This window comes from Haemorhous mexicanus, chromosome 1, assembly GCF_027477595.1.
Source record: "Haemorhous mexicanus isolate bHaeMex1 chromosome 1, bHaeMex1.pri, whole genome shotgun sequence".
In the NCBI taxonomy this organism is placed as follows: Eukaryota; Metazoa; Chordata; class Aves; order Passeriformes; family Fringillidae; genus Haemorhous; species Haemorhous mexicanus.
In genome coordinates, this window is record NC_082341.1 from 126,700,861 (window position 1) to 126,845,039 (window position 144,179).

General features: G+C 38.9%; 2 protein-coding genes across 5 annotated transcripts; one reads left to right on the forward strand and one right to left on the reverse strand.

The window, feature by feature from the left end:
* Positions 1 to 11,037: 11,037 nt before the first annotated feature.
* On the reverse strand, positions 11,038 to 93,546 carry JPH1 (junctophilin 1). Of its 4 annotated transcripts, none has more exons than XM_059862479.1 (6): positions 93,018 to 93,546; positions 85,881 to 86,637; positions 38,807 to 38,925; positions 21,312 to 21,973; positions 13,793 to 13,888; positions 11,038 to 13,238 (listed from the first exon to the last, which is right to left on the reverse strand). In XM_059862479.1, the coding sequence occupies exons 1-5, from the start codon at positions 93,394 to 93,396 to the stop codon at positions 13,808 to 13,810; spliced, it is 1,998 nt and encodes a 665-aa protein (XP_059718462.1). In that variant the 5' UTR covers positions 93,397 to 93,546; the 3' UTR covers positions 11,038 to 13,238; positions 13,793 to 13,807. The 4 variants fall into 4 exon arrangements, with proteins under 4 accessions (XP_059718462.1, XP_059718455.1, XP_059718471.1 ...); XM_059862472.1 differs by having other exon boundaries at positions 11,038 to 13,686; XM_059862488.1 differs by having other exon boundaries at positions 11,038 to 11,935; positions 93,018 to 93,545.
* Positions 93,547 to 111,895: 18,349 nt separating this feature from the next.
* On the forward strand, positions 111,896 to 123,703 carry GDAP1 (ganglioside induced differentiation associated protein 1). Its single transcript, XM_059862500.1, has 6 exons — positions 111,896 to 112,200; positions 112,614 to 112,806; positions 114,069 to 114,242; positions 116,591 to 116,685; positions 117,139 to 117,253; positions 121,354 to 123,703. The coding sequence occupies exons 1-6, from the start codon at positions 112,150 to 112,152 to the stop codon at positions 121,734 to 121,736; spliced, it is 1,011 nt and encodes a 336-aa protein (XP_059718483.1). The 5' UTR covers positions 111,896 to 112,149; the 3' UTR covers positions 121,737 to 123,703.
* The last annotated feature ends 20,476 nt before the right edge of the window (positions 123,704 to 144,179 follow it).

A 144,179-nucleotide genomic window follows, 5' to 3' on the forward strand; every position in this document is an offset into this window, starting at 1 on the left:
CAGCATTGCTCCTCGACTACCAATTATTGCAGGTCTGGCACAGGGGACATAAAAGCTCACATCTCTCTCCCTTCGGTGAAGTGCAGGCCCCTTTGCAACTGCTGTCTCAAATCTGTTAGCAGAAAGGCTTCAGTTTCTATGTCAAGGATGAACATCCCAAAATTTACCACAGTGTATGGGCTCCTCAGTACAAGAAGACAGGGAGCTACTGGAGGGGGTCCAGCAGAGGCCAAAAGGAGGCTGGAGCATCTCTCCTATGGGGACAGACTGCAGGAGCTGGGCCTGCTCAGTCTGGAGAAGAGAAGACTGAGAAGGGACCTCATCAATACATACAAATACCTCAAAGGTGGGCGAGAAGAGGATGGCGTCAGACTCTTGTCAATAGTGCCCAGAGACAGGATGAGGAGCACTGGCCATAAACTAAAACACAAGAAATTTCACCTCAGTGAGGGAGAACTTCTTTGCACTGAGGGTGGCAGAGCACTGGAACAGGCTGCCCAGGGAACTCGTGGAGTCTCCCTGTCTGGAGACATTCAAAACCCACCTGGACACGTTTCTGTATCACCTGCTTTAGGTAACCCTGCCTTGGCAGGGGGGTTGGACTAGTTGACCTCTAGAGATCCTTTCCAACCCTAAAAATTCTGTGATATGCCCAGAGTCTTGGCTTCTGCAAAGCTTTAATTGAATTTTGCTGCATATTTAGAATCAGATTTATTAAGGATTTATTTTACAATGGTGGTTAAAAAAAAAAAAGATTAATTTTACTTCATTGTTTCATCTTGATTGAGAAGAAGCTGAAGATTGTCCTGCAAATGTTCCTTCCTCCTGAAAAGACAGCATTCCTGCATTTGGAAGAATGTTTATTTATTCACCTGTAACAGTAACTCTATAATTAAGCAGACGCTAATTACATCCTTGATGCAATTAAATTAATTTAATAAATATTTTTATTAGATTCTAAGTAATTATTTATGTGCTTGTGATATTCTGATTTTGTTTACATGGTATAAAATCTTCCTAAATTTCCTGTTCTTCCTGGTGAAAACAGTAAAGGTGTCAGTGGGAGAAGGTAAATCACCTAATGTGTTGGTGTGCCTGAACTTTTCCAGTGGGTGGTACTCATTTTGAAGTCATACAGTCCTGGCAAGAACTGTGTATGTGAAGCCAAAGAGAAACAACATGCAGCATCTCTCTGTCCTTAGACAGCAAACAGACATTTTAGTAAATGTCAGAGATTTACTGGTGAGCCAGAGGGAGAAGAAGGAAAGCCTAAGGTTAAGACTACCATTTGTAAATTTTAAATCACTAATTTGAAAGCAGGATGACAATTTAGACCTTTGAAGTCTCCTGGGCTGAATGGTGTGAATGCTCACTACTGGGCCCTTCTGCTGCCTCTCGTTGGAGCTGTGACAGTGCAGCACATTTTGTACCCATGTCCTGACTGAAATTTGCTTCTCAGCATTAAAAAAGAAAATCAGTATAAACTCATATTCATGAATAAAATGCTACAATTTGGATTGCTGATTCCCCTTTGTTTTAAAGACCAAAGGGCCAAATTGTGTGAACCTCTGAAGAATATGGAAAAACTCAGATGAGACAGGCAGACTTTAGCATGTCAGGAAGAAATAGGTAGCTCATGTTTCTGGCCTGGCTTTTCTACATGCATCATTCATCTAAAGTTGCCAGATTCTTTCAAACCAAGTAATTTTGCTTGTAAGAAAGCAAATCAGCTTAAAAGAGCTCCTCTCCAGCTATACAGCAACTTTGTTAATTGCCATTGAATTTCCTACAGTTTGTAAAAGACACAGATTAATCACCATTACCACTGAATTACTATATAAACTTTCTGCCTTATGTGACTTGAATGATGCAATAAAGGTAGGTTAAAATGGTCTGTCTACTGTAGATGTGCCATGAGCAGCACTTGTGGCTTCCAGGAACAAAGTGTCTTCTGTAAGACACACAGACCACTAAGGATTCAAAGGTTGTTCTGGAGTCTGATCTATGCTTGACTTCGATTACCTTTGCTACACTAAGTATTAAAGTTAGTTGCAGTGGCATTAAAAAAAAACAACAAAAAAAACCCCCAAAACATAAAAGGGAAAAAAAAAAGCTAAGGATGGCAGAGAGCAGGGCTTACCCTGTTCCTAGTTAAAGCAGGTCTATAGAAAACAGTGCTAGATCAGGTCTGCAAAATTTGTTCACCTTTTTCATAAGTCCTGAAAATAACAAAGTTATTCTCATATTTTCTTACCTTGGCTTTTCCCAGATTTTCCCAGTGTATCCACAGCATGCATTCCAGACATATTTCAGGTGTCCACTGCTGTTTTGATTGGGGATAATATTCCAAATGCAATCCTACTCTAGTTAAATGTCTTAATAAAATTAATATATTGCAAATATATCTGTAACCATCCCCTTGGAATATTTGATGCCCTCTGAAATGGGTTCCTGTTTAGTCTCTTGATACAATGGGAAGGTCTAGAAGAATAGGAAATAAAACACTGCCTGCAAACTCATGTCATGCCAGCTATTTCATGCCAAATGTTGTTCTCAAGCACCTGGCAAGCACAATTCATTCATTTTCCAAATGTCAGTGGCCAGCCAGCTCCTCAGGACATTCCCTCCCAACACAGGGACACTTGATAGGCACAATCAGGCAGTTTTGGCTGCCAGCCTTGTTCCTGCATCACGTGCACGAACTGTAAGGACGGAAGCGCCTCTTGTTTCAGTTTTTGTCTTCCAAGTGGCAACTTTTTCTGCTCTCTTTCCAATTTATTTTACTCTGCCACCAGTCCTTTCACAGTAGTTCAAGAGGGCTTTGACAGAGGCATATCTGAAATACTGAAAATACCCCGTAGGTGCCTAGATGCAACAACTGGTTCTGGCTGTGACATTCAAACCATTAATGGCACGCTGCAAGCACTGAGCTCTGGGGGGCTGCAGGAGCCAGGCACATGTGCAGGTCTCCTGTCAGCACCATCATTCACCACTGCCCTCTCCAGGACACAGGGAGTGCTCCAGACCCAGGGCTGCTGGGGCAAGTGGAGGTGTCAGGAGGCCCCTGCCCCAGCCCAGGGTGCTCCAGCTTCCAGCTGTAGGTCACATCACCAGTCCCCTGCCCTAAAGCTTGCACCTACAGCTGGCTGGCAGCTGGAATGCTGTCCAAAGAGTGAACTGAAAGAAGCCTTGTGCCCACACAGAGGGTGTCCTCAGTAGGGTGTTTGTTTGCAGCCTGTCTTGCCGGCCTTGAGACGCAGGCTCAGCCCCTGTGTACATAATACTGCTGCACACAAATGGGCTTTGAGGTTCTCAGACTCATAAATATGACCAAAAAGCACTCTTCATTTCCATCCAAAATAAATTCAAGTGATGCTTCTTTATATGCCTGAAAATACATTTTCTTCAGTGTTTTCAGTCCCTCTCATTTAGTGTGAAGAATGTGAGATGTGTGAACACAGGGTTTTGAAATGTCAGCCAATTAGCTACTAGTCATGAGGTGAATTGAAAATATTTTTCTTTCTGCTTTTTTTTTTCTTCACAAGATGACATCTCACCTATCTGAACACTTAGCAGTCCCTATTTCTGGCAGCCAAAGCCTGTGATTGACATTTTTTATGCCAATCACTGAAGGCCTGCAATTTATGCAACCAAAAAAAACCTGACCTGATGCTTAAAATAATTTAAAAAGATGTTTGTACAAGTGGCCAGAAGCATTAATGGTAAACTTTACAGCTGTCTATATGCTCTATGCATCCTGTATTTTTACCTATCTGGCAGCAATGGACTACAGAAGTGCTCAGTCTCTAGGGTAAAGGATGAAGTTCACATGTCTACACTGAGTCTCTGCAATGTCTCTGCTGCCTTCAGGCTGCTTAATGGGGAGAAACGACCAATTCCTGGCAGAAAACAGTAGAACTGCTGTTTCTTGTTGCCTGAGAAGGATGGACACCAGACAACAAGAAGTGCATGCATGTGTGTGTATGCAAAAACCCTAACAAACTCCAACGCCCTGCCATCCAACCCCACCTTCCATGAAAGAGGTGGGACTTGGATGAAGCCCTAAATCCTCAAAGGTGTGCAGGTGCCCACACAGCCTTTTGAGGACCTGGCTAATTAGCACCCAGGTAATCAGAGGAGACTGAGTGAAGTCTGGTTTACTGGAAGGGGTCTGTGGCTAAAAGTTGTCCTTGACCCTGCATTTGCTCACCTTTAAGGAAAAGCCCACCTTTCCCCTCAGCATGGTCAGGCAGGAGACAGGCCAAAAGGTGTGTGGTCAGGAGGCAATGCTGGTGCTTCAGAGAACTGCTATTTGTTTGGAAAGAGGGCTGCTTTACTGATTGTGCCTTTCACTGGTTATGTGCTCACCTGTCCCATTCGCACTAGCATGTAGTAAGGAACAGCACCCTGGGTACAATTAAACCCCAATGCAACTGCTAGCTCTGTCAAGGAGGAGGGGATGGCAGCACCTGATTACCAGCACATATGGCCATTGGTGTCAATGGAGCATTATAGTTTGCTCTCTCACTGAGTCATCTCCCCTTGAGGAAGTTGCATGAAAATAACATTTAACAAGGGTGATAAAGACTGTAGAGATAAAAGAGAGTGAAGAATCTGCTAGCAATATTTCTGTAGCAAGCAGATGACTGAATGTATTTCCAAATGTTACGTAATTTGTGTGACTCACAACACCACAGTCTATAGAGCATATGCAACATTTGGTACAGCAGTGGATCACTGTAAATACCAACAACATTTCTGTAGTCTGAGATCACTGAAGTGTGAGATGTTCGGAGACATAAACCTGCAGATTTGCATTAAGGTTCTTTTCAAATAGCTAGTATGATAATGCAGTGGTTAAATTTTTTGTTTGTTTGCTTCATCACATCTTTATGAAGAGCAGGAAACTCCCATTGTATAAACTACTCTTCTTGGAGAAATTTTACACAAGGAGTTAATAAAATGCACTGTTACCACGTCTGCATAACTAACTCTTTTCAGTGGAACTCAAGCCAGCCTGCTGTAACAGCAAGCTGGGTTTTTTTTTGCAGATTTTTGACACAGGTGTTTCCCTGAACATTTAATTATTAAAAGGAGGCTTCCTGATAACTTCAATTATTCCCAAAATTTAAAAATTGTATCAAAGTCCACTGAGTATCTTCAGCTGAGAAAATGACAAAGACGAACACCTGTGGTGTTGCTGAACACCTGATGCTTCCTTGCTGTTGCTTTATGCCTTTGTCTCCTAAGCTGCTTTTGCTGCTCTTCAGTGTGCTGTTCTTGCAGGACTGCCTAAGGCTTCCAGCCCACTTCCCACCTGTATTCCTTCCTGCATTGCAACCTTGCATTTGTGGGCTTTGCCCATTTATTCCCTTTGCTTTTGCGTGCCTTCTGTCAATCCTGACGCTTTTCTTCACTCTCCGTGGCTCATGTTTTCTTGTTCCTCCCATCTGCCTTCTCCAAATATTCTCCTACTTTATTCCTGCAGCACACTTTCATTTAAGTTTTTCTGTAAGTAAAGAAGAACTCATTTTCTTGTCCCCCAGTTCCTTCCCACCACACCTCTCTCTAATTTTCACATTCCATAATAATTATCATAGAATCACAGAAAATAGGCCATTAACGGACATTCAGCAATCTTTCAATACGTAATCTTGTTCAGAGTGAACGTTAAATAAATATTCTCATTCCTGTGGTAATCTAATTCAAAGATATTATTCTTATAATTAGTGAATTTTTCTTTATGCTGAACTTGGATCACAATTTTCATGCAATTTAAGTCCATCAGTTTTTTTCTTAATCCCCATGGGCTTGGAAAGCAGCTTTCTAGAGCAGCTGTTTGAGTGCTGAGGATGGTGACTATGGTGATTTCTCAGCTTTCTGTCTCATTCATATTCCCATCTAACAAATACCACTTTCTTCTTGGTCCAATATTTTCCATTTCCTTAGTATTTTTTCCCTATAAACAATCTCTTCCCCTTCCTTTTAGCAAATCTAGGTTCCTCATATCTTCTTCTTTCACCTTTCTTCCTTTCCCCCATGCTTTCCTCTTTTCTTCTGCTTTAGATTTCAACAGGTCTGTACCTCCTTGTCCCTGAAGATTAATTTCCAATCTTTCTGACAATGCCTGTTCTGCTGTATATCATTGGTGCATGTGGAGGCTTGTTGCAGCCTATGCCAGAAATGTGTTGTCTTGGAACGGCAGGAATGCACGGAAGCCATCCGCTGTGATGTAAATGTCTTTCGATTACCTTCTCTTTGCAGAATGTCTTTTTTAGTCCTAGTCCCTGTGAAATGCTGCTGGTGCTCTTCTGTCTTCACTGTTTCCATGGTAGCCGTTCCCATCCTTTAGTGACTTTCTTGTCAGTGGCCTAAACAAAATCTAGAACTGAGCTGTCATAACTAAATGGAAGGCAGTTTACGATTTTTCTGAAGACTTGGTGGTATTACATGAGAAAAGTACTCCGCAGCTAAAACTGGGTAAGTAATTAAGAACCATTACCTTGAATGATGATGCTTTCTGAGGTATTCTGTGGAACATGTCCTGAATATAGTAAAATTGCTATGTTAAATACAGTTAATGACACTGTTCCAAAAGTACAGAATGTAATGGTTTAATTAACCCAGAGTTACAGCAGCCTGATTTTAAGTAACTCCCTCTCCCTCCAGCCCCTTCCTTAACAGCACTCCTGGTTCAAGTATTTCACTTATATGCCTTTGGAATCAGATCCAGATTTGGATTCTGACTGAATTCCCAAAATCAGAGCCTGTAGCTCCAACGACTGATTCAAAACCCATATCTAAATGCTTTCAACTTTTGGCACATTTTGTAGGCCAGATTTAACATTTTCATAGACTGCAGTTTTCAGTGCAATATCTGACTTCCCCCTTTCCATCTTCCCAAAATGTCTCTGAATACTAACCATGGGGTGTTCAGAAGCTGGGAAATGTTTAAATTTAGATCATCAGGTATAGATGAAGAAATGCAAAAATATGATGCCTCGAGAGGCTGACCTGGAACAGATGCTCCACAGAACTAAGAGAATAAAATAGGTATTTATTAAAAGGCCTCAATGGATGCAAGAGCCCAGCCAGGGCTACACCCAAGATGGACCCAAAATGGCCACAAAATGGAGGACTGGTCACGAGGTCTCACACTTTTATAAGTTCTGGTCCATTTGCACATTGGAGTTAAATGTCCACTTATAGTTTTAGGTTATGAAGCCCCATTGTTCTTGTTTGCTCCCCTCAGTTCTTTGTTGTCTATGGTTTTGTACCTGAAGCTCATAAGGGTTGTCCTTGGTCTCAGGCTGGAGAAGGATTGTTTTGTCTAACGACCCTGTGAAGAGAACTTACTGACACTTAGTATGAAACTCAGAGCTACACACCCAGGCAGCACAGAATCTGAGAAATATGGAAGTCAGAACTTAAGGCATCAAATATAGGCAGCCATTCTCAAAACTTTTGGTCAGTATCTGTGTTTTGTGGTCTCTGTCAAGCTGCTTTTCAGTGAACCAGACTGTTCAGTAAAGTTGAGAAAGACACACTTATTTCTCAAATAATGTATTATGTCAAAGGAATTCAAGTACTGTCGTGGATTAACATACCTATTATTGTGAAAGACAACATCTGAAATTCTACTCTTTGACTGTATTCTGTATTTTCTTCCAGTTTGGAGAAATGAGCATTAAAAAACACAGAGATCAAAGCTCATAGCTTAAAGCCTGTGATTCACCTATCATTTATTGCTCTTTACTTAATTGGTATTGAAGGCATTTATGAATGCAAAATCCAGTCCTTGTCTAAAGATATGTGACCCAACTTCTGCAGAGCTGCTTGATTAATCAATGTAAGACATGGAGGAAGACATATGTAAGCTTAGGCAGGAGAACAACCCCAGATTTCCAACACAGGATGTATTTTATTCTGTCCAATAATCTGCATGTATCAGGTCCAGAAATCATCCTCCTGCACCATCCCAGGAAATTACAACCCTCAGACTCCTTGCTCTTCTGATTTGAGAATCAGCTTCAGCTGCATGGCCAATCTTTTCCCCAGTCTTACTGTGGGAATTTGTAGAGGAGTTCCTAATCCAGCTGATATCAGATTTTTTTCCTAATAATGTCAGCATTACCCTGGTTCCTACAAATTCCAAAGAGCCATCAGAAATCTCTGTGTAGGACATCACTTTGAGTATTTTTCATTTCAGTTCCCACACACTGTATTTAAATCACTGTCCTGACACTGGAGACAATGAGAGTAGATTTGAAATTATAATACAGTTGCATAAAGCAGCATCAACAGTATGCAGAGGATGGACCCAATGGAAACTGTGATATGACACGTGCAGTTTGCTGTGGGGCAAACTGCAGGAGAGATGGGCTGCACAGCCACAGAGAGCTGAAAACACTGAGTGGCCCACAGAAAACATGTATTTCTGGAGTGAGCAGCTGAAGTCTTGGGGCAATGTCCACATGCAGGGCAAAACTGATTAAGTCGAATTTGTCAGAACAGGGAGGTGGGTGGTTAGTGAAGGACAGAAGTCAATTAGAAAAACAGTGATGGCACAGTGAAAGTACCACCAAACCAATTTTCACTGGTGGTAAGGGAAATCATGGGGTTTTTATCATTACTGAGAAAAACTCAAAACCCTCTTGAAGAAATGACATTCAATATACTGCCAGTTTGTACCTAAAATCTCCTAGATAACCAGTCCCAACAGATTGTGAAAAGCATTAGTGAAGCAAGCACATACTGGCATGATGAAATTTAGATTATCAGGTTAAAAAAAGCTGTCTGTTCCCTGTTCTCCCCTCATCCCCTCTTTGTAGCAAATAAAAGAAAGAAACATGAGAGACTTTATCAAATTCTGCTACCAGCTTTATTTTTGCTATTGGTTTTAGGGGGGTGAGGAATTTGTTCTGTTGTTACAGTCATGGTCACAACATAAACTGTTCAGATAGAGGAAGTGGCTTTTTTCCTTCTAGTTTATAGCCACAGACATTATAGACTGTTTTTCTTAAAAATGTTGAGTATGGCAATTGTATTTACCTCCTGCAATGGTGGGAGGTGTAATGTTTCTTAGTTTGCAGTTTCTGTGTGGAGTAGAAAAAACGGAGATGGATACTGTAGATGGCTCAGCTATAGCATGCTGGCATACACAGCTTCTTGCTCAGACTTAACATAATTTCTATTTTTGGCTGTTTCTGTGGATATTAAATGAGAGAATGAGAAGACTACTTAATTTGAAAGGCTTATTTAATCTCCCTTCTCTTAATTTGCTTTGTTTACTGAATTACATTTCCATAGGAGAATGGCCTGTAGAACCATCTCCCCTGACTAAACAGTTCAAATTAGCTATGAGTAAAACCATTCAGATACAATTCACAACCATGTTTTATTAATAACAACTAAGACTGTTAGTGAGGCTCAGCATGTGCTGAATTCTCCAGGCTTTTATCCTTGCATAGACGCTTTTGTCAAAATCTTTTCATATTGTGTATCTTAACAGAGAATTTATTAAATATGTAACCACAGAACATCATTAAAGGTTATGTAAATAAATATTTCAAGGTTTTTAATTTAACTCTCATAAAGAGGTGTTTGCTTCTTACATCCATCTGTAGCTGAAAGGCAAGTTGTATCCATGTCTCAAAACTTTTACTTTCAAAGTGAGCCCCTCCCTTTGGAAAGCAAATGCCAGTAATTCCTCGGGAACTCTTCATGTTCCTTATTGCTTTTCTGATGGAAAGGCAAACTCATACATATATACATATATATATATACACACACACATATATATATATATATATATATATATATATATATACACACACACACACATACTAAGTAAAGAAGGTCTTAAAAAGCTATGACAGATTCTCTTTTTTTCTTCAGCCACTGGCACCTCAGCCTTGCTCCCTTGCTGTCTGTGTGCACTGTACATATGGTTTAACTGCATAAATGGAGCTGTCCAAGAAGCCAGGCCCCAGATTCAAGGGTGACAGAGCTTACTGCTTACTGGCACCTGTGGGCAAACACACAACTGTGCCAGGGGAAATTACTTTGCCTGAGAAAAGCTTTCCTTGCTGGAAGTGGGGTGAAATTTTCCTTGCTGGAAGTGGGGTGAAATTTTTCATGAAGCATTAAGTTGCACTGTGCGTCCGTGCGTTTGTTTTCTTTAGGCACAGCAGATGTGTGACCATGTAACAGCATTTGTAACATAAACCACTGGTAAAAACATCTCAGATGGGAAATGACTTGAAAATTATGAGAGCTTTCTTCTTCTATTTCTGTGCACATCTTTTGCTTGCTACTGTTCAGATTTTCATATGCCTGAGTATATTGTCCTGTTCATACACCTTAAGAAACACTTCATGGGCACTTTCATTTCTGAACATATACACTGTGGATCATAAATGTCAGAGAAGAATCATCTCACAGAAGTTGACTTGAAAATTTTTTGGCACTGAAGTTATTTCTTTCACTTTTCTTGCAAATGCATTTTTCTCTCCTTAAAGAGCCAAAGATTTTCTTTAGGGAGCAGGTATTCTGCAGAAAATAAAAATTCTTAAAGGTAAGCTTCATGCTTGTAGAAGTAAAGAACAAGAGAGTAATGATTACTTCCTAAAAATATATTTCCATTAAATAGGAACTACTAATAAAAATTGCTCTCCTCTTTAACTAAACATTAGGATTTCAGTACAGCTGGCTACTAGTATGAATTGGAATGATGGAAAATAAAATTTGTAGCTGATTGATTAGTTCAGCAAATATTGTGGTTTTAAGACAAAGGGCAAATTTTCTCTGTGTAAATACTGGCTCACAAACTTCATGTTAATTTTGAACCTATAAAGATCCTGAGGAGCAGTGAGGCCCAAAAAAAATGAATTACCCTACAAGAGCAGCTGTTAATGGACCAGTCACTCACAAATTATAACAAAACTGATCAAACCAGTGGGAGTGTATTTAAGATACTACACTTATAAAGACACAAAATCCTGTATTGGAAGAGAAAAGAAGAACACAAAGGGAAGCTTGACTTTTTTGTTTTAATTTATTTTTAATTGTTTCCCAGAATCACTTTTGTTGAAAACAGTAACTCACAATTATATCAAAGGGACTAGAATTTCACCCATTTTCCTGCTTCACTCCTTTTTATTTGATTAGTTAGAAAAAACTGCTTCCAAAGAGTGAACAAAGTAATTCATAAACAGGAAAAAGTAGTCTGAAACTCTATTAATAACCAACTTATTTTTATTAGAGCAAATACAGTTGTGAAAACTGTACATTGTACATTTTGGGTCAAGAATTATAAATAGAGAAACTCATAGATAAAGAGTTCATTCTTTGACAGCAAGAAACTTTAAATAGACAAAATGACATTTTTAAGTACATTGGCAGGCTTCATTGTGCTGTCCAAAATGTAGTGTACAGTATAACAACCAATTATAAATAGCCTTTCATGTAAAATACAACTGTGCACGTTTTAGAAAAATACCAACAATTTGTTTTGAGCTTTGTTTTAAAAAAGCTTATAAATCATACATATGTATAAATGGTACTAACATGCTTACTTAAATTTATAAACATTTTTCATAAGCTTTGTTACCCATTATTTCCAGAGCATAAAGTATTTTAAATAAACATTTAATAGGAATTAAATATGTCAGTTACAAAATTACCTCTCCACGTAAGGAGACAGGGGGAGATTTAACAGTGGGATGGAACATTTCATCCATTAATTCAAGGCTTACACAGTAACTTTTAAAATTTTGTTCTTATTTAAAAATTACTTTCCTAAATTTAAAACACAATTTAAACTTTGCTGTTTTGTTTTCTTTAAAAATAAATATACAAGTTTTATTTTCATTTGCTCTCTTTCTGCTTTCTTCTTTATCCACACTGGCCAAAACACAGGAGTCTCAACATACTTCTGTAAAAAACACCACGGTGTTACTGCCCTGCTCGGAGCTGCTTCGCTGCACAACATTCAGTCCATACCTACGGAACTTTACTATGCTGCATCAAAAAATAGCTAATGGATTTTGTAAGAATGTTGCCCATTAAACCATGCAAAAAACTTAGAAAGTTTACAAACAGGTTCAAAAACTATACTGTATGAAATATTCTCTAATAGAGATAAAATAAACTGTAATACAAGCCCTTTGCTTTTTGCAGCTTTAAATTAAAATGTTTCCTTGCCAAATGATCACACCACATATCTTCAATAAATAAGCATGCATTTCATTAATATAGGGTACAATAATTACAGTATAATGGCACATAAAAAGAAACGTGATCACGTCGTTTGAACAAAGGGCTATGAAACTACTGAAGACAAACTTTCCAAATGAAACATTTTGAGGCTTTTTTAATGCTGAGGTAAAATTATAAATGGATTTTAAAGACACTGAAGGCATCAAATCGATAAACAATCACTTAACATTTTTAAATGCTCTACCTGAATGTATTCAACACAAATCTAGCATTTAAAAGTTATTATTTATTATGAACATTAGCTAACGGTCATTGGCATTAATGTGCACCCAGACAAGACTTTATTTTAACTGCTGTCAAAATACCTCAGTGCTGCAACATAATAATTTAAATCACCAATTACCACAGCACCAAAATTAAGAAAAAAAGAAAGAAAAAAATCAACATGCAAACCCTGTATCTCACCTTTCTTGGGTTATTTTGATATTCTATACCCTGTTTAGAATGTACTTCTACCAATGTAAGATTTTTTTTTTTTATAATTATGAAAAATTTTGCTTGGTATTTGCAGAAGTATTTGAGCATTTTAAGGAAGATAGCAGTACCTTTAAGTTTTGCAGTAATGGCATATTATTTACTGAACCTTCAGGCAGAATGACTCTTCAGATTTAAGAGAACGAATTTAAGAATTTTATCCCTGGACTAGGAAAATATATTTGATTTTTGGCTTCGGCTGCTAGGCAGAACCGGTAGCTTTCTCCAGGTTGGACTAAACACTACTTATGGCTATACATCAAATTTCATAAACAACAAATGAACAGAATCATGCACAGGCAAATGAAATTCGATCTCCCAGAACACTGCAGGAGATGTTAAAAGCAGCAGGTAATGGAATAAGACTGGTGACTGATGTTGCTAACTATTTCTTCTAATGAGATAGGAGTGAACGCTGGAATCACTTCCACAGCAACAGAATCCTCTGACCACATTCCTCTGGCAGTCGTTTTCCCATCTCCCCACTAAAAACATCAGACGGTAAAATAGTAAGGCAGCTGTTAACTTCCATCAACAAAAAGTGCAGCTCCGTACATTTCCACTTTAGTCACACTCTGCTGGAACAGATGGACAAGCCAACGCGCTTCACTGGCGGGGCTGCTTCAGCAGATTATTTTGTTTGTTTTCCAACATGGCTGCTTGCTTCAGCTTTCAGAGGACCCCAAAGCCACGAGCCACCAGCAGAGAAACTGATCTGGGCCCCTGGCTGAATTTTCCAAGTTTCATCTCTCTTGCGTCCCATCCTAATTCCAAGCCTCCTTCCCTGTGTCTGAGTATGACAGGTGCCATTTAAAAGGCTGATGACACAACTGCAGAGAACTGTGGGCTAACACCACTAGTTGTCATGACTTCACTGAAGGGTCAAAACAGTTACAATATTAAATAACTATGTTGAATCACATTCAGGCATAGCTAAAATTAAAGTGGGGAACATTAAAACTATGTGAAGAAATTAAATCTTTATTATTTAAGGTGGGGTGGATATGGTGATTTTATATGAAAGCGAGACCTTTCTTACCTTTCCTAATTCCAATCAAGTTAGAAAATGGACAAAAAGAATGGCTAAACCAATATTCAACAGCATTACCAGGGCGATCATGACTGAGTTAGGGCCCTGAAAATAAAATAAAGATATTAGAATTAATGCAACCTCCCACACAGGCACAGCAACAAACAAGACCCGACTTCACAATTTCTACAGGTTTTGACCTTGCTCTGAAGGAAACAGACCCTGCTGCTGAAACACAGCCTCTACCCTTGATATTCAGGTAAGATAAATATCACCTGTGTGAAAATGAGCTGGATAAATACAGGTGAGAGTACATTACTTCTCTGTTCCTAACCACACTGAGATTAAGCCACCTGACAAATACAACTGCATCAACAAATGAAAACAAACCCATCAACAAATGAAAACAATGTCAGCTTAAAATAAAACAAAACAAAGAATGTGAACTACTTTAGGAAAGCCAGAGTGCTGCTCTTCATCCTTATAGAGGGTTCCTTTCTCAGTTCCAACCCATTTCAAAACAGACATAACAGAGATGCTTTATAAAAAGAATACGCTTTTTTGATAACCCAAACAGAAAAAGAAAATTTACTTACCGTTGCACTAACAAACCTTTTTCCATTACACATTACAATGCATTTTGCAGCTGCAAACTTACACTTGTTTTGATTTACTCAGACACTTCTCTTAAAGACCTATGCACTGAAGAATTGGAAAGTCAAAAAACTCCTTCCATTCCTAGCTAGAGCTAAAATTGGTTAGAAAGTTTAAATCATTACACAATTTTAGTGTTTCTGTGAAGCCAGAGAACATTTTTAAATTACTTTTAGCAATTTTGGACATTTTTTATTTTTTAAATGGATGCCTTCTAATGATCAACTTGAAAATATGTCCCAACAGATGAAAATACTCAATTCTCTTCTGCCCTTAATATATTTGGTTTATTACAACATGATTTTATGAAGATTTTAATACTCTTTTATTTTACAGTTGCACTGTAAGCAGAAACTTTTCATTTAGACAATATTTTCCTAAATCACAAATCATGAAGCCCACTAGAAAATCTGTGCAGATAACTATCTTGTGAGCTACATAAGAATCACTGGCTTGTGTAAGAAGGTATATATTGAATGAGAAATAATACAGTGATTTCACTTTTCATATGAGGCATGCCCTGGAGAAGTTCATTATGCTTCACGACCACATGATGCTAACATCAACTATATAATTTCTGGAATGCTGAGGTGGAAGAACTTACTGTTAGTAATTTGCTGCAACAGTGTAAGTGGGAAGCTGTGGAATAGTACTTGTGTCATTATTGTATCACACAGTCTCCTGAAACAGTCTCACTGAACACCTTTAGTCAGAACACACCATTACACAGCAGTTCAGATGGCAGGCCAGATGCTGAGTAAGTCACAAAACATGTTATGTCAGGTACTGCTTAAATCTCTGGTGAGCCTAAACCTCATCAGCACCTCTATCCATAACAGCCACCAAGTTCCCTTTGCATCAACTCAGAGGTGTCTGTTCACATGCTGAGAAGCACGTGTTCAAGTTCAAACAGTGACTGAGATTATCAGAATGCCAATTAAATTATGCCATAGGGGTAATGGTATTGGCAGTAGCACCCACATTTTGCTTAATGGTGAAATGTCTAAAATATTCACTAGGGAATTGAAGACCCAGGTTTAATGACACCTTAGTCAAAATGATTTTGAATAACAAGCTCCCACTTAACAGCAGTATGTTTCAACCATCAGGTCACAGAACAAAAGTGGAACCATGCTCCTTCCTCCTTACTGGAAGTGACTCACTATGTGCCAAAGCATAGGAGACACTCGGGGGCAGAGAACAGGCATAAAATAAAGCACAGCTCCAGATATGGTTACCACAGCACTGTGAGCAGCCTTGCTCTCTACAGAAGTGTGATTTGATTACACTATTCATCTCCACTAAGATGTCAGTTCAACATCTTTCTTTCTGGTGTTAGGCACTGGAACAGGCTGCTCAGGGAAGCTGTGGCTGCCCCATGACTGGAAGTGCTGGATGGGGTTTTGAGCATCCTGGTCTACTGGAAGGTGCCTCTGCCCATGGCACAGGGGCTGGTCTTTAAATGTCCCTTCCAAGGCAAACACTCTATGGTTCCACAATCCTATGATTCTAATAGAGATTGTCCATGTGACTCCCATCAGGTCAATGGCTCCTTTATAGGCTGGAATCCCACCTAAGGATTTTACAGTTCTACTGCTCCAGGAATTGCAAGGAACTGTGAAGATCATTGCCAAGAACCATTACAATTTTTCAGGATTTGACCATCTAGTACTTTGCGTATTTGAAAATAAAATCTATGAAAATCACATTGATTTACTGCAACTGAAAAAAACCCTGGAACCTATGGTGTCTTCAGAGGAGCCAAGCACTTGTTAATTACCTGAAATACATCATGGAACAGCATCCTGGTAGGTGCAAGACAGATTTTTGCTGATTGCCAAATTGGCACTGCAGCTCTAATGGCAGCTCAGTATCATTAGTGCACAGTCTCAGGTAATTAGGCTTGTTGGGAGGGAAAGTGACTTCTCTTTTGATAGATCTGCCAGTTAGGTTAGGTGTAACAATCTCACCACAATAAAATTAGAAAAATAAGGCTAAAAAACCCAGGGGCTATGCTCTGAATCAAGATTCAGCTACAAAACAGAAGCAAGTGACACCTTAAGAACAGGGCTGTTGAGTTCACATGAAAATTATGTTGTATCTTTATGATAATGAACTATCATAACAATATCTCTTTATACAAAGAAGTAAAACTTATATTATTTGGCCTGCTATGTACATTATGCTTCACCTTCTGATAACCATACCTTTCAGCCCAAAGCAGGATTTCCTGATACACTAAAAATGATCAAACAACGTTTATAAAGCACATAGCTATTATGCAATGAACTACCACCTGTTTAGGAGACACCTATGAAATAAGGATTTAATGCTTTAAGACAAATACTACAAGTAAGACTTTAGTGTCCTGCAAGGGCTTAAAATAGCAAATGCCAAAATTAGTTTGAACAGTCCTAGACTGACTAGAACAGGTGCACTAAAAAAGAAAACTACTACTAAAGTAGAAAACCGTCAGTCCTGCTTGAATTCACCTTTCAGCTTCTTGTAAGTTAGGTATTTATGTAGTTCAAAATACAACCATATGATTAGTTTTCATTTGGGGAAGAAAGAAAGTTATTTTCCTAAGATGTAGTGCCAGGAAATAAAAGACTAGGCTTGTAATTCCATTGCATTAGGAATGTCTATTAAATTTAGCCTAAAGTTCTTGCTCAGAAGTTTGTTTTTAGGATCAGGCAAATACCGATCTATTTTTCAAACATCATGGTATCTACAGCCCTTACTAAATGGATGTTAGGTGAACAAAAAAAGAGAATTGAACAAAAAGATGGGAGTAGAATCATTGGGTAACATTCAGGTAAAAACCAGGTTAAGCACTGCGTGTTTAAAAATCTTTACCTTCCAAATGAAAAAAATAATTACAGTTAATAAAACACTTGAGCCCAGGCTTGTTATTTGTCCTAGGGCAGCACATGGATATGTAACAGGCAAAATAAAAAGTGTATTAATGAATACTACAATAGTGTTTTGTGAAATTCAATCCTATTTTTCACTCACATCCAAGAGAATTTCCCATCAGCTCATATTCAAGTTGGGACAGCAGTGTGTAAGCTGAAACTGGGGCTAGAGGCTGCTAATGACCAGAAACACCAGTATTGGTTTGTGGTCCAGGGTCTCTGTGAACACTTCACACTGTGCTAATGTAAGGTAATGTGAAGGAGCCTCATTCTCAGTGAAAGAGGGGTGATTTATCTCTCAGAAACGACAGGTGACTTTGTCATTGTGCTTTATGTAGGATTTCACCTTGATAAAACCGTGACTCTTATGAGTTCTGGAATAATTTCAAACTTTGATTTTTGAATATCAGGGAGTAACTAAACAGAGAAAAAAAATGCACTTAAATGCATGGTCTAAGAAGCATGTGCTGATATTTTTCAAGTATAATGCCAGAAATGGGGATATCTAGAGAATCAAGACTGTTCCTATAATTAACTTATTGTACAGATGATACTCAAAGACATTCTTAAGAATGTAACATTGTCAGAAAATATGAAACACGAATTTGAAAACTGAAACAAGCTGCTACAAGCTTCGCTGCAAATAAAGTAATTTAAAGTTCTTAATCCAAATGAAAGCTGATGTTTCATTCAGGTATGAGAAATGGCTTTGATTTAGACACATAGAAGGAGGAATTGAAAATCTTCCCCTCTGTATCTGTGCTCTTAAAGCATTATCACTGGAAACCTGGAAAAAGCACAGCACAATTTTATACAGCACTTTCAGATAATCTAACAAAAGTGCTCGATTAATGTTAATAGATTCATTTTTTTGCATTCCAAAACCATGTTTTATCATTCTCTTTTCGTGAGAGTGAGAGTTCTTTTCTCTTTATATTCCTTAACAAATATATTTTAGAACTTTTATGGAGGATCTAAGGCAGACTTACTTTCAAAGCATAACAAAATAATTTGTCAGAATGACTAAAAAGCAAATGCAGTTTCTTACTGAAATAAAATCATTCCCCAATGCAACTCTAGAATTCTGAAGTCTCTCAACATTCAGAAGCATCAGGATAAGGAGAAGTACATTAATTAGGAAATGGGAGGATGGATTTAAACTAGAAGAGATTAGGTTTAGATTAAATGTTACGAAGAAATTCTTTACTGTGACAGTGGTGAGGCACTGGCACAAAGTGCCCAGAGGAGCTGTGGATGCCTCATCCCTGAAAATGTTCAAGACCAGGCTGGATGGGGCTCTGAACAACCTGGTCTAGTAGAAGGTGTCCCTGCCCATGGCAGAAGAGTTGTGAAGCCAGATGATCTTTTAAGGTCCCTTCCAACCCAAATTATTCTATAATTCCATGTATCTGGCTTCTCCACAGTAACTGTGCTCTCTTAATCACTGCTTAATTCCAGCACACTGTTGAGCTCAGTTCAGGGGCACTGCAGAAGAGGCTACTGTTTATCTGAAGCTGAAAGGTGAGGCTGAAAATGAAAAGTCTCCAGCAAAGTTAACAGTCATTCTGTTCTGTTTCTCCCCCAGACTGCTAGGCCAGTAGGCCACTCTTTTTGTATTAATCAGTTTAGCATTTTTACTCTCAGCATTTTGAAGAAGTAAGCACGTAGGAAATTTAGTCTATAAGGGCAAATTTACAAACACATATAGAAGACTAGAATCTTTAAAAAACACCCACAAACATCTACATACATCTTAAGATACTGTTACAGTAAAAATGAATTCCTAAAATCTACCTTCCTTCCATACTGGAAAGCTGGTAATGAGAATAATGCAATCAGGATGCTACAAATGAAGCAGAGTGACCTAGAGTAGAGTTCCCAGATACCACTGCGGTATCAGTGAACAAACAGTAGCTAATGCACAGTATCTCATCATTTTTACACCTGTTGTGATAACAGGCTGTAGGTTCATGGTCCTTATCCTGATTATTCTAGAAGGTCATAAAACTGCTGTTCAGATAGCTTACTTGTGAAGATGAAGCCTCCCTCAGCTCCAAAATATTATTTGGAATGAAGGAAAAAAAAGGACTATTTCTAGTGACTTATTTTCACCAGAGCTAAAACACAATTCCAATTCAGCCTAAAATTTATACATGCTCACTCAACATTTACAAGCCTGTCAGCTTTGTGTTACCCTACATAGGAGAAATATCTGTGAGATTTGAAAGGTTAAAGGGCTGATATCAGCTGTAATACAGATTTGCAGATTACAAAACCTCTGTGAACATCTACTTTGATCCGCACAAAACAGAATAAAAGCTTCCAGCAGAACTAGAGAATATCATCTTGGCAAAATGCTCATTATCAAACTACTCAGTGATGGCTCCAAAACCCTGGCATCTGAAAACTGATGGCACATTTAATCAAGATCCTTAAAATCAACTTAAAACAAGACTTTTATCTGAATCTTTCTAGCTGCTGGATCTTCTGACACATTTGCTTGTTAGCCTGGGAAACTGTTTTATAAAACACACTTACAGAAAGTGATTTAGTTCATCGGGATTTTTGTACCTTGAATCTTTCATTGTAAGATATGTTTTAATCATTCCTGCAGCTCTTTGTGTGACTTTCCCTCAAGGTTTTTTTTTTTTTTTCATTTTAAATCCCCGATTTACAGACACTATCCCAGAAGTGGTTGCACCTGTGCCAAAAGCAGAACAGACTCCTATGTACTCTTGCTTAATCTTTCCTGTTGATAAATCTGAGGATTATATTAGCATCTCTGAACAACAGCAGCCAACTGGGAGCTCATGTTCAGTTGCCTCTCTTGCTCCTGATCCACCAACCTTTTCCAGTTCTGATCCTGCAGTGTCAGGCTCTATAAATTGTCTTTCATATACAATATAATATTTTGCTGTGCTGCCATGGATAATTATACTTTCAGCCTTCTCAGCAGTTGATTTGCATGAGTTTGTATTTGCCTTCATTACAGACCACTCTCCTGGTCTCTGTGTCTTCTATAAACTTCATGGACAATATTCTCATGCCCTCTTGTATGTCATTAACAAGAATGTGATTAGAGTAAAAGAATTAATGTAAGAATGACCTCACCAGAATAATATCAACTAACTGATGGTTTTCTAATTACTTTTTGAGAACCATCAGTCAGTTTTAAAAAATTCTTTTAATGTGACATTTAGCCTCTGCATTACTCTGGTTTGCTTGTCAGAATCCATGACCATGTAAAAGCAAATCAAGTGACCTTCTTGATTGAGACGACGATTCTTCTGCCACACCTGAAGATGTCAAACTTGTTTGACAAGATCACTTACAATTCATGTTGGTGGGAAATTACTCCCCCTCATTATATCTAGATTTACTATTAATGAAGTCTGATGTCAATTATTCAAGTGTTTTGCATGCGATCGGTACTAGGCTATCTCTTTAAATGGGTCATTCTGTTTGTCCCATCAATAATGACACACTGTTTTGTAGAGTACCACCAAAAATGACTCAAAGAAACAATGCTTATGAAAGAAAAACATTATGACTATTATCTAGAACTCTTCATTCACTAAAGGCTAGCTTTAGTATGCAAAACTAATGCTTTCCTGAGTTTCTCTTGGACCAAAAATCACAGAAACATCATCAGAGATTCTGAATTTCATACCTGGCTTTTTCTTCTAACATGAAATAGAAATTACTAGTCATTACTCTTTTTCTGCATAGCTATTGACAATTTTATCATTTTTAAATAATAACGAAATTAAAAGGGTCTAAAAGGGTAGTTTTAAAACTCCTTTGCTCATTTCAGGCTGGAATATTTCTTCCTCACTCCAGATGAAGTGGGTTTTAACTAGCAGACTGTATCCAGATGAAGATTTGACAGGGCTTAGATTGCAAAGCTCAGCACTTGGAGGCACAAGGGCAGTGAAAGCGAAAACGTTTCTTGTACTTACCGAGCTGTTTCCTACTTCTTTCTCCATTGCTGAATGTGACTCATTATTAGCTGGGTTCTTTGGTGCAGCAAATTCTGGTTTCTTAATTTTTATGTCAGGCTTGTTTTCTTTGGCATCTGGCTTACCCCCAGATCTAGCAGGACTTGGCTTCTGAGAGGGTGGTATCCGTGCAAGTGTTGATGGTGAAGGGTTGGCATATTCATCTTCTTCCCTGAGCTCCTGTGGAAGCGCTGTTGGATTCATTTTTACATAATAGCCATGGTAGTGACCATGCAGCTCTCCATTCTCTGTGCTGCTGGCATTGTGCTGGGCTGAGAACTTTGGCTGGTGTTTCCCAGCTGCTTCCTCCTTCACTGGTGCTTTTGAATATAAAGGCTTGTTAGTTGTGGGTGTTATATTCTCAGTTGCTAAAAGCTTTTTTTCTTGACTGAGTCTTGCCCCAGAAGTGGAGCTTTGCCTTTTCAGTTGTTTTGAAGGAGAAGTCTCAGAAGAGAGAGGAGGACTATTTCTTGGGCTTGCTTCTGGGGTTCGAGGGGGTGTAGTACCTTTTCGATAAAAGTGCGGTGACTCTTTTGGGGAGGGTGGTTTCTCCTGACCTTTTTCTTCAGATTTTTCTTTTGCATCCATTCCTTCTTGAAATTTTTGTTTGATATAATCAGGGCCTGAAAAATAGTGCAACAGAAATACTAAGATCAAAATGAAGTTCACAGTGAAACTATTGCACTGGGATGTCAGACTGTACTGCCTTGCTAAAATGCAGGCAGGGGCATATGTTACCAACAGTTCATTGACATTCACAGTGATTTACTCCAAATTGTTTAGGAACAGGAGTTACTGCAGTTTCTTGGTAATTGCTGGAACTATTTACTAACTTGGCTCAGTCACTCTACATCTTCAGCTTTTCAAAGGGACACGGTTTTTAAACTGCTCCTGAGTGAAGTCTGAGTGACTGAAGATTGTCTAACCTTACATCACCTACCATTCCTTTTCTGAGAGGCAAGTTTTGAGGTATGTTTTGCTTGATTACCCTCACTAATTTAAATCCTCATGATCAGAGCACCTGTTTGATATGTAGATAGTCAACCATGAGAATGAAATGTCTCTTCTGTTCTTATAAGCTACAGGGAAAAGGGCTTCAATCGCTTTTTTCCCCCTTTGGGTGAATGTCAGCTTGTCTTACATACACATATAAGTGCCTTAAACTCTCACAGGCTGGCTCTGTCTTCCAGAGCCAATCACTCCCATATGAAGACCCAGGTTAACCACTCTAGTCACTAATACAATTCCTGCTTAGAAGGCAGGAATACAAATTCTTTTACATTCACAGGAAAATACTCACAGAGCAGCAAGTGTGAAGAACATCCTCTTCCCAAATTCTAGCTAAACACCCACATGCATGTTCACTACTAGGACTCATCAAAGTGCATGTCTGTACAGCTGTTAACATAAACAGAAACTGGGTGACATGCTCTGCTCCAAGTTTTGGTTCTCAGATTTAATTGTTTAATGATAAGACCGCAGCAAACACTGCTGAAGAAACAAAATTGCTGTAAATCTGTATGCCCTGTAGGCAATGTTTTCTGCTTTACTTCCTAGAGGTCACATTTCAGATTTCAGGATCAGTTTCCCTTAAAAGTGAGAAGCTGGGGAGCTCTGTGATCCAAGAACTGCTGGCAATCTTCGTGTATTTTCAAAAATGGCTTCTGAAAAATACAATGCAACTTGTTTGTCCACTTCTATTTTCTCCAGCACCACAACTTTCCTTTGATTTCTTTACCCTTCTCTAAGTGAGCCTTATCTGTGCTTTAATTCATAGAGGAATTCTGTGCCCAGAGAAGAATGTCTGCACACATTTTTCTGCTTTTGAGTTTAGAGGAGGCTCTAACTGGGCTAGGCAGATACAGTGTTTTTACAGATGCCAGAAGCATATGCATATCTAGGCAGTGCGAAGATGAGAGGAAGGAAGAGCAGCATGAAGCTTTTGGAAGTTACTGAGTCATCTGGTAAGTAAGCATTGCTGAGAAGAAGAATTACTTGGCATGCAAGGTCTTTTGAGCAGGAAACATTTCTGGCATATCTGAAAACCAGGGGTGGAAACAGGGAGCTGTTAAGAAAGAAGGCTAGACACAGACAAGCCAGGATTTGTTCTCAAATGACATTTGAGGAGGAAGTTTTGAGGAGTTAAGCCTGCACAGAGGGAGAGAACTAGAGGCCCTATTCACAGCTTTTTATAATCTTCCTGGTAAAAGGGAAAGGCAGCAAAACACAAATTAAGAGTTTCCATATATAAAGTTACAGGTATGATCGCCATTCAAAAAATTCTCCATCATGTTGGGGATTTCCTTCCATCTTTGCTGAGATACATGAGGTAATGCTGAGGGGTTTAACCTGCATAAACTTTATTTTTCATATCTTTTCACATTAGATATACTTAGGGGTGTAAAGAGAAAAGGATACCTAAAAGAGCTCTGACTAATCTTTAAGCCCAAGCCACAGAGCTGTCAAATTGCAATGATTATTCATTATGGACAGACCCATATTCACATTAGCTTGCTCTTTATGACTGCTGTGGCTAAAGCATCTAATTGGAACACTATCTCCTCAGTCTTACAATGCTGCCTAAATTCTGAAAATTCACATACTGTGACAGCTCTGCACGGCCTCATTTATGTAAAGATTTGACTTTTACTAATATCTGACAGCACTTGACAGACTTTGAAGACACTTTCATAAGGAAAACATCAGAAAATGACATCAGAAATTACTTCAGAAATGTCATCATTCTCCACCCTTTTGTTGATTGCATTTCCTGCAATCAACAAAAAGCCTCCCAAAGTTGGCCAGAGAAAATCCCTCTCATCAAGAGACCTCCAAGCTGTTGGAATTTTTGAAAATAGAAGGGAACCCATGGTCTCAGCTGCCCATGTCTCACCAAGAGAGCGGAAGAGTGAAGAGTAAAAAACTTAAAAGCTAAACAAAAATATAATCTGGAGCTCCCCAAAGAAGTTAAGTTTCAACAGGCTAACAATGCCACACATTCACTGGGTTTTTGGAAATATTTGATGCTATGTGACAGTGAGAATGCTGCATCCAAGGAACATCTGAGGGTGTCTGACCAGACGTTCAGGCATCGCCTTAACACACCACAGCAGCCCTCCCTCTCACCCCCAGAACATCACATATGGATATTAGAGAAACATCCCTTGCCTCCAATCTTGTCAGGCAAGTCTTTCCAGCACTGAAATTCCTGGCCCTTTGCTGAAGTTCACTTTGGAGATTGTCCAAATCCTTTTTAAACATCTGTTCACTGTATCCAATACAATTGGATTGTGCACTTGTCCAAACCAGTGACTCCAAGCAGCAAGAACTCAGCTCCCACTTCTTCCAAGGACTAAGAGCAGTCAGGATTTACCCTGTCCCCTTTGTTAAAGACATGACTCTACAGACATGGGTAAGGGAGTCCTTCATCATAAGAGTAATCTACAGCACAAGTTTAAAGAAACAAGGGCCAAGGGAATTTTTAAAGAGAGTCACTAACATCCTTTCTTGTAACATTTCTTAGCTGGCTGATCTTAAGGAGGAAGAGAAGAGAATTTGAGGGTAAAGTGGGATTATCTGACCAGGAAATAAATGCAGCACTCTGGTTCTTCAGTTTGCAGTTCAAGCAAGCAGTAGATCTAAACAGGATACATCTGAATGCCTAAGGAGAACCTGGTCTGGAGAGCAGAACCAAGAAATGCTATCTAACCAGTAAAGGTAAGATGAACCTGCATGTTACAGGGACGTGCTGGCTGTGCTACTATTGGATCAAAATTGATGCACCTATACTTGATCAAGGTCAGCCACCAGGGTGGTTTTGGCTCACACACCTGTTACGATGCCAGCAACTGGATGGCACCATTGAAGTGTGAGTTAGTATTTGGGGATGATAGCTTCTGAAAGCCAAAGGACTGTGTGGATGTATGCACAGAGTCTCACACAGCCTGATGGTCAGCTTGAACAGCATTTCAGTGATGGCTGTGGGGTGAAGGAAGCTTTGCTTTTGTTGAAGATGGTTGCTCTAAATCTAGAATTTCTTGGGAATTTCTTATGTAATATGTCTTTCCTCCTGGAAGGGTGCCAGTAACTGATGTGACAGCATGGTCAGCCCTGTAAATGAGAAGAGAAGGATGCCCTGGTTCTGCCACAGCATTTTTAAGGAGGTGACAGCCACATGCTTTCCCCCATGGCCTAGTGAGGCACACGTATTGGCAGCATAGGGCTGTGGCAGGATTGTGGCTCAAGGAGCATCTGAAAATGTCATCTTGCAGGACACTGTAAAGGCAGCCACTGCTTCCCAAGAAGGCTAAGAAGAGACCTCGTGCCTCATCAGATCAGAATGAAATCCGAAGCTTGAGAGGGATGGCAGAATACATCTAGGATAGTGAGGGAAAAGGCATACATGTAATTGCATCAGTGATTTTATAAAAATCTTACCATTCTTACAATTCAGGAAAAATAAGCATTTCAAATTACAATTTTTTTTTTGTCTACTGAAAGCAAAAAAAGACTGTAATGCCACTAATGCAGGCTCCAGAACATAATCTTTTAAGAATATAATATTTAAAGTACTATTGATGCTGAGTGATGTGATTCAATTTCAAGGTATGTTAGAAGTACTTATTAAATAAACATATGCTTATTTCTGCTTTTTAAACTGAAGTACATGTTATGTGATGTAACCTATCTTTAGTGCTACATAGAGTGTTAACAAATAGACAGGGTTATAAAGAGTAATCCAAATAAGAAACAATACTATAACTTTATCATTATGAGAAAATTCATGTTGTGCCTATAGATGAATTCCAAATGTGAAGCACATACCTCGCTTCCTAATTTTGAACTGCTAGTGGAAAGATGCTCCATTTTCACTGTAATGTTTAACAACTGTCTGTGGGGTAATGGTGACACAATCAAAGTTACTTGCTCAACCAGGACACTGCAGTCTATATGCAAACCTTCCAAGATTAGAGGCCTCTTTTTACTGAACTACTCAACACTTGCACAAAAAAAGGAGAGAATTCCTGATTTGAAAAGTTCGCAGTCCAGAAGTACAAAACTGAAGCTTATACCAATAGCCCATTTTAGTGATGGGGAAGCTAACCCAAAAGGAAATAATGACCCAAAGCACATGTTTCATCTGAATAACCTTTCTGAATTTAGTGCTCAGCTGTGAATAAAGTACCAACGTGCTCAAAGCTTTGCTAAATCTCTGACAAACCTAAAGGTGCTGAGAAAGCCTTTGTCAAAATCAGGAATGGAGTGTAAGTCTCCCGAGTAATGAAAACTCCACACAGCATTTTGGCCATGAGTTTGTTGCCTACCATAAATGTCTTCTTGCTGAAAAAGCTGAGAGCTGATCTATCAAATCTAAATTCAAAGAGAGAAGGAAATAATAAATGATGAATTAGTTTCTTAGTGCAGATTACACCCTAATACAAATCCAGAGCATGAGATGGATGAAGCAAAAGCTTAAGACTTTTGTATTTAAAGGAACTGTACTAAAAAAGGAAAGTGCATACATTAGTGTTGGTACTGCAGGTTGATATATACTGTTCATGAAATAAGCCAGTGAAAACAATTTGGTTTATCTTCTGATGTTTTTGATGGTTTTCTAATGTGTCACTGTCAGCAACAATATGTATGCTCTCACAATAAGATTTCTTTGCTATTCTCATGAACTTAATAAAACGTTGAAAAGCCAAGTGATCAGTCAGAGGATCAATTAATATAGGATCTTTCTTCCTTTTGTTAGGATTTCTCAGGATAGGACATCCAGTATAAAAGAATTTCTCAGGATGGTAACTGTAGGTGAAGAAATATAAATAATCAATTATCAATCTCTTAAAAGAAATTATTCAGTGAGTCATAATGGAAGTGCAAATAACTATATTCAGTAAAATTTAGGAAGATAGGGTTTATTATTATTTCTTCTTTGGGGAGATATGAAAGGAGGGAGAAGAACTATAATTAATATCATTAGTACTTCCTCTGCTTCGTTCTTAATTTTCTGGCGGTTATACTGGTAACAGGGAACAAAAAAAACCTCTTAAGTACTAGGCTGCTGGCTTGAATTCAGCCTACTGAATGGAGGGCTGGGCAATGCCATGTGCAAAATGTGTTGATGAACTCACTGGAGCAGAGATATGGTTATGGTTTTAGTAATGTCTGAGAGTGAACTGGGACTGAATAGGTCTGGAAATTAAAAATTATTGCCAGAGAAATTAAAGGCTATAAGGCAAGATGCTTAAAGAGCAATAGGGCTCTGAGAGAACACTTGTGCTGGACTTAGGTATTAGAATAGAACAGGACATTTCAGTCAAAAGGGACTTAGAACAATCATCTTGTTCAAGTCACTGACTAATTCAGAGCTAAGCAAAAGCTAAAACCTGTTACTAAGGGCATTGTCCAAATACCTCTAGAGCACTGACAATCCTGAGGCATCAATCACCTCTCTAGAAAAGCCTATTCCAGTGTTTGATCACCCTCCTGGTAGAGAAAGACTTCCTAATGCTATTTTAAGAGGTCCTCACTCCAGGTGTAGGAAGTACCCTTCTGATGGATGCAGTGATCCAGCAGTAGGGCATGGAATAGTGCAGCTCCATCATGGTTGGGTCAATGTGCAGCAACATAAGAACTTTCTTACTTCTAGTGATGCATAGATAAGTTATTTAAGAATTCCTTAATTCAAAACAGATAGGCAGGCCTGGTTGCCCTGTTTCAGCTGCACCTGCAGCTGGTTATGCCACTTGGAATAACAGCTTTCTTCAACTGTACTTGAGAATGCTTTAGAGAATAAAAAAAAACATTAGCTAAGGAGAAAAAAAAATTGAAATGGAAGGGATTGTTGACACTGTCTTGTGAAATGCAGAAGAAACTCAAGTCTGGATGGCTGATTTAACTTTTAGCCTCTGATAGCAACTGCATTTTGATGAGGTATGACCAGCATTTTAAATGCTATTAAGCAGCTTCCCTAGCTAAGGGCAAATAAAAAATCTTTCCTGGATCAATTTTAAAATTCCATTTGGCTGCCTTCAAATCCCTTATTTCCACCCACCCCAGCCCTTCCCCTTAATATACCGGCTTGGAAGTAGCACGGTGGACTAGGAAAGCAAACTACAATGCAAATAAGAGGGAGAGGACTCCATTTTTTTTTCACCATCCAAGAAATACTCCAAAATATAATGTTTATTATTTAGAATCTTTCTTAATTCACTCTTAATTGCAAATTCTCATTTCCTACTCCTCCCTCTTTGAAGATATCTTCCCTTTGCTGACGTTTTCTCCAGCTTACCCTTTCAGAGCTTCTCAATCTGTTGTTAGCATTGCTGCTTCCTTAAGCAGTATTCCTGGTGGTCTTCCTTCTCATTCTGGACTGGAGGCAAGACTGAAGCTAGCATGTGCCAACAGCTACTCACTAAATCCATGAGCCTCATGGAGACTGATGCCTACATATGCTTAGTTTATGGAACTGTTCTGATTTGATCTGGCAGCCCGCTGTCTTTGAAACCATGAACAACCAACATGACCAAAACATAAGACAGAGAGATAGAACAGAAGGTGATATTTTACTACTGCCACAACCTGACAAAGCCACATCATCATTCAGCAATGTAAAAGTTAGAATACACATATCTTCCCAAGGAGTCCTAGTCCACCTAGGACTAACTTTAAAAGGTAGCATCATGAATACAAGCAGGCTTCAAAGCAAATGGAAATGCAACCTTCCATTCTTGCTAAGTAAAGATAAGGACCTACAGAAAGTATTCACTGGTAGAAATTGCTTATTAAGTATCTTGTTTAGAAGAACCCAAACCACAAAATTCTTGCACATCAAGGTTGCTACTTTAGACCTGCTCAGGGAACAGTTTTGTGCAGTACCCTGAACAACTTCTGCATAGTTTTGCTGGAATATGTATCTACCATATTTAAAATATCTGCCAATGCTTTATTTTTCTGACTGTGACATCAATGAAAATGACACAGCCTTCTCAAAAACCCCATCAAATGCTTCCTGACATGGATTAGACTGAGATCAAAAGCCTTGACTTACTTATTTCCTAGCCCCACATACAGAGACACACATACACCAACTTTGGCCAAACCCAAGTTTTTATGCCTCTGTGTTTACTCTGCTGTGATATTTACACAGCATAATGCAGTCCTTAGTGTGACCTGATTACTTTACCGCTAGTGTCTCTGCATTTTGCACAGATATTTGTTGAAAAGCATACGACACTGTGTTATCTCACAATGCTTTTGGAAAATATCAAAACGTCTACTCAAGCACACTCGAGCTGCCAGCAACAGCAATGGCAAAAGAAAAGGAAATGGACTTCAGCCAAACAATTCACATCATAGGTAACATCATCACAAACTTGTGAGTCAAGCAGTAGGATAATGAGACAGATATTAATGCAATTTCTACCAGTACAAAAACTCGACTGCCTCTTCTCTCCATGTCAGTTCCTCCAAATCTGAAATTAATTTGAGTTACCCTACCATTAACACACCTGCATACAGAACCTAACCGGTGTTTTTGTAATTTGGACTTTTATATTATCCATTAACTAAAGAATCATTAAGGATAAAAGAATCCCTAAAAATAAGATTTTCCTCCTCTAAAGGTTTATAAATGCAACATTAAAGTGCAGACACATACATACTAAAGAATTTCAAAAACTGCCTGGAGTCAGCATCAAGAATAATGAATTTATTTTATGTACCCAATCTCTGCTCCATTCCTTTAACTGCTTTAGCAGGTGACTGAAGTAGCTGTGGTATTTCCAAAATAGGGCAACATTTCCTAACTGTATCTGCATAGCAGTGTTTAAGCCTTTATACTTCTGGATTCAATACCACCAGAAAAATGTAACAAATTTACCTTACCTGGTAGAGAGCACTATGAGTACTGCACAACTATCTCTAACACCTCACTGGCACATCAGCTTATGGACACAGAAACTGCCTGTGACCAGCAATCTCAATTATGGATTGCTTTACTTACCCTGCCTTTCTGTTGATGAATACTGACAGAACTTCAAAAAATATCTGTCAAGATTACATGGTGATGCATATGACTCCTGTATCTAGGACAGGCTTCATTTTTCCAGGGTAGATAAAATGTAGACATTGTATTTAATGTGAATGATCCCAGCCAAATAACACATGCACTGTAATCTACTTGAATGCTTCTAAGCCTGAAGGCTGCTTAACAGGCGATAACTGAGAAGGTAAATTTTTAGCTTTTTCACAAAAAACCTAGAGACTACTTTACTTCATCTGAACTTCACTGGGGCAGCTGTTAACTGCAAAGGCAGGTTTTTTTAAGCTCTTAAAGGATGGGCAGAAGTGAAAGGCTGTAATCCCATTCTCATTGCAACTGCATATTCTCTGAGAAGATGAATTTTAAATATAGACAGAGACTGTTAATGTGGCATAATAACTGTCTTTACTCAGTAGAATTCGCACTTCTTTACATTTCTCCCAGCGTGTCCAGATCTTTCTGACATGATGATCCCCAAAGTTCTACACAGTATTTCAGACTCTGTGTCTGTCACTGGGATCATGCAGAGAAGGGACCATTCTCCATGACGTGCTTCTGCATATACACCCTGGAAGGGTATTAGCTACTTACTTCTCTTATCACATTTCAAGTGCATGGCTATCATCCTGCTCCATGGGAGTTTGGCAACTGACCTTAACAGGAGCAGGTTCACGTCTGCTGTCCAACTGGCCAAGTCTGTCAGCCCGTCTTAAGAACTGTTTTTCAGTAAATTCAATAAACAAGTGAATTTTTTGACAAAGCCCTTCTAACCTGTGCCTCTTTTAAAATCTGTATTTCATAAAGAGACAGAGCCTGTTTTTCTGAGAACACCCTTCTGTTCTTCCACTACAGAAAAAAGCAGAGCCTAGGATATGCACTCAGGGCTTGAGTTGTAGATGTCAGCATTTCTTGTGCCTGCAGAACATCTTCCAAAAAGGCTCAAAACTGGGAAGTAAATACTATGTCAGCAAATACAGTAAATACAGTAATTACATGTATGTCAGCAACTAACCAACATTACTTTTGAATATACAAGCACAGATATAGATAGGTAAAATAACATGGAAAAAATAGACAGTTACAGACTCCACTGGTTCTACAGATCTAGAGGTGCATTACTACCTTTAATTAAAACTCCAGATATTTCTAAGGGATTCATGATTATATGATATGATGCCAGACTTAAGTTTTTAGAAGTCACCTTTATCACCTTGTGTTTATAGAAAATACACTGGAAATTATGAACAGGAGTAAAATAAAGAGACTTGAAATTTACTGCTTTTGAAATATATGGCTTTATGAATTTTCTTGGAGGGTTGAGGGTTAATCCAGTATTTTTCAAAACCAATACTCATTAAGCTGTACCATACTTCCAGCAAAATTAAATTCTTAATATCTAGCATTGAAACTAATTATAAAGTGTAAGAGCCTGGAGTGACTGCTGCACTGCAAATGCGAGAACTGGAGAAATACAACAATCAATTGAATTCCGCTAAAACTAGGGTATGTGAGCTGCTTAGTCTTGCATCCAAATCTGGCTTCTTTCCAGTGTGTTCTTATTATTTTTTATTTTAGAGAAACCCCACTCACCATGCCACTTACCATTCTGACCTCACACAGTGTCACTTCTTCCCTTCCCATTAGTGCTCTAAGTTTTCATTTCTAAAGTCTAAGTTTGCAATATCCATTACTGCTCCTCTCCTCCAAATCTATCCCATGCTCTTCAGTTTGGCAACTGCCTCTGACAAAATACTTTCTGCTCTTCATCTGATACTTTTTGAGGAACCTCTGTGATTTTCTTAGCCACATTTCAGTATTGGTATTCCACTCTTACCCTCCTTTGACACAGGTGACCATTCTCCTCTTCTGAAACAAGTCTCATCTGTTAACATCTGTGATTTATCCTTTTAATTCACCCATATTTTTCTTTCATTTTTAAACCATACTTTCAAGGAAAATAACCACCAATTATTCTGTTCTTGGACTCTCTACCTTTCTTTTACAATTTTCATCCTGTTTAATTTCACCATACAAAAAATACCAATTCCATGCTGGCTATGTTTCAGTTCCAGGTTTTACTCCTGCTCAGACAATAATCTGAACTAACAGGCAGAAATCTTCATCTACTCCAAATTCCCAGCATGGTCTTCCCGGCTGAGATTCTGATGAATCACGCTGAACATTACATTATTCAGGTGTGTAATATTTTTTGGGTATCTCCCTAGATTCTCTCTAATTTTAAATAAGTCTAAATTTTGCACACTTTCTTGGAATAAAAGGACATGTATATTAGCCATCTATTTCTGTGGCTTTGACAAACACAGAATGCAGCTGCAAAGATTATTTTTCTCTAGTGGTCCACATTACATGTTAAAAGTGTAACGGGAGAAACATAACCTTTTAAACATAATTTAAATCTCCACTAGTATAATAAAATCCTTTCAAAATAGATCACCATACTCGACTGAAAATTAGCACTGTAAGGAAAGTTCTCAGTTCTTTGCTAGCTGAATTTCAACATGGAACAAATATTTATGACGCAGTTATAAATAGGATTTATAATGGAAATTTTGACACTGTGATAATACTCCCATGTGATAGACCCTACTTCATCTTGTCCTTGGCTGGACACCATGACAGACCAATATAGAAATTCACTGGAGCAGGCCAACAGTGTCCTGGAAGGAATGATTCTTTTTCAGAGCAAATGAACAATTTTTAACAGGAGAAAGGAAGCACTGACCTCTTTCTCCCAGACTACACCTGTAATTAACACTCCCATAGTGCCAGATTAGATACATACACCTAGGCTAGAATTTGAAAAGTTACTTTGAGATAGCAACACAGCACTGAAGTTAGTCCAGGCTTCAACTAGTTTCATAGTCAGATCCTGCAGCCTTTACTAACCAACCATGAATTTCATCTGGATGCAAATTAACTAGCTCACTACTTATGCAAGTCTGTGAAAATTACAGTGCTTGTAACAGCTTTATCTCTCTACAGGAAACTGGTTCTCTGTTATTAGTTTTAAAAGTTAATTTGCTCAAAACTAATAAGGCATATTTTTTCCTAAGCAAATCATTTGATTATATGACTCAAAAGTATCTTGGAGAGACTGAGCAAAAGCATCCAGAAGAATTAAGGCTATGCCTCTGCAAACTCTCTTTGCTTTGCCTTCTCCCAAGCAGGCTCTCCTGTCCCAGATGCACTGCAGAACACTGGGGAAGGGGATGAGCCAGCAGGTGTGTCAGGCAGTGCAGCAGGATGGATTCAGACTCCCAGCAAGCTGGATGGCCCTCACCCTGGGCAAGAGGAAAAATGTGGAAAGGAAGGTTGGGGGCCTCTGTACCCAAGGCTTGGTGAGACAGGTGATAAATGTGGAACTCATGTTGTGAAGACTGGTATGACATGACTTATAAAAAGAAAGGGGAGAACAAGAATAAAGCTTGAAATTGGCACTTTTTCTCTTAATGCACCTTCTTTCTTTGATTTCTGGATACAACAGGAGTGCATTAGGATACATCTATAGGCTCTGCCTTCTCCAGAGTTCTGTAGAAAGAGGACAGAAGCAATAAATTGTAGAGAAAAAATGGCACAGCAAGAAACCCAGTAACAGATCTGTGAAGATGATGGAGTCATATGTAGAATAAGTTCAGAAAATGAACAGGCTCTTGTATGACTAAGAATAATGAGAGAGCTTCCGTATGCTTTAAGGCACAAACTGATGGCATGGCTGGTAACTTTAATCAGGCAAAATGCTCATTGTAATTGGCTTTTGAAATAAAACTATCTGGTCTGGCACACATGCATTTAGCCAGGACATTCCAGTTAATTAGCATCAGCCAGAAATCTCTCTTTCCTGTCCATATGGAGTTTGCATTTTGAGAACTCGAGGAGGTGGTGATGGCAGAGAAGAGGAAGATGGGAAGGATGTTTTTTTTCTTAAGCTACAGATTACCTACCACTGGTCAAAAGAGAATGTAAACCACAGTTCCTCTTTAAGGCATTAGTGGCCATTACAAATTCCCTTGTAATAAACTTAAAATGCTTATTTCTGAAACTCGTAATGTTCAGCATGATAATTCTGAAGCTTTAACAGTAGCCAAATCTTATAGTAAAAATACTAGTAAACCTTGCCAAATTCTTACTCTTATCATTGGGAAGTATTTGCTCATATATTTCACCTAAAGAAATTCTGTCCATCTCTAAACTTGGACAGCTTCAATTTATGAACTGCTCCTTGATTTCTTTCATGCCTTGTTTAGAAGGTCAAAGACTGAATTAATTGTTTTGGTGATCCATGTATGCTCATCTGGCAGCTGGCTGACCTGACAAATAATCTGCCAGAAAACAATTCAGATCTGAATTTCCAGGCCTTAACTGCTCTGTGGTAAAGTGCCCAGACTGCTCCTACCCTGCAGCAAAGTAGTTGTACCCTTCTTTCATTAATCAAATGTTATTCATTCAAACTGAATGAAAGAGCAGTATCCATTTGCTGCAGGATATATATGCACACACACAATTATGGCTTAGCTGTCCAGTCTGTGCAAGTCCATACTGCAGTTTGCCTCCTGATAGCGTGTTTACAAGATTACATCCTAAAGACAGTCTGGGAATTTAGAATGAATGTGTCAGTCAAAGCATCCACTAACCTTGTGCAAGACTAGAACAATACTCCCCCTTTTCACTGAGTATCAAAAACCCTTCTTTTCTGTTACACCTTTGATACAGTATTCCCATCAGGTTCTACAAGAGACACAAAAAAGCACTTATTTTTTTCTCTAAGCGAAGACAAATCTCAAACTGTCCCTGGATGACTCCCCTGAATGAGGCTATGACTCAGGTTTCATTTGTTTCCTGTCCTGGTGTGCTCTCTTTTGACACATCCACAAGTTTAGTGATGCCTGGAGGAAATAAACAGGTCAGAGCTGGGATTTCTCAGAATTTGTTTTATTTCTTGATGAAAAGGCCAGTAAAGTATGGTCTCTAAAAAGAGTACAACATTTGTTAAATCTACAAAATGTAGAGCCTTGTGGGTAGGGCTCTGCAAAGACACACATCCTCCTAATTATTGATCACTAGTCAAATATCTGCTACAGCAAAAGTAGAAGCAGGGTCTTGCCTGAGAATAGCATAAATAAACTCAGGGAAAACAGCTCTCTGCAACCTTGTAAGTCCTTACACTATGACTCTGGCCTTTTCAATCATACTTGGCTTTCCTTATATGCAAATACTAAGGCAATCAATCACTGGGGGACCCGAACCTCAAGATTTCTCCGGTACCTCATTATTATTCTTACCTGCTGGATGCTACTTCACTCCCTACTGCTTTGTTCTCCTCTTAGTCTCCTTTAAAACTACACTACAAAGGTAGAGCCTCTTGGCAGCTTCTGATGAATGCCTTAATGAACATAAGGGTGAAATATGAGAGAAAGGATTTGGGAAGTATGAACTGCCATGGTACAATGGATGATGAATATTCACTGTAATTATAATTTATGTGTAATACTAGGCTATATGCCCCAGAAAGTTGCTTTTTAAGAACCTAAAATTTAAGAGCTTTATCAAAAGGTTTTCAAATATTGAAATGGTTTTAGGCTACAAGTAATTAAGAGATCACTCATTTAGACAGAAAAGAATGCTTCTGTTATTTAGAAAGAGGCGTTTGTATTTCACTTCTTTTTGTCTCTGTTTCAAGAGGTTTGTTGATATGCCACATACATTTACTGCTGACAGCATGCTTGCCACCATACTAAGCAGTTAAAGAAATAAGAGAAAAATTACACTTTCTCATCATAACCTATTTTCAAGAGTATTTGGTACAAGAGAAAGCTTTCACATAGCTATAGCTTTAGAGAATGAGGCAGAACACTTACTGATACACCTTTTAGCAGCATTTACAGAAACAAAATAAAAAGCTCAAGCAATAAAAGAAAACCAAGAAGCTGCTATTAGGAACCAATAACAGTTACCTTCTTTTCATTTAAATACATGAAAAATGCTATTTGAAAAGCAGATATTTACTTCTGTTTGTGTGAGTGAATGCAAATACTTGGAAATATTTATCTATTTTATTACCATAAATGACAAAAGCTAACAGTAACACTGTCCAGTTACTATTGGCGTGACTCTTGAGAAATGCTCAAACAAACAAGTATGTGTACAACAAGTGAGTGGGTTTACTGGTGCCACACAGAAAAAGTGCATCTGAAAAAGGCACCACATACACTGAGCCTGGAAAACATCTCAGACATGATAGCACATGAAATCATCACAATGATGTGTGAACCTGGTGGTTTGCAGGAGTTTATTTGGGATAACTGAGATTTAGTTAACACCTTGGAATTTAAAAGTTGTTTACGTAATGAGATTAGTTTTGGTTTTTTTTTTAAATGTATACAAATATGCTGTATTTGACTATTTTGGAAACAATTAAGAGAATTCAAAATTTGGAGTCCAGAAAACGTATTTATTTTTTGCTAGGAGCTAGCTAACCAAGAGATGTTTCCACACAGAGAACAGAGTAAGTAAACTTTGAAAAATGCTTGGCTGTGTCATTCCACACATATCCCCTCACTTGGGGAAGGGATACAAACTCTCCTCTTCTGTAAACAGAATAAAAGTTTCAAATGAGAGGAAAATAAGATCCCACACCTTCTCTCCCATATCTCAGCTGCTCTGTCAGCAATGCTACTTCAATTCCCGTGGCAGGGAGTAAAAAGACACCTGAGCATTCTTGATCTGGGTGATTTCTTGGTGTCAAATTTCACACTGTCAGATGTTGGCATTTTCACTCAAGTACTCTAGTAATTGCTTTATTTGAAGGGTTTGGCAGCTTTTTGGTAGTTTATTTCCAAATGCTTCAATAATTTGCATGGCTAAGGTTATAATTTCTTTACTTATGAATGGCAGGATGGCGTGCTGCTGTAAACTGGGATTTCTTCAGCTGGTGTAGAATGAAATAATGAGATAATAAAAAATGAAAAAGACTTGACTGTGATAGCAGTAAGTATGGGCCAATAATATAAATCCACAGGAGAGGTAGTACTGAGGTAATTCCCCACAGTGAAAAGTACATATTTATACTGTTTTAAAGGTAGTAAAGCCTTACTACTGGAAATAGTTCTGTTGAGTTTTGCCAACAGTTCTGGACTGCCATGTTCAAAAAGGATGAATTTATATCAGGATGTGTAAAAAGAAAGTCTGCAAGACTGGTAAATGGAAGGAAAATTCCAATCAGGTGAATAATCCTTGACTTAGGCACTAAATTAATACAAAGAGAGGTCCTCAATCCCCCCAACCACAAAACACATTCTCTCTCTACAACCAAATACTTAGGAATAAAGAAGAAATCAAGTTTTCTGTGAGGCAACTGACAGTAAGGATTTAGTAACAAGTTATACATAGTGACCACTTGAACTAAAAATTGAAGTAAATAGGTGTATTATTAAAAAATGTTGCAGAATGTTGCTCTTTGCTTTTTTGGGTCATTATACCCTGCATTCACTATATGGGTGCATTTAAGATAAGTAAGTTTGTGTCTGAAACAAGGATGAGCAGAAAATGACAGTAAGTGAAAATGAATCTCAGAGCTATAATCTCTATTAGTATGCGAGTACAGGCAGATCCTTGAGAAGTAATAACAAGATATGACTCAACTCCATTTGACAGGTGAAAGAAAGGGCAGACATGAAAAGACATTAAACTGGCAAATGGAGCTCCATTTTATCTATCCAATTTTAAGCTAAAGAGCAGTACACAGAAATATGAACCTCATGGAAAGACAGCAGAAAAACAAGGCAAAACCAACTTTGCTTCCTCCTGCAGCAACTTTCCAAACCCCGTGACAGATGAAAACAGGCTGCAATGCTGATGTAGGTGGGACAGACCTAATTCTATGCCATTGTGAATATAGAACTAATGTTCTACAGAGCACCCCAGGCATAACAGAGGAAGAGTCCCTTGCAGGTTATGTATGTCTAATGGCAAAATATTCCCCAAAATTCAGACCTTAGCTAACCAAGACTGTCAGGAATTCCACTGGACAGTAAAAAAACCTATAGATCTTCCCACTAATAAATGCATTATAGAATTAATCCAAATTCCTGTTTATTTTTGATTGCTGAAGTCTTTGAATAAACTACTGTCCTGAATAAACTATTAATCTGAGGCAAAGTTATATGTTTGATACTGACTTTTCAACACTCAACTGTTTTCATACAAAGAAACAGTCACCAAATTATTAAAAACTGAGAACAAAATCTCCTTGAACAATGTGCACTCCTCATGACATACACATGACTTCTGTATCAAAGACAACATTCAAGATGGAATCAACACTTCAGCTTAACACAGAATCTTTTCACTGCAATAAAACAAACAGCCCCATAAAACCCCAATCTACAATTACCTGGTTGGTAGAAATTTGGTGAAAGTTCTCTGGCAACTGCTCTTGCAATATCACATTCCTGGCGAGCAGCCTGAGCAGCCTGATCCGCAGCATCAGCTTTAGCTCTTGCGTGTGCTGTTCTGTAGAAAGCAGAAAACAGTTTATATGCACAGGAGTCTTGCAGCAGGTGCATCAAGCATGTGAGAGCAAAGGACCTCAGCTGTCATACACTACCCTGCACTCTTAGACAAACTGTTGTGAGGAACTGCAAATCAGTGAAGTATTTCAGGATCAAATCACTATTCCTCTCAAGCCTTCAGTTCTGTTCATCCTTGGATCACATTTACTTCCAGGAACACAATTTACAGCCCAAGCTTGTAATTAAAATGTCTAAAGAGAGGGAAAGAATAGTATCTGACAAAAACACGGGATTAGGATTTATTTACATGTTACCAGCATGTTTACAGAAGAGCACAGAAGGTCAGACTGGCCACCAGACTGACTCCTAAACAGGACACGTGGTGTTGAAAGGGACTGAGGAATGTTACCACCTTTACCACATTTCAAAGTTAATGCTGGGTCAGTGCTGGGTGCCATGTGAAAATTTCTGAAGGGCGAAATTCAGGTATATTAGCCCAAAAAATAGGAAATGTCTTCCACAATCAGATCATGTTGGTAAGGAATAGCCTGGAAAATGTGTTTAACACTTCAATAGGCTTTTGTAGAAATGGGAACTTAACTGTCCTAAATTCTTGTGACTCACTGAATTTCAAATCCAAAAACAATCCGAAAAGGCAACTTTTCTGAAGTCAAGACAACAATATGGAATACTTTGGTAAAGTAATCTGCACTCTGCTTCCACTTTTTTCCTCTTGCTATTTCCCAAATCCCCTCAAGAACAGCTTCTGCAAAGGCCCCTGATTCCAGACTGCAAACTGACAGTTGTGTTACTGCAGGTTTGCATCACTGCATGTCCCATCTTCTCTCTCCACTTCATTTTCCAAACAGTCATCTGTTTAAAAGTTCCTGATGGTAGTGATCTCTCTGTGCCTCTACAGCATTAGCACATAGCCTAGAGCTATGAAATGGCTGGTTAGAACTGAGGGGAAGCTAAACATGGCAAACCAGCAGAATATTTTGAGATTCTGAAGATATTACTAACATTTCTAAACCAAATACATTAAATCTCATCACTTTTCTCATAACATTCTAGTAAAAAAATGACACAGAAGTAAGAGAAGAATTAGTTAACAGGACTGTAGCACCAAATTTTATCCCATGTGCCTGGTAATAGCAATGAGTAGCAATTAAATAAATGAAAATTTCTAACAACTTCACTGTAAAAAATCAGTTTTATTTTCAAGATATAATGAAGGGTTCTATATATTTTAGTTAAAAGAAGAATTAAACATTAGCATTAATCAGAATGAGCATCGAGAGATTAACAGTATGGCAGACTTAGCATTTCTAAAAGGATGTTTAATCCCATAGGGTCTAGTATAAACACAGACATATAAAAACCACACAGACAGTTTCATCTGTGGTGCCTGGAGAAGATTTATTTAAGTTACATCCTCCCTAAAATGTGTGTGGGGATAAATGTTGAATGTTCTTTCAAAGCTTAGCTTGTCATAATTTACTGGATAAATATTAGCTTATGCTGCCTTCTTGAAGGTCCCCCTAGGTGTGTGAGAAAAAAAGATAATGAGCAAATGAATTGTAACACCTTTGCTTTGTACTCAGGATGGGGGAAAGAAACTGTTAATAAAAACAAATACGCTGTATAATCCCATATGTGTTCTGTGCAGTTCATGAATGGGTCCATGGTATGTGCCTGCTTAGTAACAGTAATCAAACCCGTTCTTTCTCTACAATCATTATTTTCAATTAGATGAGCTATTCTTAGCTCCTGCATAATTATGTCTATGTAGCATAAACCTAATGAAGCAGTCCTAGCACTGGGACATTGTTTTGTGAGACAATAATGTAGTCTGCTCATAGATAAACTAGACACTGGTCATCTTTTTGTGATGAAAGAACAACCAGACTACTCCCATATAAAAATAGTCTAATACTATTGCTACTGCTAAGACAGACATTTTAAAAGCTAATATACTAAACAACCAGCACCAGTAAAACATACTGCCAGGATAATACATTTATTTATTGATGCCTACGAATTTTCTATATTATTATATACAAGAAGCAAACAGACATTCTGTTGAAAAGTACAGTATCAGTTAGTTAAGGAATTAAGTGGTGACATGAATAAGAAGCCAGTGTAACTTTGTCACATGACGCTGGGCAGAGCAGGTCACAAAAGGAAGAAGCCAAAGGAACAGAAGGTAAATGAGCACAGCTTTCCTTGGCTGCCTCATCTCACACCTCTTTTTTCAACTCACACTTCCTGCTATTCTGCCCCTCTTGTACTCTGAGTGAGGAGCTCCAGCCGAGCAGAACAGGAGCCAGCACTGCCAAGGCATGTCCCAGCAGTGACACACAGGAGCAGAGCACTGCAGCGCACGGCACAGGAACATGTTTCTGCTCCAGAGCAGGCCTTCGTCAGCCAGACTGAAGAGTGTGCACATGCCTGTGCTGAGACACTTCCCTGACAGCCTCTTCACCGCTGAGGAGCGGTGACAAAAGTGACAAGAGCGGGGGAAAGCGGCAGAGCTGATCCTCCTGCGGAGAAGAGCCGCTCCGTGCCCTGCCCCGAAGGCAGGCTCTCTGCTCCGGGCAATTGTTTATTATTTATCACCTTGGCATTTGGCCGCTTCTCTGGCTAACTTCAGCAACAACGTGGGTTTTATCATCTCCATTTGCAACTGCACACTTAGATAAAATTTAACTTCTTGCACGCTTAATTCTAAGCGTCAGACTCAAATAATTTTTCTGCTGCTATTTATTTCCCTGGGTTGTTTTTTTATACTGACTTCCACATTTGATCTGTCTGTATGTTTTCCAGATGACTTGCTTACAGTTACTGCTGCTTGATACTACATTTTGTCTGTACTTGTTTTATTCTGCCTTGAACTGACCCGCACACTATCAGACTAGTATTATCAGAAACTATGGAGAAATATTTTAGCTTTGAATGACAATGTTTGTAAAGGAGAACTATCCAAGCAGAAATAGAATCCATTTGCTCCATTTATGCTTCCTACAGTTTTGGAAAGGTTTCTTTACCTTTCATCTTGGGGGTAAATTTGTCACTGTAAGGTCTCTGAGTTTTGTTTGCTATCAGCAATTATTCATAGAAATTCAAGTCTGTGATATATCACATCAAAATGACCCACAACTGAATGACCACAATCTAATTGAGAGCTGTTTTTTTCCCTCCAGGGAACTCTATGTCCTTTGCTATGACAAGAGATCTTTATGAGAACTCTTGAAAGCAAAACTCAAAAAAAAAAAAAAAAAAAAAAAAAAAAAAAAAGGTCTCCTTTTCTCTCCCCAGCCAAGAAAAAGACTGTGGTAGGTTTTTTCCAGGAAGGATTGATCTCATGTTTCAGCAGGAAAATAGAAATTATGGAGGAAAAAAGGCAGCAATCCACAGATTGCAAAACAGTACAGAAAGATAAGTAACCTGCTTTGCAATGCTGCATTCTAATTCATAGCAAAGGACCTTTAATGATATTTTATTTAAAGTGAACGGGTGGCTCTTTGTAAAAAATTATTTCTCAGCAACTCTAATACCTAATACATGCTAGTAACTTTTGAATTACTGTGTGGTTATATGTGTATTTCTCCTGGAAAGTATCAGGACTTTCATTAATATTCAACATGATGTGACAAACACACACTTGAAAGCTTTCAAATGAATACAAAAATTAAAGTATTTACCAAAATCAATTCATATTTAGAGGGACAATCTACCACTTCACTAATGAATGCACAGAGATGGTAAATTTAATGAAGACAGGGGCTTCAAATTAAGTTGTATCCGTGGCATGAATCAAATTGTACTTATATTAAAAAGGAATTTGTAGCTATAGCTCATGGGGAGTCCTGGTACCACATGGCAGCATGTGGAGTCCCTGCAGATACCTGACAGACACCAGTATATCTGATACCTGGTAGGTACCAGATAGCACCAGTCTCTGTGATCAGTGAGTGAGGGCTGGGGGACCAATGCCTGACTGAAAACCTGAGAAACTGCATACTAGGGTTTGGTTTTTAGAGCAGCCTAAGTTTTCTAGTCTGTGGGACAACTGGTATCTCCACTGATATCTTTCTTTTCTGTGTTTCACTGGGTAGGTAAACAGGAACACATCATATTAACTACACTCAAAAATTATAAACACAGAGTCAGAGGCTTCTTACAAGCAGCTCCTTCTTCCAGCAATACTATGGTCAGATTTCTATCTATTTATGTATGAAAAAAAACCTTGAAGGAGGAGTGTTGAGGTTTGAAGAGCTTAAACAATATTATCTCCCTTTTTGCAGCAACAATGCTTATATATAATGCCATGTGCCTGGAATGCATTATGTAATGTTTATCTAAATTTAAAACCCATTTAGAACTGTCCATTACCCTCCAGATTATTTTGTATTTCCATGGTATCCTTCAACGCACTTGTAATGCTGCCTCATTCAGAGTCAACTAAAAATGTAAGCAGCATATGTTTACTTTGTTTCATTCTTCAGATTTTATTAAACACAGTGAATCCAGCATAAAGCTTTCCAGGAGCTTGCTTTCTATGTCTTAAAATTACAAAAATAATTCTGCTTTCCATTTGCCAAGTATATGACACACAATTATGCTCCTTTCACATTATCCTAAATTAATAATATTTACCATGTTAAATGAACAGATTTCCAAACTGTAAGAATAAAAATATCAGTAATGGCCAAACCCACATGAAGTTCTCAAGAGATATTTTTATTAATGACAGGTATCAAGTTTATCTGTGTTACATTATATGTTGTGTATGTAATGTTACTAATTACCATCCTTCTTGAATCTGGAATTCTCTAAAAACAATCCTACCTTCCTAAATTCTAAAGTGCAGTGATTGTTCTAGGAAGCAGAGAGTATTGTGCTGAGGTTTTTTATCAAGTATAAAACTTCCCAACATTTTCTCATTTGTTTCTATCTGTCAAACTTTGCAATCTGCAAAACCAAGTGCTGGTAAAATTGGTACAGAGATCCATAGAATTTCCAGGTAAAATGAACTGGAGAGAAAGACTTCAAGGGAAGTTCTTTGACAGATGAAGTTTTTCCTTGCCCCCATTTTATTTCTATATTCTCCTGATATAATATATCAGTAATGAATGCTTAATATATATAGAACATCTATGCATTTTTTAACATTCCAAGTGAGAGACTGGCATTTATCAAGTGCTGTAGTCATTCTTCTCAGCTTCTTTCAGTGCTAATACTGGGTGAAAACCAATATTCTTCTATGGTAGAATTAAAAACACATACTTGCATGACTGTGTACAGCTACCTAAGAGCTCTTGCCTTCATAACTCTCAGCAACTCATTGCTGTAATAGTTTAGAAGTGAGGGTAGGTCACTTGCTGAATACCAGCAAGAAATGGAGGTGTCTGAGAGAAACTGAACGAGGAAAATGACTGACAAATAGATAATGCAATACAAGAGCTTCACATCAGTAAGTGATTTAAAGCGATCCTAAACTCTAGCCTGAATTAACAAAATGAGACATAAGCCCTATGCTAACTTTACTTTATCAATCTCCTTTGAGCTTTACTGATTTTCAATCGCAACCAGCCACTGCTTTTATGAAGTGACTTCACTCACTAACTGGACTAGCTTGGTGCTACCAGTGAGGTCTGATGTAGTAAAGCATGAGCAGATCCATTATGCAAACACTGCTGGCACATCAATCTGTATCATCTTACCTAATGGATTTTGCTTCTGAAAACTCCTCCTTCCCAACCTAAATTAATTTCTCATAGTTTTCAGTCCTAACTCAGAGGAACTTAAAAAATATTAACCTTTACTTAGTAATGCCTGAAAAACTGAGGAAATCCCTTACACTTGGCAAACAGCCAACCTGCTTTCAGTACTTGAAAATATAACCTGGGGCTAACGACTGGTAAACCAGATGTCAGTTTTAGGCATAAATAACAGCATAAATAAATTGGGTCTATGTCCACAGAGATTTATAGGCTAACAGTGTATTGTGCCAGACATCATACTTTAACAAAGTATTTTGCCAAACACTTCATACATATGTAAAGATTAGGGGTCCTATACCTTATCTTGTTTGCCTTGATTTAACATATTTGGACTATTTTTTTTAAGGTTTCTGATTTTGTACCCTACGGCAATGTATTAAAACGATAGCATAAATTACATGCAAATAATGAAGTACATCAAAACAGATCAAAAAGCTAACTGTGACACATTTCAAAGCTTAATGCAGAAGACAACAAAGAAAACAGCTGACCATGTGCATTTTACCTTAGGAGTTAGTTTCTTGCTCCAGAATTTTTTAATATTTCACTTTAGAATGTCTCAATAGAAGCTAAAACATACTGTGGTAGAGCTGTACCACAGTACAGAAGTTACACAACTTCTAAATTCTGAAAAACCCCAAAGACAATTTACTGTAACCGAAAGTTACTGTAACCTACAGTTTACTGCAACATGAACTTCAATCATAGCAACTCCAAACCCCAGGGTGTTTAAGTGTACCTAAACAAAACCCTGGGAAACAAAAATCTAGCCAGTATTGGAGCTGGTCATGGAAAGCAGCACAGAAGCAGATGACAGCCTGCTGGCTGGTCCCACACACTGCTGCACAAGGAAGTGTTAGTGTGCACTTGATACATTTAGAGACAAAAATCAAGTACAAACCAAGGAATTTGTTTTTGCTGTACTACATAATCCAGCACCCATAAAACCATTAAGCGAACAATGCCCAGCTCATCCACATCCCAAGAAGGAAAAAGTAATATCAGGACCACAGAATAACTGTGGATCTAAAAAGACAAGCTTTTTGATTTACACTTCTTGAGCCTATCTACTCATCATTGAAAAAAAAAACACTGAGAAGCTACTTACCAAGGTGTACACACAGGTATCTGACAGTGGAATATTGGGAAGACATATGGGGAAGAAAAGTGCTTCAGACAAAGACATAACTGCTCCCATGATTAGAAGCTGAATTTGGGCACAGTCAACCTGGAAACCTTGTGGGTGTATTTTAGAGAGAAAACGATGGCTATTTCCAAGCTTTTGCAATAATATTAGGCACTGTATTCAAAGTGCTCTTTAATCCATTTTCTGAGAAGAGAATTACATAGTCTTTTGTTTACAGGAAGTGAGATTAGTTGACTTGGGGACTGTTTACATTAGGTATTTCAGACAGCTGACATAAGGGCTCTAATCAGCTCATTGGAGACACCCATCTTACTCCATTAAAATAAGAAACTTTTTCAGTTTGGACCTCTGAACTGTACAAATGTCAGACTCCTGCAGTGGTCAGCATGTTTGTAGGCATATTTACACGTGCCCTGCTGTGCCTACAAATATGGCAAACATCAATCTAAGTGCTTGCTGAGGAACTGGCTGCCTTCTTATGCCAAGATTTAGAACATATTTGTATTCTTCAGACCTCTAGGGTCCATACCAATAAACCCAGAACAGCCCAGCAACTCAGGAGTGCCAAGGTACTAATTTCTGTAACATCAGTCACATATAAACAGCAGTTCAGAAAGATTGTTTAGGTGAATGAAGGACAGCAACCTCAAAAGAATGTATTTCTGAAAATCCACTTTCAACAACTGGCAAATTAGTTGTTGACAGTTAGTTCAACCAAATTAGTTCAACCAAATTAGTTCAACCTTCCTAGTCTGTCCTTCAGGCCCTCACTCTTGGTCACCTGTTTGGAAAAAGACTCACATGCAGATGTCTGAATTGACAAAGTTTTTTGAATTGCTGTTAGCATCACTAGAGAGGCTGCTTTACATGGCACTCTCCTTAACTTCAGGTGTCCCACTAGCCTAGCATTATTTATATGCACACCAGATACTCTGCTGCTGTAAAAAAGAGATGGCTCTTCATGTGATGGTACTCAAACTACTCTGTCAGTAGTTTGAATGAATGAGTTTTGCTTTCATATTGATTTACTTGACTATAGCACTGGCAGAGAAATCATGGAATCATTTAAGCTGGAAAAGACATTTAAGACCATCAACTCCAACCATTAACCAAGGACTTCCAAGTCTGCCACTAGACCACATCTCTGAGTGCCCCACATCCAGAAGTCTTTTAAATACCACCAGGGATGGTGACTCAACCACATCCCTGAGCAGCCTGTTCCAATGGTTGGCAACCTTCAGGTGAAGGAATTTTTCCTAATATCCAATCAATACCTCCCTATCACAGACAGAGGTTGTTTCCTCTTGTCTTACTGCTTATTACCTGTGAGAAAAGATTGACACCCACCTCGCTATATGTTACAGATGGCACAGTCTTCAATTTCATCAAGATCAGCACCATCCCTTCAAGCAAAATGCAAGTTTTCCTGTGGGAAAATTTACACTTTGGACAAAATACACTTTTGTGTACTATGCTTATTGGGGGTTTTCCCCCATTTTTGCTAACAGTGAGTCACTGACAGTATTTTTTTTTTTTTTGGTCACATAGATCTTGAAGTGTATTTCTCTATCTTACTTTACAGGACAGATTGTATTATTATTCTATTTTACTACCAAGTCTCCTTAGTGAGCACTATTTTCTTCCAGTTCCCTGACCTCATAATATAAATTCCTGCAGACAGGAAGGGACTATTTTTTGAAAGGGATAAGGGAATAGCTGCAAACAATTTGCTGTTTCCAATCACTAAAGCAAATTATATTATTTGGCTGAAGAGAGCTTCTGAATCTAGCTGGAAGCATGAAAAAAGATAACCACTTGAGCTTCAGCTGCTCCTGATGACATGGTTAAGTGAAGAAAAATGAAAAGGAGATAAATATGATTCTCCTCCCTTCATCACAGCTTCATGAAAAGAAGAACTTAATGTAATCATGAAGTGCGCAGTGAAGGCAATCCTACTCAAGGAAATAGGAATGCATGGACCACTGTGATCATTTGCTTAGATAATTTTTAAGCAATGTTCAGTGCATTGCACTTCCTCCCACCACAGATTTTTTTTTTAAACTGTTCTCCATGTGGGACAAATAAAATAAAATGGTAAGTCTGATAACTGCTATCATCAGTACCAATATCTGGAAGCTGTTCTACACTCTAAAGTATAAGAAAGTTGTAACATTGTTCAGGGATACAACTAGATGAAAAATTAGAAAAGTTTACAAGAAGAGATTGGGATTTTTTTTTTGTATACAAATGGACTGTTTTTTCCTTTAAAAAAGTTCTGTTTTTTAGTGTTCTACTGATTGCTACCACTTTAAATTACTTAAAAAATCAGAAAATATGATATCAAATGTCAGTAGTTAGAATTTTTTTTTTGTTAGAATAGTTCTAGTTAGAAAACTTTTGGAAGCTCTATTAATCAGTAAACTTAGAAAAACTGTGTCAAATGTCATCCATGACAGTGACTGCATTCCTTAATCTCTGCACTATACAGAGTTGACGTGTTTTTTAAAAATTTTTTTATATTTCAAGGAAAAAGAAGTCCACAGTGTTAGAGATATTTTAGCAAAGAATACAAAAGCTTTTGGAGAGTAATATGTGTAATATAAGACCAACATCTGATCTCCCTGAAAATCAAAATATATGTAACTCGCAACACACTTGTTGCATGAAAGCTACATTCCCAGAAATGAGAGGGAAAATGAGAAAAATTAATTAAAATTCTGTGGGGTTTACTGGCTTCAAAAAGTGCAAGATAAACTCCCCAATCATGAGTACTTCTAGGAGCAGGCTTCATGCTTTTTCTAAGTGACTTTGGCAGTCTGTACTTATTATATTGCAGTTTTAGTACATGCTTAGTGTCTTGGTGGTTATTTGGTTTTCTCCATTACAAAAGCTTCAGCACACACATTTGCTTATATTTTCTCAAAATAAAGTAATATTATGAAATTAAAATCTTCATAACAAATGAGAACAGAACAGATACACTGACCATAGAATAAACATAGAAGAGCTTTGTGCATTGTGCAAAATTGTCTAGAAAATAATACAAAATGAAAACACTGCCTAGAACATAGTTACGAACAAAATAAATTTTTATGAGATATGACAGTGGCATTTATGCACTTGTAACTAAAAAAAAATGTGGTGTAATGAAACTATTTAAATGACAAACATAATGCCATGAATTCAAAAAATCTGTGGCAATATTACGGGTTTTTACTTAACAGATTTTAAAAATCTTTGGGCATTAAAATCCAGTGCAATACTCTCAGCCTTTTAAAGGCATTAACTGTGTTTAAATTTACTTTTCTGTGTCCTTAACAATCTAAGAGCCAAAACTAAATTGGGCTTATCTTTCTTCGCATGGTTCGTTTCTGTTCCCTGATTAGGTGCCAGATGTCCAGAAGAAAAGCATTGATAGAAAAATGTCTAGCAAACCACTCAGGAATAAGCTCTTCCTTTTTCAGTTATTTAAAGATAACTGTTACAAAATTCACAGGAATATGTGAATAACAGAAAACACACATATATTACAGTTGAGCAGCTTAATTAAAAAGGGCCTAAGCTCTCCATGAAAGACAAGTACTCAAGTGTAGGAATGGTTGTAAGTAATCTGCCTTTTCTCCAGGCTGACAGATATGAATCAGGCTGTTCATATTATATATTAAACATCAAGAAACCAAACAGGTTAAACAAGCAGAGAAAAGACTTTGATGATCCTTCCATCTGTAAACATGTAATTCCTCTTAACTAAAGAGCACTGTGGATCTGCAGATTGAAAATAAAACCAGATCATTTCAGACACAGGGCAGCTGACAGCTATTTCACAGGTTTTGCTATCTCCAGCATGAAGGAAATGCAAAACCTGAGTTTATGACAAATGCAGTTAGCAGCTTTAAAATACTCTTTCATTTACATACCCCGCTCCAACAAATATCTATGCATATGTTTATTCTCTGTAGTTATCCATAATGCTGCCAGTATAGCTTTGAATAAGCAACCACCATGTCCTATCAGCTACCAGAAAAATTGAAAACCCAGGAATGTTGCTCTGTTCTGGTTCACTTGGGGCGGATGATCTTGCCTAGATGCCCAGAAGGCTTTTGTGGCATCCAGAGACTGCTGAGAGTTCACAGCAGCTTATTTGTTCCTGCTTAGAGCAGCCCTTGACTGCTTTGTTCAGCTGAAGCCATGCAGATCTGCACAGTAGAGTTGAGGATTTGTTGTTGTATTACATATTTAGCAGTAACCATTCATGAAAGCAACGACTTACTGCAGACTTATGAAAGTCTACTGTTTTAGACCCTCTGAACAGAGCTGGTCATGGTCTATTTGCTCCCTTTTTTTTTTTTTTTCCCCCTTCTTACCACAGGCCTTGTCTGGAGCCCTGACAGTTTATTCCAGTCTCCTCTAAAAAGCAAGCTCTTTCTTCTCTGAGTCACTAATAGCAGAATCTTAGTGTAAACACTACTGCATGCCATGGAAAAGAAAGCAAATCCCAAAATAATCAGTCCTAATGTCTCTTTGACCTCTCTTCACACAAACACAGATTTATCAGACTTTCCAAGACCATCTGAAGGTTGATGGGTTTTACTGACACAACTGTGACACTGGAGCAGCTGGTAAGACAGGAATGTTCAATCAGGCAATACCACGTGCTCCTGTCCCACCAAAAAGCTGTTCCTACTGAGGCCCAATCTTGAGATCTGGTGCTTGAGATCAGGATTGACAAGCAATTCCTCACCCTCAAAAATGAGTCTCCTAGTAAAGTTACCTTTCTAAACTGCAGGTATTTGAGCTTTTAAGAGCATCAGAGAAGAGCCACACGTTGCTACCTTTTGCATAGCAGGGCTACCAAGGCTTGCCAGAAGCACTGGACCTGCTCTATCTGCACTGCTGCATGCACCCAGCAGTGCTTTCCAGAAGTGCTGGCCATGACTAAACACACACCCATCCAAGTCCTGCACTTGTTGTGTCTTCAATAAATAACACCACAGCAGCAAGTGCTGCTACTACAGCAACTCATGCTGCTGACAGCCAGTGGTAACTGCAAGGGTCTGAACACCAGGGAGTGACAGGAAAATATTTGCACCTGCTACTTTTCTTGAGGACATTAAAGGAGCCTCACCATGTCAAGGGCATGCATCTTGGCAGGGAAAGGGCTGATAAATCCTGGGAAAGCAGTATCCTGGAATAACCCTGTGGGCTGGATGAATTATCCTAGGATCACAGAATAATGCAGTGGTTTGGGTTGGAAGAGACCTTAAAAATCATCCAGCTTCAACCCCCTGCTGTGGCCAGGGTCACCTTCCACCAGACCAGGCTGCTCAAAGCCCCATCCAGCCTTGCCTTGGACACTTCCAGGGATGGGGCATCCATAACATCTTTGAGCCATCTGTTCCATCATCTGACCACCCTAACAGTAAATAATTTCTTTTTAATACATAATCTAAATCTACCCCAAAAATCCCCTACATAAACCTTCCATTTGAAACCCTCTGTCTTATTACTACAGTTACTGTTAAGAGTTCCTCCCCATTTTTCCTGTAGGCCCCTTCTGGGTACTGGAAAGCTGCTTTAAGATTTTCCTGGACCATTGTTTTCCCTGGATTACATCACCGAAACAACAACTTATTTTGTCAGGTTGTATACCAAGATGGTCCTTCCTAGGGTTTGTACTGATCCACCTTCACCTGAATATATATCTTATTTTATCAATCCCATGGGGAAATATGAAGGTCATCAACTGGGAAGGCTTCAGTCACGCCTCAGTTCTTCTGCTGAAGCCTGCATTGCTGGGGGCTTAAAGGAGGAATGGAGAACATACTTTAAGAGCCACTGGAAGGGCAGGGAAAATGAACACATGCTTTCTTGGAGAATTTGATAATTCAAAATGATCAGCACAAGGTAATTCAGAGATTAACCCATTTTATGTAATTAGCAAAATAACAACAGTAATAAAAATCTCACCCTCAACAAATGTCAGAATTCCAGCTAGATCTACTGATGCAGTGCATGTCTGCTGAACATGGAATATGACCTCGTGTTATGCTTAGCTGACACTATTGAACAAAATGTGAGGGTTTGTTCCATGCAGCAGTCTTGCTGCTCTGGCACGAGCAGGCTCCAGCAGCAAGTGGATGCACATGGAATATGATTTCTCACTGGAAAGGTGAAATAATTTTGTGAGAAGGAAAGACTAACTCTGCAATCTTATTAAATAAATAAATAAATAACATTTTCACTCTCTGTGAGAGAGATGTCTAATGCAAGTCCTCCTGAAATGAAACAAACTTTAGCTACAAACTCCAGTGCTGAACTACTGCAATGGGTTAGTTTGCCAGCAGTTATGAAGAGATCCTTCAGCAGAGGCTGAAATTTGCTTTTGGCAGTTTCTTTCCTACCTCATATGCAAGTAAGTCCAAAATCTTGCCAACTACTTTTGCTTTAAGGATCGACATTTCTAGTAGCAAAGCCCTGTTTTCAGTATTCAAATACTAAGAAAATAAGATAAAAATTACTTCTTTTTGAAGGGTCAGTATGGGAGCTAGATTTCTACCTGACAATCAAGCCTGGCATTCCACAGAATGGGCAGACATAGAAAGAAAGCTTTTGGGAGTTCTTAGGTATAGGATCTTAAAGTACTTTGATCAGAGTTTATACATGCAGAAACTCAACCTTTCTCTGAGTTTGTCAGGAAAGCCCTCACTGCAGAGAAAAACAGTATCTTTTATTCACTTTTAATAGATTTGAATAACGATTCAAATGGCAGTGCTGTTCAACTCTGTAATACCTGGACAGAAAGCATACAGGTCACACTGTATCATGTATCACTGCACTGTATTTCTCTCTAACCACTTAGCTGACTGGGCCAAACCAGAAGAGAGTGCCTCCATATGTTTTATAGAGAGCGTGTGCATCATGGCAAAGTTCTAGATGCAGCATCCTTTTTTGATAATTTCAGATATATCCTGCACTACCTCTGTAACAATGCCAGAAAAAATGCATTAATCTTACACTTTCAACATGGTATGATAAAATTAAGTATTACCAGCCTACAAGTGAGACAGCATAGGGAGAACTTTGGATTTTTTTTTTTTTTTTGGAGAGGAAAGAAATTTGAAGGAGGAAAGAAATGTCTTTCTTATCTACCTTGAAAAAATACAGATTCCAGTGCCAAGAAAGCAGAACCCTCATCTAAAGATCTTTTATGAAACAAAAGGGTCAATTTTGTTTGAGAAAGACTTCACAGAGAAAAAAAAAAAAGTCTTTGGAGAAGGAGAAGAAATAAAACAGTTTTTGGCATGGAGAATTGAAACTGAACGGACTAGTCAGGAAAAATGGCATTTAAAGACCCAGCCATCTGAGACTCTAACAATTAGTCTTGAGGGAAAAAGGCAAGAGGGAGTCTGAGAGACTGTATTTTCTAGTGTTGGTTAAAAAGAGTTACCTGCTTTTTTATTCAATCTATCAGGTTAACCCAGAAACAAGAATAATGCCAAAGAACATGGAAAGCTGACTCCCACAGCAGCAACACAGAAACATTTGTCATAATGTTTGCAATGCTGGGACAATTGTTTTGCTAACTATACAGTCCAGGTTAGGGAATGTGTGTCGCTCCCCCACTGCCCAGGGTGAGAGATCCCAGTCCTTTTAGTGAGTCTACGGTACCAAATCTCCATGCTCTAAAAAGGTCCCACTTCCTCCAGAGCACCTGGAGCTGCACAGTTACATGGTAAATGGTCAGGATATCCAATGTGTCCATTTCTTCCTGTAAAGCTACTTGGCTAATGCTGGACCCTTTTGTTTCATCCAAACTGAGGTCTTTGCTGTCATGTGAACAAGGTGTCTTCCCACCCTACATGAAATGGTGATTTCTTGCCTGCAGGACTTAGCAGTCAGCCAAAGAGCTGTAGCAAAACTGAAGGACAGCTTCCACACAGAAAGGTCAAGTTATTTGGGGTCCTCGTTCTTAGAGGCTCCTGCTTGTCATAATGCCTCTAACACCACTCAGGAGGCTCAACTGGAGTCACTCTAAAAATATTCAAGATCTTTTTTATTGCCTTGCTCTACAAATCTCATTTCTTTGGCTTGTGCTTACTACAGTGTTTTCACTGAATCCAGCAGTCACCCATTAATATGGAAGATAACCCTGCACGAACAAGAAGCTGACATGACTTCCCTGATGTTAACCATCCACGTATGCCTCAGTCTTCTGAATCTCCACACTCATCAAAGATGTATCATGAGACCCAATTCTTCTACACACACATTCCTCAATGGTAAAGCCCTCTGAGGGTGACAGGGTAAGGCTGTTGTCTCTCACTGGTGCAGACCAGTTCTCAAAAGATGGTGGAAAAAGTGAAACAGCAGCTGACAGCTGAATTGCCCACTTTCAATCAGTCCTGAGAGATAGTCACAAGACACTCTCAAAAGATGCCAAATAAGCTGGGGTTGGGTAGACAACTCAGCACAGGGGAAGAGCTCCCTGTTCAGTGGGGAGGGCAAAGACCAGAGAACCAAACCTCTTCCAGGAACACCGTATAGGTATAAAGTGCACTTGGTACTACAATTTTTATTTGGGGTGGCTGCTGTCTCAAATTCAGTGATGGACCAGATTAAGTGGATCTATCTTCCTGTAACTGGGATCAGTGATGAGTTACCCATGCTGCAGTAACTATGGCTACTGATGTCCATGTTGGAAGCATCAGTGGTACAGTCATTCTGAAATTTTTATACCTCAGCAGGGTGTAAGGGCATCAGTACATTGCTAACTCTTTTATTATTCTGTGACATTTTGCTCTGGCAGTTGGGTACTAGCCCTCTCAGTGGTGTACTTAATGGACAGTAATTGCTTGCAATCGAAATGCTGGAGCTTGCTTGGGGTTTGATGAGGCCATGAGCTGCTGCAGAAGACAGGTTCAGCCATCAACCTCACATTCTGTGAGTTACAGCAGATAAGGGCAGACATACAGGACATCTGAACATGCAGATTCCTTAGGAGAAGAATCGTTGACTTTTTATTGTGCAGGAAGTGTATGTTAATTGAAAGGTGGACTAAATTTAAAGTTTATGATTATCTAACTGGGGGCATTTGAACCAGGGAGTAATAGATCAGGGCAGAGTCATGATTCTGTATGTTCTGGAAGGTTTTGGGAACACTTGGGTTGATAACATGCATTTTCAATATCCATCACATTCTCTCGCAGCGAGAGGGAAATAAGGCTCCTTCTATGCTACCCTTCTACTTGCAAGCTTTACACATCTTGTACTTTGCTATTCTACATGGAACTACAAAAGGGCCTAGATGGATGTAGGTTCAGAAAATAGGCTGCTATTAAAAGCCAGCTGACCAGCTCCCACTGTCTAACCTGGCTGAGGTGGGTATGTGCTCACAGTGACACACACCTGAAGAAGTGCCACCTGGTGAGACTGGAGCATGATGTACTGCAGCGCTGCTGCTGTGTGAATGAGATTTTTGCCAGCGTATGTCAGAGCTGAATTTAGCCCTGTTGGAGATGGGATAATTAGGCAAAGAAGAGTCCACCTCCAGCTAATTACTTTTCCTCCTACAATATATCTGTATTAAAGAGTATGAATTACATCTAACACAAGCTTTAGAAACTTTGACAAAGTGATCTTTGGAATCCAGAAACTTAAATACCCTTACTTTTAATTTTTTTTTTAAAGATATTTGGTATCCACCTGTCCCTGAATTAAACTGAAGTAAAAAAAAGTATGTTATTTGGATCAATTAACATGGCATAATGCCTAATAATAAGTACTAATGCTATCTTTCTATTCTCTTGAGTGATCTTCTTTCCTACATCTGAAAATTATTTCAGAATAAGGTTTGTTTTCATTGTAAAATGTAACAATTAGTTTGAGTAAATCATGAAGCCAGTTGCCTTCTCTGCATCGAGCATTTTCAAAACACACTAGGAAAAGGCACTGTTATTCTGAAAGAGCACGAAAGAACTACACAGTTATTCCAGAGTATTTTATAAATAGGAAATTTTACACAGCTAAAAAATAATTTAGTAAGGAAAACAATCTCTGCATTGGTGATGTCTGTTGATTTACCTACTCCAAATCACTTTTTTTTTTTTTAATAAAACACTTTTTTTCCAGTCCCTTATTATAATGCTTTTTGTATGGAAAAAAATCGTGTTTCTCTCTCGTAATTTGCTATGATGAAAGGCTGTGGAACACAGAAGCAGTACCACTCATTTCAGATAAAAATATTTATGAAAGATCTGACAATTTTTCTCTCTGTTATCCTTCAGACAACATTTTTTTTAGAGCGCTTAAAAGGAACAAAGCATATGTTGTTTAAGCAAGTTCCCTGAACAATGGTATTCGCCTCTTAACAGTGTCAGGCTTGTGTCAGAGATCAGAAATGCTAAAAGGCAAGAAGACAAACAGGTTAGTAAGGAAACAAAACATGCTCAGCAACAATTAAACTGTGAAAGCAGCTAACTGCTACACATGGGGACAAAGAGCAGAAATGCAAGTATCTGAGAGATAAATTGAGTGAATATGAAGCAAATAAGAAGTGCAAATCAGAAAAATGTAGCCTTTAGGTAAATTTTACCAATAAATCAAAAAAAAAAAAAAATAGACCTTAGAAAATTCCTTAGTACCCATATAATCTTTGATATGGGCCATTTTTTGTCTTTATCCTTGAGAATTATGGAGGCAAGAAAAGCACTAAGGACAGTCTCAATTCTGGAGTTGTGCTACATCCACTCAAACAGAACACTGCATCCTTGACACTTAGGGTAGAGGAAAAAATTCAATTCTTGACAAGGGTCAAGAGGGAATGAGGTTTTTGTGTATGTTTGGGGGTTTTTAGGTGGTGATGGTGGTGGTTTTTTGTGTTGGTGTTCACCTTTTTTTTTAAACACCAAAATCTCTAGCTTAAGCTGTTTGAAGCTAAACATTTCAACCTATAGAAACAGACTTCTCTGTCAAGCACCATTAGCTTCTCTATCTTTACTTACATAGGTGGCAATGAGAGAACAATCTCCTTGTAAGCACATTTATCCTTAAAATGATCAAATTGGTAATTTTCAAAATTTGTACTTTTTAAACACAGATATTAAATTACCATATGGACTGTATATATTATATAATTACATGGATAATAAATTAATATATGGAACTTGTTTACTATTGCAGCTGTATTTTCTAATCAACTTCAATACCATCAAGAAACAGGTTAGAAATAATCTTTACATATCATAGCCCCAAAGTCTATTTACCACTATATCCATGAGAATTTGAATTTGAATTAATGAAAGGCAAAATAAACAGCATATTGCCTACAGAAAACAAAGAGAATTTACCAAGAATATACAGGGCAACCTGTGCTCACTTTCACAATTTGAGTGGAATGAGGTACAGTTATCTTATAGCCTATGATGTGGCAAATATCAGTTTGTTTTGATTTTAAATTACATTTGTCTTTTATTGAACTAATCTTTTACTATAAAAAACCATGAACATGGTTTCAGAAACAATAGCAACTGAAGCATTAAAACACCCCTTGCTATTGCTTTAAAGGGAAATAATATATAAAGAAATACTAGGTCCCATGTGCACAGTCCTACTGTTCAGAGGATTCTCTTCTCTGGCTGGCATTTTGCCTGAATACATTTTTTCCAGGTCATCAAATTCCAGATTATAGTCATACAACAAAGGAACACACTAGATCCCTTGAAGGGACTGTGTAGGAAAAAAAAATCAGGTAAAACAAAGCTATATTGCATGTATGCTTAAATCTAAGGAAAAGCACAGCTGAAAGGAACCATCTTTTCTTCCCCCAGTCTCAGACAGCCATTCCTGAACTCGGATCAGTCTTTGTCTCATGTCTGCAGCTGATTCCTGGTACTGCAGGCTAAAACACACTTGAAACCACAGGCTTCAAGAAAGAAATAAGGAAGTGAGAAGCTTAAGCAAATAAAAGGGCTTGGTATAAAGAACAGTCAGTCAGCTATTTTTTCGTCTCTGGGGGCTGCTGAGTCTTGGGTCATTCAGCTCCTGTTCAGAGAAGAATTATTTCTGGTTTTGTAGGAAACACTACCCCAGAAAATGCAATAACAAAACATGAAGCAGCTGCTTCTCTTTCCCCAGTTTTTGCTCCAAATGCTGGGTTTGTCTCTAACTCTCTCTCAACAACAACAACAAAAAAGGATCTTTACATGACGACAAAGTCTTTCTCTGGTCTATCTGTGTGATTGTGAAATATGTGAACGGACTTTGTACCTCACAGGTGGTACAAACAAAATAAATTCTTTTACAGGTGCTCAGTTTGCACTATTATACTGGTGAGGGGAAATTATGGAATGAGCTAGCTCATGAAATGAAGGTGAGCAGATTCACAAACTAAAATATGATACTACTTAATAAAATCAGGCAAAGCAAAACAAAACCTGCAAGAAGCCTGTAATGGCTGTTTTGGCTCAGGCAACTGTACAATACACTTTTCCAGTAACTTACTTCTCATCCTCTGCAGCTGGAAGGAAATACGGCATTCCTCACTTCCATGGCACACTTTCTCTCAGGCTACTTAGTGAACTGTGTTTTGGCCAAAAGGATTAATACTTTGGGAGTCATGCAGTAAATACTTCCAAAAGATCTAAGCCATTCAGTACTTCAAGGCACTGTCCTCTAGACTTGAGTGGGCACAGATACCCTGCTTACTTGAAATGTCAATCCAGTTCCTAGTTTGCCTCCATTGGTAGTGCATTTATGTTTATACTGTAGCTCTCACCATATCCTTTAAGAGACTGATCTACTGAAAGAAAGATGATCTTTGACATTCTTTAGCATAACATCCCTTACTGCAAATATAGGTCAGGAACATCTAACAGAAATTTGCCTATGGCAGCACAGTATTTTGAGACATGAAAAACACTCCTATAGAGAACCCAAAAAGACCACTAGGAGAGAAACCAAGATTCTACTTGCATTTTCATATAAGATAATTAAGAATCATTTTACCTGATATTACATACTCAAATACTTTTCTGTTGTTCAGGGCCTCTTGTGGACCTTAAACCCAGTAATAAATGTAAAATTTCATTGGAGATAAGATAAGATATGGTCTTACTGCTTTATTGACACACAACTTAAAACAGGCATAAGAGATGCAGATGAAAAGTAGAGGAAAATGTCTGCACCAAAAAAAACCCCCTAAAACCAAAAAAACTCCACCAAAATTTGGAAAATGAGTAAAATCAGAAACACAAGAGTTGTTCATATGCTGTCCAGCAATGCAAGAAACAATATGGTTATATTTTTAAGAGCTTGACATCTTAGAAGAAAAGGGAAGACTGACTGTAATGAACAATACCTAAGTAAGTTTAGACAAACAGTCTTTTAAAAGCATTAACTTAAGTTCACAGAGGTTATTCTAAGATCCCTGTTTATCATTCTATACACCAGTGTCCTACTTATGGCTCCAAGGCTTGCCATAACATAAAGCTTGCCCTTTTCCTGAAAAGCATGGTGCTGGTGATAAGGGAAGGCACATCTGGCTTCAGGGCAGTATTGTGATGGGCCACATGCTCATTCTGCCCTTTCTCTTGACACAAGTCTGTTGTGTATATGCATAAGACCCCATTCAGACCATACTAATCCATTTTTACCTCTGGTGACTGCAGCAGGTCACCTGGCTTACTCTCACTACAATGCAGGCACCTCTCTGCACTTAACCCATATGTACCAATTCTCACCGAAAGAAAATAAAACTGCTATGTGAAATTTTATTACAACTATCCTGTTTCCATCACCTTAGGTAACAAACAACATATTGCTTAACTGAGACATTATTCAGAGATTTACCAGATTTTCCACGTATTTACTACAGAAGCCTATAGACTCTGAAATAATGAAAGGAAAATAATCAGCTGTACACACCAAAAACAAGCTTCCTTTCATAAATCAACTTAAAAGTTCTTGGCAGCTACATGAAGATTCTTTTAATGAGTACACAGATTTATGCACAACAAAATTAGAACTATCTTGCTTACATTCACTGCATCTTGCTGACATTAAGTCCCAAGACAACAACTATGTAGCTAAACAATATTAACTGATATATATAAAAAAATAAAGATCATGTGTTGCTTGAAGCTATTCAGTTGATGTGGAAAACCAGGTTATAGCTGATGAGATGGAAAGAATGATCACCATAGCAACAATTTACCACTTAACAATGAAGGGGGAAGGGTGCATCATTTCTTCCTACTTGCTCATGTAAACAGGATTGGTTCAAAATTCTCAAGTTCGATGACTTATTTTGTTCTTTCAGTAAAAAATGCAGTGAAAATTGTACTATATAGTACTACAGAATTAAATTCAGCATCATATGTCAGTTCTATTAGCAAAGACAAGAAATTCAGTACCAGAAAAAATATAATGATAGTTTTAATTAAAAATTCTCCTTAGTAACATAAGCTGTCATGGAAAAGCTTGTCTCAATGAGGAATAAAACATTCCAGTAAAGTAGCAAATCAAAAATATAAATTGCTTAATTTTAGCAATGTTATTCATGTATTACAAGAAAACCTAAATTATATTATCAACTTATTTTAAAAAAAATCTTTTGGTTAAAAGAAATATAGACTGCATATGTACCAACATAACATTATCTATTACTGCTCTGGATAATTTAAAAAGTATTATTTAAATGTGCTTTCCTACCCTTCTTTGGGGTTATTTGTCATGTGATATAGAAAGAATGTGTATAAATGAAACACACTTTAACTGTTTTTCCTGTGTCTCCTCCACCCCTCCTCTCCATGCACACAAGAACCCCTCAACACCTGCAACTTGCATCACCTTGAAGTTCACCTCAGTCATCTTGTGTTATCCACACTGTTCAGATATATTAAGATGAAAACAGCACAGCAAGCAATGAATTTTTCAGCAGCCCCTGAAGACAAACTGAATGACACCGGAGTCTTCATTAGCTGTGTTGGGTACTCAGCTTTTGAGGCAGGCACAAAGTTCACTCACCCACCCATTATTTTACTTCCTACTTTTAGCCCATCTCTGCAGCATGCACACTTTATGTCCAAAGTGCCGTGGTAAAATGGATATTTAAACTGCTCTCATTCTACACTGCACAGGGATCAGAAGCAAAGCATTATGAAGCTCAATACTGCTGTGTTAGATATGAGGAGTAAAAATCCTAATACTTAGAAATAATACTTACATCCTCTCACTGAATGGAGGAGAATCCGATGTACAGATTAGGCACTGGGCAGCATTTTAAACACTAGGAAAATTTCACTTGCCTTAAGGAAATTCTTAGAGACATCTTCAAAATACATTCTCCCATCTGTACTTATGCAGCTCTGTGATAATGAGTTTCAGGCCATAAAAATTTTCAAGAATTTAAGCTCTAAATTCATGCATTTAAATACAGATGAGTGGCTTGTGGTCAGCATTCAGAAAACACTGCCAAAGGCAGAGCTTGCAGTCCTGCACATCCTTTGTGTCTCTGCTGATAATTAGGACACCAACTCAGGAAGTGTGAACATGAATTGTGGGTGCCTGCTTCCAGTTTAAATCCGTACTACCTACATACCAGAAGGTGTATGCAGAACACTGAAGCTTTTGACAGAAAAAGCTTTACCTAAAAATGATCCAAAAGTGGAAAAACAAGTCTTTAAACTTTAGCTACAACACACAGGATGTAAAAGCCTAAATTCAATTACAGGAGAATGGAAATCTGTGCAGCGTTGGTTAATTACTCTGAAGACAGCTCAAAAGGAATGATGCAGCCAAGAACAGCAAAAATGGTAAAGGATTTCTTAAAGCACTCTCCCCACAAGAAGAAGGTGCCAGACTAGTCCTGATGATCAAAGTGCCTTAAGAGAAAGCAGGAAAAAAAAAAGCTAGCTAGCAGTACTATGTCAGAAACATAAAGGAGATATTACTGTACAAAGGGTTTAATCACTTCCAAAAGCTGAAGAAAACACTACAAAAAACACTACATAAAAGAGCCAACATAAAGCACTCATGAGTGTCAGTGGCAAGGCTGCATAAAAGCACCCCCAGGGAAAAGGGATCAACGTGCTCACGCTGTCACACAAAAACCGCATGCAAATAAGTCATTATCTGCCACAGCACTCCAATATCCTGAACCGTAGATATAGATATGGCTGCAGCACAATAGCTGAGATCTTCCAGAATAAACACACCCCATTACTTATGCCTGAAGCCCATTCCTGGTTTTGGGCAGATCAGCACAGGCAGAGTTGAGGCACGGCATGGCACTTGGCCTAAGGACACAGCAGGGACTCCTGTGCGTGCAGATGCAAGCTCCTTCCTGCTTGGCAACAGCCTGCTGCCCACCACTTGATACTCAGGAAAACAGGGAATGGAAAAGTAGAGAAAAACGCTTTCCCTGCTCTTCTATTGCTGCTAAATAATGTGTCTGCCATGGAGTAATGGTGTCTAAATGCCCCACCGTGGCAGGGCAGGGACCATGTCACCAAGGCATCTGGCAGTAGTGGCTCCTCACTCCACTACACTGCTAGACAGACAGAGACTGTCACTGCAGAATGGATATATCATCCAGTCTGATGTTTCCCATCCGCATTATTTCCACCCAGTAAATCCCTACCCACTCCCAGCTGTGTTCGAGAACCCTGGGGAGTCAGGGGTGGGCTGCTATCAGCAAGACAATCCCTTCAGCCTACTCCTAAGCCCTGTTGTTCAAGGACACTGAGGAGGCAGCTGCAGACAGGCTGAATGGTCACCCCCACTCCCAAGTATATTCTTAACAACTTCTAGCTTTTGCATGGCCAAGACTTCAGCACATGATCTTACAGCGACAAAGGTAAAAACTTGAAAGTGAAATACAACACTGAAAGAGAAATTCCTTTGGCAGATCTTCTTTCCCTCACCCCTTCTCACCCTGCATTTTCAAGAAAGGACAAGATGCAAAAGAGGAGAAGGATTTAGAGGAACAGGTGCACATTGCAGTACCCTTCTTACCAGGGTCTACAAATAAGCCAACAGAAATAGTGACAGAAACATAGAATGACAATGCAATGAATCCCTGAAAATTAAAAATTCCAGGAAAACACAAGCAAGCATCTCCTCAGTTACCCTGGTTATTTAAAACCTCAACAACTGAGACAGCCTGTAAAATAGCAAGCCACCACACACCAACACTGAAAGGGACCATAAAAGACAGGTAAGGCAGTAAGGCTCCATAAAGGAAAGATCATTCTCAAACATGCTATATTACAGATAAAACACTGGATTAAACCATGGTAAATAAATAATTATAAATAAACTGTTGCATTTGTGTGAAATACCAGGGCAGAGAAGCAAAAAAAACCCCACAATAATTTGTTACATGATTAGCCAAAACCCAGTAGCAACTAAGACAGCCACAAGACACAGAGTCTGTTCAGCCTGGCAAAGAGGAGACTGAGGGGAGACCTCACTGCAGTCCACAGCTTCCTTGTGAGGGGAAGAGGAGGGACAGACACTGATCTCCTCTGAGCTGACCAGTGACAGGACCCAAGGGAATGGCCTACAGTTGTGTAAGGGGAGGTTTATGCTGGATGTTAGAAAAAGGCTGGGCACTGGAACAGGCTCCCCAGGGAAGTGGTCAAGCACTAAGCTCAACAAGAGTTCAAGAAGTGTTTGGGCAATGCAGTCAGAACTCTTGGGGCTCTCCTGTGCAGAGCCAGGAGTTGGACTTGATGACCTTTCTGGTCCCTTCCAACCCAGTGTTCTGTGCTTCTGGGAAGCCTAACTACGAGATGGCGCTGTGCTTGATAAAGTGTTAAAGAAAATTCCCAGAGACACAGGGAAAGAATTAGCGATAAGGAGCAGATGATGAATATCAGCATCTATAATTACGGTTTATTCGCTGGGAGTGTAGCAAAGAGCTAATGTATGGTGTTGGGATACAATGAGGCAACTAAGGTGGTATTTGTGAGAGAAGCAGGAAGCAACTAAGCTTACTAGCTACCCAGGATGTGTCGAGTGCAACTGCTGACATTGCGCAGCCTCCTAAAGGTCTGTTAATAAATATTTGCTTAGCATACTGTAACTTGAGCATAGGAGAGAAAAAGTACCCCTTCATATTAGCACACTAGAGACAACCCTTACAAACCTCACATAGTTTTCATAGCGAAGGAGAAGACTGCTCTTTCACTTAGGAGGAATAGGTTCTTCACAGAGATTACCTCTCCCACACACATTTCAAATAACTACTCGAGTTTCTTAATGATCTTCCTTTAAAGTCCTTACAGAAAATACTGGAATGTTCACTCCTTAGTATCAACTATACCAAGGAAAACAAATAATTATAGAAGTTTGATATTTTTATCACAAAAACAATAGGATTTCTTCTGGTAATTTCAGCTTTAGCAGAAACAGACAAAATATTTCAAATTACAGCAGTTTGTAGGAGAAAATAATAACAAGTCACCATACATTTGGAGCAATTTCATGTTCAGAAAAGTATACATTACATACAGAAAACAGATCTCAGCCTCTTTATTACACAGACTATACACTCAGGACTTGTCCCTCTCCTTTACTATAGCTTTCAATACATGTAGCAGGACATGTCAGGTCCTCGGTCTAGTTAGACACAGCAGCACTTGGTCATCTAGAAGAAATCCTTTGGTGCCCCAAGCCAGAGTTTGGACTCACAACCTGAAAACTGCATCCATCAAAAGCTTAGAAGTTTCATTAGAGACAAGAATGGATCACAAAAACCATCAGAGGGCTGGAGCACCTTTCCTACAAAGCCAGGCTGAGAGAGCTGCGGCTGTTCAATGTGGAGAAGGTTTTGAGGAAACCCCATTGTGCCCTCCCAGTACCTTAAAAGAGGCTTATAAAACCAAGGAAGATGGACTTTGTATACTGGCAGATAGTGATAGGATAAGGGGGAATGGTTTTAAACTGAAAGAGGGCAGATTTATATTAACTATCAGGAGGAAATTCTCTACTCAGAGGGTGGTGAAGCAGTGGAACAGGGAAGGTCTGTGGATGTCCCACCCCTGAAAGCTTTCAAGGCCAGGCTAAAGGGAGCTGTGAGCAACCTGGTCTAGTGGAAGATCTCCCTGCAGGTGGGTTGGAACTACGTGATCCTTAAGGTTCATTCCAACCCAAACCATCCTATGATTCTAATATTGTCCATGAACAGCTGGTAAAATGTATTGAAAGAGATTTATTTCCCAAAAAACTTCTTTATTTTTTCTAACCAAAACTACAAAGGAATGTGAACTAATGTTTCAAAAGTATAAATCAAATTTTTAAATAAATTTCAGAATGAAAGCCTTCAAAATACTCATTTTAAGAAGATGAAGTCACATCTGTATATCATAGACTCTGCTTCTGGAGTTGCAGGATGAGCAGTAAACACTGCAATTTGATGGAAGGAAATTCTGAATGGATTATCTATTACACATGTGGGACTTCACTTTGTTAACGTATAATGTGATCCAAAAGCTAAATCATAGTTAATGAACAATAAAGTTTGAATCTCCTAAGAAAAGCTGAAACTTACAGCTTACTGGAAGCTACACAGTTATACAGTAACCATATAAAAGTACAGAATAAACTTTAATAAGATGTTGAAAATATAGTCTCATCATAGCAAAGTTAAGTGTTTCACCTCAATATAAAAACATCTTTCCACAGTTAAAAACTGTAATTTTATGGGCATCCTTCTCTGCCACTAACTTTCATATTCTAAACTTCCCAGTAGAAGGCCTGAAGGTTGATTTTTTTTTAAGGTTAAATAATTCATGGATTCTTTTCCAATATATGCATTTGGCTTTTTAGTGGAAATATTTAAGTTTAAACCTGAAGTAATTATTACAAAGAAAATATGATAGAGTGAGTGGGGTCTGGTTGACTTATCTCTGATGGCTAAACTCCTTTCTCAGGGGCACTTATTTTTTGAGTTACTTTTCAGCATAAAAGTAGAGAGAATATATCTCTAAAATACACTAAATTTAAGCTCTTTATGAGTTCTGGATGTATGCCAAACACACCTACCATGAAACACACTGGAAGCTGACACACACTGGCTAAAAATTTGTAATGAGCCCATAGCCCGAGCTGATGCATTTCTTAACTAGTGTAGACATTAGCTAAACTTCTCCAAAGGCTGATCATATTGCCTCATTTAGCAGTTTAAAAGATTGCTATTGAATGAGCTATTCCTTAGAAGTTCATTATTTATCAACATTTACTTTCCATGATAATGTATAATCAATAATACATAATATAGTAGAACAGCTTGCCAAACACTTGCTGTGATACAGAAGTACATTCAGGTGCTACGAGGCCTGTTTTGTAGAGCCCTGGACTGCTTCAAGCCTTTTTTAACTGATACATACTTCATTAAGTTTGTGTGCTATGAAGACATAAGAAAATATTTATAAAGAGTAGAGTATGTTTAAAAGAAGCAGAAAACATGAAATTGTAAGTCTGCACAATTAGTATGATTACAACAATTAAAATATTTTCAAAATGAATTTTCTAAAATTAAAAAGATGAAAGTAATTAATAAAAGTCCTCAAAATAAAGTAGCCCTGAATGACTACAGAATTTTAATAGTTTCATTATGCTTGTCTGCATAGTCACGGCACTTAAATTCAGCTTCTCTGTTTCTCTGGACACATCATATTTCTTTCCATGCAGATCACACAGGTGTATGATAGACACACTCCAGAAAACTAATAGAGTATTTTGGGCACAGCAGGAAAGTGCCAAAAAGGCAGCCTGAAAGTGTCCTTACTTGCACTGTAGAAGTCTCTTATTTTGGAGGGGAGCTATTGCACACATGGCAAACAGTCCATTACACTGTGCATCTCCTGTGAACCCTCCCAATGTGCTCTACTGGCAAACATCCCACTGAACTGCTTTTTCTCCCAGGACCATTATCAGAGATGGACTCAGAGCACAGAATGACATCTCTGTTACACATACTGCATACAGCAATGCTACTGATGTGTGAACTCACATTAGGGCATTTAAGCCAGCTTACTGAACTGAAGAACATGGATCTCAGCTAAAATGGCAGGGTTTGGGTTTTTCAAACATTGCTTTGGGTAAGAAGAATGACATTTTGAAAAGAAACAACTTTGGAACAGTGCTTGCTGTGCCAACAGGATTTTCAAGCTCCTGATTAGGAAATGGCAACTGTATTTTTGTGACACTAAGTGATGTGCAAGAAAATACTTCAAGCACATATCCTGCTAGAGAGTGCAAGAGGGGAGCATTCTCCACATGGCAGAACTGCAGGTCCCTTTGTCCTGATTCTTCATTCCAAGCTTAGGGAAGAGACAGCAGGAAGAACAAACCAGAACAAAAAGCCTCACTGTCTTTCTTTTCAGATTTATCTGCTACACTTTCCCAGGACTGCTATCCAGAAAACTCCTCCCTAAAACAGGAGTTACAGGAGTTTTAGTCTTTCTCTGATCATTTTGCATACAGTGTGTTGAACACTTAAACAGAATGTGAGGCTCCCACAAAACAAACCTGGAACCTCCAGAATGCTCTCAAGGTAATGCCAAGCACTCTCCATTCCTCAGCAAGCTTCCTGCACAGAGCAGGACAAGGAGGGGGGGGAGGGTGAATACTGATGATGCTGTTCTCAAAACAGGAAAACAGTAATGGAAGAATATGGAAGAACAAATAAGCAAGATATTGAGCTGCCAAAGTAGAGTACTGGGTGGCAGAAAGTACATACAAATAAATGGTAAAAAGGCAGAAGTTCACTGAATCTGATTTTATATGCAGAAGTTTATAAATTGTGTTTTCCATTTACAGTAACATCAGAGTAACTAATTTATCAAGACTACTTTTAGCTGTATGTGCAAAAAGCAATTTGGGAACACCTTTGATAGGCAGGTGTAAAGGGATTAATGAGAAAAGACTCAAATCAGTGCCACAAATAAAGATGACAGTCCATCCATCCATCCATCCATCCATCCATCCATCCATCCATCCATCCATCCATCCATCCATCCCTTTCTGCATTTTTTGCTTGACTTGAGAAGACAGCACAGAATGACAGTCAGTAGGAACACAAAATTAAAAGTGTGCTATAGAGAAATGAAGAGGGTTTTTCATTATTGTCTTAAATTCATGCTTGATAAAAAAGGTATTGATCACCTTTTTAACAGAAAGTTTTGCCAGAAATTCAACAGCCTTGGCCTTGCAGTTTAGTGACTTGAATTTGCAAGACAAGGAGGAATTCTCAAATCACTGACCTGTCTTCATAGTACAGAATAAGATTGTAATGTCTGATATTTTTCAGAAATCCCTTAGAAAAAGACCACACAGGCAAACACGTTTAATCCCCACCCAGTATCAAAGCACATTTGCAGGTCATCAGTTTGATTGGTTTTGGACACTCTGCAGCAGGCAAGGTGCTGACAAATCTTAAAATGCATTTACTGGCCTAGTAGTTTTATGGATAAAATTGTCAGATCCCAAACTCTTGCATGACACAGGGACAAAGTCTGACAGTCAAGCTCAGCATAACAGAAAAAATGATACTGAAACAGTGTTAGTGGTATTTTACTCTGAATATTTTTTAAAAGCACCTATAAATATTCAAGGTGCAATACTATTCCCAGAAAGATCACTGGGAGCTTAGACACTCACTTGAGCAGTACCAGACCCTCCAAGTGAAGAAGGCACCATCAGTCAGGACTTGCTTCCATGAAGTTCTGGATAATTCATACAAGCATTGCTTAGTGCATAGTAGTACCACAGGGACACAAAAAAGCATGAAATTTCCTGGTTTTTATATTATCAAACAATATTCACAATACTCTACACTATCTGGTGGGAGAAGAAGCAGAAGGCACAGTGTACTTCTCTAAAGTTTGAAAGCTGACAACTTCAAAAACGTTTCTATTTAAATAAAAAAATATTTGGCTTCCTAAGGGTTTCAGCTCACTTGTATTACTTTGAGCATACACTAACTAAAAAGAAAAGGTGGAGGGCTGTTTTGAGCACTATCAGCAGCCAAGCAGATGATAAATATACATCTGTGTGCCATGTAGAGAGACGATGATAGCACGGAAGAGATGGGCTACTGTATCAGCTGTTAGTGGACTGTATTCCTGTCAAACGCTGATAAGCTCTACTCATGCATTGCCTTATTTAGTCAGACTTCTCTGCTGACACACCAATGCACAGTAACAAGTGCATATGATGATTCCAATACAGACTTCAGCTCCTCCTTTCACTCAGAGCATAACAAATATTAAATGGCTTTGTGTCATTTTCGAAGGCCAACTGAAAAAGTCTTATTTTCTCATTGAAGAATACACTGCCAGCAACAAAACTGCATTCTTTGTACTACTTAATGGGGAACACGATGTAGACTGAAATAGAATGGTCAGAAAAAATTGCAGACTTTTTCACAATGGAGACATCTACTCTGTATTTTGAAGACTAAGAAATTTACTGGAACATATGTGATGTTTCAAGAGCCTGTCATTTGGGAATTACTATTTTAAGAATGAACATAGGCTAGAATAGGCTTAGGGCTCTAGAAGTAACTTAACCTGAAGATCAAAAATTTTTATGAATTTTTTATTTACATATATACCTGTATACGATTACTGTGATAGGATAACTCTTTACCCAAGTAACTCCAGTTACTTTTATTCTAAATGACATGACACATAAGAGGAGAGAACATTTTTATTAAGAGCCAACATCTGTCACTTTCAGAACCATTTCAGTGGCCTCACACTTGCAGAACTAGTAGATTAGTCCTGTTTCACTGAAACTATTCATTTTATGCTGTACTACAGTGACATTTCAGGAAATCATCACTGCTTTAATTAACAGTACTACTGTCCATTAACTCATCTATTACAAAGATATTTACAACATAACTGCTACTATAGAGGTAAATTAGCAGAGCACATACTGATAAAGTGTGCATCCCTGAAGTTTTGTCATCATGTTTCACTTACTTGCTAAGTTGCAAAATCAAGTGATCTGTGATGGGTCTTTTAAGTCATTAGCATGAATTAACAAGATTCTGCTGTATATTATTTCACTGCTACTGCCAAAAGGTCAGCTCTTGAATACAGGAGATCCATTCAATGTCACATATTTAACTTCCTTTGGAACAACCACAATATACTCTACTAAAACTCACTCTGCACTATACAGTGCCATTAATTATGTTAGCTAAAACACTCAGTCAATATTCTGCTTTTTTTTAGAGAAGGCAATATGGCTTTCAGCGCTGCAGATGAACACCAGTCTTCATCAGATTTTATCTTTAGAGCAGGTCATCTAGACTAGGCTGCACTTTTCTTGGTATGCCCAGGGAGCTGGTGCACAAGCTTGACATACAACAAAAACGTGTGTTTATACACTCACCACATCCCTCTGGCTCTCTTTCACACGAACCTAAAGGAGCATTTGTTCCCAGGTCAGGTGTTTCTAACATGGCACCCCACTGTAACTAACTCTTGCTGAAAGGTCACTCTAAATTTTATGCCATGCTTGGAAAGCAAGCCCACATAACCAAGTTCTGTTGTTCAGATCCATTGGATGAATGCCCTGCCTGTGGCCTGGGAGCACATGCACCTCACTAGGATAATTCACCACACCCAGGGCTGGCTTTTGACTGGACAAATACCCAGGGAGGAGCAGCACAGGTGGATTGCCAACTAAATTACTCTGGAAGTAATAGCACCCCACTCCTGATCATTATCCTTCCCAGAGCTGCTGCCTCTACCACAGGGCTGTCTGGCTGACTCTACCAGAATTTCACAGCACATTCCACACCCGCTTCTAAAGATCCTTTGGGGAAAAGCACAGCCGGGAGCCAGCTGTCTGAATGGCTTCAACACCCTCTCTTCTCCTTGGAAGCCTCTGATGCACTGCACATGCAATAACCCACCCAGCTCTCCCTGCCACTAGGTAAATGACACATGCATCTAGCCAGGCAAGTTTGGCACCACTGACTGCCTATATGACCTTCCAGAACAATGGCTGAACGAGCAAAGCTGAGGAAAACAAATCATGGTTAAAACTCACTCACGTAAGAAATGCTTTTATCTGGTTAGCTAGTACAGTGAGGATATTTGCAACACAGAAGAAGCTATACTGCAAAAAGAATAAAGAAACAGTAATCTCTATAATCAGCTACTGCAAAGCATGTAATCTGTTAGCAGTATTTCTTACATGTATGTAAATGCAGAAATTAGATTCACTATTAGAGCAATAAAGCACAAACCAGTTACTTTTCAGAGCAAACCCTCACCTGATTTCCAGAAATATGGATTTCCTCAGCAAGTGAGCTGACATGTCCTCCTAGAATAAATTCTGTCACCCCTATTCATATCGAGCTGTACCATACTCAAATCTCAGGTTTTGAGGACAGTATGCAGAACAGTGTGGCATTCAGCACGAGTAACAGCACACAGAATGTGGGTGACATATGGATTCATTACAGGAGCTTCAATATTTGCAAAGGGAAAAGACTGAATCTCAGAAGGTACCATGAGTTCCTCTGGAATTCATAAAATAATTGAATTTTAGTTTTTCTGGAAATTAGGAGAAGTGGAAGGCATACTGAGAACCTAAAAGTTTCCTTCAGAGGTAACTGAACTGTCTCTGTAATTGATTATCCCTTTCTGATCCAGCTGGGAACTTCCAGTATCTTGACTTCGGCCCTGCAACTGCCTGTGACTCCCAGAAATCACACAGCTCACAAAGAGCACTGTTCTATCAGTGATACCCTGCTGGGTATCACTGGAACCAGTGGGAGTTCTGCTGCTGATGTCAGCATGGTCAACGTTTTGTATTTCACAGCAGCCTATGTAAAGGATAAATTAAAAGCCACAATCAGCTCACACTTTTATCCTCCAAAACAACAGGAGTAAGTAAAGTCCAAAGCAAATGGACTATAGGCATTTGTCTGTTCTTTGATTAGAAAAGGGATATTTTCTCTGTTCCTAAAGAAAGCAATATCACGGGAGTTATTTTAGCAGTAAGGTGAATGTTTTCAAGTCTTGATCAATTTTCTCCCTTTATCTACTGAGCAGCAGGCCGCATACTCCTTTACAGCTTCTCTTCATTTCAGAATTTGCCAAGTAACAGCTATGAAGGGTTGCTGATCAGAGCATGACATGTCACCTCATTCCTTCAGAATGACAGATGCAATAAAAACCAAATACCTTACATTACTACTGTCGTCTCACTAGAACTTTATTTCATAATTACCCTCTAGGATTAATAAAGTACACCTTAAAGTATCCTTCAGGGTCATGAAAGGGTAGGCTATTTCTAATTATACTATTAAAGCATTTGCCTATTTTCATATTAAAATCCCACAACATTATCGCCCTTCTGATTGTCTACTTCAAATCAATTCAATAAGAAAATAATTTTCTCATATTAATGTTACAAATACACTCCTATGTATGCAAGGATCCTCCCTATTAAAACCCTCCTGCTTTCACTCTGAAATACCATAATCTGAATCATGCCAATCTTTCCTTGTTCTTGCTATTGAAGAATGTAAGGCTTTCACTGGAATATGCTCACTCTTGAAGTCCTTGCTTTATTCACTAGATTCAACATAATGCTTTTATCTATATTTGGGGGGTTTTGTTATAAAATCTGTGCCTATTTTTTTGGCATAAATATTAAGTCGTATTTTAGCCGCAGAAAGACAGACTAGACCAAAACAATGCCTCCATACCCTTCTCTCTAATGGCTAGAAGCAATTGCATACATCACAACATCCATGGGCCGTGGCTAATTACTTCCTTTTGAGAAGAAACTACACACTTCAAGACTAGAAATCTGTAATTTATTTCCTGGTATGTCACGGGTAAAAGTGGGAGAAAAAAATCCCAAACAAACATGTTTATTCTTACCAGCAGAATGCTGGTAAGACATTATTACTGACGTGAAAAAGAACAACAGCATCCCAAAGAACCTCTATAGGACATAATCTTTTCATTGCTGCTCTTATTATTAGTGAATACATTTTGCTAATAACTGCATGATCACAAGTAGACTAAGTTCCACCATTTTAGTGATTTAAAACATGGATGATAAAAAGGCCTAGAGTCTATGCAACTTAAAATATGAGATGGAACATGTGGAGACAAATATTCCAGACCGAATGGAGTAAAAACATATAGAAGTGCAATATTGGGTTGTCCCATCAGAAACAGCTGGTACCATCTTCAGGTCTCTACTCATACTCTGTAAGAAAAATTACTGCAGGTATGAAGTCATTCAGAGAAGGATCTGACAAAACCATACATTTCTCCCACTCCATTGTAAAGAACATCATGGGAGAGAGCACAAAAAAACAGGTCATGAGAAGTCTGAACCCACTGTGTATGTACTCTTCCAGAAGCAGTAGATGAACAGCACCAGCTTAAAGATGATGCTGTACACTGTGATAACTGCAGCTTTTGGCTCTGAACAAAAGCCCAGTAATGTGCCTCTGTCTATAGAAATTGTTTCTGAGCAACACTGAACAAGTTAATGGGATATATCAGAGTACTTCAAAAAAAGGTGTCCAATTACCTTTCAGGATGTTCTCATGCCCTTTAGCCAGCTGATTATACGTGGAGTCTTTTCCCTTAGATGCAAAGTGATTGCTCTGATGGCATCATTTCCTTTTTTCATGCATTCAAGTTTTTTTCTTTTCAATTAAAGCTACACAATAGAAAAACAAACAGCAGGAAAGGATGTAACTGCAGACTGAGGTGACACTTGGTTGACCTTAGGATACAAGGGGACTTGTCTTGTCACATTCCCAAGGAACAAACCCTTTCAGCCCTTTTGCAGGGAACCTGACCACAGGCAACAGCTCCACTGCAATACAACATGATCTTCTGGACACAGAGAGATAAAATACTGTCATCAAACAAAGTAATCTCATCACAAACATTTATGATGACCATTTCAGTCAGTTATCTACATGTTTAAATTGAGCCTCTGTTTTTTTCACCCACTGCTGCAAACTGAGTTACAGCATCAACTTACTATGGTCCTACTGGTATAGTCAAATACTTCAATAGCAAACTAAAAGATAAATCACTTTAGATCTTCACAGTAAATTTAGAGAAAAATACTGGAAATATTAAAAACATTTGATTCATGTAAGGGAAGATTAATAGTTTCAGTCTTGTTCTCTCCTTACAGGGGTCTCCGAGACAGATTAGCTCTGGAAAACCCTTTCTTAGACATGATACAGTAAGTGCAGAAAAATGTGACATTTGGTTTTAAACCAGGTCATGGTGATCAAATCTTCTCTTGCACACCTAAAGAACTTTCTAGAAAAGCTATTCATCCTATTTCAGTACCATGGGCCTAAGCAGGGCATCTGATCTAAATTACTGCTCATTTAAAAATACCCCTCTGCCAGAACAAGCAACAGACCCAAAGCAAATATCAGACATACCACCCTAGAGTCATCAAAAAATAGAATAAATATATGGTATAAAAGCAGCATCATTGTCAAATTTTGAAGTGAACAGAGTTATCAAAAGCCTTCAGTAAACCCTACTTTTTGAATAAAGAATGATGTATTAAAAAAAGATATATTTGATACTCTGAAAGAAGATCTGATGTTAATCAAGAACTTTTTTCACTTGATGTAGATTGTAAAATGTAGATTTCTAAACTGTACCACAGCATGAGACCAGCAGACAACAGAAATCGGATGGTTATATAATTTGGTGGTTAAGCAAAGATATTTTTAGTGCTTTGCTAATCCATCTAATGCATTTCTTTCCAAGAGAAAAAAATGCATTACACTGATAGCAATAACAGGGTCAAAACATGAGGATATTGATGAGTAATTTACAGCTTCTAGAAAATAAAAAATTATCTCAAATTATTTTTAACAGCATCCATTCCTAAGGAAGGATTGGGAATGGGTGACACTTACACATAGGTAGTTAAAGGGAAAACCAAAATAAAGAAGAAAAATTTTCACAGAAACACTTCAAATAGGAATCTCATAATGGAACACCATCATGGTGACACCTCAAGAGAATCAAGCAAATAGAAGATTAAGTGTGTGGGCAATTTCTGGGTGGCACATAGTTTATGCTGTGTGGGAAACCTGAATCAACTTGTACCTTTTCTGGAAGAGATTTTTTCCAAAAATGACAGAAAACAGAACATTTCCTCTTACATTCTATTTCATATTAATCTTGAGAGGAACAAAGCATATTTAATCTGAAAATATGTGAATAGGACCACCAAAGGACAACAAAAGTATTTTTACAGACAGCAAATATTCTTGAAAAAAAGATGAGTTAAACCACTCTTTAGTGTAAAGAAACTACAGAGGACTTAATGTTAAAAGGTCCTAGTCTACTTTAAAGTTTCATTTATTAATAGATGGACGTGTCAAAGTTGTGCACAAAATGTTTCCTCAGCTGACTTGCACCTCAGCAGGCTCAATTTCTGCCTCCCTTGAAACTTGTACTTGCAAAATGAGACAACTCAGTGTCAAAGAACAGAGAAAAAGATTCAAAGGTGTGAATTACCTTTACTAATGAAAAGACAAGAAATGGTTTCAGAATCAGAGAGACAGGAAATGGTTTTAAGTTTAACAGTGAATGGTTTAAACTTAATGGTTTTAAGTTTAAAAGCAGAAAATCCAAGAGGAAACTGTCACCCTAATACTGCAAAGTGAATTTCTTCTGCAAAACCAGAACTATTTTCTTGAATGGATTAAGCAGTGTTAGGTTATACATCTTCCCAAAACCAAATTTTCATGAACCAGCAAATTCCAGGGAAATTAGTCCTATTTTTCAAAGAAAAGTATCTTTTTAAGTATCACATTAGATACACAAAAAGCAGAACAGCGTTTCTTAAATTTCTGGGGACCGTGAACAAGTAGGCAGGGCTTCTGAAGATAGTTTAAGCTGAGATTTCTCAGACTGACCAATGAGGACCCAGTCAGTATGTTCTTTGAACCATCAACCAAAAATGCCTTCATTATTACAAAGAGCTGATTAAACATGTTGTGAAATAGCAAATAAATGGGAGAACTTTCGTTAGGAGGAAATGAGCTCATGCATTTCACAGACCCAAGTCTTGTGCAACCCCTACTCAAACACCAGGGCACAATTCAACATTTCTGAGGACTTTTAATTCCAAAATGTAACAGTATTCTATACTGAAAAGATTCCAGTCTGGCTTCATCCCTGTTAGAAACAGCAGAAATCTTGGTGTGCAGACAAGTGTGTGAGACCTCCGATGTCTGTACTGTATGCAGACCTTTCTGAAAGAGACACCAGCTCCTTCATATTGCTCACTCACCATGGAGGTCTGCAGCCAAAGTTCCTCATCTTATGCAGCACGTCATCTCTCAGCAGGTAACTCACAACTTAACTGCTATACAGACTTCATGATCACTTTCATAATGATCTAACCACAAATGTAAGGAGCGAGTGAATTCAAATCACGTATCTGCTACATTACAAAGATGGAACTAACGAGTAAACTCTTAAAAGCTATTCAAAGCATATCCTGATCAACTAAAATTTGAAGAAAACATCAAATAAGATTTAGCCCAAACTCCTTGGTAAATTTATTCAGAACTATAATTTTGACTAATTGTTCTCTGCATTTATTGTTCACCAACCCAGCAAAGCTAAAAGCTAAATGCTATGCACTTTAATCCTTCTGCTAAAAAAGGTTCCCCCTCAGAGCTCCATCAACAATTTTTTTATCAGAAATGCATCATATTTGTGCATGTAACAGACACAGACTCTGAGGTGAATATGTTTAGCTCCTTTTCCTGATAACAAGTAGTTATATGAAGATCAATTATGAGCAAGTAATATAATTACATCTCTTGCAGGTGGTCTAAATTTTAAGCATACAAAATATACACAAAGTTTTATCTGTCCCATTTCTGTCTTAAAATCAATTTCTGGAACAGGTATAAACTCTTAATTAGGAAATAAAATGACACTCTTCGCTGATATGGCCTGTACTATCAAACAGTGCTTGGGATTATAACATATCACTATGATTTTCTCATATTTCATTATCCACTGAGAATATAAAACAATATTTATACCCGTACATTGCACCTTTAAAAAATTATGAATGCTGGGCAACATTAGACCTCTCAAGATGAGTTAAGTTTTGCACAAGGAATCTAGTCACCACTGGAATAAAGAGAAAGCCTCTTCACCAAAAGCCACTAACTAATACTTCAACAGATCTGTAGGTGGCACCTGTCTGGTTACAGTCTTAACTTTTGCTTACAGAACCACAGAATTGTTTAGGTGGCAAAAGACCTTTAAGATCATCAACTCCAAAGGTTAATCCACCACTGTGAAGTTCACCACTAAACCAAGTCCCTAAGTACCACATCTACATGTCTTTTAAACACCTTCATGGATGATTCCCTTATTTTTCCTGAAATACAGTTTGTATCTTAGCACTTGGCACTATATTCTTTGTTTTTAGGATATTCCTAAAACGCTTATAGAACTGACATCACAAATTCCTCAAAGTGAAGGAGCTTAAAAAGTGAACTTGGGCAGAACACACGCACACATGTGTACACACACATACAGAGCCAGATTCTAGGAAGTCACTTCAGTTTAGTGATCATCCAGACTTCTTGGTCTTCTTTCTTCTCCCTTTGAAAATCAAGTTTTTAACCAGCAACAGGTATGAAATCCTGGCTCCAGACAAGAACACACTAGGACTGCGATGCACGCTCATATCTGCCCACAGGCCACTTCAACAGGGACAATCTTTTGGGTCTTGCCTGTTTCCACATTTAGATTTTAAGTTCTTTTGCAGAACTAAGAGTGCCATGATCCAATACCTTTATTTATGAAGTAGTCTAAAAATTCAGAGAAGTAATATCTTTGAAATTATTCACCCCAAAGCCAGAAAGGAAAGCTAAAGCAGCAGCAAAATGACCTCTGCCTCTTTTTATATATGTCAGTAACACCTTAGGCAAGCACGAAGTGGAGGTGCTGCATTATAGCACTAAGGTAACTAAACAAGCCTTACCCACCTGATTCAGTGTGGTAAGAGAAAAGAGATGTAGATATCTGTCTTCTTAATCTCCTAGAACAAAAGAGCTGAAAATTCACATTTAACTGATTTCACTTTAGTCAAATACTAGAAGGAGATTTCTGGCTTTTAAATGCAAAACAGTAACACCATTATTTCTCATGAATCCCTACTTTTAATGTAGTAGGACCAAAGTATAGCATTTGTCACCAGAAAGTCTGGAAATAAAGATTAAAAAAAAATAAAGAGAAAGAAGTGCTTAAGTGAACAAAAAATTAATTCAAAACCAGAACATACTGGGACTAAATGACTGGTTCTCCCAACTGCGGTTTAATGCTGGATACCCATAGGGCTCAGGGCTGAGAACCCATGTTATTCTTAAATGCCAAGGAAAAGCCTGAACAGCCAAGTGACTGAATTTGTGAATGGCAGCATCAGAGAAGTCTGAGGCACAACTGTACCAAAGGGCTGCACAAAACTCACTGATCGCTCTTAATGGCGAATGAAGTTCAATTTAAGCGCAGCAGTGATGTGCAAAGCAGAACCACCCTAACTTTATTTATGAGGGGCTTTAAAGTGACCTTGGGAATGAGCTCTTGGGAGATTGCTACCGCTATTCAGCAGATCTGGGAATACTAAATCTTGAGAGGACAACAGGAATAATCAATAGGTTGTTTAAGATGTTAAACGCTGACATGGGTTTGAGGGAGGCAAACTTTAGTGGAGAAATTTATTCCTGGACCCCGGCCACAAAGAGATTGTGGCTCTACCTCCACAGACAATGAGAGCAAAGAACTGCAGAAGAACAAATAAAGCAGAAAAACAAAGTGCAAATAGAGGAGTACTGAAAGAGGAAGATCATAGTGAGATAGGCAAAAGAATGCAGGTCAGTGTACACAAGCTTGTACTGAAATGTGTTACATACATAAAGCAGAAAAATGTATAAATCACCAGAAACCTGAAGAGAAGTCATAATATGTATCACTGATCCATTAGCATTCAAACAAACAGTACCACTCATTGAACTACACCAGTTTTGAGAAAATGAATCAATTGTTATTTGGGAAATATAGAATTAGATCAATGTAGGGGGCAAGAATGAATCATTTTAATGAGTATTTTTCTGCTGTACGTGTTCAGTGAGAAACATGCTACTCTACAGAATACTGTTTAACAATGCTACAGGTAGATGACAGCAAGTTTTCTTATCTCTTTGAAGAAATAACTTGGGAATATTCTATATGAGTTGATTTAGTCTTTGACCAAAACATCAAGTAAATTACTCAAGCTCCAAGTAGTACTACTAAACATAGCTATACAGCTGTACTAGATATAGAGGAAAGACAAAATATCTTTTTGGTTTTGAGAGTATTTTTAGAGAAATCAATAACATAAATCCAATGACTTAACTCTGCAGTTCCTACATGACTAACCAGTACAAACGATCCAGATTTTGTTATTTAAATGGGTATTTATTTCCATAACAGAAACTCTCCTGCAAGTCAGTAGAGACAGATGCTATTTGCATCTTAGCTTTTGAACAATTGTTGTAATACAGATCAAAACTGGCATGCTGTATAAAAACTAAGGGGAAAATCTGCCTAACAACTCATCTTCTGTGGCTACAAAAAAATACTAGTCTCTCTGTGTATCCCAGTATCATTAAAAAAAAAAAAGCCTTAATGTTGTCACATACATCTGCTACTACTGCAAAAATCATCTCTGCTTCTGAATTAAGTGTTTTGGAAATTGGGGAAAAACCCCCTTATCATCTGAATAAGGAATATTTCAAGAATGTTTGAACAGCAGAAAAAGGCTTTCTTAGAAGGTCATTTTAAAAGCAGTGGTGCAGCAATGTTTCATTTATGCTCTGAAAGCACTGAATATTTCCAGTCTTGTACTAGCAATCTCCTGATTTTAAACAATTTAGAAAAGCAACTCTCAAGTAACAATTCTGTGTCTAATACAATCACAAGGTAAGACTGGATACACACCAGAACTGCTTTAAAAAAACTTAAATCCGTATTAAGCTTATGGCTGTAGATAGGTATATTTGGATATAGGTAATTTGATAAAAAACTACTAGAGGGTTTTTAAAATTTAAAGCTGAGAGATGGTACAGGACTAATTTTGCATATTTTCAGCCACGTAATCTTGGTGCATTAAATACTAAGAAAGTAAAAAAAAAAATCTGTGCAGTGATGTTTATACTATTTGTATATTTCAAACAGCTGTATAATTCATTCCCCAGCAAATAACTGAGGAACAGTTTTTACCAATGAGTTGTTTGTGAAATCTGACGGAATATGTGCCCCAATGAAGTTAGTGGTGTAACTCCCACAAGATTCAAAGAACATATGGTTTTCTATAAAGAATGCAGAATTAACTTTAAAATTACTATCTATAGTAGCACAAGACCTATTTCAAGTATTTACCACAGCATTTCATTTGTTATCTTCAAACAAACTATGTAGCAAAATGATTGAAAATTATTTCATTTTGAACCTCAGGCAGCTTTTTGTACTGAAGCAAGCAGTCTTTTATATAAATACCTCTGGTATTTGCTGGATCCTATTCCTAAACACAATGTTCATATTTCAGCTATAATAAGTAAAGCATCTCCAAGGCGTGTGGGGCACCAGGCTTGCAAGTGTCCAGTTTAGTTTCTTGAGTAAAGTGAGAGTGGTAGGGTCAGCTAAATCCATCATGGAAAGCTGTGTGTGGCACAAATAATCCAATGCTGTTTGGAATGATGGGCAGCTGCCTTCTAGTGTGGACACAAACTGTACTATCACATGCGTGTAATTTCAGCCCTCCCTAGAAATCACACTTTGTTCAGGTCAAGCTGAGCACACTGGTTACACAAGGCAATGAACACAACAAAGGAGCTGCCTAATAAACCACCTAATACTGCTTCCTGAGACTTCCACATGCTCCATATAACCCCACCACGCAGCACAGCGGACTGAAGCTTACTCTGAATCAAGGTTATGAAAAATATAAGCAGTGGGTTCTTAGGTAACTGCTGTACTGTGGACATGGGTGCTCTGGGGTGGACAGCTGAGCCAGAGGTGCTGCCCAGCAACTTGAAGCCCATGCTAAGGGCCCAAGCCCAGGCTGGAGCAGCACCAGGCCAGGACTCAGGGTAAACTGGAGTTCTCTGGCTCATCCTACCGCTGACCATACCACAAGTCACTACTGGCTCCAGGCCACGATGACAGCGAGGGAGAGCAGGGTCCCAAAGAAAATACATGTTTTGAAGGTGGGTTCACTCCCAAACAAAATAGTTACTCTGGGTCTCCACTACCAAGTCAGTCCTGCTGCACCTTCCTCCTGCATCCACTTCTAACGACTCAAGACTCCTTGGAAGCCACGCAGAACAAAGCAGCCTGCTTGTGAGACAGGATCACAACCAGAGTTTCAGCAGTTTCTATTAAAAAAAAAGCTGAAATTTAGCTCTAGCATCTGTGAACTTGGACACAAATATATTAAAAATAAAACTGAGCTGTCTAAAAAAGCTGCTCTGAAAAAGAAATCACTGCAGAAGATGCCAGTTAATCCCCCTTCAGTGCTCCACTTAAAAGGAGCACTAGAGTGACTAGAGGCTTGCTAGTCACTGCTGTCTGAGCACAGACAGCTAATTAACAAGGAGGAACTGCTCCATATTATTAGTAGCAAGATATTGATTTTACTGTTATCTTGTTCCCTGATCCAGTCTTTTGCCAGCTTCTTTTCATCTGTTGGGCACTGCCATTTTCCCAGACTGCAAGGTCTCCAGACAGCATAATTTGTTTGTGCAGTGCCTAACACAAAGGAACCATTATGCTTCACCAAATCTCAGGTGCTCACGTAATGAGAACCCATTACAATATTGCTTTTATGGTGGTCACAAGTTCTCATGGCATATTATGACAATACATACACTTCACTTAAAACTCCCTCAAAACTTTAAAGTAATTAAAAGTATTTTGCTTCTGTGAAAAGGAGAAAGGAGAAGAAGTAGTTTTAATTCTTGAATCTGTTTATTTTATGACCTGAAAGATCAATGAAATGTAAGGAAAGTATCAACAAGGAAATATTTTTCTCTTTTGATTTCTTTCTTACTTTTCCTTCATACACGATCTTCTAGTTCATATTTCTTACCCTTACTGTATTTTTATCATGTCCCTATGTGTCCATGCAAAGTTTGTTTTTCCTCAGAGAGTCGACACTTAAAAGAAAATATCTTTTAAGGGGAGAATTAGCTAGAAAATATTTGAAAGGAAAAAAAAAGAAAAAGGCCTGGCTCTGAACACTCAATTCTGAATGCAGAAAACTGACTTTTCTGAAAGAATATGTAACATGAAGCGTTGTTAGTAAACAAACGTCATTCCTTCTGCTTCCACTGCTGCCTCATGTTTACTTACAGGACTGATGTATTTTAGAAAAATTCAGTGACACTGAGTATTAAAATGGAAAGTTTATGTTCAAACTCTGAAAATGAATTCCAGAAACAATACAGTTTTATACTGTGCATAAGTATTAATGACAGCAAAGTTAACATAATACAGTACAATGAGAACTTAAATAATTTTCATACTAGGAAAGTAGTGTAATGTAAATCCAGTTTATATTGAACTGAAGAGGGATAGCTCCTTTGAATGAGACATATGACAGTGATGAAAAAGAAGTTCAAAATCCCTACAGTGAGAATGACATGACATCCTCAAAATGAGTTTCCCCTTGACTCTTGTTGAGCCAACACGTGTGGCTTTTCAGTATCTTCCAAAAGACTCTTCCCAACGAACCTCTTCCAGCATTTAAAGCACTTCACATGTATAGAGAAGAATCAAGCATTTCTGGAAAGCAGCTTCTCCCTTTAGACAGGAGGACCCCAAAGGCACATAAACCTGACTGCTTTTAGCACAATGCATTAAAGATTCATTTGAATTAATTACCACCCATAATAATGATATTTTTAAGAAGGTACTTTAAAAGTTTTGAAAAGTAAAAGTAATGAGCATACTTTTGACGTTTCTCAAATTCTGGGTTTTTTATATTTATGCCAAAACATTTTTCCTTAAATACAGCTGATAAAACTAATACACAATCTAATCTATTAAGCTGCACTGTAATTTTAAAAGAACTTTTATTGATTCCTGATCTCTAATCTGTTCTGAATACACAGCTGTGTAGTAGAAGCTAGTAATTATTTCCCTGATACAGCAGCTTTTTATACATCGCACAATGTTGCAATCTGCTATCTTTTGAGAAATGCTGTTGTAATTTTCTAAATACCTCGTACAAATACCTCAAAAACCCAAAAGCTAAGTCAGGAGAGACAATGTAAATTCAGGTTCAGAGAAGCACTACTTATCCCAACTATTATATTTTTCTGTGTGTACAAAACTGCCACTTTAGACAAAGGAAGATTACACAGATTATTAAAGATAACTTTTAGACATAAAAACACATTGGGAATATAAAGCAAAACAGTGGTTGGTCTTGTGGAAGACTGTGTGGACATCTGTCACAGGTCAAACTACCAGCCAAGTCTGTCATGATCAGCAGGGAGCTATGAAGAGGAGTATGGTCTGTTTCCATTTGGCTGAACAAACATTTTGGGAATAAACAATGCAGGAAGAATAGCATACTGGGGTGCACTGAAAAGAAAGGTATCTGGATGAGAGAAAGGATTTCTAGCTCTTTGGTTTGATGGTTTTTGGGGTGAGAAAAGGTCTATCTAGTGAGTTCTTCAACTAAGGGAATGGAAATCTACAGCAAGCACACAGTGCTAGTGACATCTGTCCAGTCTGAAACACAGAAGGCCACTGTGCAGTGAGGTGATGCCATATGGGCAGAACCACCTTTGTATTTATTACACACCAGAGAAATTATAGGAGGCACTTCTCCTAGACTTTTTTGCGCCGTAGTAATTGTTGGGAAACAGACAAGACCACCATCCTCATATTCATCTGGGAAGACACTGCAAGAATGCTACAGTCCAAAGAATTATTATATTATTAATATATCAGCCTGGTAAAAAATTGGTAAAGACAGTTTGGTAAGACAGTTCTTTAGTTCACCAGTGTCCATGGCCTTGCTTCTACTGGTAGATACTCAAAACAACTCTGAAAATTTGCAAGATAGGAAAGGTCTTGCCATTCTTACTAGGGGAGTCCAACATGCCCTCAGAAGTGAAGTTAATATTATCTTCATGCATGATGTTGCCCAGTTTGGTGTCAGGTCTCTTGGCCTTTGAATCAGTGCCAATACAGTTGGTGCAGTGGCTACTAAAAAGAGAGAACACCTGAATCTGCAATCTTGCTGTCTATCCTGGTAGTCATGGGAGTGTTTCAGAGAGATTTTTAGCTGAGAAACCAAAGGGAGAGACTGCCCCTGGTCACAGCTGCACTACGACTTCTGCTGCACTTTCAAAAATGTATTTTCAAGAAATCAACATTGTTTTGGTGAATTGTTGCAAAAGAAGCAATTTGAACTCTGTCCTCCACCTAAAAATCAAAGGGAAGGAAAAGCAAACAAAACACTTCAGAGACACTTCTTGAAGAGGAAGTGCATACACTGTGCTTTGGAATGTAATGGTCTCAGACAACAGCTTTTTAATTGCTTTATACAGACTCAAAGGGGTGACTCCTCCTTTCCATACATCCCACCTAGTTTCTTTTAAAACTAGGGCTTATTATGTACTGACAGAACATGAATGGGATCCAGTACTTTCTTAAAGTTAGGTATTACTGATCTGCCTAATACGGTACGCTGTCATATAATGCCTTACATATATTTATAGAAGTAACCAAATATATGTTACCCTTTAGTTACTTACATGACCAGTTCTCAGAAAAGTCCTTTAATGGTATGCTACATTCTTCATCTTCTTCCTATGAGCATTTTACATATTCAAGCTCTCCCACTTCAGCAGTTTTTTTGTATTTTCTGTACTTATGACTGTCAGGAAAAGGGTAGTCACTGGGGACACACTAGTGACCACACTAAATTAGGAATCAGTTGTTCAGCTCAAAGAGTAATGTGACATCCTCTTTCTAAAATAGCATGAAGATTTTCTTTCATGCACATTCTGGACTCTTTTTTTCATTCAAATCATATTTCAAGAAAAGCCTGAGGAAACAAACTAAAGCCATCAATAGAGAAACCACCACAGAAACTTACTGGAAGGCAATGAAAATGAAATATCTTTTTTAAGAGCTCTCAAAGATAATAATAAAACCAATTAAAATTGTACTGATTTGTAACAATTCCACTTCAAGAAATTTTGCTTGGTTGTTGGTTAGCAGTTGAAAGTGAAAATGACACTTTCCTCCACTACCAATACCCATACACTTCTCCCATCTCAAACATTTGGCAGAGGCACAGGGAGAAGCTGACCACCACTATTTCATGTGGTGGTTGTATGATCAGATGAGTTGAGGAGAAGCGTGCTCCAAAATGGATGAGTACTCATAAAGAATTCTTTTGGCAGATATTGCCCTGTCAATCAAATCAACAGCCTCTAAGCACAACATCCTTGACCATTATTCTTAGGCTGCTCCTACCACAGTTTCGCAGAAAAAGAGATGCATCTGAAGATGCCTATTGTCAAATGGGCAATTTCAGTGAGTTTCAGATGCTACCAAAAAAATAGGCCATACAATAAGCATAACTGGAGCATGGTTATGGGAAAATATTAAAACTTTACCTCATATTCCCCAAATAATTCACTACATTCCTCACCGGTTTTATTTTCCAAACAGGTTTAAAGGCATAATGCAGCAGCTCTTGAGAGAAAGCAGAAATATATCAAGAATGGAAATTTACTTTTACAGTATATTACGGAACAAACACAAACTCTTTACTCGAACGAGTTTCATATGCCTAATGCCACTAAAGTCAACAGAGCTACACAGACGAAACTGAAAGGTGAGCAAATGCTCACTACCACAAAGGTTTACAACCTTCCATTTGGTAACTTACCTTGAGGTTGCAATTTCCACTTTGGTTCTTGCCATGGCAGCTGCTCGCTGTGCACCTTCTATTGCTCTATCCACCTTTTCTCTAGTTTTTGTGTTTCGTATTGGTATAAGTTGCTTTCTTATTCCACGGACCAAAATGTTATTTTTGTACTTTCCCTCTTCTTTGGTGCCATCTGGAAACATGGTACATCCATATCCATGCCTCCTGTTATTCAGCCACTCTCCTTCATATTTCATACCATTTGATCGCTCACTGATACCAAAACCGCTGCGCTTGTCATTCTTCCATTCACCCATATAGGCTTCTGTAGTGGTAGCATCAACATGGTCTTCCAGAGGGCTATAATCACAGTCACCATCTCCAAAACTAATTGTAGAGTTGGCGTCACTAGAACTAATCCTGCTCATAGCAGCATCGCTCCTTACAGAGCTTCGTTTGCTAGATATCGATGACCTAGACTCCGATTTTCTCAGTTTTATACTACCAAGAAGGGATCCTCTTCTGAATAAGCCTCCTTTTTTCTTAATGCCCATGGCTTCTGGATCACTGTGAAAATTGAGCACAAATCCTCCTCTTGTTCCAGCCGGACTGTCTGAAGTGACGTCATGCAGAACAGTGCCATTGCTCTGCTCACTTCGAAGTGACGCCAGAGATGTTCGGAGAGGTGAACGGATCACAGTGGCCATGCCATAGGGTACACTCTGACGTACACCATATCCATGTCTCATCCCTCCTGTCCACTGCCCCTGGTAGGTACCTTTGAAAGTAATAAGAAGTTAAATTTAGGAAGCTGTAGAAGACCTAGCCCTCTTCATCCAATATGCTACAGGTGACACTACATTGTCAACTCTGATTTTGGTATGAAGAGATGCACCTGACACAGACAGAGAAACTACTTTTGTTACTTGTTTTTCTTATAAGTTATTTTGAAGCAAATCCTTCACTTTCACAGCTGATTTATTTTGGCAGCTAAGACACAGTAACTATAATAATAAGCATTTTTTTTAATGGAACTGTTCAGGGGGAAAAAATTGAGAGAAATTTCTAAAGTAGGACTCCCTCAACATTTTTTTAAGGTGAACTGATAGTAAGGCGGCCAGCAGAAACAGAGACACATTATATGTAGTCAGCTGAGAAGGGAGAGAGCAGGACACTTACAGCACTTGCGCCCAGCTGCCCACAGAAAGAGCAAGTAAGAGAAGTAACCATTCTGTTGTTGTGGGTTTAAGGTGACTACACACCCCTCCTTGTCAGGAGCTATTTGACAGATCATCTGCAGATGGGCTTTTGGATCCACTGTTATAAACCTCCATTGTAAAATTAAATCTTTTAAAATTTTTATGTGGATTTGAATGAAAGAGAAAAACCTTAGGACCTCGAATGAAAAAGAAAAACCTTGAATGAAAGAGAAAAACCCGTTCTCTTTATGAACTCTTCATACCAACACTTTCTGGTATCCCCAGCACATAATATGCACTGCATTCTGCCTTATATTCTGACAGAGGGATCAAAAGCATGAATTCTTTAGCCCTTTTTTTGCCTTTCATTTGTTCTGCAGTATGTAAGAAAGGCAAGGCAGTAACACAATATTGCACAACATTCCAGCAAATATTTAATCTTAACTACTCTAGTAAAAAGTTTTAAACAGCAATGTAAGGAGGAAAAATGGTATACGATTTGAAAAGTCATATATGGCCATGCAAAGCTGCACTGGAGCCAAACCTTTATCAGATTACTACAGCCATTTTTCTTCTTGTATTCCTGAAAGACATTTTCATTTTGACACTTGCAGTGTCTGCTCTCTGAAGGCCATTTCTATCATAGGCTCCAAAGAAGGTTGCATGGATACCATAACTAGCAAGTAGAAGACAACTTATTTTGTGATGTAATTTCACTCTAATTCCCATTAAACTACTTTAAGCTCCTCAAAATGAAGTTGCTCACCCACTTAGTGCTGGATTTTTTTTTTGAAAGCTACTTTGAATATTTTTACAGAGGGATGAATAAGCAATCTTTAATTTTGATCTACTTCAATTGGAGCACCTATTAACTATTCAGAGAACTAAATATCAAATGTCAAATTCAGTGATTGATAAACTTTTTGTAAAGTACCTGCAGTTAAAGATGTAGATCTAAGATTCATTTGCTTTGAGATTCAATCTCTTCCATATACACATACTGGTTTGGCTGCGTACGTGTCCACCATCTATCAAGTACTGTCTTACTCTTTACCTCTTCTGCTAACGTGTATTTCAGTGTTAACACACAATTAAATTTGCTAACTCTGTTTTCACATTATATAATACTAGATAGGTTCCAAAACATAACTATTTCGTGTTGGTAGAAAATTGTACCAAGTGGAAGGTTTTTAACAGATGGCTGCTGACACAAACAAATAACTTTCTTAGTTTCTTTCTCATTCTCTGTATCCTGGATACCTACTACTGCACTGGTTGTAAGGGTGCTGAATCTAGGAACATGATTATTTTAAAAAACTCAGCATATGGGGAAGAACAAATAGAAACATGAGCACAAAGCACTGGTATGACATGCTCTGTAAATACTGCAAATATACAGCCACTATCTAATTTTTTTGTTTGCTTTATTAAACAGAATATTCCTGGAAATACATTAATATTTTATAAGCACAAATTACTTCATTTTTGTCCCTAATTATTTCTGGGATCTGTAATGATATGCTGGAACTAGGAATCTGGCTACATACACTTATTGCTACAGATTTTAACCTCTTTAGTGTTCTGCACTAGTTATTTTAATTTTGAAATAATAAATCTAATTTTGATTATACCACAATACTACATTAGAGCAGCATTTCATAATTATGGCTCTCCATGCTGCGTACAACATCAGACTTTAATCACAATCAACTATTTCAGTACCGAATTTTAAAGAAGAATAAAAGGTCAGCCTCTTTTTCTTACTAATATCTTAATTAATAAACGTGCTTAATGGAAAGCTCAAAAATACTTTATTTAGGACTTGTACTTTTCACTACTCTAGAAGGAAGGGAAGTGTTTGCTGCTGCCCTTAAGGGCATTAAAACAAGAACAATTAATGCGCTGCTATCCATTAGTCCCATTTTCCCTTCTACTGGGGAAATAAAATCAATGCCAGCTGCTTCTAAAGAGAAAATAGTAAAAAAGAAAACGGAAGATTTGTACTCATTTAGTCCTTAAAAAGTATGAGATATTTAGGCTGAATTTTATGCACTGTAGCAGGTAACTCTTTTCATTTCTATCATTATAGATGTCTCAGTGGAAACGCTTCTGATACTTATGCTAAAAAGTCAACTCATTTTCCATGGTTTTTCAACTCACATTTTAACAGAAAAGTAGCTTAATGAAATATGGAGAACAGTGACCAGAATGTAGATACAAGAACCTTGTACAGTAATTTGACTGTACAAGATATATAGATATATATATATAAATATATATATAAATATATATAATACTGTCTGTATATAAGACTTAACCTGCATCACCTTATTCAATAAATTTTAGAAATCTTTAAACAAGCAAGACATGTCAACACTGCAATCTAACTAAATACAGCAATGTATAAGACATGATGAAAAAGCTTTTCCCATATATGAAGATGAAAACATATGCAGTATTTACCTATCTCTCTAGACAGAGATAAATAGGAACAATATATCAACAAACACACCACATTCTGTTTCACCTTATACAATAGCTGACTATTCAAAGCAGTTCCTCTAAAGATAAATTATTAAAATTTTTATTAACACTGTAATTACCACCATAATTTAAAACTGTATTTGACCATAAAACAGTAACATGCTTTAGCACTAATTTTTCAAAAGCTCGGCTTGCTGTCCTTTGTAACTGAAGAAACATTTAGCCACAACTGCTGACCATCCATCTGATGTTTAATTGGCTCTCTTGAAAAGGTGTTCATATTTTGAGTCTGAGAGCTATTAGAAAGTGTATTTTTTCCCATTTTTTTTTGTTGGCAAGCTGTTCAAAGATATAATTTCATAATCTGTTTCCTTAGTTACATTGCGCCATCCCCTCTAAAACACCTTTGGTGCATCTTATAGCTGTAAATGTCATTGCCCACTTGCAGCTAAAATTTAAAACTACATTGTGAAAAAACCTGAGAATTTAATTACTCTACTTGCTCTTATCCTTTACTTAGGTATTCTGAAGTTTAAAAAAGTTGTTGCTACATTAAGATTTTTGCATGCTTTTCTGACTCAAATGTTAAATAAGCAGAGACCTAGAAAGAAGACCTCTCAGAAATCAATGAGCATATGTGACCTTTGCTTCAGGGTGCTTTTTCCCCTGATCTCCCTTTGTGGAATGACAACATGCAATTGGTTTTTGCTGTTGTTGAAACAACCATAAATAACGAATTTAGACATACTGAAGTTTCAAATTAGGCCACAGTCACTCCTCCGGTAGGTTTGGCATCTTCACACGGATTAACAAAACCTAGGGAGCTTAAAGGAGGCACAAAAATCCAGATTGCTGCAGGGGACAGATAGATGGGCCACTTGAAAGCCCAATGTAATCACATGCAATGAATGAAGTATCATGGTTTATAATTCACAATGTTTTCCTCTGAGATTTGACTGAGTGACAATTTTAAGCATCTAAACACAGCATGACATATATTACTCGTGTCATGAAAAGTGTTGTGTGCAAAAACTGAGGAACACTGTCAATGTTTATTTTCCTTTTCCCTCTTTCAATGACATCTCATAATACCACCAACACACTTTAAAGCAATGTACTGGGGACATACTAAAAAAAAAAAAAACCCAAAAAAAAAAACCCCAAAAAGCTAGCAGCAAAGAGATCTGCATTATAGTGAGCTTGAAAATAAACTGGCAGTTGGCATAGTCTAATGAGTTATTTCTCTACACTGGTATTCATGAAGAGAAAGCTTTCCTGCAACTGTTTTAAATTATGTTAAAGATACATGTGTAAATCTGGTTTCCTTATAAACCCATTTCAGATGTTGTTCTGGTGTGCAAATACCTCTATTGTTCCCAGAGCATGAAAACAAAAGCACATCTGCAAACATCTATGACGTACTGCTCTGCTTCATTCATGAGTACTTTCATGAAAATCAATGGGACTTCACACCCTCTGTTCATATGAGCTGCAACATGCAAAAGACTGGAGTCATGACAACAGATTTCAGCTAACAGTGTGAACTGGATCCTTCATATGCTGTTCCAAGTCTAAATATTGAGAGAATTTATCTCCAATAACAATACTATATTAAGATTTTTTTAAACAGCCACGAGAAGCCTAAAGAAAAAAAGGATAAAAACAACTTTATTTTGAGAAAATATTTTCTAGAAGATTTACTGGAATGGCAATTTACTTTTCCAGAAGGAAAGGGAGGGGAAAAAAGAAAGCCACTGGCTGTATTTGGCCAAAACAAATATAATACAAATTGAAAAGTGCATTGTGCAATGAAACAGAAATTGAAATTCTGATTTCTTCCACACTTAGATTTTGGTGGGTGTTTTTTTTTTTTTGTTGTTGTTGTTGTTTTGGGGTTTTTTTATTAATCCACAAACATAGCTACCTTTGAATATCAGAACTTTCCACATCAGGAAATAATTTTTGGACAGCTACAAATATCTCTAGACAAGGGGACAGAAAGGTACAAAACCCACTGCACACTTCCTTGTCTGAAGGAACAGAATCTTAGTAACTTGCTACATTTTCTGTTTCAGAAAAGAAAAAAATAGGAGCCCAACTGCAAATATCTAATTTTCTGCTTAATACAAAAATACCCATTCTCCTGAAAGTTTGACCAGACGTGATGTGACAAAAATTCCTTGAAGAAATCAGCAAAAGCATCGATTGAGAGCTGATACATGGGTTAGCCCTTTAGTCACACCACGTGAACAGCACCTCTGATTTCGGTAAATTCTATTACCTGCCTGTTAACTGAACACGTTTCTGAACGCTGAAGCAAGCAGCATTTCTGTAAAAAAATCCCAGCAACTCTCTAGTCGTAAAACTGAGACTCGTTTTCCCGTTTTCCTCCTGTTACAACAGACCAAACCCACTCCTAGCTGAGGAACAACTCTGCAGAAGTTGCAGGTGGCACTTCCAGCGAGGCCAATGACATTACAGCAGCAAAGGCTGAATTACAGAGTATCAAGCTTATTTATCGTGCAGAGCATGAAGTGACAGAGGCACAAGAACTGCAAGTGAGCATTCCAGTAAGCTCCAGCCCTCGTTCACCTCGCTGAACCCTGACTTGACCGCTCCCGATTTCAGCGGAGGGCGGATCGCAGCGGCCGCTCCGCACGCCCACCGCGGGCTCAGCCCCGGGACACTCGCTTCGTCGTGGGGAAGGGTGTGAGAGGCAGGTCTGTGTGAGTGCACTGCACAACTCCCGCTCTGAGAAGGATGCTTGAAACTACGCTGTATTTTGGTAAAAACAGGAGTTCTTATATCAGGGTGGACCCAAGTTTCATTGATTTTAAGCGACGTGCGTCCCCACTCCATTAGCTCCAGCCTCCTGTTTACAAGCCGAGCGCATCGAGCGCACAAAGCCCGCACATCAGCGCGACACAAGGGCTCTATTATAACAAGTTCCTGCCGTACCCGCACGAACGCGGTGCGCAGCGGCTGAGGTGCCGGGGCTCGCCCACCTCGCTGGCTCTCCGAGCCAGGCGCGGCCACCCCGCCATCGCCACCTCGGGCAGGGAGCCCGTGAGCCGCCTCGGCAGGGAGAAAGGAAAGCCGTCTGCAGACGGCCGTAATGCGGATTTCTACCAGCTGGCCGGGAGAAAGCGCCGAGCCCCGACAGCTCAGCGCGCTCGGAGCGCAGCCGGGGCCAGGCGGCTCCTCACAGAGTAGGGCGGGGCGGGCGCCAGGCACCTGTGGCGCTCCCCGGCCGCCGGCGGGGCCTCGGGGGCGCCGAGCGAAGGGCGCCGGGAAAGGCGCACGGCCGCGGGCAGGAACAGGAGAATTGCCCCCGGTGCGAGGGCAGCGGCGAGAGCGCGGGGCTGAAGGAGGGGCCCTTCCCACGGCGCGCCGACGCAGGCGCGCGCCCCCCCACCCCCATTCCCGCCCGCCCCCCGGCGCCGCCGCGCGCGGGGCGCCCCCCGCCGGCGCCCACCTCCGTCCCCGTAGGTCTCCACGCCGTATCCGTCCTGCAGCCCGTTGCTCCAGGTGCCCTCGTAGCGGGCCGGCGTGCTGAGGCTCTGCCGCACCCCGTAGCGCCCCTTGAAACCGTGAGACCACTCGCCGCGGTACATCCACCTGCCCTTCGTCTCCACGCCCAGCCCGTGGCGCTTGCCCTGCGCCCAGTAGCCCAGGTAGGTGTTGCCGCTGGGCCAGGTGTAGCCGCCCGCCACCTCGAAGCCGTGGGACCAGGAGCCGGCATACTCGCCCTGCCCCTTGGGCCCGGTGCAAATGCCGTGCCCGTGGGCTTTCCCGTCCTCCCAGCCGCCGCAGTAGGTGCCGCCATCGTCGAAGTCGAACCGGCCGCCCGTCATCCAGGGCAGCGGGGCGAGCGCGGCGCCGCCGCCGCCTCTCGCCCGCCTTCCGCTCCCTTCCCTGCTCTGCCTTGCCTTCCCTTCCCGCCCGCCGCCCGACCGACAGCCCCGGCGTTCCCCGCGACTGCGAGCGCTCCGCCGGCCGGCCGCCCGCGCCCAGCCCAGCCGCAGCCCCGCGGCGGCGAGCGGCGCCCGCCCCCCGCTCCTCCCCGCCCGCCCCTCCGCTCCCGCCCGGGTCCGCCCCCGGTGTGGCCGCGCCGCTGCCGCGGGGCAGGTGCGCGCCCCTGGGGCGGGCTGGGGCTGCGTCCGTGGCCGCCACGCCTGGGCGGGCTCGTCCCCCGGGAGCAGCCGCCTTCGCCCGCTCGTTCCCGGGGAGGTCTCCGTGTGCCTTCTGCTCCCGGGAAAAGGTGCCCCCCGCTGGTCGGGGGCGCGCGCGGCCCGGGGCGGGGCGAGCCGGGAGCGCGCAGGCCGGGCCGGAGCCCCCGCGATGCCCGGGGGGCGGAGGTGGCTCCGTGCCCTGCCCCGCCTCGGCGCTGCCCGGCCCTCGGGCTCCCGGGAGGGTTGCTGCTACACCTGCTAGCACCTGCAACAAGTAGGCAAAAAGAGAGGGCTTCTGAGTGCTACTTGCGATTCTTTGTTTCGGTTTTGGTTTTTTCTTTCTTATTTCTTACTTGCCCTGAGCTTGAAGACTGGGTTTAAGCCGAAATTGTCCATGAAGAGCACAACTGAGTAGTGTTTTGTCCCTTTTCCTAATAATGTGTGGAGCCCACCAAGTTCCACGGGTGGAGAAATACGGGGCAAAAAGAATGTGGGTGGTATCGAGGCTTTTCAGGGACAGCACGGCTGGGAACTTCATTAGAAACCTCTCATTATGCCATCAGCTCCGCGGTCATCAGGCGACTGAAGAGCTCTAAATCCTGCCAAGTACTTCTTTGCCAGCTATTTGATAATCAGATAAAAAATTGTAAGGGCAAATGACAGGAGAAACACATAAGCGTAGAAACTGCAGAGAGAATAGCAGGGAAGGGATTGAAAGCTGCTGTCACGGTGTCCTAGCTTTTTGTTCTTTCACAGTTGCAGACCAGGACTGAAATATGAAAGAAAACGTTCCTCTTTAATGGGGATTTTGTTAGAAGTATGAATCATATTTGTTAATCATGGGTCATGGTGGTATCTGGACACAGATTATTTGGAAAAGCAGAGAAATAACAATAGCTTTGTTAGTAGTGATGAATAAAAGACGTGTAATTGCAAGTGGAGGATTTGAATACAAGACTGTAGAAATTGAAGCAGTTAAGTTTCAGAAATCTACAAAATTCAGCCAAAATATAAGCAGTTTTCACTTAAACCTAAGTGAAATTAAAGTATTGCACATACTAAACATAGTTGAATAAATTTTTAAACGTTGTGCTTCACAGCACACTCTTCTATGTTCATTTTTATGCCCCGTTTACACAGTTTAGTGCCAAAGCATTTCTGCTCTTTCTAGGGGAGAGTTGGGCACCATAACTGATACTGTTGTCTCCTGTTATCATAAGAAGTGTGAGCTTCAAAGCCCTGTTTCTGTGCTGTAAGAGGATTTCTAGTTCTGTTTGAACATGTGGTGGTAGAAGACAGCACACACATTTGAACACATACATACAAAGAGAAAAAGACACAGTCAAAGACTTGTGCCTTTTCACGAGAAGATGGAGAAGCTTTCAATGCCCCTTTGAGCCCACAAGTGTAGAAAACCAGACAAAAATGTTGTTTCTCTAACACAGACATGCAGTCTTTCATGTATCATTGGACAAGGCTAGGAAGTGTGCTGGCATTAAGGACAGACCTTCACTGCAATATGGTATTTTTGGAAAGCTGTTATTGAGAATGGAGGGGAAGTCTGAAGATGTTGCGATGGGATTGCTGAAGGAGATACAGCGCAGTATTCTCTGAGTATTGCTTGAGCTTTCTGAGTTTTATGCCATACATGTCTTGCATTTCTCCAAGAAAAAGATTGGAAACAATAGTGGTGACAACACATGTGCTTTGAGGAGTTCACTATTTTCATTCTATTAATTTATTCCCTGTTTTCTTTCTTCTGACAGAAGCGAAAGCCCTGTAATGTTTGAACAGAATTATGAAAGATTGAAACACTTTATATGGTTTGGGAAACCACCTGTTGGAAGTCAGCATGCGTAATAGGTGATACTGGTGTAAAAATTTTCTAGGCATTGATGTTTCCTGTTCATAAGTGCATGTTATTATATGAGAAGACTTTTTTGAAGTTGTCATGATTGAACTGGAGCTACTGAGCATTGGGAATGTCTCTTATGGGGCTACTGTTGCTTTGCACGGTGTTTCTGGGTGCAGTGTACAGAAATGAGGTGTAAAGCCAGAACTGCCTTGGAAAACAGTTCTGTGCCCTGTGCAGAGCTGGAACACAACCAGCACAGAGTGGAGCAGAGGTGGGGTGTGAAAATGGATTAGCAAATCCAGACAATGCTGCTGTGCCTCGGCAGTGGATGAGGTGGGTCTGGTGAGTGAATGGGACATTCGCCCAGCTGCTCTGTGGATCTGAGCTGTCTCTTTGAAGGACCAGCTGTGTCCCTTTGCCTCATGGCCTAGACAATGATCATGGTTGTGCAAGTCCTTTGCCAAGCTGGATATCACTTTTGGCTCGGTATTGGTGAATAACTGGATTTGCTGTTGTAAAGACTCGGGTAATTGCACCCCTGACTTGTTACTGTTCTGTTACTTAGCAATGAATTGTTTATCCCTAAAGCTGTTGATGTTCTGTCTCTTAGGGTATCCCAAACCTACAGCTAATTGGGGCTGTCTTAAATTCTTACATGTGTACTGTAGAAGATGTTGTACTATTGCAAAAATTAAATAGCTGTCTGCCTCTTAGTCCTTTGTTTAACCCCTTTGATTTAAATTTTCCAGATTTTAATACTAGATGAGCTGAACCAACAGCTCATCTGGCCTCAGGTGGGCCAGAGATGAACAGTGAAAATTTCAGGAAGGAATCATATTATTTTTCTTTTGTTATTACATGTGTGTCAGTGGGTCCTTTTTTTAGTGACCTGCAAATGATACTAAAATCAGTGGTAATTTTGCATGTGGTTGATGTTTCCAGGTGTGCTTATTTAAATTAGGTGATCAGTTTAAATGAACTTGATGCTTGATGACAAGATGAATGCATCACTGCCAGCCTTCTCTTATTATACTTTCAGCAGGGGATAAATTTTAATAGATGTGAGAATAGAAGTGCTTTGCAGAGAACTCCCAGCATCACTTAGCCAGGTCTGATGATGTAAGAAGCCACAGGTGTCTCATTGCTGATGAGGCTGTAGATTTATTATTTGGTTTTTTGGTTGGGATTTCTTTTTTTGCTGACAGATTTTGAATTGACAAGTCTCAGCTTTAGTTCAGGCCACGTCCTATTTGCTTCTGGCCATGGTGCAAGTAACTCTCATATTCAGCCTTTGGCATGTATATGTTAAATACCTTAGATCCACAGATTTTGTTTCCTTTCCTTCTTCCCAGAATTAAATTAAAAATTATTCTACAACTCCATAGATGCAGGAAATAAGCAGTTACAGGTGTATGAATGAGTTTCTCTTTTGTCCAAACTAAATGGAATTAATTTTACTACTTTTTAAATCTGCATTACAAGAGTTCTTTTCTGAAATCTTTCATGCACTCCAAACCACTCAAAAAATACAAGGGCCAGGTGCAGTTTATTTATTATTTTCAAAAAAGTCATCACAGCACTAGGTCTGATGACACTATATGTATGCAAAACATGAGTGCCTGATGACACAGTCTGTATGCAAAAACTGTGCTGCAGGGTTATATTTAAAAAGGTCCTTGCTGTAGGGATGGTAGATGCAGCAGGTGAAGATACACTAATTCCAGACATTTAATATTAACTGGATACAAAACTGCCGAGTTTAAACTATTAGTCTATAGATATCTGATGCATGAATAAAAATTAGGCACATTTATTCTTACTCCTAAAAGCCTGATTCAGCAGGGAATTACTTTAAGTACTTTAGTAATCCCATTTACTTCAGTGGGACTACACATGAGCTTTAAATTAAACATCTGCAAGATATCTGTGCTCAAATAAAGCAAAGCTCTGAAGTCTGTTCTCAAGTGTTTCACAGAATGGAGGCAGGATGTTTCACTGATGAGCTCCACGCCTCACACGTTGTATTGGAGGAGTTCACACACAGAACTGCTGTGTGGGAGGCAGAAATACAGAAGAAAAGGTAGTACAAAACTCACAGTCTAGAAATTTCGAAGGCAAAGAGGTCTTTTCTGTCTCCGTAGGAACAGCCACAACTTTTTTCTGGGTTTTGTGTTTGGAGTCTTTGTTAAAGTTTTTAAACATAGTTCTGTATAACTTTACCACAAAAGATTTTGCCTGACTTCTAAAACAGGAACATAACACTTTTTCCTTATACACTGTAAATCCATGTAAGTTAGTGTAAATACTGAAACAGTAATTCTAGAGGAATTTTTTTTTTTTTTCAAAAAATCTGCTATAATGTTTGAGCAATGCTCGGTTATGAATCTGCTCTCCTAGGTGTATCAGTGTCAGTTTTACCTCTCAACTGATGCTGGGACCTAGCCAGCAAGACAGTATATTTAATTCCAGAGATATTGTGCTTACTCAGTGAATACAGGTATTATTTTCATTGCAAAAGTGCTGATAAAGCTTATAAAAAACAAAAATACAGAACCTCTTCTAACTTGAAAACAGGATGAGTATGTTCTGTACCCAGACTTCTATTTTCAGCATTGTTCCAAACAACTGAATTAGATTTGAAATAAAAATGCAGTTTATTTTTTTAAGGAAATGCAGCATTTATGTTGAACACCTTTGTCTCTGAAGTGATTTTAACAGTAAAAGAACTCTCTATGCAAATAAGGTACAATGTGTTGAAATGGTTTCTTTTTAAGTATAAAGATATTACAATATTTTATTATAGTGGGGAAATATGATATATTTTTCCTGGATCTTGTCAACGTTTGGTGTTGTGTTGTTGGTTGGTTTGGGGTCTTTTTATATATATCTACAGAACAAAAATTAGTGGATCACTATACCTTCATCCATTTATAAAGAAAAAAAAAAAAACAAACTCCAAAAGTGTTTTATTTTATAAGACTTGATATAAGGAAAAGTGTCATATCAGTGATTACCCTAAATTAGCATTTAGATTATATAGGTTATTATTATAGGAAGATACCTAGAAAACCAGATTTATCCCAAGTAAATTTTTCCTAAATGGTGATAGGAGTTGTGTAACTTCCTTGAGGAAGATGAGAAAGGTTTATGGATTTCCCCTTTGGAGCAAATTCCCAGTTCTGAAGATGGCTTGTCTAGTCTTGTTTGAGTATTCTTCTTTAGCCTAAGGAGGCTCTGTGGTGCATTATTTCCTTGTAGACCTCATGATTGTCACAGTTGCTGTTGTCTGGACTTTATCTAATTGTGTTATGTTATTAGTTGCTGAAGTCTGATTTCAAATACGAACCACACTATTTGGCTAATATTGTGTCATATTAAAATAGCATAATTCTGTGTGATTCCCAAAAGATATTATTCTTTTTACACTGGTGCCAGGAATCAGCAGTATGGTGGTTCTGTTCTCCTCCACACAACAAGATGATGTGTAAAAATGCATCTTCAGTTTGTGATTTGCTGTTGTCTTAGTCCTTTCTCACAGAATACTGTTTAACTAGTTGCTTCCCACTTTCTATTAACGAAGTTGAGTTTTACTTAGCAGGCTTTCACCAGCACACTCTTTTTTCCCCTTTGAGATTATATTCCCAAGTTAAGTTAATTTAAGTTTTAATTCCACATTGCAGTTCACAGGTTTTTAACAGTTTGCACATTTGCATGTGCAATAACTGAACTTTTCCAAGATCAAAGTTATTCATGAAGGTGTTGAATATTAAAGCATTTGGTACAAATTTAGCATTTTGTACATCCTTCAGTCTTGGGACCTAATAATTAATAACCATTACTTAATAACTATAAACAATATGTAGTCTCTTAGATCTCTACTTAGATCATGTTTAACAAACAGCAGCAGCAGCTTTGTTGAAGTCAAAATACATAATATCTTTTTTAGTGAAGGCTAAAACAGAAAAGCTTTTAGCACTTTGGTTTATCTCACTGGTGTGGCTGAAAGCTTTTTCTCCCCACTGAGCAGCGCACAGCCCTTCCCTTTGCTGTCCTCCTCCTCCTCTAGGGCTGGCTCAGTTTCCTTTTCTGTTCCTAAGACTCATTCTGTGATTTGGCTTTTCTGATTTTGCCCCTACATACTTGCACTCTTCCCTAAAATTCATCCTTTAGTAATCTGACCTACTTTTTACTTGTGTATACTTTCTTCTACTGTTTCAGGATCCTCGAAGAGCTCCCAATTTAGTTGTTTATCTTATGATACTCATCTTATTTTCCCTTTTCATCAAGGTAGTTTCTGTTTATGCTCTTCACACTATTTTCATATTATATTCACATTGTATTTACAGATTTCTCTCTTCGGACTTTATTATAAAATAAAACCTAGTAGAAAGCAAATCTTAAGCTTGTCTTTTTTACAGGGCAGTCTTGGCAGGCATTGGCTTGAGATATTCTCATGCCCCCAACCCTATGTGCTGCCAGCACAACTGTTTCTTCAGTGAGCTGTGATTTGGATCAGGAAACCAATCCAGCTTAAAAATAATCCAGCAAAAAGATTTATTTTTATTTTGCTCTTAAAGCTGAATCCTTTGCTCTGTTTGCAGAACATCTATGCAAACAATTGCCCTAATGCAGTTGAAAGCATGCAGAAAAGCTGGCTGTTCACCTTGTTTATTTGTAATTCCATTCTTTTTTTCTAGGAATTACAAATAATATTTTCCCCATAGTCTTTCACCCACGTTGCCCTCAATGTTGCACTTCCAGTCAGTTTGCCCGCTGTTGATTAAAAAAGAAGAGATATTCCAGATTTGATGTAGTCACTTATCTGCCCAATAACAAAACTTTTCTGTGCACAATGGCCTTCCATTACCTGAGGGAAGGCTACAAGAAACATGGACACTATCTAAAAGATTATGTAGTGACAGGACAAGGGGGAATGGCTTCAAACTGAAAGAAAGTAGGTTTAAGTTAGTTTAGTTAGATATAGGAAGAAATTCTTTGCTGTGAGGTTGGTGAGGCACTGGAACAGGTTGCCCAGAGGAGCTGTGGACTCCCCATCCTGAGAAACGTTCAAGGTCAGGTTGGAAGTGGCTCTGAGCAGCCTGGTCTAATGGAAGGTGTCCCTGCCCATGGCAGGGACGTTGGAACTGGGTGGTCTTTTAAGGACCCTTCCTACCCAAGCCATTCTATGATTCTGTACTGTAATGATCCTGTAGGGCCTTCCCAACAGGTCCCTTGGTTGTTGAAGTCCCCCATGTTCACCCTGTTCTGTGCATTGATGATCTAGCAGCAGCACCCAAAGCTCTTGAGTCCTGCATTGCCATGTCCTACAGATTTTCAAGGTACCTGAGGAGGACCAAAACCTGATTGAAGCTTTTCTAATTGTTTGGAGGGTTCATATGAACTCTCACATCAGGTAAGAATTTGGGTTGTTTAATGTTTATTTGTCAGTGATGTGCAAAGCATCTCTCTTCTGCCTGGATGTGTACTTTGTGGCTTTGCTATTTTTAAGTTGTCGGAATAACATTCTTTTGAGATCTTAATTTCTCTGGTAATTTTCATGTAAATTAGCTAGTGAATTAAATAATTCTGCTGCTTTAATACCTAAGGAAAAAAAAGTTCAGTGGCCTTCCTGCTCACCATGGTGCTATTTTTCTGAATACCTCTATTGAGAGTTATATACCACTTATATCTTCCCAGAAATCTAGGCTTTTTGCCATGTTTTAGGCCACTTATTAATAAATCCTCCTTTATTAGTTAGAATTTTCATCACCAGTGATTACAGACCTTCAGAGAGCTCTGGTAAAGAAAATTCCTTCACCACACAAGACAGCTCTGCAGTGTTTCTGTCTCATGTGACTTCAGTGAAGGAGACCAGAGCTCTGCAGGTCACACCAGGAGACCTTTGCAGTGATGAGTGCACCTCAAAGAAGGCGCCCATCCCAGCTTCCATAGGGACCACAGTTCTTCAGCTACTCCCTGGAGCTTGCAGTTCCTTAGGGTCTGCCTTGATTTTATCAGGCAGATTTTATCAGACATAGGGATGAGGCCATATGCACTTATACCTAATTTTGTCTTAACATGGGATGTCTTGTGACTTTCTTTGCTTTTTTCCTTATAAAAATGGATTTTTTTTAAATTGAGTGGTGATAAATAATTGTTAAAATAGCAATTAGATATGATATTTCTAATTTTAAAAGACCTTTTAGAGGTTTTGACTGATGTCAAATTCCTGTTTAGCTGTACTGGATCAGAACAAACAACTGTTGCTATTCACCAATGAATTAGTGTTGGTGCTTCTTATACCTCAGATAATTGGTTCTTCTGAGTGAATCCATTTGCAAAATTAATTGAAAATCATTGTCATTCTACATATGTCAGTGTTTTGGGTTGTTTGGTGGTTGTTTTGGTTTTTTGTTTTGGGGGTTTTTTATTTTTTGTTTTTTTTTTTTTTTCAATTTATGATGGAGAAAACAAGACAAATGCTACCAGAGGTGCAAAAGCTGAGGGTTTTGCTGTTTGATACTGAATGCAATATGGATATTTTGGACACATTATAGTCACTTTTGAGATGTTTCCATTAACAAAGTCTGCAATGGAGGAATTGAGCTTTAGAGAACATTACCATAGGGCTAAGCAGGCTGTGCTGCAAAGACCATTAATAGAAAGCCACTCCCTCAATCTGCTTAAACTTTGGTGAGGATAATGCGGCTTACTCTGATTTTTGATAAAACAGTAAAAGACAAACAGATGCTTGTTACGCCTGAGTTGAGAAGTGCACCCTATTGATAAGTTTCTTCTGCTTCTTCAAGAATATTTGTTCCAGGGAAGATTTTTCTCACCACAGCTAACATTCAAGTCAAATACTTTAATGCATTTTGATATTTAAATTTATATAAAGGAATATAGCAAGGGTTAGTGCATCATAATCAGCATAACCAATGAATTAAACCTCTCAGCTGCTATGAGATTTCAATTATTCTTAATTTGCTTCTCTTCTGTTGGCCATTTCAGTGTTTGTAGCATAATGTCATGATCTTTTTATATGATGAAGAAACCCTTTCCCTGTGTGGATTACCCCCTCTGCATCTTGAAAACTGGCTTTCTTAGCAAGTGCACTTACCTAAATACCACATTGCTGCAAAATGGTTTTCTATTTGTCCACTGAAATTTCACTTAAAGATTAGATTCTGCACTTTAGAAGATGCAACCAACAAGGCAGAATTTTGAATGTCTGTCTCTGTGTTGTGCAGGTGCAGAACAGTTTTTATGCTCTTGGTGAATTCACATGAATTTGTGTTTGCAGCTCTGCATGTGAATAAGTTATGCATATCTGTGTTGTGTGTTCCTGGTAAGTGCAAGATAGACATTGGATAAATTAGTGTTGGCAGTATTTTTTTCCTAAAAGCAAACTGTATGATTTGGAGAATTTTAAGCCTTAAGTTTTGCTTAAAGGTAATCTTTTCTTCTTTTATTTCTCTAGGTGGAGTCTAAACCAGTTTTTTAATCTTTGTATGTACTTAGATTTTTTTGTATGTACTTTTGTATGTACTTTGATTTTTATCAAAGTATCATCCTTTAGAAAGTGCAGTTGTCATAATAAGTAAAATCCTTTTATGTAGAAGCTTATGATCTTGTACAAAAGGTGCTTTATGAAAAATTATCCATTATTTGAGTTTTTGTAAATCACCCGTACTTTGTATTAAGTATGTAATGATGGAATTTAGTCTAAGATTTCTGCAGAATATAAAAATATCTCTGACAGTGTCTGCTCTAATCATGGAATGTATGTCTTCCTAATAACACAGTGTATTTGAAAAACAATTATATGATGTTCTCTTATGTCTGAATGCATAATAAATTTAATTGACTTACAGAATAATAATTTGTGTTTAGTTGGGCATGTATTCATCACTAAATCGTTCACTTGTAGGTATGCCTAAAATCACCATTGTACAGATCACCTTAGTTTCTGTTTTAGGTTGTTAATTAAAAAATTTGTCATTAACCTGCGCGGTATTTCGTTATGTTAGGTACAAAGTATTTGTTTATGTTAGGTACAAAGTTATTTTTCAGCCAATTTGAGAAGTAAAATTGATTTTGAAATTCCCTTATCTCATGTGATAATATTGCAAAGATTATGTTAATTAACCCACAGTTATCTGGCGGCTATTTTTGCTTATAAGAAGTTCTGCCCTGAAAAAAAAATTTGAATAGAGCTGGAGGACTATTTCTGCGATACAACATGCTAAAGTTAGAAGCTGAGGGTTGCAGTTTTGTCTTCATTTGTAAAGGGATATAGTTTTGGTTTTATGCAAGTTTGAGACTGCAGTTTCTGTCTAATGAATCTTTGATTTTATTTTTACCAGCTGGCTGCATATTTTAAAAATTGAGCCAAATGAAATATTTAAAAAATTTCAGCCAATTTTGAAAATTTATGATGTCAGGATTTTCTTGCCTTTAATTTCAGTAACCAGAAAAGAGAATGAATCTGGCATCATGCAGCTTTGTGATTCACCAGTTCTAGTGCTGAAAATTATTTGTATAGGTTTAATAGAAAAAAAAAAAAAAAAAAAAGAAAATGTGATCTTTTCTCTGCCATTTAGTGCCAGTGGCGTGTTTCTAGATTAAAAAAACTATTGGCAAAATGATAACCCTTTAAGTGTGAAAGATGTACATGTTATTTTAATCAGAAATTTTGTTGTGTTTTTCATTTGTTTGGGGTTTTAAATTTTTTCCTCCTTTCTCTTACAAAGTCTAGCACAGGTTTAATCAATGGTTGGATTGATCAGTGACTGGAAGTGCCTGGCTCATTCGGCTGTCTATTGAATGAGTTTCAGTTTGTAAACTATTTGCCTGATTTTGGAAGAGGTGCACAATTGCTTGAACAATTGCACAATTGCTTGAACAAATACAGTATTTTCCCCCCTATTTTCACAGTTTCTGGGAGACACAGCTGCTGTCCACATTTGGAAGTGTTGTGCAGATCTAGAGCTACTGTGTTGCCACGTCCTGAGTTAAGAGTTCATTTATGGGGACAAATAAGCTTGTGCCCCCATAATAATTTGAATAATTTTATGAGGTAATACTTTTCTTTATCTTCTTTTTGTTTTATTTTTTTAAATGGAACCTAAAATCGTATCTACCTAGAGTGCAAAATCTTTACCATGATTATTTCAATAAGACTACATGTGTGTGCATGAAGTTGTTAGAATGGAAGTCTTCAATATGCAAGTATGCTTGCTACCAGTAAATTTTGTTTTATTTCATCCTGTCATGCTGGGAGTGAGTGTTGAAAGACGATCGGGCAAGTGTTGCTCAGGCAGAGGGGAGAAGCACGTCATCCAGCCCCCAGAATAGCATCGGCAGTAAATACGGTCATGCTGTTCCTCCCCGAGATAGACCCAGATCACATTCGTAGCACCCACCGGCTCTGCTGCTTACCAGACCTTCAGGCCTTTGATGAAACATTTACAAATGCAGCTGCAGTTCAGAGGGATCTTCTGCCAGTGCTGAAGTAGCTGACATCAAGAAAACGAGAGGAAGCGGGATCACAAGGCATGGAGTTCAAACAAAACGCAGTTTAGGGGGAATACAAATTTAATCATAGTATGAAAACACTCCTCCAAGATATGAATCCTGTACTGGCTAAAACTCCCGTTTTGTGTTAGCTTGTTTCCCAGTGACTTAGAATGGCTAAAGCATGAAGCTTTTGTAGAGGAGGAAAGGTAAACTGAAAAATAGCTCTTTGTTCAACTGTCTTGGGTCACACAATGTCTAAACTGGAATTAAAATATATTGTAAAGTGAAATCAGAGAGAAGCTGAGATTAAAAATTTTTTTCCAGTTTCAGTTATTTCTCACTTTGTGCAATATATTGAAATGAAGTTAGATGGCCCTGAAGGTCTGTGGCACTGGCCTATCTAGCACCTTAGAGGCGAAATTTTAATTATTCAAAGCCAAAAATTAAACCCTGTCAATTTCTTAGTCTTGAAAAGATAGATTATCCTGCTGGGCCAAAAGAATATTCTTACTGCCTAGTCCCAAAGCTCTGTTCATATTGACTCAAGTTAGAGTTACTGCTGTGCTTTTATAATGTTTGCATTTTGCTCTGAGGACTGTAACATACAGGTCAAGTTCTGCCTTTGTGTTGTGCCCCATGGACTTGACAGGACACTACAGGAATTAAGCCAAGGCACCATGTCTTCCTCCACCCCCCACCAGTTTGCACGTCTCTGTAAAATTTGAAAAGCTCATTTCAGCTTCTGCAGCTTCTCTCCTCTGGCTTTGCCCCCGCACCGGTGCATTAGCTCGGGTGTTAGTGGAGAGGGTTTGTTATTTCAGACACATACCATCGCCTGCTGCCCTCACTTCTCCCCTGAGCTCGCACAGGGCACAGGGACAACTTCATACTTTCATTTGTATCAGTTACACACACGGGATTTAAATTCATCCCTCTCTCTCTCTTTTTTTTTTTTTTTCCTCTCTCCAAATAACTCAATAAATGCTAAATTGCAAGTATTCCTGCCTTTAGCTGGCACTAATATCCTACCTCTGTTTTTCTTAAGAAAATCTATTTGGGATTTCTTTAAATGTGATAGGGGAAGTGTGTTTTCAGAGCAGTAGCTCTGGTATTTGTTCTCTATCTGTGAGTGACGTTATGCAGTTGAGAAAAAATCATGCCAGCATGTTTCAGTCAGTGCCAAAAGAACATAGACAGTGATTCAGTGCCCAGATCTATTGCTGCCCAAAACTGTATCTTGTTCTATTTTTACTTTCACAAATGAGGGTCTTGCTTATTGAGAGGAGTAAGGTGAATGTTATGTTTGCACGCTACATGATAGTGAATTTAATCAGCTGTTTTATAGTCTGCTGTTCTTTCATTTCAAGCAATAAGTGTTAGTTTTCAAAATTCAGTAAATGTACAGTAAATTGATGTATCATAATTGACCACTACGATTTCCTCGTTGTTTCTGCCATACTATAATTTGAAAACACAATGCAATAGCAATGCATAAATTATGTAATTTAGATTGAGGGGGAAGAAAGTCTTAGCAAAAGAAAATATTCTACCTACACTCCTAGCTCCCACCCCGCCATGAGCACTTGTGAGCTGCATTGCCCAGACAGAGCCATGATTTTCCTGGGGTGGTGCGGAGCCTGTGGTGGCCCAGGACAGAACAGCCTCCATCCCTGCTGCTGTGCTGGTGCAGGCTGCTCTGGGACAGATGATGATATAAGCTTTTCAAAACACCTTTTTTTTACTTCTGTCTAACACAGATGTCTGACGTGAAGTGAGATTTCAAAGAGTGGAATTGAAATATTTTGCGTGTTACTGTTTTAGTCTAGCTTGCACAAACATAATGAGCAAAGAGCAAGAACTAAGGCTGAAGAAATAAGAATTTCCTCATTTAAATAAGAGCTATATTACTATGTTGTCACCCTGATTAATGTTGTTAAAAGAAATAGATCTTCCTTAGTGGCTCCTATTTTTTTACTTGTCAATCACATGGTGTGGAAGTACATGATTATGCTTTAAAGCATCTAAAGTTATTTTTCTGAGCAGTTTGCTGGAAAAATACTAAATGTTTAAACTTACTTACTAATTAATTTATCTAAGTGTTCACATTTCCAATAGAAAGTGTAACAAGTTTTTTAGAAATTTTTGAAAATTTTTAAAGTTTGGGTTTGTTTCAAGCATGGAAAGAATCTGATTTCTATAATTTTTCAGGAAAAAATTTTAAAAAATGTTTTCCAGTCAAAAAATGGAACTATGAGTCCAAGTCCATGAGACTTTAAAGGACATTTCACAAAATTGTATTTAACTTCTTAGATTTTCTTAAGGCTTTCTGTGTTTGGGTGTCATCTAGTTACTGGATATTTATATTTTGCAGTGTGATTGTAATAGAATTTGAACTGTTCTAAGAGCTGGCCCAGGACCCACTGAAGCAAGTACAAATCACCTCTCTAACTTTGGTGGACCTTGCTTCAGCATCTGTCCAATCTATTTTACAAGGTCAAAGTTGTGCACTCTGGTTTTGGCCACAGGCACTGCTAGCTGCAAGCTGGAATATTTCTTACATTCATTGTTTGTGTTGTGGTAATATGTGAATTTTAATGGGCCACCAAAAGCCACTGTGCCAGACAGTGCTGTGCAAACAAAATGTCATCACTGTTAGATTAAAACCAGGATAAAAACCAACACCTGGATGGTATGCACAGGGGTACAAAGTTTTCACTGCTGTGGGTTACTCATCTAAATTAGTGTGAGGGAAGGAGAAATATGTGAAGTCATGACACAGAATGGTTCCTATAAGTTTGGTAGTGATCCAAGTTTGTGAGCCAGAATATTACACATGTGCACGGAGACAACAAACACGGGCAAGTATAAAAAAAGTTTTAAATGGTTTGAATTTGGCTGATATGTTTACATAAAAGCTTGAAGAGGGATAGACTTGATACAGCTTTAATATTAATACCTAGATTTTAAGGTTTATGGCTAAGAAACTGTATTTTTTTCACCTTATGAAAATATATTAAATCTCTTTCTGTGTATGCGTTAAAAGCCTAATATTTCAGGAAAATTCATTCCAATCATCAAAATGGTTGAGATTTATATATCATTAGAACAACTAATACATTTGTTACATCAAAATTACTAATAACTATTTTGAAATAGGCTTACTATAAAAATTCAAAAAATGTTATATAAAAATTAATTATTAAACAGTATTTATGAAGCATTTACATATCAAACTCCTGCATGGAACAGGAATACTATTGTATTTAGGGAAAATTTGGCAGAATTTTGTGGTGAAATGCCTAAAAAAAACCTAGTATGATATGTTAAGTTACTTTGAAAGTGACTAAAATAAATTCTATTATAGGTTGATTTTGTTGGATGTAAAATGGTAACTGATAAATTATATTTCCTGAGAACATGAATCAGCTATCTACAATTGCCATCGCTCCATGGATTTATATGCAGGTAAATTAGGGCACAGATAGCTCAGCTGTGTCTATCAAGACATAATGCTGCTCTCACTCTTTCTATATAGTTGCATATCTAATTTTTCAGTCATGTTAAAGAAAGTTCTTGTGCATTCTTGTGTCAGTGTTAAGTCTCAGCTGTGCACCTGAGTTCAGTGCTATATTGTTTTGACTCATATCATCACCAGTAAAGCAGCATCTGCCAGTGGAGTTTAGTCAATAACCATTGATGACAGAAGGTCCAGAACAGAACCTGCCTTACTTTCCCAACGAGTATTAACTCCTGCAACCCTGTCAATTAGGCTGGTTCTGCACTTGGAACTGAACCAATGCATCTTTTAATGATTCATAAACAGAATCCAGCTAATTTTCATCTATAATGGCTCTGGCTGCATAGAAAAAAAAAATTCCCCCTGTAGTCTAATACATTTGGGTTTCAATATGCACAATTAATTGATCTGATAAGAAAAAAAAATTGTTTTTTTAACTTGCATCAATTACTTTAATGACACATCTGACCTATGTGTTTCTTGTTAATAACATGGAGTGAAAGGTGAAGTAAAGAAGAAAACTGATTACCAGACTTCTGATTTCCAGATCTTTTCATCCATTTAATATAACTGTTTATCAAAATGTTTTTTTTTTATTTTTAGCATTAGCTGTAAATGTTATTTCCTTTCCATGACGTAAAAATATGGGCATTAAAAAAACTTGTAGAGGGGCGTGCATATATACATATATTTTTGTAAACATATATAGGATGCTAAAAAATGCCCAAGAGAGGCCATGCAGAGAAACAGGGCAAGAACAACGGTGTGGTAGGAAAAATGATTTATCACACAGAGCTAGGGATCTGCTTGAAGCCACAAGCTGCCGAGATGCCAGTCAGATTTGCATTTGTGCTGCTTGTGTGTTTATGGCACACATTAAACATGCCTTTAAAGAGATTTTTATTTCAGTTGTGTAAAGCCTTGTGTGAATGCTTGTGGAACAAGGTGTTCCAGGTTGTGGTGAGCTTTTTCATAATCTGGCCCTTTTGCTTGCTTTTCTGTGGGTATGAGAAGGTAGAGGGGCAAACACAGGTGGATAGATAGGTGCTGGTTCTGAAGAGAAAGGAATCATTCGTCCCTTTTCGTCTCTGGAAGAAGGAAGGTTCTCTGCGCCGTGTTTTGGAAAAGGGAGGCCTCGTGTGGTCAGCCGTGGGAACAGCCTTGTCGGGCTGGAGGGATCCCAGCCGCAGGCACCCCCTCCTCCAGCGGAGCCAGGACTATAACCACGGACATCGGGGTACTATTTATCAGGGAATCATAGAATGGCTTAGGGTGGAAGGGACCTTAAAGATCATCCACTTCCAACACCCCTGCCACGGGCAGGGACACCTTCCACTAGACCAGGTTGTTCAGAGCCACTTCCAATCTGGCCTTAACATTTCTTGGGATGCAGAGTTCATGGCTTCTCTGGGCAACCTGTTCCAGTGCCTCACCACCATCACAGTCAGAAATCTCATCCTGATATGTAATCTAAACCTACACTCTTTCAGTTTGAAGCCATTCCCCCTTGTCCTGTCACTACATGCTCTTGTAAAAAGTCCCTCTTAGTCTTTCCTGTAGGCTCCCTTCAGGTACTGAAGGCCACAATTTGGCAACCTGAAAGCCTTCTTTTTTCCAGGGTGAACAATCCTAATCCTCCTAGTGTTTCCTCATAGGAGAGGTGCTCCATCCCCCTAATTGTCTGGTCCTCTGGACCCGCTCCAGCTGGTCAGTGTCCTTCCTGTATTTCATAGCAGTATGGATGACTAGGTTAGGAAGAAGGTCCACGTGTGGATGATTGCAGCTGCTCAGTCTTTCTTTCTTTCTTGTGTTATAAGATAGGTACATTTCTGTGCCTTATTAGACATTTAAACCAGCTAACAAAATATAACTCAAACACAGTAGTCCATGTGTGATATTAAATTAATTAGCTGTGCTAAGAGAAGCAGGGTAGTGGTCTCTATGTTAATTGACCAAATGACAACACAACATTTCAATTTAAAGGCAATATGAAGGAAAAAAAAGCAAAGCAGACACCTTAGAGAGTGCCTAGCATATGTAAATTAAAAAAAACCCAACAGTTCCCAGTTCTTTCCCTTGAATTACTGTGAGATCTAGCTGTGAGGAGCAGCTGTAGAGCAGCCTAGGCAGGGATCTGTGAGAATATCCATGTATTGGTGAGTCACAGGTTAAAGCACATGTGCATGAGAGGATATTCTGTCACTCTTACCTTAGACATGTATTTTTAAGAGAAGTTAATCCAGCCATAACGCCATCAACTGCATTCTTCTTGTCAGTTCTGACCACATTCTCAAACTTTTTGAAGAATAACAATTAAATTAAATTCCCCCAAATGTGGGACTTACTATCAGTAACACTGATTGGTATCAACTGGGATTTGTGAGAAGCCTCTCACCATGCATGACCTTCTGGAGAGATTATTTTGGCTTGTGAGCAGGGAGTAGGGAGTGGTCTCTCAGGAAGGCATGGGCCTGTCCTTGTGCCTACTCCCATGATCAGTACAGGGCTGGAAGCTTGCTTTTTTGTTTCTTTCCTTTCTATTTAAAAGATTTGTCCATTACCTTGTCTCAGTGACTTAAATCCATTCCCTTGCTTAACATTAATAAGAATTTCCCTTAATGTTCTTGTTATTGGGATACAGCTCTCAACATACTAGCTTCAGGTCTCTAAGATACTTATCATGAGGTCTATCTCATATATAGAAATGGCATGTGCGACTGAGTTATCAGTTAGTAGTCGCCTTTGCTGGGAATTGAGCAGTCAGAATGAAGAGAACAACAGTCTGCACACTGTAATCTCACTGTGCTTTTTTACTTTGCTATTTCTAAACTATCTCCAGTGTAAGATACAGAGGAGGCATTTCCTGATGGTGTAAGCCATTGTTCGTTATCAAATGCTTTTCAGAAAGGACCTTGCTTCACACAGGGAAAATGAAAAAATCCCTGCAAAACTGTTAATTTTTCTAATTTTGCCTAGAAAAAAAATTTAATAAACTTTCTCTCTTGAGATTGAAAGAACATATCTGGAGGCAAAAGAAGTTATTCAAAAGCTTTGTTCCTTCTTGCTATGACTCATTTTGCAATAGACTCATTTTGCCTGCAGGGTCCAATTCAGGATGACTTACGGTAATTTTTTTTTTTTTAAATTTTTTTTTTTTTTCCCCAGGTGCATGTTGCTGATGTTGAAATGCTGAAATTCATACTGGAAGCACTGGTTGAAAAAAAAAAAAAAAAAAAAAAAACCCAAACAAAACGCAAATAAATAGAAAAGGCTAAATCCTGCCATGTGACCTTCCCTACTTGCGCATCCACCTTCCTGCGCTTCCTTAGGGGATGCTGCAGACGGCTTTGCAGGCGGTTTCCCCTTCGGAAGGGCTACCCTCCGAGCAGTGAGGGCTGTCTCCCGCGTCCCCCGGGCATTCCCTTCGGGTAATTTCCAAGAGCGGATCGGCTCGGGGCGGGCACGGCCGCCGCTCCCCGCTGCCTCCTGCCCCGCCCGGCGCCGTGGGCCCAGCCGGGCCCAGCCGGGCCGAGCCGAGCCGGGCATGGCGCCGCTGGTGCTGTACCACTGGACGCAGTCCTTCTCCTCGCAGAAGGTGAGGGGTGGGTGGGGGACTGGGGCCCTGGATCGCAGCCTCCCGCCGTGCCCACAACCCCTGCGCGCCCGCGGCGGTATCGGGGCGGGAGGGGTGGAGGATGGAGGGATGAGGGATGGAGAGATGGAAGATGGAGGATGCAGGGGGGCGGCCGTGGGTGCGCCGAGGCGGGGCCGGGAGAGCGGCCGGGCGGGGATGGTGCCCGGGCGGGGATGGTGCCCGGGCGGGGATGGTGCCCGGGCGGGGATGGTGCCCGGGCGGGGATGGTGCCGGGCGGGGATGGTGCCCGGCGGGATTGGTGCCCGGGCGGGGTTGGTTCCCTGGCGGGGATGGTGCCGGGCGGGGATGGTGCCCGGGCGGGGATGGTGCCCGGCGGGATTGGTGCCCGGGTGACCCCGGCCGTGCCGTTCCAGGTGCGGTTGGCAATAGCCGAGAAAGCGCTGAAGTGCGAGGAGCGCGATGTGAACCTGCCCCTGAGCGAGCACAACGAGCCGTGGTTCATGCGCTTGAGCTCCTCTGGAGAAGTACCCGTCCTGATCCATGGGGAAAACGTCATTTGTGAGGCAACGCAGATTATTGATTACCTTGAAGCGACGTTTGTAGATGGTAATCCCACTGGCATTTCAGTGTGTGATTCTTCCCCGCGCCCCGTAGGCTGCAGCAATGCTGGGGGCAGCTCTCCTGTGTCACTGCAGGACTCTTCGTTCAGGGCAGAATATGTTTATAGTCTCACAAGTAAACGGGCTCTCTTAATAGCTAGCAGTTTGGGTTGAAAACATATTCTTCTAAAATGAGCTGAAGGCTTTCCAGCACCTTCATGAGTGAACTTTTATAAGTAAAACCTACCACTGTCCTTAGCCCTTCAGGAAGGATGGAGAGGTCAGGAATGGCAGCAGCACCATGCTGCACTAACCCTGCTGTGACACTGCCATGAAAAGTAACATACCGAACAGAGCTGCATGACTGCCTTTGTCAACCATGTCCAGATTCTCTGTGAGATAAGAGGAAACATGCTTAATATCAGAATAATCTTCTGTATAGCAATGGAAGTAGAATGAGCAAAATTTTTTGGAGCCAAAATTGAATGAAGAGGTAAAAGAGCAAGAAGAGAAGCCTTGGAAGTGATCATGTGCAGGGTTTTGAAGTTGTTTGTTCCTGCACTGTTAAAAAACCCCAAAAAACTAAATACCAACAAGAAAACCTGCCTCAATGTTTGAATGAAATGCAGAGCTGTATTTTGTATAGGTGTGATGGTGGCAGCATTTTGTATTTCAGGGATTTAGCACTGCTATTTCTGAGGCATGAAGAAAACTTCATTGATGCGTGAACATAATTTGTGCTGTCTTTTAGTCAAAAAAAGGGTTGGGGCCCAGGTAGATCAAGGATAGGGTAAAACTCATTGATGTGCAGGAATACTTCCAGCCACACTTTGTGCAGGATTTCTGGGCTGTAATTTTTACACCATTGCAGGAGCAATAACATTTCAGCCGTAACAATTTCCTGGAATCACAGCTGTCCCCAGCTGTGAGAGCATTATAGGGTTGAATGTCATGGTCACCCATTCCTAGATGTATGTAACAGAGCTGAGAGCTGAGAGTGGTTTTCTGGTTTGAAAGCCTCTCAAATACTTGTTTGTGTGGGTTGCTGCATTTGCATCCATTTGTAATTGGAATTATAAAACATTTTAAAATGAGCTACAAATATACATTTCTCTGAGCTGCAATCACACCATTGAGTTATGCTGGGGAACAAGTGAAGCTTTCTTACCTGTGGTTGTGTCACCTGTCCCAGCTGGACATGACTGAATGAACTTTGGTCAATTAGATGATTCTTCTTTTCTTAACTTTATTTTTAACTTTGTTTTGCAGAGGAAGTACCAAGATTAATGCCAGAAGAGGGGAGCATGTATTATCCAAGGGTGCAACACTACAGGGAGCTTTTAGACTCCTTGCCTATGGATGCCTACACACATGGCTGCATCCTGCACCCTGAGTTAACAGTGGACTCCATGATTCCAGCCTATGCTACCAGCAGAATCCGTAGTATGTACTGGTGTAGCTCTGAATGTCTCTGACTTAGTAGATTGCTGCATTACATTCATCTTCTTTCTTAAGTCCACCTTAAACACAAAATACTGAGAGCAGTTTACAATTTTAGTTGCAGTCCTCGATAATTTGTGCATATCCTTTTTATTGTTTGTGTATTCTGTTGGGATTTGGAAATGGGAAAGAGGAAATGTAATTTTTGAGGTGTCTGTGAAGATAACTTTTTTGTACCATGGTTACCTTTCAATTGATGGCTTTATGTTTCCTTCAGTGTATTACAAAAGAACTAAGTAGTTCTAGGACAAGAACTGCCTGACAGCACGGCTGGATGATGACTCCCTGTTTACTATTACATTCTGAGATCTCTGATTGTTTTGTCAATGTCAGTGGTTTATACAGTGTTGATTTTTTTTTAATGACGTTTTAGAATGCTCTGTAGAACAAAGTCAAATACTGCAGAGTCTTTAAAATGTAATGCATCTATACTATTAGTGAGTCCATGATAACATAAACGGTGATATTGAATTAGCTTGAGAAATCATATTTCCAACAAAATGCCTTATCCTCCTCATTAAAATTTCTGATAACACACTATTATATTGTCAGAAGTGAGGGCAGGAAATTAATTTTCCATACTGTTGCATGGTTGATGTTTCTGAAGTAACACAGAATCATAGGATCACAAAATCATAGAATCATAGAATGGCCTAGGTTGAAGGGACCTTAAAGATCATCCAGTTTCAACATCTTCCACTAGATCAGACTGTTCCAAGCCCCATCCAGCCTGGCCTTGGACACTTCTAGGGATAGGGAGTCCAAAGCTTCTCTGGGCAATCTGTTCCAGTGCCTCACCACCCTCACAGGAAAGAATTTCTTCTTCATATCTAATCTAAATCTACTTCCTTCAGTTTAAAGCCACTCCCCCTCATCCAAGAACATGAATTATTCTCCTAATCAGTGCATTGTCTGGTTTGGTGGTTTTGATTTGGTTTTTTTTCCCAAATGTGGATGCTAACTGTTTATTGAACAACTGTGCATTACTCATAGGCATTATGGGTAGTTTTTCTGTTTTCACATGGTAATAATCAGTGCTTTTTTTACAGTTCATTTTACAACATTGTCCTCTGCTTTTCTTGCTGTATGTATTCTTCTGCTCAAGCTTCTAGTTGATATAAATTGTTCTTGGTTTTCTCATGTTCATGCTGGCAGAGCTAACATTATTGCTTATCTAAACTGGGATGTTTTCTTATCTTTTCATGCTTAAAGCATAGCCTACATTTTTTGATTTGAAACATTTTTTTGAAAAGCCTGTGGATGTTTCTTAACAATTCCTTTGCATGTTCAAACTTCTCCTGGTATTGGAGATGGTTTCATTTCCAGCTTGAAACACCTTTATTTTCAGACTGCTAGATATAATAAAGCATGATCCAGTTGTGTATTATGTTTATACATACCAAATCCAAGTAAGTAATTAATTGCATATGTAAAATTTTAGTTGTATGAGTATATCCTTCAATTTCTTCATACACTGTATTGAAGGATGGCTTTCACAGTCACGTTGAAAGGAATATATAAAAAAGTGAGTTTGTTATTCTCTAGAAAGTATTTTTATCAGTTTAATTTGTCAGACTTAATTGTAACTAAACTTTATTATCAAGTACAAGTGAGAGGTGATTCATGCTCTATAATTATTCTTTTGTTCTCGGTTTGTGATTAGAAATACTTATTTTTAGAAGATTTATAAATCACTGTCTTTTGGTATTTTAGGTTTATGAATATGGCATTTTCAAGCAAAGCCCCATTTTAAGGAAAAGGCTATACACACATAGTAGAAATCAGTAAAATTAACTTTAACTTTTCACATCATTCCTTCTATAAATCATGTAATAATGTTCTTCTAGGACATGCACACAGTTCTTAAAGAACATTTCCAAAAGCATCACAGACTCTGGCATCAGATTTTAGCCAAATGAAAACACCTTGGCTCCATAATTAGTGGCATTTAGACTTTTGCTGTGACATTATGCCTATGGCCTACAGTGACAAGAAATCTCAGTGTAGGCCTACCAGCACTGTCACATTGCAAACTGATGAGCTGAAGGTGTGGTGGGTCAATTTAAAAAGCATTCAAGTTTTCCAAAATATGATGTATTTAAATCCTAACCTAGTGCTGATGCTATATTGAAGCAGCACTTCCAATTTCCTTGGTATGATATTTGTACACAGGCTATCAATCAGTTTCTGTGGATTACATTGTAAGTATGTTTGGATATCTAATATTTGTCATTCCTTTTTTTGTTTGCCTTTTTTTTTTTTTCCTTTTTTTAAAAATCATTTTAAAATAGGCCAAATAAGTAACACAGAATCAGAATTGAAGAAACTTGCAGAAGAAAATCCAGACCTTCAAGATGCCTATATAGCAAAACAGAAGCGCCTTAAGGTAAGAAACCCCTTTGTATGGGCACCTTTATTATGAACTTCTTAGTGTTAGGTTTTTTGGTCACAATATAAACATTTGTTTCACTTGTCATTACCAGTAATGTCATGCAGTGGTTTAACCCTTCAAGGCATGAAACAGTCTGTCCTCAGATCAGCTACACACTTCAAGTGTGTGCTGAAATACTGGACTGGTCCCACTGACTTCAAAGGTAAGTACACGTCAGTGCTGATGTTGGGCTGTTGAGCACCCTGCAGGGGTAGGCAAACCTTAATATCTGGTATCTCTAAAGTTTTCTTCTGTTTTCTGAATTGTCACCAGTATGCATGTAGTATCCATCTGACTATGTGGAGAAAATAATCACAGTTTATGAACAAACACTGTAGTTATAAGCTTCTCTGATAAAAGTATAAACTCTGTACAATGATTAAAACACTAACCTGTATGTCTATTTAGTCTAAACTGCTGGATCATGATAATATAAAATACCTAAAGAAAATATTGGATGAACTGGAAAAAGTTTTGGATCAGGTTGAGACTGAATTGCAGCGGCGAAATGAGGAAACACCAGGTAAGGAATTTGTCTTGCTAAATCCTGTTAATATTTCTGTTTGAGGATACTGAGTAAACTTGTTCACAGCACCATTATTAAACAATTTTTAATGTGTTGGATGTGATACTTTTAGTATATATTGATCTATACATCACAGCAGGGATCAATACTGTTTTAAATACTAGCTTACTTTACTGTTTCAGTCAGTGAGTTCTCACTGTCTCATGAGAGTGCTTGATCACATTTTCAGGAAAATTAGTGTAATTAGCTGCACAATTTTTTAGTATTTTTATCAACAAAATCAGAAAAAAAATTAACTACAGAATTTTGATGTTATAAGTGTAGGCTTCAGTTCACTATAATGATCACAGCCTTAATATTTAACACAGGTTTATTATAATCTTGTGCAGATATTCTGCTGATATTTGTGCTATATGCAGAATAAGCAATCTGAATAATTGCTCTAATCATTAGGCAGCTCTCTTCTCTCACCCTCTTGGAAAGCAGTCCTGTTTGCCTGCTTCCACCCAAATGAAAGTAAAATTTTTTACACAATCACAGAATCATCAATGTTGAAAGAGACTTTCAAGATGATCTAGTCTGACTGTCAGCCCAGCACCATCATAACCACACCGAAACCATATCCTGCTGTCTGCTGCCCTGGGACACATATTCCAATGCCTGACCACTCTTTCAGTGAAAAACATTTCTAATATCCAATCTGAACTTCTGGCTCAACTTAGGGCCATTTCCTCTCATCCTGTTAGAAAGGACTGGCCCAGATGCTGAGTCCTGGGGAACCCCACTAGAGACCAGCCACCAAGTGCATGTAACTCCATTCACCACCACTCCCTGGGCCTGGACATCCAGCCAGCTTTTCAGTCAATGAAGAATGTACCCACCCAAGCCAGTCTGCCCAGGAGAATGCTCTGGGAGACAGGTCAAAATCTTTGCAGGTATCTAGATAATGTGCACAGCCTTTCCCTCATCCAGTAAGCGTGTCACTGGTCATGGAAGGAGGTCAGGTTGACCAAACAAGACCTGCCTTTGTAAACTCATGCTGGCCGGGCTTGTTCCCCTGATTGTCCTGCACATGCCATGTAGTGACACTCAGGACAATCTGCTCCATGATATTTCCCAGTACCAAGGTCAGGATGACAGGTCTTTAGTTTCCTGAGTCCTCCTTCTGACCCTTCTTGTAGATGAGTATTACATTTGCTAAATTCCAGGCAACAGAGACTTCTGTGGTTAACCAGGATTGCTGGTAAATGATTGAAATAATTGGCAAGTTTTTGGCAGCTCCCTTCTTACTCTTGGGCACATTCCATCTTGACCCATAGACTTCTGAGTGTCTAACTGGCATGACAGGTCACTAACCATTTTCTCCTGGCTTCTAGGGGCTTCACTCAGCTCCCCATAATCAATTTCCAGCTCTGGGAGCTGGATAGCCTGAGGAGCACAGGTTTTGATGTTAAAGACTGTGGCAAAGAAGGCATTAAGTACTTCAGCCTTTTCCTCATCCCCGCTGTGTTTTCCCTTTCATCCAGCAAAGGGTTGAAACTCCTTAGCCCTCCTTTTGCTGCCAGTGTATTTACTGAAAGTGTTTTTGTTGTCTTTAACTGCAGCGCCAAATTAAGTTAGTTTGGCTTTCTTTCTGATTTTCTCCTGCATAACCTCATGACATCCTCAAGTTACCTCTCTCCTTCCAGAGGTGAGACACTGTCCTTTTTACCCTGAGTTCCAGCCTAAGTTCCCTGTTTACCCAGGCTGGTCTTTGTCCCTGACAGCATATGGGAACAATCTGTTGCTGTACCTTTAAGAATTCTTCCTTAGATCTTGCCTGTCCTTCCTGCACAACTTTGCCTTTCAGGACTGACTCCCAAGGAACTCTGTCAATCAAACTCCTAAGCAGTCCAAAGTCTGCCTGGCAGAGATCCAAGGTGGCAGTTCTGCTGGTGCCTTTCCTTACTTCACCCAGAACTGAAAACCATCATTTCATGCTTGCTGTGCCCAAGATGGCCACTGACCACCACATCACCCATGAGTTCTTCTCCAGTTGAGAGTAAGTTTTCTTCCACACACTCCAGGGATCTCCTAGATTGCCTCCTCTCCTCCTGAAATGTGTTGCATTTTCAGCAGGCATCTGGCAGGCTGAAGTCCCCCACAAATACAAGGGCTGGAAAAAATTGAGAGACTTCTGCCAGCCTCCTGTAGAGTGCATCATCTGCCTCTTCATGGTGGCTAGCAGGTCTGTAACACTCTCCTGCAAGGACATCTGCAATGCTGACCTTCCCCCTGATCTATACCCACAGGCACTTAACCATGTCAGCATCCGAAATTCTGTTTAAATGGGATTAGCTTTCTGCTTTTTCACAGTGCTAATAGGAGTCCTTCCCCTGACTTCACTGGAAACTGCATGAAGCATCAGTCAATATCAACTGCATCTGCTCAAATCAATAACTTTTTGCATTTAGCTCTATAAATAGCTGTTGTAATAATTACTGGTTCCTATCACAACTGTAGGTTTGAACCAGCAGTTGAAAATCTAGATTAAATTTTCTACTGACTCAACAGTGAAAGAGTCACATAAAATATTTGAACTCATAAAGGATGGAAGGATTTTATTCAGCAAACTGTCTGCCACCATTTCCAGCAACCCCTTTCCTTTCTCTGCTAAGTAGCCTTTCCAAGGAGTCAAATGATGAGTTAACTGAGTCAATTGACGAGCTTATGAAAGCTTATGGGTTTGCAGGATTTTGTGAAATGTGGGACTATTGCCTCTTGGAATTTTGTCTGAGGTATTCCTACTTTGGAAGTTTGTGATCTGTACTTCTCCAGGTCCTGGTCAAACTCAGAGCTCCTGCTTCTCTTGCAATTGCTTGAATCCCTCAACTGCTACTGCTGCCACTGCAGGCATCTTCCTTTCACACAGGATAGATTCGTTGGTCTTTTCCATCATCTTATTTAATGCACTGGATGAATTCCCAGGTATCCTTTCAGCAACCTAGGATACACTCCATTTCTACAGAGGCCTTTCTTCCAGATCTGCGTAACCAGTCAAAATGGACTGGTACCAGCTTTGTGGCAAGCTGTTGCTTTTCTCTAGTGGAAAATGTGTTGGAAAGGAGATTGCAAAATTTCTCTGTTTCCAGAGAGGTGCTGCTGAGTGTTCGTGCCAGCATTTTTCCATGCCTGCTGTCTGGGACGAACTGCAAAAGTTACAAATGAGGCAGGAGCAGCACAGTTCTCCCTATTCAAGATCTAGGCTAGAGCAGAGTACTTATGCTGGCAGCTATGATAGCTGTGCTGGCTATCAAGTTTCATATCCTGGGTTTCAAAAGCTCTTGGTGTAGTCAGTGCATGTCAGCCCTTTCAGGTGGTGGTGGTTCAGATCACTGACAGTGAAGCATGATGCTGCCTGGCAGTGCCTGCTCTGAGCCATCCCAGGAAGATGCACCTCTTTCCTTTGACAGGAGAGAGTACCTGGGGTCTCCATCTGTGCTCCTGACTAGTGGTGAGCAGTGTGAATATTTGTCATTTCTCAAACATCTCAGTGAAAAACCCCCATGATTTGGGGTCAAAGAGACACAGAAGAGGGACAGGTAGACAAATTCTGTCATCTCAATGGGCTGATATGTTTGGTGCAAGTCAGTCATCTGATCCATGTCTTTTTGACTTGAAAGCCTCCAACAAGCTAGCTGGAGTTAGTTCTTGAGTGAATGCCATTGAGCTGAGTGACACAGGCAAGCTGATAAATTCTTCAGACAAGTGGTAGCTTTTCAGTAAAAGCTAGACTGCCTTCCTCCTTTCCAATCCTGTTTAATTTAATCCAGATTTGAGAAATTTAATTGAGGAAAATAAGTGTTTACTGTGGGTTTTAATTTATGAACCTGGGATGTGAATCTTTTTTTCCTTAACAAATGTAGGTCAGGCTGCTGAGCCTAAGACTTTACAAGATTGAGCAAAGAGTGGACAGGGATTGGGAAAATGTTTATTGATTAAAGTCATGTTTTAGCTGAAGTGTTGTTGCTCTTTATTAGACGGTACTTTGAAGTAGCACTAAACTAAATGTGCTTATATTCCATTAGTTCCTAATGCTTTGTTTTCTCTCTGCTTAGAAGATGGAAATCAGCCTTGGCTCTGTGGTGATTTCTTCAGTCTGGCAGATGTGTCACTTGCTGTCACATTACATCGCCTGAAGTTTCTGGGATTAGCAAGAAGAAACTGGGGAAATGGGAAGAGGCCCAACTTGGAAGCTTATTATGAGCGTGTCGTGAAGAGAAAAGCATTTTACAAAGTTTTGGGACACGTCAACAATATATTAATCTCGGCTGTCTTGCCAACAGCATTCCGTGTGGCCAAGAAAAGGGCTCCCAGGGTTCTTGGCACCACCCTGCTGGTCAGCATGCTGGCAGGGGTGGGTTATCTTGCTTTCCTCTGTCTTCGGAAGAGATTTCCCAACATGGTGCTATCGATTAGAACCAGGCAAAATTATTTTTAGACCTTCTCTGTCCCTGGTGGTGAGTGGAGGGCATCTCTGCCCCCAGGAAAATATCTTCAATAAAATATAAACGTAGAAGAACGATTATGTCTGTGAATTAGAACATTGCCACAGAGTAATCATCTCCTGCTGCTGTTTAATTGGGTTGGCAATGCTGAGATATTTTTCAAAAATATTTGTTGGGGGGATGACAAAGGAAAGAAGAGACGTACTTTTCAGCCAAGGGCCTATAACTGTGACAGTGCTTCATTAAAGTGGTTATTGTCTCCTTTACCCAGTAGCTGACCTAATTAAAATGCTTTTATTTAATAGATATGCAGCAATGTGACAGCTTTTCACTGTAGATGAAATGCATTGTTGTGCAGAAACCAGCATTGTTAAAATACTGAAAATAGCTCTTACTTTAAATGCTCAGAGTAAGATTTAATTGGAGCATTGTGCCTCCTGAAACAGGAGCAAGTTTCTCTGTACTGATTATTGTCTGGTGATTTGCAATTGGACCTTTAGGAATGTGTTAAAAAGTAATCTTGTAAAGCCACTTTTGTCAGTGTATGTTCATGCAGCAGTTCAGGAAAAGACCTGAAACAGGTAAGAACAGCAGTGATTTGTGTACCACACAAGTGAAGTTCTCCAGAGGCATCGCTGGACAACAGATGCTACAATTTTGCTGAAATACAAATGGAATACCTGACACTTGTCTTCTGAAAGCCTTTCAGGCTCAGTCTCAAACCCTGGCAGAATCAAATCAAGCTATCTTGGTGCACATTTGCTGCTTTCTTTAGAGTGGCTTGGTACAGTTGCCTTCATATGAGTGTCCTGTGTACCGTGTTTCACTCTGAGCACTGGCTATTTTTTGCACACTTGGCAACATTAGCAATTGCACATGTCTGTATAAAATGCTTGCCCACAACGTGCCACAACCAACTAGAAAACATACACAGAGCAATGCCTTTTTGTATAAGTAATTAAAATTAGTTCACTATCTATCACTCTGGTTAGGTGGCCTAGATTGAAGGTAAAGCTGTAATTTAGCAATCTGTTTGATTATGGATGGGTCATGTTGATGCTAAGTGAAAAATACAGGAAATTTGGAGATGATTTGTACTGCTGTTTTTTTGCAAAACTGTCCTCTTGTAGCATAGAGGAAATGTGTAGAAAAACAATTTGATTACTTCCTATTACTTAATAAATACATGCTGTGAGTTTTATTAGTTTTGAACTGAGCTCCCATTTCAACAAGAAATGTACATTTACCTGAAGGTAGACTTTGAATCATTTTGCATCAAAAAAAGCATTTGGGAAGGTCTGAAAATTTTCATGACAGTTTAGTAAGACTTTTGTATGCTTGATGAATGTTTGAGAGCCTCAGAGTTTTGTTTACAAGTTGTAAATGGATGCAACAACCAAAGCATAGCTTTAAGTGTTTGCCTATGAACAATCAGTGCTAACAGGCCTAAGTACATTTTAGGTCCAGTGCTGGTGGGTGTGGTCTCTCTACACAATTGTATTTAGGTATCAAGAAGATCACCTCAAGTTTGCTGGAGAGAACTGAGGCAGTTTCTGTCTGGGCAGTCTCACCATCTAACACATATCAATATGGATAAAATTATTGGATACTCCTGCTTATTATTTAATATTGTGCTAGTTGTCTAGCAAAAGTAGACCTAAATCTCATTACTCCTTTTCAGTAATAAGAAACATCTTACCTAGGAAAAATAAGCTTTTTTATTTGTAAAAAAGACAGTTTTATATAATTCTATTTCATGACCCAGTTCTCGAGAACTTGTTGAATTAAATGTGCTCTATTTGGAAAAGCTTTATTATCTCTAGAGTGGGTTTAATCCAACAATACTATTAATGTACTGGCAGCTTTAACTGAGTTTGTTGTTTGTGTGTTGCAGTTCATCTGCATTTACTTGTAGCTATCAAATTCCACTAAGTTAATAAACTCAGAGTAAAACCTGTAACTTAATGCTTCCCTGGCATGCATTTCTGTCAGACCACCTGTAAAATGTAATTTGATCAAGTCACAGTAAAATTAAATATATATGACTTAGTCTTCTTTAGAGTGAAGTGACCACCAGATGTCAGTGGTCCTCCAGGACTCTGCTCTGGCATAGCTCTGAGTCAGGAAAACTCTACTTTTCACAGAGAAAAAGTTTGTGATCTCAGCATAAGAGGGTTGTGAGCACCCTCACTGCACTAGCAGTTTCTCCAGAGCTCTGGAAACAACTGTGTGGCTCTACCACAGGTTTGTTCTCCAACACCTGCCACTTATGCTTCTGTAGTTTCTATACTGGGTAAATGAGAGGCCAAAGTTGAAATAATATTTCACATGAAAATGAATGTTGCTTAACAGCAATTATACTTGCCATCTGCAAGAATGAGCTTGGATAAAACTTTTACTGCAGAAAAATTTGGATCCCTGGTTTGATTAATGTCTGTGAGTTCAACTGTTTGGTATGTTACTTATTTTCACTGCCCTGAAGTACTCTGTGCATTGATTTCTGTACAGGTGGCAGCAAAAGGCTTATCCATGATTAAATTCCTCAAAATAGGATGAGATTTAGTAGCACACATGCTGCATTTGGCTCTTTGTGCAGGATAGCTTTTGTGCTTGCAAAGTTTCTTTTCAACATGGCTTATTTTCTTTCTGGTAGCTCTGTATATTATTTTGATTGGGTACTGAAGCAATCTTCTAGCTTTCATTTACTATTTGCTCTCATATCATGCATCAGATATATTTCATATCTTTGCATGGGACCTGCACAATAGACATCGATTCTAAGACCACATTCTAGTCTGGTTTATATCTTCTGTGTCAGTAAAAGAAAGCACATTTGAGAATTACACAACATTGCTGTAAGGACTGTGATGCTATTCAAGGAGAGAAGCCTTTGAACACTTTTTAAACCAGCCTAAAGGTTGACTTGCATATATATGGAAACAGCAGTAACAGTGACATTTTCTTTGGTTGTCTGTCTGAGCTGTATATATATATATATATATGAGGTCCAACAGAAGCTATTTGAAAAAGTAAAAAAAAGGTAAAACTATGAGGAGGGCAAGCAGGTTTTTAACTTTTTATTAATCCATTAAAAAAAAAAATGCAGTCCCACCTGACTTCTGAGTGTATTCCTGATTCATTGTTGAGCTGCAGCCGCTGGGGCTCCTTGCTGTAAGGTGCATGGCAAGCACATAAGCTGTGTTCACACTGACATTGGCCTTGGTGAGACTAAATGTGTATTAGTCTGGACATGAACTAAGGCCCCCCTTCTTTTTCTTGCACTGTAAGAGTCTGTATTCTGTCTCCTTCCTTGTTAATCAGAGGAATAAATAACAGTACGTGAGGTCTGCATGCATTGTCTCTCAGTATCTTGAAAGTCGGGGAAGCTGCTAGGATAAGTAGACAGCTGGTAGGGTTTGAGTTTCAGGAGATTATGACACCTGTAGTCTGTGCACCAACTTTGAAGTGGCCTTATGCTTTAGCATTAATCAGAAGTGTGCACAGAGCTCTTGCAGTGGAAAGCTTATGTCTAAACAGACAAGAGGCAAGAGTGAATACAAAGGTAAGTACAGGAAGTTTAAATTCCTTGTCCAGATTCACAAAGCCATACATCCACTTTTACAAGTCACATTTTTAAAGACATTTTTTACTTAAGTCTGAATTTTATAGGAGCAAGATGCTACTAAGATTTAGAGAGCAGACTGGCATGCCCTAATGCATGAGGATTAGAGAGAGCAGCAGATGGAAAGTAGGTGAAAAGTAGTGGGTCTAGCTGGCTGGAGAACACTGTGCTCTGCAGCATGGTGTATGACAGATTATTGTTTGCTGAGGCCTCCTTATTATCTCTCTGTTTAGCCAGTGTTAGACAGAGGTGTAAGGTTGTGCTTAGGCAATTTATAAGATGTACTGAGGAAGTCAAAAGCATGTAGAAAAATCCCAAAGAAAATATGCTGGGTTTTGTTGCCTCTTTATAAAGAAAGTTTTCATTTTGGTGCAGTACCAAGTCATAAAGTCAGGCACTCAAAACTCAGGAAATTCCAGAAGCCAGAGTTCTTACAGTACTGTTAACTCACTCATACAATACTTCAATAGCCTTTTTATTTCTGTTTTCCTTTCTAACTTACAATCATGGTGCTTAATTTAATGTGAAGTTAAAAATGTTGCACCATAAAATAGGCTGTGGATAAGCTTAGTGTTGTGGGAAGAATCTGTTGGAATTTTCAGAGCTGAAGATCTAACTCTTTCTGTGCTTTACATCAGCATTAGTATTTACTACAGTTTTAAACACTCATAAATAATTATATAAAAGTGTCTTGTGTAAGCTAACACAAAATAACATAAACCAGTATGAATCTACTTGATACATACTAATATATATTAATATTCTATATATTTATACTCTATAGTATCCCTATTTATCCCTTTCATATTTCATTTGCTAAAAATGGCTAATTGACAATTAGGTATTTTACTGTATTACTTGCCTTTACAAATAAATTTGCATTTATAAAGGTAAAATTATGAAAATATCATTTAATTGTAGAGTCATACAAAATTTTGTGTTGGAAGGGACTTTAAAGAGCATCTAGTTCCAAATCCCCTGCCATGAGGAGATGTGTTCCCTTCTCCTTATTCACTCTGATAGTATTACAAGGGTATTTGAAAACATTGGTTACATCATGACTGTGGGGACTTGAGAATATACACAAACATATTTGGTGCTTCATGTTAGCTGATCATCCAGATCAGAATCTGAATACTACTGCATCTGGACTGAATAGAAAGCTTTAGCTGCTGAGAAACAATTGCCATCCTAAAAATGGCTTATTTAAGGCTTGTTTCAGAAAAGTTGCCTAACTTCAAGTATTTAAGCAGATGTTGCCTGTGTTTCTGTAAGCAGCAGAGAATAGAGCATTCATAGGGCCAGCCCAGATGCAAGGGAACCACTGGTTCTGTCACCTGCTGGCTGAGGCATTCACCTTACAGAAAGTGGAGTCCTCCTCCCTCACTTTGTATTGAAATAGGTAAAACTCCGTGGTAGAGACAAAAACTCCTCCCTCATAGATACAGGCTGTGTGCAATAGGTTGCAGAGTCAGGCTCCCTCTTTCTCAGCACAAATCACATCTGCCTTTACAGAAATCACAGGTCATTCCTTTGACAAAAGGTAGTTTGGACATGTGGAGGCTGAGAATGTCAGTCTCTCAGGAACTTGATGGAGAGCAGGGCCTGCCACACAGCTTCCTCTGCCAGCTATGTTTAAAAGCCAGCAGCAGCTGGCAAATGTAAAGCTCTTGGAAAGGATGTCTTTAGGTACATAACACAGGTTTGGGGAAAGGGAGGATTTCCAGACTCTGGAGCCTAAATGAAACTGAGGAAAAATTGTCCAGGGAAGTTCCATCACTGTAACTTGTGGTCCAAGCTCTGGGTGGCTTTTCTGCAGGTGGAGAGAGGCTTTTGGATTGCTGCTTCTGAGGAATATTGTTGTAACTCACTTCAACTATTTAACTGAAATCAATGAAAGGAAGAAGAAATATCTGTCTCCATTGAATACATAGTGAAGCCAGCTTCCTGATACAGATATTTAAGTTGGATCATTGTTCAGACAGGTACCATGAAAGCACATGTTTTGAACTGTGTAACTCTCCTCAAACACCTTTACATAAGCCTCGACACCGAACTAGAAAAATTCAAATTAGAGGTCTGGATTGCACCCCAGAGTCAGAGGCAGTAAAAATAGAAAGACCTATTGTTTAAATTTTTAGGTCTTCAAACAGAAATACTTCCAGAGACAAAGATCTCACAGGAAGTCTGTGTCAGATGCTCTTTGTCCAAATTTTGTGCCTTGAGAATTTGTGCACCCTTCTATTGTTCTGAATTAAAGACAACCCTAAAACACAGAATCCACTAAAATTTACAGAGGAAACGAAATTGGCTGATGTTGCAGTAATAGAGGTATCAAGATTTCAGTTTCCAACAGAGAGCCAAATTCAGATCTGGAATGAGTCATTGCTATGAAAAATGTGGTGGTGCATCTACTTACATGGGATCTGAATTTGATTTTAAAGTCATTATGCCATGAATCACATTTTACAACTTTGCCTTGACAAGTTTTGGTTTAATCAACCTATTTGTTACAGAGACAATGAAAGCTGTATGGTATCTTTCTGAAACAAAGGAAGTATGCATAACTTAAGCTTTTAAAAGCAGTGTAAGCTTTTATTATGGGCAGTATATACTGAGTCAAAATTTTTGGAATATGGAGTTATTTTTGGAATAAAGAATTCTTTTAAAACAAGTCCAAGAATGTATGTTTAGGACTGATTCCAGAACAGCATCATAAATTTTTTATTCTTTGGATTTGAAAGAGAACCAAAAATCTATAGCTGACTTAATTTTTCTGTTGTTAACTGCCAATTGTAACTGTGATACAAGGAAGCTCCAGCAAATAAAAATATAACATATTGCTCTTTTATATATGTGTGTGTGTATATATATATATATATATATATATATATATATATATATATATATACACAAAAAACAACTGTGCTTATTTAATTTTCTTAGGCAAAGCACATTGGATGAGTTCTGCCTCTGGTGTGTTATAAGAAATTACCAGTGTCTTTTTCGTGAAATGTAGGAGATGGAAGTACTCCCAAAGTGGCTGGCAGAACAGCAATATTGGCAACATTGGCTGAGACTGCAGTTCCATACCCATAGCAACCCAGAGAAGTGGAAGTCCAGCAGCAGCTGGAAGAGGCTGATTGCAATCCAACAGCCTTCTGTGACAAGTGGGAAGAGAAGCAAACCAAGCTTCTAACTCAGTGCAAGAAGTGGCTGTGCTTGAAGTCAGAAGTCCCTCGAGCTGGTTGGAGATAGATGCCAAATGTGTTCCTAGCATCTCTATCTAACTTAGAATGAGAGAATACCTTGGTGTTTACACACGATCAATGACTCTACCAGCTGTTAGTCCAGGGGTAATGTATTGGAGAAAACTTACACAGGGAGTTCTGGAACCAGGAAAAAGTTTTTCTTAAATTTGTACAGAAAATGAATGGAAGATATATTTGTGAAGAAAATCATACTCATACCCTGCTATCAACAAGAATTAATTCTGAAATGTGGTTTTTAGCCTCACACTTCACACTGACATGCTTCAGCGCCATCATGTTATGAGAGAGAAAAGGGACAGGGAAGGTAGTAATGGAGACTCAGGTAGAACCTCTTGATTTATATAAATTTATATATAGAAATATAAATGGGATATTATATTAAAATCTACAGATATCCTAGGATTTATGCTTATTTGGTTTTGTTAGTTTGGCTTTTAATTAAAAAATAAGCCTAAACATGATAAAGTGCTAAACTGCAACGTGTGCATTGCTGTCAAGAGGGAAATGCAATCACAAGACGTTGTCTGTTGATGAAGGAGTAGAGACTGTGCTTTCTGTGCATGACAATTTATCTGAACACCTCTGCTGGGGATGAAATATGTGAGGAGACAAGCATTATTATTACGTGGTTCATTGACTCATTCAATAATGATTCTGTTTAACAAGAGATTCTGTGCTTCAGTTACATCTGAAAACACTAATTCAAGATAGCAGTAATTTCCCCGTTTGCCTCCATTAACAATTTATTAGGTATTACCAAATTTTATGTTTTTTCATGTATTATAATTAATCCCACCACACAACCTTGCCTCAAGAGTAGTTTTGTTCTCCTACACTGCAGTCCTTCATCTCATGTTTGTTTGTACAGGACTGGTTCTAATCTGGGCTGTTTGCTGTATAACCTGCAGCTCCCCAGGCTCCTGCTGGCCGTGGGCACTTTGTGTAATGTTTCATCCTAAAATCATAGAATCATTTAGGTTGGAAAAGACCTTTAAGATCATCAAGTCCAACTGTTAAACCAGCACTGCCAAGTCCACCACCAGCCCATGTCCCTGAGTTTAACACCTACACATATTTAAATAATCCCAGGGATGGGTGACTCAACTTCTTCCCTGGGCAGTCTGCTCCGGTGCTTGACTACTCCTTCCATGAAGAAGTTTTTCCCAATAGCCCAAGAAGCTCCCCCAGTGCAACTTGAGGCCATTTTCTCTTGTCCTATCACTTACTACTTGGGAGAAGAGACTGACCCCCACCTTGCTTTGTTACCACTTCCTTTGAGGTAGTTGTAGGTCCTCTCTGAGGCTCCTTTTCTCCAGGCTAAGCAACTGCAGCTGCTCCTTGTAAGACTTGTCCTCCAGACCTTCCACCAGCTTCGTTGCCCTTCTCTGGACACGTTCCAGCACTTCAATGCCTTACTTGTAGTGAGGGACCCCAAACTGCACACAGTATTTAAGGTGTGGCCTCACCAGTTCCAAATACAGAGGGATGATCACTGCCCTGGTCCTGCTGGCATCACTGTTTTTGATAAAGGCTAGGATACCATTGGTCTTCTTGGCCACCTTGCTTGCTGGGCGAAAAAAAGCAAAGAATTTATCAAGGTTTATGTGCTCTGAAGCATGGTTCTTGGTAACAGTAGCTGCTTGGCATCAGCTGTAATTGATGAGACAAACACTTCTGGTACTGACTAGCTTTCCATGAGGAAAACATATGCATCTTTTTGGTTTATTTCAACACCGTGGGCTCCAATTCCACCACTTATAAATATAACTGCAAGTTTTATGAGGTAATCTGCAAAAGAAAATGGCAATTTTTCAGATATTAAATGACAGAGATACATATAGTATCATGAATACTTCATCTGTAATACAAAGGTCTGTTTGAGACTGCCTGTTAGAATTAATGAGTTTAGTTCTCAAAACCTGTGAGATCTTACAGCTCTCACCTGACTCAGTAAGACTGTGGGAAGTTAGGACCTCTGGATCAGGCCCACAGTTGATGTCCACATTATGATATGTAATGTGGTCCACGTAGACAGATAGAGTCTAGAATCAGGTTATTTTCAAATGTAAAATTCCTTAAACCAATTGCTTATATGGGCATATCTGAGAGAGCACAGCAAGGCCGGGATCGGTCATGGGGGATTTACCCAAAAAGAGATGTTTCACTTTACACAGATTTATAGAAAATTTTATTTTTTTTTTATAGTTGTACTAACATTTTTGTGGTTTATCTTTTGACTCTCATATTCAGAAAATCTTAGCACAATATTAAACCTTTGCCAGGTGATTCACTGGGTAACAATTGTAATTTTTTTGTCTGTGGATCTTGCTCAACTCATTTAAGTGGTCTGATTAGGAGTGTTTTAAAATACTTAGCAATAGTATTTCAATCATTTTACCATTGTTCCAGATTATCACCAGGTGCAAGACTCTACAGCAGTGCAAATTCTTACTTCTCTAGTTTGTATTTTAAAAGTTTTCACTTCTGCACTTACAAGGAAATATTGAACACAGGATAGATTATAAAACTCCCAAGCAGCAGAAGAGATAGCTGTTTGGGAACATAAATTGACTTCTTCCTCACGCTGGAGGAAAGGTCAGTAAGCTCCTACAGGTGCTGTCTATTTTACTTTGTATAACATGTGAGAAAGCTAAATTTCAGGTGAGAGCAAGTAGTGGAATTTTCCTTTCTAGCACAGCCTTGCCAAATGTTTAGGGAGTTTACTTGCCTACACTTGAATTTCTGCTGATGAAGTGTGGTCACTGTGCTTCATTGAAAGGAGCTCAGTACAAATACATGGCTTATGGTCAACAGTGTTTGGGTAAGACATTTGCATAATTTTCTCAAGTGTCAGTGACTCCACACTGTTTGCCTAAGTATCTTTAAGAAAACACTAGATGATTTTCCAAATGGTAGTCCCTCTGTTAGAATATGAACCTTATTGGTCATATTTAAGACAGGGAGTTTTTACATATGATACACTATTTTTCCTTTAATCTCTGGAGTCTGAATGATTTGGTGTGTACTGGGGAATAGAAGGTATGGTTCCTTAAAAACTTCTTTTTGCAACGTTTAACAGAAAAAGCACAACTGAGAAGAATGAATAGCCTCTGCTTCATAATTTCAACTAAAACTATCTTCTGATAACCTTTGACATAACTAACAAGAGCAAGAGATATTTTATTCCATGAATTGGGCCTAAATCCTTACACTATTAGTTAATACTGGTTGTAGTTTGGCCTTATTTGGATGTTTCCTTGTATTTTGAAGACACTAGAGAGCTTTTGATTTGCAAGAGTGATCTTGGTGCATTTTTTTCTCCTTCCTCAATACAATAGTTGACATCCTTAGCACAGGCTGTTTGAGGCATTGTCAGCTCTGTTGAAGTCCTCTTTATCCTACATTCATATCCAGGGAAAACATAGCATAGACTATGAAAGTACTGAGATGTGCTTCCTTAAATTCCCATCTTTGTGTCATTATGTCTTCCACCCTCCTTTTCACAAGCCTTTGTAAAAGTCCATTTCAAGGCCATGCCCAAGTCCTTGTTCAGTTGTGGAGATTGAAGATGTAAGGGTTTGAAAACATGGCCTCCCAGTTCATACTCAGAGAAGTCTTGGCTCTTTGCACAGGTTAATTTGGAAACTGCTACCATGGAAGAAACCTGTTTCATTTATCACATAAAATCATCTCTTCCTCCTCCTCCAAGAAAGCTTGTCTGTTGTCAAAATTTTCTGCAAGTTTGTCTCTTAAAATAAATTTGGCTTTCTGCTCGCTATCATTTATTGCAAAAATAAGCATAACCTTGGTTTTCTGATGGTTAAGATTTTGAAACTAAGGTTATTTCCAAATTTCATAGCTCAGTCATACCCAGTCGTCCTTGGGTATCACTAATGTTGTTACAGTTTAAGCAAGTTTTCCTTCTTCCTGGTGTATATTCCCATTATGAATCTATAAGAAATATATAAAAATAGCAGAACAAAATAGTAGAGTACAACTATTAAACTGATATATTTTGCAGAGGAAGAAAAGAAAATTTCCACAGGATGCCCTACCCCAATAAATATTTTCTCCAAATGTGAGATTGTAGGTAAATACCAGTACTTGGAACCCTTATTTTCAAAGTGTGTTTACTAACTAAAAGTCTGTTACACAGGAGTACACAAGTGAGAGCAGTATTCACTGCAAAGCCAGCGTTTTCAGTAACATGGTAATAAAGTTAAAATACTTGTAAAAAAAAAGAGAAACCAACAGAAAACAAAATAAAACCAACCCACAAAACCCTTAAAAACCCTTTTAGAAAAACAGTTCAACACAAATGAATTCTCTTAGCAGTGATAAATAAATAGTGATTTCATGACACTGTTTATTTACTGTCATTGAGATTTTATCTTGGATCAAAATATGTAAACAAACACACAACTCCACATGCTTTGGAATTAAATACAGGACTGGTATTAAAACTATAATTTGTGTTGATACAGAGTATGATCCAGCCAGAAACTTAAATTAAGGTTGAATCACAAGCCATCTGTACTGCTATAAACACCCTTGCTGTATGTAGAAACCCAGTCACAAAAGAGTATTCCTTGTTCAATTCTGATTTTTGTTAGAAAAACACAATTACTCATCCCATTTATTTCATATTGTTTTAATTATCTCCACAATGTGATCATTCACAAAAGGCATTCTTGACCATGAAGAAAACTGCGATGAATTATTAAAATAAAAATTGTAATTTCAGAGCCTACTTTTGAAAGCTTCCCTCTGGCCCAGAAGATGACATCATGTGTCAGTGACATTGGCAGCCTCGGAGTACTGTACACCAGCCACAACAACATCGTTTCAGTCCTTGGTTAGCAATAAATTATATTACTATGTAATTAATTTCCAGATTATCAAAACCCATTAATACTTCTTCTCAGTAACCCCTCCTGAGGCCATGGGTCATCAGCTGGGACCACTGAATAAGCCTGAATTGCTCAGGAGTCTTGAAGAACAGGCTGTGGAGAGTCCCTCCAAAAACACAACAGGAGCTGGGTGACCATGGGAGAACCATGTCCAGGAGCTGGGTGATCACAGGGCAACCACGCTCCTTTGCTTGATCCCGCCATTAAGAAAGTGTCATTTTTCTTTTGCTCTTCAGTTTGGCCATTTCACAGACACTTTGCTGGCCATGAGTGGCAGGGTTGGGCAGCAGGAGGCTGTGGGGGCCATGAATTGCCCCGTGCCAGCCACAGATGGCTCTGGGACCAGCATGAACGCCCCAGTGTGTGCCACAACTTAGGGCAGCTGGAGGAGCCCACGGGCCCCTCAGCAGGTGTATTTTGGAATCAGAATGGAGTCCTGCTGTGGGGGAGGATCTGTGCACCCCTAGGGGAACTGTGGCAGCAGGCCACCAAGGCTGGGGCAGGGACGCTCCTGAGTGACTGTCATCAGCACAACAGAGCTCTGCAGGAGAAGGCTGTAGATGTGTTTCTGGCCAGGGCTTTCTCTTTCTGCAGCTTTGCAGACGTGGTGCCTAGTGTCTCGTGTGCTGAATCCTTGCAGCCAGTGTACAGCAGCTGCAGAGGCACACCAGTTGAGGATCCATCACCTTGTCCCAGTCTCCACTACCCTGGCGTCAGGCATGCTGACCTGGAACTGACCTGAGTGCACCAGGCTGAGTTTCTCACTTCTGTGGAGAGCACTGTTTGGGCCAGTGGATCAGAAATTCTGCCCTTAGAGCAAGCAAATCAAAGCCCAACATGTCAGTGCTCGAGCCTGTGAGTTTTGCTCAGGATTGAATTTAGTGCAATGGGTTAAAAAGTGCAGGTCAGACTTGTAAGGAGAGGCATGTCTGGCTAGGAGCTCGTTGTCAGAAAACAGTTATCACTGTTAAGTGTATGGAAAAATAGAAAAGTAGTGCTTCTCCAGCTCTTTTGCTGTGCCAAGACTTTCCCTCTTGGCTGTACAAAGGAAAAATGCTTTTCCCTAAAAGGTATTTTTGTAATGAGAAATCTGCACAGCATGGCTTCATCTACGAATACTTAAGATTTAATAAGATACAGGAGTAAAGCACATTTATTATCTGTACATCATTACAGAGTAAGTGTAAACATTTTTTTCAATTTATGACTCTTTTGGAATATCTGCCATTGAACTAGATTGCACTTCAAGGACCTATTCATATTTAGTATTTTCCACTATGGACATTGTGAAATATTTATTTTTTTCACAGTTTTAGAAAAAATACAATATATTTAACAGTAGAAAGTAAGAAAATAGTCTTTGGGTTGGGATTCCTTTGGATACTATGCTTTGATGAGTGTGCAAATTTTGTTTTCTTTTTGGTTTGTAGAGCAAATGTACATATAATCCTTCTCTTCAGAAGGAAAAATAATATTTCATTTTAGTGACATCTAAATAAATCTCATAACCTACTATTAAACCCAACTTATGCCTCTATTTCCATTATGCTCTATTTATTATGTACACGGTGCCCTTTTTCAGGTTTTTTACTCCCTGTGGATTTCTAACTTTTTCTCGTCAAATTTTTCCGCTAATTGGCACATGACTTGTCCCTTCCCCAGTCCAGTCCAGTCCTGGGTGCCTGGAAGACACCAGTGACTGGGATATGGGATATGTCCCTGCTCCTGCCCACTCCAGTGCAGTTAGTTCTAGTTGGGTTATAGCTGGAGCACTCCCTTAGCTGAGCAAGGATGATCTCCCTCCTCATGTGAAAGTTTAAACAGCAAGCATTGAGCAGTGTTGCAGGTGCAAACACTGTTTCCACTTACAGTAAAATGAAAAAAGTTTTTCATTCTGTTTCATGATTTTCAACTCCCCAGTGCAAGAAAAATACCTTTAGAAACCTCACATGTCGAATTATCTGCAGAATTGCAGTTATTATATTGAACTGACAGGTAGTGAAGAGGCATTTTATTGGTAAAAATACGTCTATAATTACATGCATTGTTTCTGATATTAGGTATGGTTACGGCTGCTGCTTGAAAATTCATGAACATTGCAGCATTTGAATGAAGAACTGTAGGGTCAAGTAAATAACAAATCACTAGAAAATATTTTAAAAAATGACTGTGGCAGCTCTAAAAGAAAAATCTTTGGACTCATGTATAAAAGGTAGACCAGACACTACTTTTTAAATGATAAATTTACTATCAGGTCAGGGATTTAACAGGAGATAAAAGAAACTATGAAAGAGATAAGTAAAAGCAAAATGGAAGGACTGTCCTACCGTCTCTCTTATTTCATATTTGGTTTTACCAATTTATGTAATCTGTTGGAAGATTTAACAAGGTTATGAATGATCCAAATCATCAGGTTTAAAAAGGAAACACTAGAGGGATGGTTGCTCCACTAGAACATGATTTTGAAAACAAAATATTTTATTTAGGGTAGAATGGATAATTTCAATGTCCCCTGTGGTGAAGCATAAAGCATCAATCATCTTAACCCCTTCATCCCTTTCCTCCTGTGATATAACTAACATTTGTATCTCCAATGTTTGACTAAACCATTCCCATCTAGCTAGCCATAAAGCTCCCAGGAAACAGACAGGTGCTTACTTCCTTCGCTAACCCATTTTCACTAGTTAATTGCACTTCTTAAAAATGAAGATCTGAACCTGCGTATTTGAAGTGTGTTTTAGATTAGAATCTTCCACATTTAAATAAGCCCAGCTGTGCTTATCGTCACTTCAAACCCACTCAGCTGAATGAGCATGAAACCACACAGATGCTTGTCCTTAAGGACAATGACTTCCACGTCCAGGTCAAGCTTTAATATCCACAGTGATGGATGAGGAGCTGCAAAAATAGTTAATGAGTACACTGTGTTGACATGACCGTTGGGATGACTGTTGGGCTCTTTGTTTAGTTAAACACTGGGCTGTAAGAAGAGCAAATGGAGAAAAAACTGCCAGAGATAAGCCATATCTTGGTAAACATTTAAAGACAGTTACATAACCAAGAGAGAAGAGGGCTTGACCTCCCTCTTAACTCCTTCTAAGGAAAGAAAGCCCAGAAACTGAGGAGTCTGGGCTTAGGAGGTCTCTCACTTGATGTACAGAGCAGATAAGTCTTGAGAAGAGAGGAGAAGCAGGCCATGACTTAAGCATCTGTTCTAGTATTTGTTGTTTTAAATCCTATTTTATTCTTTTTGTATGAAAACAAGCCAATGGACATCAGAGAACTGAGGCTGTATTAGGTCACTCTCTCGTCTTGAGCAATGGTCTCAAGCAAACGTCTAGGAAAAAAAGATAAGATTAGAGAAAAGATACAATGAAAATTGCTCTGAGAAAAGTCCCAGCTGACAATGGCTTGTGGCACAGGGATTTCCTGAGGCAGAAATGATTTCTGTGTGTTTAATACCCCTTATGAAATTCTTGTGCATGTACATGTCAGTGTCTTTTTATCCCTATGTACGTTTCTGGCTGTCACTATGCTGTGTCAAGCAGTTTTGTAACTTACACATTTAGTGCATGAACTCTCTCTTTTTGTTTGTTTTGAGTCTTCCACTTGATGGCTTTAAGGCCCTTCACACTTGCTAGGGAAAAAGCAGCAGGAAAAAAACCTTCAACATGTGTTGACAGCAACTTCAAATACTGAAAGTTACTTCAAAGAAGTATTTCTGCCATTTTGAGGGCCTTCAGGCTCTAAGCAGGTACTCAGCCAAAAGACAGCTGCAAGTTTTAAATCAACTGCCTTAATTGATATATTATATATAAGAATGGAATGTTGGGCTACTCATCCTAAAACTGCAAATTCCTTTTTCAGGAGCAGTAAAAACCTGGTACATGGTGCATAAAGATATACCCCCTTGAGAGACCCTGAAGAGACAGAAGCTTTGAGGACCCTTCTAAGAAACATTTGGACTGGAGAAAGCTGAAAATGGGTTCTTTAATGAAGCCCTATTAAGAGATAACCTCTTGTAGACAAAAAAAGTCCACATTAATATTGGCAATAGAGTATTTGTCATTTGTTTCTATTAATAAAGTGAATTTTTAAATTGGTCTTTGCTATGAATTGAAGCCTATGGTTTATGATGTCAGTGACGGATAAAAACAATGGACTGCTTTCCTCCTTATGACATGCCTCTTGAGTCATAGGTAGGCAGCCAGCAGGTTTTGGTTATGTGAGTGTAACTTTCCAAAGCTCAGTGAAGTTAGCCCAGATTTTCACTAGGAAAAATGAATTTATATGGCCAGTTGAATTCACTCACATTATTTTAATCTAGTGTCAAGGCATCACCTCATGTTACTCTTTCACCAGAGACGGGATTTTCTAAGAACTCTTTGCAAACTATAGAATCATTTAACAGACTGATTAATCAGGTGTTCAGACAGTAGCTACAAGTTCTGTTCTCAGTAGAGATCTGACATCCCTTTACACTAGTTTGAGACTAAATTCTCTCTAATCCCACTTGCAGCTGCCAGCTGAAGCAATCAGTTCCAATGCTGTTTATAAGGAAATGGTTTCTTCTTTATTTTGTGGGTGATACCTTAAGTCCTTGCAAACAAACCCATACATGTTCTATTATCCCATGACAGCTTGAACAAGTTAATGGAACCTGTAATAATTTCACTGAATTGTATTTCTTCATGCCTGAATGTTAACGTTGTAACTAACAAATAACTGACAAAAGCCAAGATATGCTTTATAATAAAGTGCAACTTCCTCCTTCCTTTGGAAAATACCCTAGTGGGGCATGACCTTGTTTTTTCAGCACATATTGCCTTTATCCCATTTTCTGCCAGTGTTTAAGAATGATATGACATTTGGATTTTAAGTAGAGATTTAAGAATATATACCCTATCCCTAATTGCCAACATGCTCTCCCACTGTATTCTGGTGTAGAAAAATACAATTGTAGAGCTGTAGTAATTATTTCTGCCATGACATGTGAGAGTAATGTTAGTTTATTCTTCAAACTTTTCTCTCTTTTTCAAATCCCCCTTTCCTTTTTTTTTTAAATCTGCTTTTTGTCGTTGACATCTTATTCAAATGAAAAAAAAAAAGATATAATTCTTGTTCTTTTCCAGTACTGGGGTGAATTTTTTTGCACGTGGTTCTCATTAGTCAACTTGATAGCAAGTAACACCAACAGCTGGCAACAAACTGAGTACTTCTATTTCCTTGGAGATAGTTAATGACAGACTTGACTGCTCATAAGAGTAAGGCTCATTAATGATCAGATCTTGCTGTTAAATTGAAAAATTACTTCACTTGTACTTTCTGTACCTTTTGTGAGGATATGTAAATTTATAAGGAATGTTTCAATGTATCAAAAATATAAGGTGATATGGGAAAAAGCCAGTTTGGAATTGATATGGGTGACTGCAAAGAATTCTTCAACTTTTTTTCTTCTATGTTTTCTTTAGTCTGAAGAATACTTTATCTTCCTCTGATTAACCAAAGATTGAGGCAAACAAGTGAGACTGCAAGTGGTTCATTTATTTTAAGAATGCTTTTTAAGAAATCCTTTTCTCAAGCTGGATGTTGACTATTTATGGGTTGAAACCAGTGTGTGATTAAAAGAAACAATGTTAGGAATTAAATAGTCTTGCTAAATGCTTCAAGGCCAGGCTTACACATTCAAAAAGAGATATTTTTCCTCAAATTGTCACAATCTCACTGGTTTTCTTTTCAAGCTGCACATATCCAATGGACAGTAAATGTTTTATGTCTTCACTTATTCATCTTCAAGATGTTTGTTCTCTCACAGAAGGATAAAGTTTAAGTAAGCATAAATGTTTTAAGGTCTAAGATCCTGTCCTGAAAGATACCACGAGAAGCTATAAAATACTTATCTTTGCCATGAAATCTTTGACAGCTTAGATCATCTTTTTGAATTGAAGTTATCATCAATGAAACCAAGCTTTGGTTTAGAAAAACACATAATTTCAGAGCAAAGACCCGGAACATGTGGTGTTCGAACCGTCAAGTTCTCTGATACTTATCAACAGCAACACTTTCTTGGAGAGAAACATGATAAATGGAAATTCTGCACTGCTTTCCAGGAAGGGTTCAGCTCCTCTGAAGAGGAACATAAGTTCAGAAAGAATCACTGATGAGCCAAAGGAAACATCTGTGGTTAGTTAACATAGTAAAGATTAAACAGAGTAATTGCAAGATGATGATAGAGAAGCTAAATGATTTCAAACCAGAATTTTAATTAAATTCCTTACAGCAAAAGACTTGCAACTTCATAATCTTGCTGCATCCAAGGAAAAATGGTGAAGAAAAAAGAAACAACAGATGGGGGATTTTCTCAGTCAATTTCTTAATTCATTGTTGACATGTTTACAGTCTGTACCTACATACATACTGACTAAGGGATTGTGTGCTGGAGATTCAGTTTCCTAAAATCTCTCCATAGCAGGACTAATGTGTAACTTAGCATTTTTACGCCTAAGCCGCTACAATCCTGTCTAAGGCCTCACTGTTTGTTTCATTTAAAATATGTATTTACTGCACAGAAGGCTTTACCCCTGAGAAAAGTACTCTGCTTTTCATTCTCTATTTTGCTGGTGTTGCAACTAGTTTGGCATTCTTCATCTGAGATGTGGAAGTGGGAATCTCCTTGGGATGATGCTGTACAAAAAATAAATGTTCTGAATACACTTTTTTTTGCTCTTGCTTCACATACACATTGAGATTGCCTCTGTTTTTGCTTTTCATTTATAATCTTCTTTTCCTATAACCTTTGAGTTCAGTAAACACTATTTGCTGGGGTTTTTGCAACCAAGTGATGGTTGCATCCTAGAGCTTCCAAGACTCAAGCAGGATGAATTCACAGTGCTTGCATATCCCATCAGCTGAATGGCAGTACCCATTTTGGGGAGTGTTCCCAGCCCATCACAAATGCAAACTGAAAAATGCCCTCAAACTGTGATGAAGATCTGCTCAGTTGGTCAGAGCATGGTGCTAATTGTGCCAAAGTTGTAGGCTCGATTCCTGTATGGGCCATTCACTTAAGAGATGGTCTTTGTGTGTCCCTTCCAACTCAGAATGTTCTGTGATTCTGTTAAAAGGTGTTCCAGTGAACACAATTAACTACTGCAAGATAGAGTTTGAAAGCTGTTCCTGGCCTGTTCTGGCAGCTCATCTGAGGCACCTTATTTCATTGAAATATGGTAAATGGACCTGGTGGTGGAGTCTTATGATAAAAAAAGTGAGAGTCAGACGGAGTAAGAACAGTCCAGCTGTTTCCCTAACAGGCTTTCTTACTTGTGAAACCAGAGTACCTAATATGATCAGGGGTGAGCTGAGGACGTTTTTGACTAGTACATTTATCAATCCACACAGTGTTTGCATCAGAATTCCCACTTATTTATCCTTTTCAGAACACCTTGAAACTTCTGTTATTTTCTTCTCATTTAATGAAATGTTCTGCAGAACTGCATGTCCCTTTGTGTCCTGTCCTCTGATGAAACTACCATGCTGGAGATGGCAGATTTTCTCAACAGGTCATCAGTAACAGATTGCAGTCTCCCAGAAAGAAATGCAATTTGGATGTACGATCACTGCACTTACATCAGTCTTTTTGTGGTTTATGCATATGAGTGCTACCAAAGAAAATGGTTTAACAGGACACATACCAACATTCATTTGAACTCACCCATAACATGGCTGTTGTCCCTTTTCTGGTGATCATGCCTGTGGACAGTTGAATGTTGTTCCTTATTTATTTATACATATTGATAACTTGTATGATAATTTATAGTAATTGGCTTATTTGAAACAGCCTTGAATTTCATTCTTTTATAAGTTGCTGGTTAATTCAAGTTGTTGTCCATTCTCTGAAATACCTGTTAATTTTGCATCCTAAGATCAAAGGAAGCATGAATATGGATATAATTAATGTTATATACAGTTTCATTGCCTGAAAAATTAAAAAAATCACTGCACAGATCTTTAGAGGCTAGAATCTTTAATTTGATGAAGAAGGAAGGGAAATACAAATATACACTTCTCTTTCTATCCAGAGTTACATGGAAGCATGAGAATCCCAGGTAGGACCCACACTGGTAATGTAGTGAACAATAAAACTATAAAAAATAAAACATTATTGTTTGTCCTGTACACATCCATTAGTCCTTATCCCTGCATCCTTGGCTGTGGTCCTGAGCAGGCAGTTCAAGGTTAGTATGGTACAGGTGAGATACAAATAGCCCAAAATCTGGCATTTAGCTATTTTGTTGTGAGATGTCTTGGCTTGCTTAGACAGTATGTTTAAAAAAGTTAAAATACCATGAAAACTTTTAATCCTTCCCTCCAAATCAGTAAGCTGCAAATTGATTTGTCTAACATCCCTCTGTTAAGGTAAAATTTTAAAAAAGGCAATAATTTGTCATCAGATTTGGCTAACTGGCAAGATCTCAGGTGGCAGAAAGCAAATGTAATGCTCATCTCCAAGAATGAAGATCCAAGGCACTGTCAGTCTGACCTTAATGCCAAGGAAGATAACAGCAAACTGAGTGTCGTCACATGGCACACACAGGACAAGGGTATTTGGACTAGTCAGCCTGGGTTTATGAAGGGCAGGTCCTACTTGACCAACCTGACCTGCTTCTATGAGTGAGTGAAATAAAGGCTGTGGCTGTTGTTCACCTGGACTTTAGGGAAACATCATCATCCAGAGCATTCTCCTTGAGAAAATGCCTGCTCATGGCTTGGAAAGGTGCAGTTTGCTAGATAAAAAACTGGCTGGATGTCTGGGTCCAGAAGGTGGTGGTGAATGGAGTTAATATCCACTTGAATTTTGTTGGGAGTGTAGATCTGCTGGAGGACCAGAAGTGTCTAGATGGTATGGGATCAATGGGCCAAGGCCAGCTGTAAGAGCTCCACTGCAGTTAAGAGCTGTGTCCTGCACTTGGGTCATAACAAGCCAAGGCAGTGCTACAGGCTGGGGACAGAGTGGCTGAAAAGCTGCCTAGTGGAAAAGGACCTGAGGGTGCTGGTCAACAGCAGGTGAACATGAGCCAGCTGTGCCCAGGTGGCCAAGAGGGCCAATGGCATCCTGGCCTGGATCAGCAATGGTGTGGCCAGCAGGAGCAGGTCATTCCTCTGTGCTCAGCACAGGTGAAGCCATCAAGAACTGTGTTCAGTTCTGGGCCCCTTACTACAAAAAAAAGACTTTGAGGTGCTGGAGCGTGTCCAGAGAAGGGAAACCGAGATGGTGGAGGGTCTGGAGCACAAGTCTTACAAGGAGTGGTTGAGGGAGCTGTGATTATTTAGTCTGGAGCAAAGGAGGATCAGGAGAGACCTATCACTCTCTACAACTGCCTGACAGGAGGTTGTAGCCAGGTGGGAATCCCAGGTAATACGTGAGAAGATGAAGAGAAATGGCGCAAAGTTGTGCCAGGGGAGGTTTAGATAGGATATTTGGTTATTAACCAAAATGGTTATCAAACACTGGAACAAGTTGTCTAGGGATGTGAAAGCTGAACAAGGTTCTTAGCTTCCCTGACTCTCACTTTCTTAATCATATTACTCCAATTTCCTGCTTAGAATGCAAATTTAATAAGTATTAAGATGCTGAAGATTTCTTTTTATGCTGATATCTAATTGATTTATATCCCTTTGGTTTTTTTGTTTTGAAGCTCATCATGTGAAAAACCATTGCAGATTGAAGTAGACTGTAATTGGTGCCAAAGAGAATAGAAAACCTGGACAGGCCAGCATAGCTTTTGTCACTTGATGGTTGAATTTAATTCAGCAAAGACTTTATTCGACTTTTATCAACCCACTATGAAAAGAGATTTGCAGGGCCATTGCCATTTTTCCATTATATTATTAAATTGATAGGTTCTGGTGAATAGGAAGTGTCTGGTATTTTTGCCGTTGCATTTGTTGCACTACTTCTGATTTAATGCAGTTGTACCAAATGCTATCAAGAACTGTTTGACTCTGAGACAAATGACTTTTACTTTTACTGTTTTACTCAAATGACTCTTTGCTTTCATATTTGCTCCTATACTTACACATGAAGTATCTTGTGTTCTGCTCCCTACAGCTGTTGAGAGCTAAGATCAGACAAGAACAGCTGGAAGTGCCCAGAGCAATCTGGAGATGATCCTGGAGGTCAGCAGGGGTTTTCTAAGCTTTGTTGTGTCTCTCCTTCTTTCTATCCTATCAGCATTCCTTTCTCTAATCTAAAGGTCAAAGCACTGAGAGTAAAGGCTCTGTAGGCAAGTACGGCCTCATATCACAAAGAAAAATGTTTATTGCCATTTGCAGTCCTGTCAAGTAACAGAGCTTTACATTTTATTCTTGGAAAGATTGGAGACCTGTTATTCTACTCAAGACTGAGCAGCAGTTCAGGTACACTCCTGAGAGACCTCTCATTTCCTGAACTGAGTCCAACTCAGACTTGTTCTGATGGAGATTGCAACTAGCTCACAGTTGAAGTGCATTAGAGCCTCATCCTGGACATTCAATGTCATCCTGATTAGTTCTTTATTTCTTTAAACAGGTAATTTCAAACCACTGTGCCCTTATCAATGTCTAGCTTCACAAAAATATGTGTTTTATGGTTTT

Excerpts from the sequence above, each read along its gene's own strand:
- GDAP1 (XM_059862500.1), top strand. The coding sequence starts at position 112,150 with ATGGCGCCGCTGGTGCTGTACCACTGGACGCAGTCCTTCTCCTCGCAG. Across the intron at positions 112,201-112,613 it reads AGTCCTTCTCCTCGCAGAAG|GTGCGGTTGGCAATAGCCGA; the intron begins GTGAGGGGTGGG and ends GTGCCGTTCCAG. Across the intron at positions 116,686-117,138 it reads CAAAACAGAAGCGCCTTAAG|TCTAAACTGCTGGATCATGA; the intron begins GTAAGAAACCCC and ends ATGTCTATTTAG.
- JPH1 (XM_059862479.1), bottom strand. The coding sequence starts at position 93,396 with ATGACGGGCGGCCGGTTCGACTTCGACGATGGCGGCACCTACTGCGGC. Across the intron at positions 38,926-85,880 it reads GTGGAAATTGCAACCTCAAG|AACAGCACACGCAAGAGCTA; the intron begins GTAAGTTACCAA and ends TGCTTTCTACAG. Across the intron at positions 13,889-21,311 it reads AAGAAGTAGGAAACAGCTCG|GGCCCTAACTCAGTCATGAT; the intron begins GTAAGTACAAGA and ends TTTTATTTTCAG.